Source organism: Coregonus lavaretus (genome assembly GCF_964263955.1).
Source record: "Coregonus lavaretus genome assembly, chromosome: 23".
Taxonomy (NCBI): Eukaryota; Metazoa; Chordata; class Actinopteri; order Salmoniformes; family Salmonidae; genus Coregonus; species Coregonus lavaretus.
This window is the reverse complement of record NC_140010.1, coordinates 39416301-39559153: the sequence shown is the minus strand read 5'-3', so window position 1 is coordinate 39559153 and position 142853 is coordinate 39416301. Positions and strand designations below refer to the sequence as shown.

Here is a 142853-nt window from a genome sequence, read left to right as displayed (position 1 = left end):
GCCCAACTGGAGAAAGAAGGCTCTGCTATTTTACTCTCCAGCATGTACCTGACCTCAGCATCCAGACAACGCAGTTTCTCTGAAGAAACTCTATAGAACCGTTGACGAATGGGGTCAGCATCTCCAATGTCAATATCATGTTCTATTAAGTTTGTACGTGTAGGTGTATCAGAAAACAACCCTGGAAATCTCTGAATCAAACCAATCATCTCTTTCCGCTCATCAACAGGTAGATGAGTAAGAAGGCTATCTAAAATCTCCAGTGTCTCTGAATTTTTCAATCTACCCTGCAGTATGCAATCGTCAGGACCAGAAACATCTTCCTGCTCCTGCACAGACCTAGCATGACCAGAACTCAGGGAATAAACAGTATCAGCCAAAAGAACAGCCTTACCGTCCTCTGTAGACTCCCCCTGTTCAGTCTCAGAGGAACGTGCATAATAGGGTTTTAACAAATTTACATGGCACAGTTGGTTTGCTTTCCTCCGTTCTGGAGTGGCAACTAGATAATTTTGCTCAGTGTACTGGCGCACCACTGTATATGGACCTTGAAACTTGGCTTGAAAAGGAGAACCAACAATTGGCAGCAGAGCCAGAACCTGATCACCTGGACTAAAGTGACGAGGCTCAGCTCGGCGATCATATATGCTCTTCATCCTGTCCTGTGAAGATGATAGCTTCTCTTTAGCCATTTCACCAGCGGCATACAAGCGTCGCCGAAAATCACCCACATATGATAACAGGGACTGAGGAGGCTCGGGAGACTTCCAGTCATCCTGGAGAACAGATAAAAGCCCACGCACCCGATGTCCAAACACTAGGTCATTTGGGCTAAAACCCGTGCTCTCCTGTGAAACCTCCCTAGCTGCTAACAATAACCAAGGCAACCCCTCCTCCCAATCCTTTTCCATCTCAGTACAATAAGCTCTCAACAACGACTTAAGTGTTTGATGGAAACGTTCCAGTGCTCCTTGACTTTGGGCATGATAGGCGCTAGACAAGTTGTGTTTAATATGGAGTTGTTGGAGAACCTGACCAAAGAGATTAGAGGTGAAATTAGATCCTTGATCACTTTGAATGACCTTAGGGATTCCAAACAGTGAGAGAAACTGAGTCAAAGCTTTTAACACAGCCTTAGTCGTGATAGACCGGAGAGGATAGGCAGCAGGAAACCTAGTGGTCTGACACATCACCGTCAACAAATAAATACTACCCTTTCTAGAACGAGGCAGAGGACCAACACAGTCAATAATCAAATACTCAAAAGGTTTACTGAGTACAGGAATAGGGAACAGTGGTACCGGCTTAATAGCTTGATTAGGTTTACCAGTTAATTGACAGGTGTGACAAGTTTTGATGAAATCAGAAACATCCCTCTTTAATCTTGGCCAAAAGAAATGCCGTAATATACGATTGTAGGTTTTTCTCACACCCATATGCCCAGCAACGTCATTGTGAGAAGTTGTTAGCACCAACTCACGAAGCTTAACTGGTACCACCACCTGACTAATCGCCTCCCCCAGAAAACAACTACCATGAGACATCCACTTTCTCATCAGGACCTCCTCTTGGAGAAAATAGCCCTGTGCGACATCTCCCAACTGTTCCACAGGCACAATTTGGTCCCGCAACTCTTCTAATGTAGGGTCAGTCCGTTGCGCCTCGATTAAATCGGAGCGGGATATAGATAACGGGATAACAGGGAAAACAGTAACCGACTTCTTTGTGGTATTCTCGTTAGCCAGTTCCGTGACCAGGTCGTCATGGATCATAGAACACGTCACTGCACACGCAGAAAACACCTCTGGGAAATTCTGCGCACTCTCATCAGGAATCCCTACAATTGACGGCTTAGTGGAAACCACTAAAGATGGAAACGCGATAGGCCACACACGCTCCCCAGCCAAGTTATTTCCAAGGATCACGTCAATACCCTCAATAGGCAATGAAGGACGCACCCCCACAACAACCTCACCTTTCACCAGTCCACAATCCAACATCAGTTTATGCAATGGAACTGACAGAGTGTTCAAACCTATTCCCCTAATTAGAACACTATTCCCCGAATCAGTCTCCGCAGAGAAGGGTAACACAGATTCCAACACAAATGATTCAGAGGCACCTGTGTCTCTTAGGATCTTTACTGGCACTAGGTTCTTACTTCCTACCATAGACACAAAACCCTCCGTAACGAAAGGTAAATAGTCGGGATCAATGTAGCCCTTCACCTGGCTCTGGGCATGAGACAATGAGTCAGGAGTGAACTGATATGGAACAGGCGCTGCTAACGCTGCAGGCCTCGATTTACCATAAGCACCTGTACTGAATTTACCCCTAGACCTAAGAATCGGACATTCATTTTTCCAATGACCTAATTCTTGACAGTAGTGACACTCTTGACCAAAGTCAGTTTTACCACGGGTATCAGGCTCAACCCTAGTTGAATGAAACTCTGCCCGAGAACCGAAGTATATCGGCGAGCGAGGCCCAAATCTCTGCGAACGCCCCCACTCACTCCGAATACGGGGTTGTGCAAAAACATTTGTGAGTCAACACATATTCATCTGCCAAAACCGCAGCTTCAGCGACAGTCTTTATTTTTCGTTCGTTAATGTACGTCGCTATACGATCAGGGATTGTGTCCTTAAATTGTTCTAACATAATCAGATCACACAGCCCTTGGAAAGTCATAACTGCAGAGGCGGAACACCAACGATTGAACTGTGAAGATAATATTCGCGCAAACTCAACATGAGTCTGCTGATCATCCCTTTTTAAAGTTCTAAATCGTTGGCGGTAAGCCTCAGGGACCAATTCGTAACTCTGTAACACAGCCGTTTTAACCTTCTCATAACTAACACTGTCTGCTACACTAAGAGCTGAATATGCTTCTTGCGTTTTAACAGTCAGCACACACTGCAACATCAAAGTGCGATCAGAATCAGGCCAACTCCTAGCGTCAGCAACACGCTCAAACAACGAAAAGAATGTCTCCGGGTCCTTTTCATTAAACTGGGGCAACAATCGTAAATTCCCAACAATATCAAATGTGTCTGGATTACGACCAAAAGAGGAACGACCCCTAGGTAACTCTGGATCCCCTTCCCAGAGCAAACTCTCCCCTGAGAGCTTTCCTTCCCTAACCAACTCTAGTCGCTCTTGTTGCAGCTTGATTTTAGCACGCTCCATATCCTGTTTAAATTCCAATTCCCTTTCATATTTTACCCGATCATGCCCTAGCTGTAACAGAAGCAGTTCTTTCTGCTGTTCAAAAAGAAGACTACTATGACTAACCGATGGAGCGGTCATTGTAACATATCGGGGAGACAACGTGTCCTCAGCAGAGGCTGCCCCCGAGACAACTGCTCAGTCCACAGACACCACACAAAAATAACAAACATTTAACCATGCCCAACGTATCCCAAAACAAAACACGTCACTAAGCCTATCAGGGGAAAAAGCTATAGCTCCGGGTAGAAAATGTCACTACCCTACCCAATCTCCCACTGAGGTACACAGCCGATTGTACTAACCTCCTCAGACCGATGTCCCAACAGCGAGTCGAGCAAGAGTTTCCAGGCTGGGCAGGGACTGGAAACTAACCAATGTACTCTCTCCAACGCAGTACACAACCCAAAGGCAACCAATACTGGGCCTATCAAACGCAAACAAACTAACAAAATTTACAAAGAAAGACCCTACAGAATTGGACATTAACTCCACGTTCTCCCAAACACAACCAGTTCAAGATCCCAGACGAGCCCCCACTTGTCACGAACCGGCTCAAGTTCATAACAAAAGGGAGACACGTGGAGACAAGGAATACTCAAAGTACATATTTATTAACTGAAGTAAACTAAATCAAATAACAATGGTGTGTGTAATCAGTAGTGTAAGTGAGTGTTTGCATGCATAAATGTAATATGGAAAAGTGTTGAGAGGTGCCAAAGCAAACAACCAAAAAGGCCACAAAAATACCACAACCAAAGTCAAAGTATCTGCCTGGAGAGAGTCTCCTCAATGAATGTGGAAGAGGTCCATTTATGCTGGGACACACCCGGCCCAGGTGTTTCCCATGTCGCTGACGACCCTTCCAACTCCGCCCACCGGCATCCTAATAAGGAAACAAGAGCAAAGAGAGAATATGGCAGACAGAGTGGGAGGGTCGTCACACATGCAACTTTGTTGTCACAGAGGTGACCTAATGTTAAATCTGCGCCTGTCATCCTGGTTGCAATAAAGTAATGGAGCACGCCGACGAAGATGAGCTCGAGACCTGGTGTGATGCGGCATTGCGAGTGATGCGGAGTTTACCCGAAGATGGTAGGCTAATTATTCATTAATAACTATACTAGCCTATACATTAAATCAGGCAATGAATTGTATGCTATGTGCTGCGACTGAGTAGCCTATTTACCAGCAGCTTATGTAGCCTATGTCTGAATGAGCACCATTAGACTGCTCACTCTGTTGTATGTAGTCATTTAAAGCTCAGACACACTGTTAAATTTGTCAAACGTTTGAATGCCGACAGCACTTAGCACCTCTAAACAGTGTGGGTAGTCAATCTCTTTTGTGTTCACACCGCAAAGACCTTGGAAGCAGTGGCGGTTCTAGACCATTTCAACTGTTGTTGTTTTTTCTAATGATCAATTAGCCTTTTAAAATGATAAACTTGGATTAGCAAACACAAAGTGCCATTGGAACACAGGACTGATGGTTGCTGATAATGGGCCTCTGTACACCTATGTAGATATTCCATTAAAAATCAGCCGTTCCAGCTACAATAGCAATTTACAACATTAACAATGTCTACACTGTATTTCTGATCAATTTGATGTTATTTTAATAGCCAAAAAAATGCTTTTCTTTCGAAAACAAGGACATTTCTAAGTGACCCCAAACTTTTGAACGGTAGTGTAATACTGTATTCTATTCTACTGTATTTTAGTCAATGCCACTCCGACATTGCTCGTCCTAATATTTATATATTTCTTAATTCCATTCTTTTACTTTTAGATTTGCGTGTATTGTTGTGAATTGTTAGATACTACTGCACTGTTGGAGCTAGGAACAAAAGCATTTCCCTACACCCACGATAACATCTGCTAAATATGTATGTGACCAATACAATTTGATTTGATTTAACGTAACAACATGTGGAAAAAGTCAAGGGGTCTGAATACTTTCTGAATGCACTGTATGTATCAAGGTGACATCTAGATGGTTATCAATATTAGTTATTTCTTGTGTAGGCTGCTTTCTACTTGAAATAATGTTAGAGAAAAAAAGTTGCCATGTAGTTACCGCCGGCGACACTTCCATGATACCCAGTAGGAAGCGCTTCAAGTCGGCAAGCAGCACACCGGAGTACTGGTCGCGGGTTTACTATCGACTCGTAGTGCAGCCCAATCAGCCACGCAAAACGGTCTTGAGTGGCAACAAATCTACACAATTAGCTGATTCGGTTTCCATACACCCACACCTTTCGACACACCCACTCGCCCATACTCCGGTTGCCATAGTGGGCTGCAGCGACCCATTTTACATTTTAGTCATTTAGCGGACGCTCTTATCCAGAGCGATTTACACACGCGCACTTCACAGAGTAGGTGTTCCCTAATGGAAATATGCTAGAATGCGCCAATAGGATCTCACTAGCTCGTACTTGGCATTGCCCACCTCCTTGCTTGTTCTGCCGACTATGATTCATATGCTCCCATTGGAAACGACAGGCTCTGGAGGAAAGCATCCAACAGGAAAGTGTGATTATTGTCAGGAAACAGAGACCGTGGCGCATGTATTGCTACAGTGTGGGCAGTATCAGTGGGAAAGAGATAGGATGATATCTAGTATGAGGGAGAAGGGGATACAGGAAATTAGTTTAAAGAGTATATTGAGTAGAACGTCATTAGATATAGTCTCAAATATTGTGTTATCTTTTTTAAGAGCAACGGGGCTGGCAGGTAGAATTAGTTTCTCCCTGTCTCTGGCCCACACTTCAGTACAGTACAGAAAGCCCTTGTTGATACTAGCCAGATGGCCACAGCTAGATAACTGCCTAGCAAAATGACGGAAACAATTTAATTCACTCTCCATAATCCTATACTGCCATGCCAGCCCATTGCCCAAATGTTTAGCTAGTTAACGTTAGCATATTCGCTAGCTAACACAACATAGCTAGCTAGCTAAGGACAGAGCACTAACTCAGCAGCTAACACAGGCAGCTGTTTCATGGACAGCTAATCCATTGTGATTCAATTAGAATGTCAATACTAGCTGCAGTGGTTAGCTAGCTTGGAGGAAGTATTTAGTGTTGTGTGCATTGCGTCTGTGCACTTAGCTATCTACCATCCAATATAGCCTCCATTGCATATGAAGTGTGACTGGCTCATCCATGGATTTACGGCAAAAGTGTTCTTTGTCCTTCTTTTTGTTGGCACCCCCACGTGGGGGTTCGTCATCTCTGATTGGCTCAAAGTCAAGTTGTTTGAAGCACTGAGTCACAGAGTTTCTAAACCCAGAGGAGCAAAATCACGATACTTCCGGGAACGCTTGCGAAACAGACCAAACAGACCAGGCGCATTAGCACTCGGTGCGCACAGGGAGCAGCGACGTCTTCACGTCATCCAAAAACAATTAATATCTTCGACTCTGAGTGATGAAAAAAAATCCACTTCAGCGACATTTATTTGAATAATTCAATGGATGTCTTATTTAGAATTTTCGATGCTGACTTCTCTATGTGGCCGTGTATGGAAATTGTATTTTTGGGTCGAGCGTCAGTTAAACTGCAGTACCGAAGCAAAACTGTATGAGCAGTCAAAATGTCCATGCCTCTAGACCGGAACCCCCCTCCCCTTGGTTGGAAGTGGCCAGTGTTCCGGACTAGAAGCACATCTTGGACGCAGTCTCCAGTTCTTATTACCTCAGTGCCGCTGAGGAGCATAGAGTGATGAGGAGGAGTCTACTGTGTCCGGAAGCGAATTCACCATTCATTTTCTGTATTCAGGGTTCACTCAAATATCATGTTAAGCTTTGTTTTACTATTGACAGTTACAGCTGATTTCGGGAGTGTATATCAATTTGCTCTCCTTAAAGGGAGGATTTTGGCAATGAGGCCCTTTATCTACTTCCCCAGAGTCAGATGAACTTGTGGAACAGAGCAAAGTACAGTGAGATCCTTGATGAAAACCTGCTCCAGAGCGCTCAGGACCTCAGACTGTGGCGAAGATTCACCTTCCAACAGGACAACGACCCTAAGGACACAGCCAAGACAACGCAGGAGTGGCTTCGGGACAAGTCTCTGAATGTCCTTGAGTGGCCCAGCCAGAGCCCGGACTTGAACCCGATCAAACATCTTTGAAGACCTGAAAATAACTGTGTAGCGACGCTCCCCATCCAACCTGACAGAGCTTGAGAGGATCTGCAGAGAAGAATGGGAGAAACTCCCCAAATACTGGTGTGCCAAGCTTATAGCATCATACCCAAGAAGACTCAAGGCTGTAATCGCTGCCTGAGTAAAGGGTCTGAAAACTTATGTAAATGTGATATTTCATTTTTTTTTTTTTTATATACATTTGCAAAAATGTCTAAAAACCTGTTTTTGCTTTTTCATTATAGGGTATTGTGCGTAGACTGATGAGGAAAAAAATCGATTTAATCCATTTTAGAATAAGTCTGTAACATAACAAAATGTGGAAAAAGTGAAGGGGTCTGAATACTTTCTGAATGCACTGTATCGGCAGTGAGATCCTCTGTGTGTTTCATGCTTTAGGATCCCGGATAGCACGGACCGATTTTGATTGGCCTATATTCTGTGTCTTAGATTTTGCCTGTTTTGGTTGTCTCTTAAATCACACTCTGTAGGAAGTTCTGCTGTTCTTGAAGACTATAAGTGCCTTATCAGCTTATTACAACTGTTTTACCCTATCATAACCCCAAATACAGTTACAGTTGTATTAGGCTACTCCATTGTCAATGTTTTTGTTGTCATATGAGTCTTTGTAAACAAACTGATTCAAAATATGTTTAAAACTATCATGTCAATCTCATGGACTGCCAGTCCTTGCATAGCTCTGCAGGCAGGCTGCTGAAATGACAGGTTGTGTCTTTAGAGCTGAAGGTGGGCAGATTCACACGTTAAAGCATTGCATTTAAAAGTGAAGTCTATTTATACCTTCTGAAGACATACAATTGTTTATGTCAGTTGCAGTGAGCCTATGGTAATTGCTGCAAGTTGAGGGACTATCGGCTACAATGTAACAATAATTCTCCATGTCAATCATCAAACTTCCTTATTCATCCTCTTTTTTTCCCCTCCTCCTATCCTTATTTGCTCTCCTATAGGTCCATATCAGCCGGCGGATGACATGATGCTCATGTTTTATAGTTACTACAAGTAGGCTACGTTAGGGCCTTGTAACATTCCAAGACCCACAGGATACTGGGACAATGCAGGCGAAGCCAAATGGTAAATGATGTTTCTGGACTGGGTCGTGTTCATTAGCACTCACCGTAGCAAAGCATTTTGCAACAGAAAACAAACATTTGTGTCTCTCATTGGACATGTTCAGATAGAGTAGAACCTCCCCGTTTCACTCCGCTTTGGACCGATTTCTTCCGTTTCGTGCCTGCTGAACACGACCCTGTTGAATGGTGTTGTTCTAGCAATAGGTTATCAAATCAGCTGACATTCAATTTGCCCCATGTTAGACAAAAATACAGCATATTTTCACATAAAAAACAAGTAAACGCAAACGTTGTTGACTCATACGTATGTGACTACTAAGACAGATAGGAGATATGCCAGCCTACAGCAAGAGCACTTCTGAAAGCACTGGTTGGCAAACCAACCCTTTGAAAATGTGATTAAACAGCAGAAGAATGGCATAACGAGGCAAAGACAAATGAAAAAGAAAAAAATTTGTTGTGTTTTTGCCTCAAGGTAGTGGGCTGCATTCCTGCTGGATCTGCTGGTCCCGACAGAGATCATAGTGGCGCGGTCAGCATTTTTCATGCTGCGGGCTGGAGCGGGTGGTCAGACAGACAACTTTGGGATGAAAATGTGTTTTTGTCCCGCAGATTATTTGGAAACGGTCATCTTTCTGCTTTGTATGCGTTAGCCTACCTATTGTATTAAAGTCACCTCTTTGTCACATGATTCACACTCTCAGCATTCACTGCTTCGAGTTCAGTAGCCTACAGATGTCAGATTTTAATTTGAACCCTTTCGTCTCAGGAGGAAAATAATCCTGCAGCAGGAGGATTTGAATATCTGAATAAATATTTCGATTTGCCGCCAGGGGGCAGCAGGAAGCGGTGTTTGTATACAATGTACACTGTACCTACATTGTACCTTATGGAGGCTATGTGCAGGCTACACCGCGTCTCGTGTGAATTCTTATGTGGATTATAATAGATTGAGATATTTGTAGGGGGTAGATGTATTTTTCGTAAAGGCAAACATTTTATTTTTTCGACCAATTGTTTTAGGATATGTTGAAGGCAAGCAATAGGTAGAATACATTCTTGGTTTCCTCAGTGCCTGTGTGGTCCAGTGGTTACAGCCACTGACCCCAGCACACATATGCCAGAGTCGGCATGGGTTTGAATCCGGCCCACTGCCCTTTGACTCATGTATGAATGTCGGTTTCTGACTGATTAATTCCGTGTGGTTACAGGGTTAAAGCAGAGACAAGTCAAAGGTTAACAGTTTAGGTATTCATTCCGAGTGGTTAAAGTTAGGGCTATGGCTTGGAGAAGGCTTAAAACAAAATATGTATCATCAGTATTCATAGTATTCTTAGTGCTTGCTAGAGCATTGTGAACTGGCGTAGAGCAGTGGTCTAAGCAGCACGCTCCGAGCCTCATGAGTTCGCTCCCAGTGCTGGGTGATATAATGACCAGCCTGAGCCTACATTATGCCCAAAATGTTTATGCATTTATTTCAATGTTTTCAAGAAGTAAAACGAATAGTCTGATCATTTACACATCAAATAAAAGTGTCTCATCTCAACAAAGTAGTATTTGGATAGGCTCAAATGCATAAACATCTTGACAGCTTTACGAAATGAAATATTAAAGCCACACAATACAGGCTTTCAATCCACACCAAAGACCAGAACTATATTGTCAAATTATACATAGCCTAACTATAAAACATGGACGAGCATCCACACTGGAGGAAAGTTTATCGTTCTACAGTAGGCCTACATCTGTCAATCAATTGATGGCCCAAATCAGCTCATCAACTCAGCCAGGAAAATACCTATTATCGGTTTTCAAACCTTTAATTATGTGACAATTAATATGCTTACGGGCAGCCTACAGAATGCAGCCTGTTGGAATATAATCAAATAACAAGAGGCCTATTGCAACCATCGCTGGCACTAGATTATCGCCATCTGATGTCCAGTAGCGGTGCATGGGTAATACCATTGGGGAGGCCAAAAAAAAGCCATATTAACCTATGTTTGCTCTATAACCTGCCACTATGATATATTGGCCTAAAGCCAAGACAATAAGAAGACACAGTGGCAGAATAAAATTACCCACACCTTTGTTTCATCACAAAACCAGAGAGCAACATCTGTCCGGTGAAGTCCACAAAGCATATTGCATGTAACAAACAGTTACATGACCTACAGCATGGTCAAGAAAGTTAATGTTTCCCACATTTTCGAATTACTAAACAACTATTGATTTAGAACCACCATTTCAACTTCAACATTTCAACATCATCAAATCACCTATGCTTAATCTAATACAGTGACAACTAAAACATACCAAAAACTATTTAATCCAATCAACATAAGCTCAATATAATGTGGCTGTCCATGGTACTGATTTCTGTGTCTGTGTGTGTGCGGTGTGTGTGTGTGTGTGTGTGTGCAAGTAGAAAACGTTAACAGTGGACACTTGGACAGGGGTATGTTCAGGATCATTGGACAGTGACAGTTGATTATGAACATTGGAGTCTTGAACAACCCATTTTAGAATGTCAACAAAGCAAGAGTGAATAGCGATAACAAAAACAATTGCTAAATATTGTATGTATCCATTTGTGATCCTGAACCTAATGGGAAACGGTCTATGACTGTTATACAGTACGCGCTTTTTGTTGTCCTAGGCTACCTGGCTAAAATGCTTGCTCTCTAGCCTAACTTCCTTTTATTGGAAGGCCAGCTAGGTAACATTAGCCTACTACATCTAGCTACATATTGAACTTCAATCCTCTCAGGCCAGGGTCCAAATAGAATTTATGGTTGTATCAGAATCTCCATTATAATCATTGGCCAGTACGTAGAATTAAGTAAAACCACAAGTCCAAATCCCTATCTCCATCCAGAGCGATTTTAGCTAGATTTTTTATTTTACCCTTATTTTACCAGGTAAGTTGACTGTGTACACTTTCTCATTTACAGCAACAACCTGGGGAATAGTTACAGGGGAGAGGAGAGGGGATGAATAAGCCAATTGGAAACTGGGGATGATTAGGTGGCCCTGATGGTATGAGGGCCAGATTTGGAATTTAGCCAGGACACCGGGGTTAACACCCTACTCTTACAGTGTCATTGGATCTTTAGTGACCACAGAGAGTCAGGACACCCGTTTAACATCCCATCCGAAAGACGGCACCCCACACAGGGCAATGTCCCCAATCACTGCCCTGGGGCATTGGGATATTTTTTATTTAAAAAACTTTGTTTAGCTAGCTAGCCACCGGAGGACAATGACACAACGAGATGCAACAATTCAACTTTTTTCTGTACATGACATTTTGCTTTTGATTGGTGTGAAGCCAAATCCAAACTGGCTTTCCGTGACACTTTATTTTGGTGCGCCAGGACCATTCACAGTTGAGCTCACTCAGTTTAGCTCAATGCTGATTGGCTGTTATTTTATTGTATTTTTATCAAGGGAGGCCAAATGCTCACTGGCTTCCCTTGCATTCAATGCTACGGGCGGCAACAATGTCATACTCTTTCTGACCAGACAGCATCAGATAGATGGGCTATACATACTGAGACAGAGGGGCGCTGTTTCGCTCGCTCAGATGCTTTCTCTGGTACGATACATTCAGCCTCTTGCAAATTATGAAACACAGAGAGATGAAAGATAAAATATGTAATGTTTTTTCTCTTGGTTAATTTTTTTGGGAAGCCTGGCTTCTCTTGGTATCCATGAATCCATGCCACTGCTGATGTCATTAAACCATCAACACGCGTTAAATTCACCCGCACAGCTGACCTCAATTGCAACCATTATTGGTCACCTCATTACTGCTCCCTAAAAGATGTCGGTGTTATCCTTAGACCTGCTTTCAAGATATGTTCGCCCTCTGGTTGGTATTGTAATCGGAAACAACGTAATATTTTTTGAACAGACTAAGGGTGATTCCGTACAATAGAAATAAAGTATTTAATCATTTACCATGGCAAATCTACTGTGGCAATTTACCCAACACTTTGTATGAATGGAAACTAATGTTGGTGTAGCCTGCTGACTGTTAATACCTTATTTGTTTCCTATTTATGCTATCCAAAAGTGTCTGGTATGGTCATTTCTTATCAAGATCGGGGGTAAAATGTAACTGGACTGTCCATATACAGTGGGGGAAAAAAGTATTTAGTCAGCCACCAATTGTGCAACTTCTCCCACTTAAAAAGATGAGAGAGGCCTGTAATTTTCATCATAGGTACACGTCAACTATGACAGACAAATTGAGAAGAAAAAAATCCAGAAAATCACATTGTAGGATTTTTTATGAATTTATTTGCAAATTATGGTGGAAAATAAGTATTTGGTCACCTACAAACAAGCAAGATTTCTGTCTCTCACAGACCTGTAACTTCTTCTTTAAGAGGCTCCTCTGTCCTCCACTCGTTACCTGTATTAATGGCACCTGTTTGAACTTGTTATCAGTATAAAAGACATCTGTCCACAACCTCAAACAGTCACACTCCAAACTCCACTATGGCCAAGACCAAAGAGCTGTCAAAGGACACCAGAAACAAAATTGTAGACCTGCACCAGGCTGGGAAGACTGAATCTGCAATAGGTAAGCAGCTTGGTTTGAAGAAATCAACTGTCGGAGCAATTATTAGGAAATGGAAGACATACAAGACCACTGATAATCTCCCTCGATCTGGGGCTCCACGCAGGATCTCACCCCGTGGGGTTAAAATGATCACAAGAACGGTGAGCAAAAATCCCAGAACCACACGGGGGGACCTAGTGAATGACCTGCAGAGAGCTGGGACCAAAGTAACAAAGCCTACCATCAGTAACACACTACGCCGCCAGGGACTCAAATCCTGCAGTGCCAGACGTGTCCCCCTGCTTAAGCCAGTACATGTCCAGGCCCGTCTGAAGTTTGCTAGAGTGCATTTGGATGATCCAGAAGAGGATTGGGAGAATGTCATATGGTCAGATGAAACCAAAATATAACCTTTTGGTAAAAACTCAACTCGTTGTGTTTGGAGGACAAAGAATGCTGAGTTGCATCCAAAGAACACCATACCTACTGTGAAGCATGGGGGTGGAAACATCATGCTTTGGGGCTGTTTTTCTGCAAAGGGACCAGGACGACTGATCTGTGTAAAGGAAAGAATGAATGGGGCCATGTATCGTGAGATTTTGAGTGAAAACCTCCTTCCATCAGCAAGGGCATTGAATATGAAACGTGGCTGGGTCTTTCAGCATGACAATGATCCCAAACACACCGTCCGGGCAACGAAGGAGTGGCTTCGTAAGAAGCATTTCAAGGTCCTGGAGTGGCCTAGCCAGTCTCCAGATCTCAACCCCATAGAAAATCTTTGGAGGGAGTTGAAAGTCCGTGTTGCCCAGCGACAGCCCCAAAACATCACTGCTCTAGAGGAGATCTGCATGGAGGAATGGGCCAAAATACCAGCAACAGTGTGTGAAAACCTTGTGAAGACTTACAGAAAACGTTTGACCTGTGTCATTGCCAACAAAGGGTATATAACAAAGTATTGAGAAACTTTTGTTATTGACCAAATACTTATTTTCCACCATAATTTGCAAATAAATTCATAAAAAATCCTACAATGTGATTTTCTGGATTTTCTTTCCTCATTTTGTCTGTCATAGTTGATGTGTACCTATGATGAAAATTACAGGCCTCTCTCATCTTTTTAAGTGGGAGAACTTGCAAAATTGGTGGCTGACTAAATACTTTTTTCCCCCACTGTATGTGTAACTAAATCAAGTAAATCGGGTGGATTTAGATATTTGTGCCAGAAGGACACAGGTCAGAATCGAACCCACGCCGATATGGTAGGCCTATATGTGCAATCTGAAGGAAGCAGCGCTAACCGCTAGACCACCCCAGGTCACAATATATATTTTATTAACCTTAAGATACACTTGACACTTGTATGTCTTAGCCTAGTGAGCCTAGTGGAGACCAATATTTATCTTGTGTTATTAAGATATATAAAACGGTGGTTGCATTTTTTTATGTTGCAGTAATAGGACCTAGGCCTAGCGTTTAAGCGAGTGAGAGAGAGAGAAAATTATTTTGATAGCAAGCCTTGATCTCAATGACTCGACTGCCCTCGCATGGAGAGAAAGACAACTGCTCTTTTTCAGGGACTCACGAGGCTCATTTGAATTTCCTGATGCAGCAGGAAAATTGTCAGCGACAAAAGAGTGATCAGATTAAGAGCCGACATCTGTACCTCTCCTCTCTATAGCCTATGTATAGGCAGAGAAGCACAGAGCAGTTATCTTTCCAAGGAAAATAACTTCCTAAATAAGATTAGGCTATAGTTAACTACATTGTCGTAAAACTGACTATCCTACCGATCCTTGACTTCGGCGATGTCATTTACAAAATAGCCTCCAACACTCTACTCAGCAAATTGGATGTATTCTATCACAGTGCCATCCGTTTTGTCTACAAAGCCCCATATACTACCCACCACTGTGACCTGTACGCTCTTGTTGGCTGGTCCTCACTACATATTCGTCGCCAAACCCACTGGCTCCAGGCCATCTATAAATCACTGCTAGGCAAATCCCCGCCTTATCTTAGCTCATTGGTCACCATAGCAACACCGACCCGTAGTATGCGCTCCAGCAGGTATATCTCACTGGTCATCCCCAAAGCCAACACCTCCTTTGGCCGCCATTCCTTCCAGTTCTCTGCTGCCAATGACTGGAACAAATTGCAAAAATCTCTGAAGCTGGAGACTCTTATCTCCCTCACTAACTTTAAGCATCAGTTGTCAGACCACCTTAACGATCACTGCACCTGTACACAGCCATTCTGAAATTAGCCCACCCAACTACCTCATCCCTATATTGTTAATTATTTTGCTAATTTGCACCCCAGTATCTCTATTTGCACATCATCTCTTGTACATCTATCATTCCAGTGTTAATATTAATTGTAATTATTTTGCACTATAGCCTATTTATTGCCTTACCTCCATAACTTGCTACATTTGCAAACACTGTATATATATTTTCTGTTGTATTTTTGACTTTATGTTTTGTTTTACCCCATATGTAACTCTGTGTTGTTGTTTTTATCGCACTGCTTTGCTTTATCTTGGCCAGGTCGCAGTTGTAAATGAGAACTTGTTCTCAACTGGCTTACCTGGTTAAATAAAGGTTAAAAAAAATATATATATATATTGACCCTTCTCCTAACCCTTTAACCTAACTCCTAAACTTAACCCCTTAACCTAACCCCTAGCCTAGCTAACGTTAGCCAGATTGGTGAAGTGAAATGAAAAAAATAACTTGTTTCAAAAAATTATAAAAAATAAATAACGGAAAAGTAATGCGTGCATATGTATTCACCCCCTTTGCTATGAAGCCCCTAAATAAGATCTGGTGCAACCAATTACCTTCAGAAGTCACATAATTAGTTAAATAAAGTCCACCTGTGTGCAATCTAAGTGTCACATGATCTCAATATATATACACACCTGTTCTGAAAGTCCCCAGAGTCTGCAACACCACTCTCCAAACAGGTCAGGGACAAAGTTGTGGAGAAGTACAGATCAGGGTTGGGTTATAAAAAAATATCAGAAACTTTGAACATCCCACGGAACACCATTAAATCCATTATTAAAAAATGGAAAGAATATGACACCACAACAAACCTGCCAAGAGAGGGCTGCCCAACAAAACCCACGGACCAGGCAAGGAGGGCATTAATCAGAGAGGCAACAAAGAGACCAAAGATAACCCTGAAGGAGCTGCAAGCTCCACAGCAGAGATTGGAGTATCTGTCCATAGGACCACTTTAAGCCGTACACACAGAGCTGGACTTTACGGAAGAGTGGCCAGAAAAAAGCCATTGCTTAAAGAAAACAGTAAGCAAACATGTTTGGTGTTCGCCAAAAGCCATGTGGGAGACTCCCCAAACAAATGGAAGAAGGTACTGTGGTCAGATGAGACTAGAATTTAGCTTTTTGGCCATCAAGGAAAACGCTATGTCTGGCGCAAACCCAACACCTCTCATCACCCTGAGAACACCATCCCCACGGTGAAGCATGGTGGTGGCAGCATCATGCTGTGGGGATGTTTTTCATTGGCAGGGACTGGGAAACTGGTCAGAATTGAAGGAATGATGGATGGCGCTAAATACAGGGAAATTCTGGAGGGAAACCTGTTTCAGTCTTCCAGAGATTTGAGACTGGGACGGAGGTTCACCTTCCAGCAGGACAATGACCCTAAGCATACTGCTAAAACAACACTCGAGTGGTTTAAGGGGAAACATTTAAATGTCAAAGCCCAGACCTCAATCCAATTGAGAATCTGTGGTATGACTTAAAGATTGCTGTACACCAGCAGAACCCATCCAACTTGAAGGAGCTGGAGCAGTTTTGCCTTGAAGAATGGGCAGAAATCCCAGTGGCTAGATGTGCCAAGCTTATAGAGACATACCCCAAGAGACTTGCAGCTGTAATTGCTGCAAAAGGTGGCTCTACAAACCCCCCAAAAATCAATTTTAATTCCAGGTTGTAAGGCAACAAAATAGGAAAAATGCCAAGGGGGGTGAATACTTTCGCAAGCCACTGTACCATACGAAACGTAACATATGATACTAAATGGAGAATCACGGATTTACGTACAGAATAATACGAAATGCTCTGAGACCAAGTTGGAATCTCTGGTAATTTAACCTATTTCAATCTGTTATTTTTTTGCATTTTAATATTGGCTATAGGGTGCAAAATTGCTGGGACCATGGCTGGCAAGCGAGCTACGTCACATACGCCTAGAATAACATTGCAGGACTGCGGTTGGCAGGGCCATGCACAGAACTTTCGGGACAGGTGCTCAAAATGAAAAAATACTTTCAGTATACATCTCGAAATGTATAACATACCAAATGCCTCTGTAGCGATTTTTGTTGTTGTTGTTGTTGTTGTTGCATAACCATATTTATTTCTGCAACAAGGGGAAGGCCCTTTCCTGTTTCAGCATGACAATGCCCCCATGCACAAAACGAGGTCCATACAGAAATGGTTTGTCGAGATCTGTGTGGAAGAACTTGACTGACCTGCACAGAGCCCTGACCTCAACCCCATAGAACACCTTTGGGATGAATTGGAACGCCGACTGCGAGCCAGGCCTATTCGCCCAACATCAATGCCCAACCTCACTAATGCTCTTGTGGCTGAATGGAAGCAAGTCCCCGCAGCAATGTTCGAACATATAGTGGAAAGCCTTCCCAGAAGAGTGGAGGCTGTTATAACAGCAAAGGGGGGACCAACTCCATATTAATGCCCACGACTTTGGAATGAGATGTTCAACGAGAAGATGTCCACATACTTTTGGTCATGTAGTGTATCATACTAATTTGGTGTGTCCCGGATTTACGTTGACTATGTTACCTCTTGTCTATGAGACCAGGCTGAACCAACGGACGGGGTGGAGCGACCAAAACGACTTGCGGCAGTGGGTCCCGAACAACAATGGCAAAACATGTATGCAAAAAAATAATTTGGGGGGAAATTATACCACTACCCAAAACTTTGGAGACTGGAAGGGCAAAGGTAGGAACCTATCTGTGCAGGTGCCTGGCAGTTGGGTTTGGGACCAGTTCTTGCAGAGCGGGTGGGAGTTAGACAGAAAGCCAGCGGGAGCTGTGAAAAGGAGCTGGAGCGGGGAAAAGTTGCAGGTGCTGGTGGGAGCGGCATGAAGAAATGAGTCCCGTGCAGACCTCTAGAGACAGACTGAGGTTTTGTGATGAAGGAATATTACTGAATCATTTTAATTGAGAAATTATGGAATATGGGTCATTCATTCAATCAACCTAAGGCAAAATTAAGCAATAAGGCCCGAGGGGGTGTGGTATATGGCCAATATACCACGGCTAAGGGCTGATCTTAGGGGCAATGCAACGCAGAGTATTTGTATTTTGTATTTGTATTTATTAGAGATCCCCAAATTACTCTTCCTGGGGTCCAAACACATTAAAGCACTTACGTTACATATAAAACAAAAGATAAAACAGTACATCATATAACATTATTACACCACTACATTTCTACAATACAAAATGTACAATACAAAATGTATAATACCACCATACAACAATATTACAATGTATGTGTATGCGTGTGTCTGTACCTTTGTGTGTGTCACTTCACAGTCCCCGCTGTTCCATAAGGTGTATTTTTACCTGTTTTTTAAATCTGATTCTACTGCTTGCATCAGTTACCTGAAGTGGAATAGAGTTCCATGTTGTCATGGCTCTATGTAGTACTGTGCACCTCCCATAGTCTGTTCTGGACTTGGGGATTGTGAAGAGATCTCTGGTGGCATGTCTTGTGGGGTATGCATGGGTGTCCGAGCTGTGTGCTAGTAGTTTAAACAGACAGCTCGGTACATTCAGCTTGTCAACTCTTCTTACAAAAACAAGTAGTGATGACGTCAATCTCTCTTCCACTTTGAGCCATGACAGATTGACATGCATATCATTAATGTTAGCTCTCTGTGTACTTTTAAGGGCCAGCCGTGCTGCCTTGTTCTGAGCCAACTGCAATTTTCCTAAGTCCCTCTTTCAGGCACCTGACCACACTACTGAACAGTAGTCTAGGTGCGACAAAACTAGGGCCTGTAGGACCTGCCTTGTTGATAGTGTTGTTAAGAAGGCAGAGCAGCGCTTTATTATGGACAGACTTCTCCCAATCTTAGCTACTGTTGTATCAATATGTTTTGACCATGACAGTTTACAATCCAGGTTTACTCCAAGCAGTTTAGTCACCTCAACTTGCTCAATTTCCACATTATTAATTACGAGATGTAGTTGAGGTTTAGGGTTTAGTGAATGATTTGTCCCAAATACAATGCTTTTAGTTTTGGAAATATTTAGGACTAACTTATTCCTTGCCACCCATTCTGAAACTAACTGCAGCTCTTTTTTAAGTGTTGCAGTCATTTCAGTTGGTGTAGTAGTTGACGTGTATAGTGTTGAGTCATCCGCATACATAGACACACTGTAAGGGGCCTAAACAGCTACCCTGGGGAATTCCTGTTTCTATTATGTTGGAGAGGCTTCCATTAAAGAACACCTTCTGTGTTCATTTAGACAAGTAACTCTTTATCCACGATTCAGCAGGGGGTGGAAAGCCATAACATATACGTTTTTCCAGCAGCAGACTATGATCGATAATGTCAAAAGCCGCACTGAAATCTAACAAAACAGCCCCCACAATCTTTTTATCATCAATTTCTGTCAAAGGCTGATGTCGATGTGTGGTGGGAGTCAGGCGCAGGACACAGAGGCTCAGTCAAAACGACTTTACTGGACTGAGAAAACAAACACTCAATACAAAAATAAAGACCTCGACACAGGAAGTAAAACGAACACGCAAACCATGCGTAACAAGAATAATCCGATCTAGGAAAACCAAACTGACAACATCAGACAGGCGGACAATACCACACAAATACCCACAAACAAAACAAGAAACTTATAGGGGACATAATGAACACTAACTAGACACAGGTGTACAAATAAGACAAAACCAAACAAACATCGATAACATTCAACGGTGGCAGCTAGTACTCCGGGGACGACGAACGCCGAAGCCTGCCTGAGCAAGGAGGAGGAGCAGTCTCGGCAGAATTCGTGACAATTTCTCTCAGCCAATCATCAGTCATTTGTGTAAGTGCTGTGCTTGTTGAATGTCCTTCCCTACAAGCGTGCTGAAAGTCTGTTGTCAATTTGTTTACTGTAAAATAGCATTGTATCTGGTCAAACACAATTTTTTCCAGAAGTTTACTAAGGGTTGGTAACAGGCTGATTGGTCGGCTATTTGAGCCAGTAAAGGGGGCTTTACTATTCTTGGGCAGCGGAATGACTTTTGCTTCCCTCCAGCCCTGGGGGCACACACTTTCTAGTAGGCTTAAATTGAAGATATGGCAAATAGGAGTGGCAATATTGTCCGCTATTATCCTCAGTAATTTTCCATCCAGATTGTCAGACCCCGGTGGCTTGTCATTGTTTTTCACCTCTTCCACACTAATTTTACGGAATTCAAAATTGCAATGCTTGGCTTTCATAATTTGATCAGATACACTTGGATATGTAGTGTCAGCGTTTGTTGCTGGCATGTCATGCCTACGTTTGCTTATCTTGCCAATGAAAACGTCATTAAATTAGTTGGCAATATCAGTGGGTTTTGTGATGTATGAGCCATCTGATTCAATGAATGATGGAGCAGAGTTTGCCTTTTTACTATCATTCTTTATATCATTTATTTTTGTTTCATATTATAGTTTATTTTTATTTAGTTTAGTCACATGATTTCTTAATTTGCAGTACGTTTGCCAATCGATTGGGCTGCCAGATGTATTTGCCATACAGTGGGGAAAAAATGTATTTAGTCAGCCACCAATTGTGCAAGTTCTCCCACTTAAGAAGATGAGAGAGGCCTGTAATTTTCATCACAGGTACACGTCAACTATGACAGACAAATTGAGAATTTTTTTCTCCCGAAAATCACATTGTAGGATTTTTAATGAATTTATTTGCAAATTATGGTGGAAAATAAGTATTTGGTCACCTACAAACAAGCAAGATTTCTGGCTCTCACAGACCTGTAACTTCTTCTTTAAGAGGCTCCTCTGTCCTCCACTCGTTACCTTTATTAATGGCACCTGTTTGAACTTGTTATCAGTATAAAAGACACCTGTCCACAACCTCAAACAGTCACACTCCAAACTCCACTTTGGCCAAGACCAAAGAGCTGTCAAAGGACACCAGAAACAAAATTGTAGACCTGCACCAGGCTGGGAAGACTGAATCTGCAATAGGTAAGCAGCTTGGTTTGAAGAAATCAACTGTGGGAGCAATTATTAGGAAATGGAAGACATACAAGACCACTGATAATCTCCCTCGATCTGGGGCTCCACGCAAGATCTCACCCCGTGGGGTCAAAATGATCACAAGAACGGTGAGCAAAAGTCCCAGAACCACACGGGGGGACCTAGTGAATGACCTACAGAGAGCTGGGACCAAAGTAACAAAGCCTACCATCAGTAACACGCTACGCCGCCAGGGACTCAAATCCTGCAGTGCCAGATGTGTCCCCCTGCTTAAGCCAGTACATGTCCAGGCCCGTCTGAAGTTTGCTAGAGTGCATTTGGATGATCCAGAAGAGGATTGGGAGAATGTCATATGGTCAGATGAACAAAATAGAACTTTTTGGTAAAAACTCAACTCGTCGTGTTTGGAGGACAAAGAATGCTGAGTTGCATCCAAAAAACACCATACCTACTGTGAAGCATGGGGGTGGAAACATCATGCTTTGGGGCTGTTTTTCTGTAAAGGGACCAGGACGACTGATCCGTGTAAAGGAAATAATGAATGGGGCCATGTCTCGTGAGATTTTGAGTGAAAACCTCCTTCCATCAGCAAGGGCATTGAAGATGAAACGTGGCTGGGTCTTTCAGCGTGACAATGATCCCAAACACACCGCCCGGGCAATAAAGGAGTGGCTTCGTAAGAAGCATTTCAAGGTCCTGGAGTGGCCTAGCCAGTCTCCAGATCTCAACCCCATAGAAAATCTTTGGAGGGAGTTGAAAGTCCGTGTTGCCCAGCGACAGCCCCAAAACATCACTGCTCTAGAGGAGATCTGCATGGAGGAATGGGCCAAAATAACAGCAACAGTGTGTGAAAACCTTGTGAAGACTTACAGAAAACGTTTGACCTGTGTCATTGCCAACAAAGGGCATATAACAAAGTATTGAGAAACTTTTGTTATTGACCAAATACTTATTTTCCACCATAATTTGCAAATAAATTCATAAAAAATCCTACAATGTGATTTTCTGGAATTTATTTTCTCATTTTGTCTGTCATAGTTGACGTGTGCCTATGATGAAAATTACAGGCCTCTCTCATCTTTTTAAGTGGGAGAACTTGCACAATTGGTGGCTGACTAAATACTTTTTTCCCCCACTGTACCTTTTGCCTCATCCCTCTCAACCATACCATTTTTCAATTCTTCATCAATCCATCTATAGCAGCTTCCCACAAGAATGGGCTTTAGGTGAGGCAGATGAACCTGTAGCCATATTACTTCAACAGTATTTAACATGAGATCCTCGCTAAGCTTTACAGGAATGTGGTTCTGAATATAGACCGCAACACTGCCCCCGTTGGCATTTCTGTATTTTCGGCAGATGTTATAGCCATGTATTGCTACCACTGTATCATCAAAGGTATTATCTAAGTGAGTTTCAGAGATAGTCAGAATATGAATGTAATCTGTTACAAGAAAGTTATTGACTTCATTAACCTTGTTTCTTAGGCTACATATGTTAATATGGGCTATTTTTAGCACTTTTCTGGGTTGCTTTATTGTTTCTAATGCTTTACTGGGAAGCTTATCAGAAGTAGACTTGCTCATGTTATTTATATTGGAGCTGATAGTGCAGGGTGAGCTGCACACAGTGGACTTCCTACTAGGGCACACCGCCTCTGTGCTAACAGTGTAACTCTGGTTCATAGGCACATGATTACTGCATACAATAGCTGTAGGATCAACAGAGGTATTCAGGGCAGTTAGGGGGACATCAATTAAGTTACTTACATTGTGTCTGCCAAAGCCCTTGGGATAATGTACATTTGATGCAGCATTATGACAACTCATTGTCACAATGGTAGGGATGAACTGAGCTGGTCTTTGGTCATTGAGAAGTCATTGTCTTAACGCAGTCTTGAAATGCGTGGACAGAGTCCAGGAGCCAAGATTATTTGGATGGACTCCGTCATTCCTGTAGAGTATCTTCTGTTTCCAGAAGGTATCAAAGTTATCTATAAAAGTGATTTCAGCAGAGCTAAAGTAATCTTTTAGCCAGATGTGTAATGCCAGTAGCCTGCTGAATCTTTCACACCCGCGGCCCAACGATGGTATCGGACCTGAAATGATTAGCCGCTTTTTGGAATCTTTCAATGCTAGAATCAGTTCTTTAAAATCCATTTTCAGAAGTTGCGAGCTATCCCTCCTGATGTCGTTTGACCCCACATGGACTACGACAGCGTCAGCTCCTGGCATCTGTCGTAGAATGGTCGGAAGCAGCCTTGTAATGTCCTGTACTCATGCTTCTGGGTAGCACTGGGTTTTTGCACTGGGAACCGAGATGTTTCTCACTATAGAGCTGCCGATAATGACAGCTGGGGAAGCAGCCGGGGAGGTCCGGCCATTCTTTCGCCTCGAGTGGTTTAAAAGACCCCTTCAGGGCCGAAGGGCGGTGGGGCACGATGGACCAGAGCTGGTGGTGGTAGACAGGGTAGAGGATGAAGGAGCAGGAATCTCTGGAAGCAGGTGGGCGAAACTGTTGGTCAGCAGGATGGGATACCCCAAAGCCATTTCAGCCCCATTCACCAAAGACCGCTGCCTTGCGCTGGGCTTACGGTGTGTGACGTGCCTCCACTGGTATGCAGGATCGATAACTGTGGCATCCGCCAGCTCCTCAAAGCGTCCTAGCTCCTTTATTCTCTGAGGAGGGTGGGGAGGGGGGGGCCGGGATAGGAGGTCGGGGTAGGATGGGGAGGGCAGGTGAGATGGGAGGGGAGAGGTGACTTCACTAGGGAGGGGTCTCTGCAGGGCAGCTCTGGCCAGTCAGTCAGGGAGTGGCAACAAGGTGGCGAGGCAGTGGCACGACGACCAGGCTGAGGAGTAGAAAAGGAAAAGGTCTTAGTGGGATCCAGGATACGCTGCAACGTCTCAATTTGCTTACTCTGGATGTCCAGCTCAGACATAAATTACCGGTCAAAAGTTTAGAACACATACTCATTCAAGGGTTTTTCTTTATTTGTACTATTTTCTACATTGTAACTACATCAAAACTATGAAATAACACATATGGAATCATGTAGTAACTAAATAAGTGTTAAACAAATCAAAATATATTTGAGATTTGAGATTCTTCAAATAGACACCCTTTGCCTTGATGACAGCTTTGCACACTCTTGGCATTCTCTCAACCAGCTTCATGAGGTAGTCACCTGGAATGCATTTCAATTAACAGGTGTGCCTTCTTAAAAGTTAATTTGTGGAATTTATTTCCTTCTTAATGCGTTTGAGCCAATCAGTTGTGTTGTGAAGATTGCCCTATTTGGTAAAAGACCAACTTCATATTATGGCAAGAACAGCTCAAATAAGCAAAGAGAAACTACAGTCCATCATTACTTTAAGACATGAAGGTCAGTCAATACAGAAACTGTCAAGAACTTTGAAAGTTTCTTCAAGTGCAGTCGCAAAAACCATCAAGCGCTATGATGAAACTGGCTCTCATGAGGACCGCCACAGGAATGGAAGACCCAGAGTTACCTCTGCTGCAGAGGATAAGTTCATTAGAGTTACCAGCCCCAGAAATTGCAGCCCAAATAAATGCTTCACAGAGTTCAAGTAACAGACACATCTCAACATCAACTGTTCAGAGGAGACTGTGTGAATCAGGCATTCATGGTTGAATTGCTGCAAAGAAACCACTACTGAAGAACACCAATAATAAGAAGAGACTTGCTTGGGCCAAGAAACACGAGCAATGGACATTAGACCGGTGGAAATCTGTCCAAATTGGAGATTTTTGGTTCCAACCGCCGTGTCTTCGTGAGACGCGGTGTGGGTGAACGGATGATCTCCGCATGTGTATTTCCCACAGTGAAGTTTGTAGAAGGAGGTGTTATGGTGTGGGGGTGCTTTGCTGGTGACACTGTCTGTGATGTATTTAGAATTCAAGGCACACTTAACCAGCATGGCTACCACAGCATTCTGCAGCGATACGCCATCCCATCTGGTTTGGGCTTAGTGGGACTATAATTTGTTTTTCAACAGGACAATGACCAAACACACTTCCAGGCTGTGTAAGGGCCATTTTACTAAGAAGGAGAGTGATGGAGTGCTGCATCAGATGATCTGGCCTCCACAATCCCCCGACCTCAACCAAATTGAGATGGTTTGGGATGAGTCGGACCGCAGAGTGAAGGAAAAGCAGCCAACAAGTGCTCAGCATATGTGGGAACTCCTTCAAGACTGTTGGAAAAGCATTCCAGGTGAAGCTGGTTGAGAGAATGCCAAGCATGTGCAAAGCTGTCATCAAGGCAAAAGGTGGCTATTTGAAGAATCTCAAATATATTTTGATTTGTTTAACACTTATTTAGTTACTACATGATTCCATATGTGTTATTTCATAGTTTTGATGTAGTTACAATGTAGAAAATAGTACACATAAAGAAAAACCCTTGAATGAGTATGTGTTCTAAACTTTTGACCGGTAGTGTATGTCTGAGCTGGACATCCAGAGTAAGCAAATTGAGACGTTGCAGCGTATCCTGGATCCCACTAAGACCTTTTCCTTTTCTACTCCTCAGCCTGGTCGTCGTGCCACCAAGAGGGCCTACAGCAAGCCTTTCACAGTAGCTGCAGGTGCCTGTTAAAAATGTATGCTGTTTTGAGCACTGCAGAACTACACACCTCAGTTTGACTGAACACAACACTACAATACCCCAACACATGTAAGAGTACAGTTGTTCAATTATTTGTTTATTGATTATTAATCAACCACTCTCATTGTCTATAAATAGTCACTAGTCTAGAAATTCCACCTCAAGTAGTGGAGGGTTTAGCATATTTGAGGAAGCTGGATATCTTGCTTCTAGCAGAGAAGGCCCTTGGACGAATATCTGTTACTTTTTTGTATTTTTGTTCAGTGGAAATGCAAATACAAAGAGGGTATATCCAGAAACCAAAGATGGAAGGCAAGTGTTTGTGTGGTCATAGGTGTTGAACTCCACTCCCCAAGGGTCCACAGTGTGAACTCATGTCATCCTCACCTTGAAATCAGCAACCTGTTCTGATGAAGGAAGAGAGATGATGAGTGGACTGTTGTCTATGGTGACAATTAAAGGGATAGTTGACCCAAATTACCTCATGTAATGGAAACCTATAAAGTAGTCTGGATGCATCGGTGATATAAGATACGAGTATGTCTACTTAGATTAGCTATAGTTTAGCATTAGCATCATTGACTGCATGGGGCAAGCAGGACTTTGTTAACCTGCTCTAAACGGCAAACCTAAAGGTATCCATAAGTTGAGGTCAATTTGTAATTTTGGTGAACTATCCATTTAAGGCAGGGGTGTCAAACTCATTCCACGGAGGGCCGAGTGCCTGGATTTTTTTCCTTTCGATTAAGACCTAAACAACCAGGTGTGGGGAGTTCCTTACTAACTAATGACCTTAATTAATCAATCAAGTACAAGGGTGGAGCGAAAACCCACAGACACTCGGCCCTCCTTGTAATGAGTTTGACACGAGATTTAAGGAAATAAGTGCAAAGACGCTGTGGAGCCCTTGAGGGCTGGATGAGTTGAGTAACCTTTGTCTGTTGTGTTTTGTGGTATGGTTGGTTCTTCTAGACAAATATCTTTGAAAGTGTCTGGTATTGTCTCAATAGTAGGTTTGTCTATGTTGCTAATAAATAGTAGCCTATTTGTGTTAGTTGTGTAGTTGTGTTACTTGTGCAAAACTTTGTGAATCGTGGTTGTGAGGCATCGACTGCTATATGTTGTGGCAATGTAGATGCAGTTGGTGCTATATTGCGTAGCTCATTATAATTGTAAAGAGGTTATACGTTGTCTTATCAATTTGATTGCACTACTCAGGCTTTGGGAGTCTGGAAATCTGGAAGGATATTCAAGCCAAAGTCCCAGAAAGCAAAATAATTCTCATGGTTATGACTGGCAAGGTGGAAAGCAAAGAGGAAAGCAAAAGCACTGATTTGGAGGAGGAAGAGGAGAAGGAGGAGAAAGTAGACAGTGATGAGGAGGGAGATTTTAAAGAAGATGAAGTGGAGGAGGAGGAAGAGAGAGGTACCACTGATAGTATATATCCAATTTTGAAATGTTTCTATATACAACGATTATGAATACTATGTAGGATAACGTATTACCAAGCCAAACATGGTTATACTTATGGCAGTGCTATAACTATTGGTAGCTATAAAGCAGTTCAAGTGAAAGCTGAGTGTGAATTTGACATTGTTTTGTATATTACCATAAAATAGGCTCTATGACTTTTATTTCAGAAATAAAACGTCCCTGGACCATGATTATATCAGTTTGTTGTCAAATTCACACCATAACTGCTTTATATCACTATGAAACATAGGAATGTTATGTCAACGTTGTGTCATGTCATGTTGATAACTGTAATTCCAATATCCTCACTAACATGCCACTAACAGACCACTTAGAATGCATTGCTTCATTCTAAGTAGTATGCTAGGGTGGATATTGAAACAGATCTTATGTCATACTGTCCATTAGAGAAAAAGGCCACAGGCCCTGACAGTCTGCTCAGGGTGGAGGAACCCAGGTGGCGGTCAGAGGTCAGCTCGTCTAACTGCAGTGGAGCCCAGCGTCTCCTCCATGACCAACGGGACACACAGCTCCCTCAATAGGGGTGGAGGAGGAGGAGGAGGAGGAGGAGGAGGAACTGGCCTACTCAAAAGAGCCCCTACCGGAGAACCGCTAGAGGCATCTGAATGGACACCTCAGTGGTAAGAACCACCATAAATGCCCCCAGCAGGTGGGTTAATAGGATCCAAGTGTAGGTATTTGAGAGCACCTATACCGGAACAGGTATATGAACAGACACCTTAGACCCACCACCATAAACACTTCCAGTAGCTGGGTTAGTAGGACCCTTTCTGTAGGTATTTAAGAGCCATAATACGAGAGCCGGTACAGGCATATGAAAAGACATCTCAGCAGTCAGCTGGAGTTTGGATTACCTGACCTGTGTGCACACCACTCTGGATAAGTGCTTTGCATAAACATGGTCTATCCAGGGGTACACAGTCCTGCTGGTTTTCATTTCTTCATGTTACTGATTGGCTGGAGAGAACACACCCGCTTTCTCAGGTAGAATCAGTCCTTAATAAAAATGCAAGAACAAAGATCTGGAGGTCTGTACCCCACAAGGACTGGAGCTGTACACCTGATGTACCAGGGTTTCCCAAACTCTGTCCTTGGGACCCCAAGGGGTGCACATTTTGTTTTTTGCCCTGACACTACACAGCTGATTGCAATAATCAACTAATCATCAAGCTTTGATCATTTCAATCAGCTGTGTAGTGTTAGGGCAAAAACCAAAACGTGCACCCCTTGGGGTCCCGAGGACCGAGTTTTGGAAACGCTGTGATATACGGATCGAGGCTTGATTTGTCAATAATCTGACAATGATATGGTGTGCTTACCCCCCTCCACACGGAGCGTCTTCAAGCCAACGACTCGGACAACAAAGAATTCTGTGAGTCAATGGAATATTTAGCCATGGAGGAGGTAAGTTTTTCTTTTTGAAGAAACTTTGTGTGCTTGCTCCAGCACATTGAGTCACGGTAACTAGGCTTCTCCAAAACTGCTCTCTGATGGTCATTAGTAACCTACCAAACTTGCTAACAGCCAGTCGCTAATAGCCTGGTACTCAGCGCTCTATTGTCCCTCTAATAACGCTGACATCGATGCAAATGCAATCGACAATCAAATGAAACATTTTATGGCTTTCATATCAGAGTTTGATTGGAATAGGATCACCTGTTGCACAGCGAGAGCCAGCTTCTCATGGGCAGCAGGTAGCTTAGTGGTTAAGAGCGTTGTGCCAGTAACCGAAAGGTCGCTGGTTCTAATCCCTGAACCGACTAGGTGAAAAATCTGTCGATGTGCCCTTGAGCAAGGCACTTAACCCTAATTGCTCCTGTAAGTCGCTCTGGATAAGAGCGTCTGGTAAATGTGGTTGATGCATGGAATAAAATGTGTTCCTATAAGCCCATGTTGCGCAACATTTCTATATGCTATGCAGTTGCGTGAGAAAACAGAGTTTTGATGGCCCATCAGCTTTCTAGGCCTACTATATTTATTTCTCAACTTTCCATATATTAAGTACATTGCTTCGCTTTACAACCGGAGTAGCCTACCTGGCTGGCATGAAAATTAACAGCGGGAAAACCGTCCTCCATTCGCTATTCAAGTGCATATGGATGACATCATTTAAAAAAAATCTGTTCCGACAGGTGCATGATAGTGGCCCATTCTAAATCAAAACTAATTTCACACATATATTATTTATTATAAACTGGGTGGTTTGAGCCCTGAGTGTTGATTGTCATACAGCCACGGGTATGACAAAACATTTATTTTTACTGCTCTAATTACGTTGGTAACCAGTTTATAATAGCAATAAGGCACCTCAGGGGTTTGTGGTGCGTTGCGTCGTGCGTAAGAACAGCCCTTAGCCGTGGCCATATACCACACCCCCTCGGGCCTTATTGCTTAAGGTTTGTATCACAACTAAAGTGGCCAAATAACTCTAAGCATAGCCTATAGGCCTATGACCCCTGGAACAGGGTTGGAGAGCCCATAGCCTACAGAGCCTAGTGAAACGTGTTCTTATAAGCCCAGTCATTGTGCAATTGCGCTACGGATAACGTTTTTCTTTTGTGGGCCATTCTAAAAAAATATATGCTTTGCTAGACAGCCATTTTCAAGTCTTGCCATAGATTTTCAAGCCAATTTAAGTCAAAACTGTAACTAGGCCACTCAGGAACATTCACTGTCATCTTGGTAAGCAACTCCAGTGTATATTTGGTCTTGTGTTATTGTCTTCCTGAAAGGTGGATTTGTCTCCCAGTGTCTGTTGGAAAGCAGACTGAACCAGGTTTTCCTCTAGGATTTTGCCTGTGTTTAGCTCTATTCCGTTTTATTTTTATCCCAAAAAAAACTCAGTGGTACTCAAGTGACGTGTTGTGTTGGATTTGCCCCAAACATAATGCTTTGTATTTAGGACATAAAGTACATTTCTTTGCTACATTTTCTTTGCTACATTCACCATGCTCAAAGGGATATTCAATGTCTGTTTTTTTGTGTTTTTTTTACCCATCTACCAATAAGTGCCCTTCTTTGCGAGGCATTGGAAAACCTCCCTGGTCTTTGTGGTTGAATCTGTGTTTGAAATTCACTGCTCGACTGAGGGACCTTACAGATAATTGTATGTGTGGGGTACAGAGATGAGGTAGTCATTGAAAAATCATGTTAAACACTATTATTGCACACAGTAAGTCCATGCAACTTATGTGACTTGTTAAGCTAATTTTTATTCCTGAACTTATTTCGGCTTGTCATAACAAAGGGGTTGAATACTTATTGACACAAGACATTTCAGCTTTTCATTTTGAATTAATTTGTAAACATTTCTATAAACATAATTCCACTTTGACATTATGGGGTATTTTAGTGTAGGCCAGTGACACAAAATCTACATTTAATTAATTTTAAATTCAAGCTGTAACACAACAAAATGTGGAAAAAGTCAAGGGGTGTGAATACTTTCTGAAGGCACAATTAGAAGGCTTTATGTAAAGACCAGATTAAATTGAGAATAGTCTGATGGATGAGAATATTATCAAGTGCTTGTCAAATTGTGAATGAGAGGTTGATGAAGTGTGTGCAGCCTGCGTTAGAAACAGAGCAGAGAGCATGCCTTTCATGCAACGTTTTTCCAATCATCATTATTTGCAGACCTTAGAATGTATTAGAAATCAAAACATATAGCCTAAGGTTTATATCACAACTAAAGTTGCATAAATAACTCTACATTAAAGGAACATTAAAAAAAATATATAACCTCATATTCATAATGTCTAGCACCACCCCAACATCAACATACAGTGCATTCGGAAGGTATTCAGACCCCTTTACTTTTTCCATTTTTTTTTAGATTACAGCCATTTTTTTTATATCATCGATTTACACACAATATCCCATAATGACAAAGTGAAAACTGATTTTTAGAAAGTTTGGCAAATGTATATAAAAAAAGAACTGAAACACCTTATTTACATAAGTATTCAGACCCTTTGCTATGAGACTCGAAATTGAGATGTTTCTACAACTTGATTGGAGTCCACCTGTGGTAAATCCAATTGATTGGACATGATTTGGAAAGGCACACACCTGTCTATATAAGGTCCCACAGTTGACAGTGCATGTCAGAGCAGAAACCAAGCCATGGTGTCGAAGGAATTGTCCGTAGAGATCCGAGACAGGACTGTGTCGAGGCACAGACCTGGGGAAGGCTACCCAAAAATGTCTGCAGCATTGAAGGTCCCCAAGAACACATTGGCCTCCATCATTCTTAAATGGAAGAAGTTTGGAACCACCAAGACTCTTCCTAGAGCTGGCCGCCCGGCCAAACTGAGCAATCGGGGTAGAAGGGCCATGGTCAGGGGGTTGACCAAGAACCCAATGGTAACTCTGACAGAGCTCTAGAGTTCCTCTGTGGAGATGGAGAACCTTCCAGAAGGACAACCATCTCTGCAGCACTCCACCAATAAGGTCTTTATGGCAGAGTGGCCAGACGGAAGCCACTCCTCAGTAAAAGGCACATGACAGCCCACTTGGAGTTTGCCAAAAGCCACCTAAAGGACTCTCAGACCATGAGAAACAAGATTCTCTGGTCTGATGAAACCAAGGTTGAACTCTGTGGCCTGAATGCCAACGGTCACGTCTGGAGGAAACCTGTCACCATCACTACGGTGAAGCATGTTGGTGGCAGCATCATGCTATGGGGATGTTTTTCAGCAGCAGGGACTGGGAGACTAGTCAGGATTGAGGGAAAGATGAAAGGAGCAAAGTACAGAGAGATCTTTGATGAAAACCTGCTCTGGAGCGCTCAGGACCTCAGACTGGGGTGAAGGTTCACCTTCCAACAGGACAACATTTTAGCACACAGCCAAGATAACGACCCTAAGCACACAGCCAAGACAACGCAGGAGTGGCTATGGGACAAGTCTTTGAATGTCCTTCAGTGGCCCAGCCAGAGCCCGGACTTGAACCCAATCGAACATCTCTGGAGAGACCTGAAAATACCCGTGGAGCGATGCTCCCCATCCAACCTGACAGCGCTCACCCCCCTTGGCATTTTTCCAATTTTGTTGCCTTACAACCTGGAATTAAAATAGATTTTTTGGGGTTTTGTATCATTTGATTTACACAACATGCCTACCACTTTGAAGATGGAAAATATAAGAAGAAAAAAAACAGAACTTGAGCGTGCATCTCCGCTGTGGAGCTTTGAAGCCCCTTCAGGTTATTTACATTTACGTCATTTAGCAGACACTCTTATCCAGAGCGACTTACAGGAGTAATTAGGGTTAAGTGCCTTGCTCAAGGGCACATCGACATATTTCACCTAGTCGGCTCGGGGATTAGAACCAGCGACCTTTCGGTTAGCGGCACAACGCTCTTAACCACTAAGCTACAGTGGGGAGAACAAGTATTTGATACACTGCCGATTTTGCAGGTTTTCCTACTTACAAAGCATGTAGAGGTCTGTCATTTTTATCATAGGTACACTTCAACTGTGAGAGACGGAATCTAAAACAAAAATCCAGAAAATCACATTGTATGATTTTTAAGTAATTCATTTGCATTTTATTGCATGACATAAGTATTTGATACATCAGAAAACCAGAACTTAATATTTGGTACAGAAACCTTTGTTTGCAATTACAGAGATCATACGTAGGTCTTGACCAGGTTTACACACACTGCAGCAGAGATTTTGGCCCACTCCTCCATACAGACCTTCTCCACATCCTTCAGGTTTCGGGGCTGTCGCTGGGCAATACAGACTTTCAGCTCCCTCCAAAGATTTTCTATTGGGTTCAGGTCTGGAGACTGGCTAGGCCACTCCAGGACCTTGAGATGCTTCTTACGGAGCCACTCCTTAGTTGCCCTGGCTGTGTGTTTCGGGTCGTTGTCATGCTGGAAGACCCAGCCACGACCCATCTTCAATGCTCTTACTGAGGGAAGGAGGTTGTTGGCCAAGATCTCGCAATACATGGCCCCATCCATCCTCCCCTCAATACGGTGCAGTCGTCCTGTCCCCTTTGCAGAAAAGCATCCCCAAAGAATGATGTTTCCACCTCCATGCTTCAACGTTGGGATGGTGTTCTTGGGGTTGTACTCATCCTTCTTCTTCCTCCAAACACGGCGAGTGGAGTTTAGACCAAAAAGCTCTATTTTTGTCTCATCAGACCACATGACCTTCTCCCATTCCTCCTCTGGATCATCCAGATGGTCATTGGCAAACTTCAGACGGGCCTGGACATGCGCTGGCTTGAGCAGGGGGACCTTGCGTGCGCTGCAGGATTTTAATCCATGACGGCGTAGTGTGTTACTGATGGTTTTCTTTGAGACTGTGGTCCCAGCTCTCTTCAGGTCATTGACCAGGTCCTGCCGTGTAGTTCTGGGCTGATCCCTCACCTTCCTCATGATCATTGATGCCCCATGAGGTGAGATCTTGCATGGAGCCCCAGACCGAGGGTGATTGACCGTCATCTTGAACTTCTTCCATTTTCTAATAATTGCGCCAACAGTTGTTGCCTTCTCACCAAGCTGCTTGCCTATTGTCCTGTAGCCCATCCCAGCCTTGTGCAGGTCTACATTTTTATCCCTGATGTCCTTACACAGCTCTCTGGTCTTGGCCATTGTGGAGAGGTTGGAGTCTGTTTGATTGAGTGTGTGGACAGGTGTCTTTTATACAGGTAACGAGTTCAAACAGGTGCAGTTAATACAGGTAATGAGTGGAGAACAGGAAGGCTTCTTAAAGAAAAACTAACAGGTTTGTGAGAGCCGGAATTCTTACTGGTTGGTAGGTGATCAAATACTTATGTCATGCAATAAAATACAAATTAATTACTTAAAAATCATACAATGTGATTTTCTGGATTTTTGTTTTAGATTCCGTCTCTCACAGTTGAAGTGTACCTATGATAAAAATTACAGACCTCTACATGCTTTGTAAGTAGGAAAACCTGCAAAATCGGCAGTGTATCAAATACTTGTTCTCCCCACTGTACCTGCTGCCCCTGCCACCATTGGGTTATCTTTGATATCTTTGTTGCCTCTCTGATTAATGCCCTCCTTGCCTGGTCTGTGAGTTTTGGTGGGCGGCCTTCTCTTGGCAGGTTTGTTGTGGTGCCATATTCTTTCCATTTTTTAATAATGGATTTAATGGTGCTCCGTGGGATGTTCACAGTTTCAGATATTTTTTTTATAACCCAACCCTGATCTGTACATCTCCACAACTTTGTCCCTGACCTGTTTGGAGAGCTCCTTGGTCTTCATGGTGCCGCTTGCTTGGTGGTACCCCTTGCTTAGTGGTGTTGCAGACTCTGAGGCGTTTCAGAACAGGTGTGTGTATATATATACTGAGATCATGTGATAGATCATGTGAAACTTAGATTGCACACAGTGGACTTTATTTAACTAATTATGTGACTTCTGAAGGTAATTGGTTGCACCAGATCTTATTTAGGGGCTTCAATACATATGCATGCACCACCTTTCCATGATTTCTTTTTTTTTGAATTTTTTGAAACAAGTTATTTTTTTCATTCCATTTCACCAATTTTGACTATTTTGTATATGTCCATTACATGAAATCCAAATAAAAATCAATTTAAATTACAGGTTGTAATGCAACAAAATAGGAAAAACGCCAAGGGGGATGAATACTTTTGCAAGGCACTGTATGCTATTCTTTTCTTCTGAAATAGGCTACATTTTGTTCATATCATGTTTCTTTAGACCTGCCAAAATAAATAATGGATTTATTGTGATGGTGTAGGCTATATTAAATTGATTTATTAGACTTTTTTTAATGTAAATGTTCCGCATCAGTGGCTTGTAGGCGACACGTGTTTGCCCGAAGATGCTCAACGTGTTTATGTTCATTAACGGTCAATTACCATGAGAACGACAGCTATTTGCATGACGGTTACTGGCTGACACTATTTCATGACCGCCACAGCCCTAGTTGTCTCCACAGGAATAGGGAGTACCCAGGGTACACTCCTCCGGGACAAAGGCAAGTCAGACTAAGAAGAGGAGTTTTTAGAGAGACACTAAGATAGCCCTGGATGAGGAGGACATGAGGAAAACTCCCCTCGCAGGGAGGGACTTCATACCGAACGACGTGACAGTTGCTGGTCAATGAGTGGAATAGGTGGGTCTGTAGACATTTTCTCATTTGTTTAAGTTATTTAGAAAATACAATCAGTAACATTTGATCCCTTGATTAAGTTGAAATCTTTCTTCTGTGCTTCTGGGCTGGTATTTATAAAACTTCCATTCATTCTAATCTACATGAAAGGCCAAAGTGATCCTAGATCTGCACTTCTACTCTAACGTATGACGTTTTGTGAATACAGGCCCTAAAGTCCATAGAGTAATGATGGCTCACTGCCTATTGTTTGTTGTATAGGTTTCAGGTCATTAGGGCTAGGTTCCGGGTCACAGCTTTGTACCAATGGAAATGCAGCAGAGCGCTGGGTTATGCAAAGCAGGACTGAGGCTGTTGCCGCTGGTAACCTTAATGAGCACATTGCCGTGGCGCTGACAAGGCTGCAGGAGGACATGACTAACATGCTTCAGAGGGTGAACACTCTGGAGGCCCTGACCACATTACAGGTGAGATCAATGTCTAAAAACCATAGATACAACTTTAAATCCTGACTGTATCACAGTACGGTCTAAAACCCTAGCTGCATCACAAGTTTTTATTTGACATTTATTTTGACAGGTGGTCGACAGGTAGCTTGTACATCTGTAGGTGAACAATGAAGGAAGGCAAGGTGTAAGTTTGTACAAGAGGGCTTTATAAACGAAGAGGAACAGCCTACTTTCTGATACAGAAAGCATTGATGTGTACTGAACCTGTCACACGTAATAAAACGTAGTGCTCTATGATAAACTGCGTCCAATGGCTTCAATACAGTGGCTGCTGCATTCATATAAACAATATCAGCATAATCGATAACCGCTATGAATGTCGACTGATTCGTTTTCTGCTATTTAATGAAAGGCATGGCCTATTCCTATAAAGGAAGCCCATTTGAATTCTTAACTCGTCAATATGTGTTTTGAAAGATAGCTTTTCATCAATCCAGATGCCCAGATATTTATAAACAGGGACACGATCAATGTGGGCACCTCCTAATTTACATATTCATACATACAGTATGCATCATCAGATACATATTTTCACGTTTTGGAAAATAACACACACTGAGTATACAAAACATTAAGAACAACTGCTCTTTCCATGACATAGACTGACCAGGTGAAAGCTATGATCGCTTATTGATGTCACTTGTAAAATCCACTTCAATCAGTGTAGTGAAGGGGAGGAGACAGGTTAAAAAAAGATTATTAAGCCTTGAGACAAAGGCTTTCTGCAATGCAATTAAGGCAGATTGTAGCTCTGAAAGAGCATGCTCAACAGTGGTGGCAATAGCATACACACCAGTGTCATCTGCATATATATATACAGTGGGGAAAAAAGTATTTAGTCAGCCACCAATTGTGCAAGTTCTCCCACTTAAAAAGATGAGAGAGGCCTGTAATTTTCATCATAGGTACACGTCAACTATGACAGACAAATTGAGAAAAAAAAATCCAGAAAATCACATTGTAGGATTTTTTATGAATTTATTTGCAAATTATGGTGGAAAATAAGTATTTGGTCACCTACAAACAAGCAAGATTTCTGGCTCTCACAGACCTGTAACTTCTTCTTTAAGAGGCTCCTCTGTCCTCCACTTGTTACCTGTATTAATGGCACCTGTTTGAACTTGTTATCAGTATAAAAGACACCTGTTCACAACCTCAAACAGTCACACTCTAAACTCCACTATGGCGAAGACCAAAGAGATGTCAAAGGACACCAGAAACAAAATTGTAGACCTGCACCAGGCTGGGAAGACTGAATCTGCAATAGGTAAGCAGCTTTGTTTGAAGAAATCAACTGTGGGAGCAATTATTAGGAAATGGAAGACATACAAGACCACTGATAATCTCCCTCGATCTGGGGCTCCACGCAAGATCTCACCCCGTGGGGTAAAAATTATCACAAGAACGGTGAGCAAAAATCCCAGAACCACACGGGGGGACCTAGTGAATGACCTGCAGAGAGCTGGGACCAAAGTAACAAAGCCTACCATCAGTAACACACTACGCCGCCAGGGACTCAAATCCTGCAGTGGCAGACGTGTCCCCCTGCTTAAGCCAGTACATGTCCAGGCCCGTCTGAAGTTTGCTAGAGTGCATTTGGATGATCCAGAAGAGGATTGGGAGAATGTCATATGAAACCAAAATATAACTTTTTGGTAAAAACTCAACTCGTCGTGTTTGGAGGACAAAGAATGCTGAGTTGCATCCAAAGAACACCATACCTACTGTGAAGCATGGGGGTGGAAACATCATGCTTTGGGGCTGTTTTTCTACAAAGGGACCAGGACGACTGATCCGTGTAAAGGAAAGAATGAATGGGGCCATGTATCGTGAGATTTTGAGTGAAAACCTCCTTCCGTCAGCAAGGGCATTGAAGATGAAACGTGGCTGGGTCTTTCAGCATGACAATGATCCCAAACACACCGCCCGGGCAACGAAGGAGTGGCTTCGTACGAAGCATTTCAAGGTCCTGGAGTGGCCTAGCCAGTCTCCAGATCTCAACCCCATAGAAAATATTTGGAGGGAGTTGAAAGTCTGTGTTGCCCAGCGACAGCCCCAAAACATCACTGCTCTAGAGGAGATCTGCATGGAGGAATGGGCCAAAATACCAGCAACAGTGTGTGACAACCTTGTGAAGACTTACAGAAAACGTTTGACCTGTGTCTTTGCCAACAAAGGGTATATAACAAAGTATTGAGAAACTTTTGTTATTGACCAAATACTTACTTTCCACCATAATTTGCAAATAAATTCATAAAAAATCATACAATGTGATTTTCTGGATTTTTTTTCCTCATTTTGTCTGTCATAGTTGACGTGTACCTATGATCAAAATTACAGGCCTCTCTCATCTTTTTAAGTGGGAGAACTTGCACAATTGGTGGCTGACTAAATACTTTTTTTCCCCACTGTATATATATATTACATGCATGTATATTTTTTGTATAGACTGTAAAAAGTACAGGACCTAAAATTTACGTTTATTGTATAAGACACCTTAATGCATACTTTTAAATTATATTATGTGTGCTAAATAAAAGGAAATATATTTAAAAAATTTCTTTAAAGATTTTTTTTTTGGTACTAATGTTACTGTCCCCACTACAACAACAAAATACTTAAATACATGGTATTTTATTCATACCATTTAGGGTGTGTTCATAAATTGCCTCCAGTGTGTCAGAGTGCGCTCTGGGTCATTCATAAATTCAGAGCTTTGTCAGATTGTCTGTTCATAAATTCTGAGCTCTCGGAATGTTCAGAGTGCACACTGGACGCTCTGGCCGAGAAGTAGGGTTGATCCAAGCGTTCTGATCTCACAACAGCAGTCAAGCTAACTGGCTTAAAGTTGGCTAGCTTGCTAGCTACTTCCACACCCAAATGAGAGAACATCTCACTCTGACCGTTATACTCGCCCTAGCAGAGTTTTCGTGTTATCTAAAACATTCGTGACTGTAACTGTGCTGCTGGCAACAATTGAATAACGTTTTTTTGGCAACGTTTACTGACTGGTCATATTCAACGGGTGTTGCACATTTGTAAATTCATCACTTATTCTGCACTCTGGCACACTCAGACAAGAGTGCTCTGAAATCGGAGTAGATAGCCAGAGTCACCCTTAAAGCTGCTATATGTAACTTTTTGGGCGATCCCAACCAAATTCACATAGAAAGGTCTGTAATTCTCATTGAAAGCAGGTCTAAGAAGCAGCAGATCTGTTCTATGTGCGTTATTTATATGCATCCTGTTCTTAAGTTTAGTTTTTGCATCTTTTACTTTTGGTGTTGTACCCCAGCTTCCAACAAGCTGAAAATACAATATTTTTGGTTATGGAAAATATATTTCACAGTGGTTTAGATGGTACAATGATTCTCTACATTATACTTGTATAATGTTTTGTCACATAAACTGAAATTAGGCAAACCATTCGAATATTAGCAACCAGGAAATGGCGGAGTGATTTCTGCATAGTGCATATTTAATTGAAATACTGTAGAATTCCATTGATTCCTATGGAGGACTCTCATTGGCAAATACATAGCATCAGCAATCCAGGTTTTATATTTTTTACTGTCTATGGTTTGCATACATCATTGGTCGTGACCAACCAGACCCATACTTTATGAAAAGCGACCAATGATGTATGCAATCCCTTAAGGGTTGTTTCTTTAAGCATTTAGCCAGCTAACTTACTCCGGTTGTCAAAAATTAAAAATATCCGGTTGACCTTTAAAATTTGTTAGCAGCTTTCCTCTTGCGAACTTCACGAGCTAACTGAGTGGATCGCACACTGAACATGAGTTTCAGTAACGTTAGCTAAACGAACGCAGACAGAGAAACAAGGGCAAGGACAATTCGGAAAGGAGCGTTGAAACACGTTTGTTGGCCTGTCTGAAAGCGATATTGGAAATGTTTTCCTTGTCAACAACAGTCCAACCACAGGTAAGAAACTAACTAACGTAAGCTAGCCATTGAGTGTTGATGTTTACCAGTTAGCTAGCCATAGTTGTGCTAAGCTAACCTTATCAAGCTGTCAGTCCATTCTTCGCAGGAGATAGTTATTGAGCAGTTAGTAAGGGATATCTTGCCAATTTCACCAGGGTTTTAAAATATACTTTCACCGGTCAACGTTAGCTAGGTAGTTAACTAGGTAGCTGAGTTACTAGCGAACGTTAGCTAGCATAGGCGAATGTTTGTTTGTCTGCTGCTGCAACACAGCAGAAATGCTAAAACTGCGCCAGTCAGGCACTGTGCTGTTCCTGGGTAATGGCAACAATCTAGCTAACTAGCTGAAGTCAAAGTTGACGGTACAAGCCAAGATGTAAATACTTTTGCAGACCATAAACAGAAGAAACTCTTCAATTGTAGCTACCTTATGCTATTATCGTAACATCAGGTGGATAGCTTGTTACATTGCAACGAGGTCAGGGGTCTGCAGAATATTATCACGAGGGCCTTATTTTGGTGCACCTGTAGGCTACATAGCTGCTATTAATCTCTCGTGGACAGATGAAACGGCGAGAATCTATCAAGGCTCACGACGTGGAATTGTGTGAATACGAGCGGTAGTATTTCCTTGTTTGGGGTTTTCCTCCATTATTTGGACGTATCAGGATTGGGCAAAGGCGGTGCTTAAACTAGTGTGGTGATTTCCAAGGCCTTGTGCGGACGATAAACGGTTTCCACTAGATTCTACAGCCACAAAGTCCAAGTTGGCTTTAGTGTTGCCAGGCAGTTGACGTATGACGCCTCCTGGCGGCCATGTTGTAAGACCACCACATCATCAATTATTTCGACAACAGCTGGCTGCCGTTTTACAGGCTCCTAACCGATTGTGCTATTGTGTGTGTGTGTTTTTTCGTGTTATTTTTAACTTATTTTGTACATAATGTTTCTGCCACTGTCTCTTATGACCGAAAAGAGCTTCTGGATATCAGGACAGCAATTACTTACCTTGTACTGGATGAAGATTTTTTCTTTAACGAGTCGGACACAAAGGATTTACTTCAGACAGCCGACAAGGCCAAAATCCCCGTCATTCTCATGAAGAAGAGACAGAGATATCTGGGACGTAGGTCAGGGTGCCTTGTAAGGATCTGACGGCGAGTGGGTAAACTGCCTCTACCATCAGTCCTATTAGCCAACGTACAATCATTGGATAATAAAATGGATGAGCTCCGATCAAGAATATCCTACCAACGGGACATTAAAAACTGTAATATCTTATGTTTCACCGAGTCGTGGCTGAACGACGACATGGATAACATACAGCTGGCGGGGTTTTCGGTGCATCGGCAAGATAGAACAGCTGCCTCCGGTAAGACAAGGGGTGGTGGTCTGTGTATATTTGTAAATAACAAAATCTAATATTAAGGAAGTCTCAAGGTTTTGCTCTCCTGAGGTAGAGTATCTCATGATAAGCTGTAGACCACACTATTTACCAAGAGTTTTCATCTATATTTATCGTGGCTGTCTATTTACCGCCACAAACTGATGCTGGCACTAAGACCGCACTCAACGAGCTGTATAAGGCCATAAGCAAACAAGAAAAGTGCAGAAACACTTAAATCAGTTTTACCTAATTTCTATCAGCATGTTAAATGTGCAACCAGAGGGGAAAAAAAACTCTAGACCACCTTTACTCCACACACAGAGACATGTACAAAGCTCTCCCTTGCCCTCCATTTGGCAAATCTGACCATAATTCTATCCTCCTGATTCCTGCTTACAAGCAAAAACTAAAGCAGGAAGTACCAGTGACTCGCTCAATACAGAAGCGGTCAGATGACGCAGATGCTAAGCTACAAGACTGTTTTGCTAGCACAGACTAGAATATGTTCCGGGATTCTTCCGATGGCATTGAGGAGTATACCACATCAGTCACTGGCTTCATCAAGAAGTGCATCGATGACGTCGTCCCCACTGTGACCGTACGTACATACCCCAACCAGAAGCCATGGATTACAGGCAACATCCGCACTGAGCTAAAGGGTAGAGCAGCCGCTTTCAAGGAGCGGGACTCTAACCCGGACACTTATAAGAAATCCCGCTATGCCCTCCGACGAACCATCAAACAGGCAAAGCGTCACTACAGGACTAAGATTGAATCGTACTACACCGTCTCCGACACTCGTCGGATGTGGCAGGGCTTGCAAATTATTACAGACTACAAAGGGAAGCACAGCCGCGAGCTGCCCAGTGACACGAGCCTACCAGACAAGCTAAATTACACCTATGCTCGCTTCGAGGCAAGCAACACTGAAGCATGCATGAGAGCATCAGCTGTTCCGGACGATTGTGTGATCACGCTCTCCGTAGCCGATGTGAGTAAGACCTTTTAAACAGGTCAACATTCACAAGGCAGCAGGACCAGACGGACTACCAGGATGTGTACTCCGAGCATGCACTGACCAACTGGCAAGTGTCTTCACTGACATTTTCAACCTGTCTCTGACTGAGTCTGTAATACCAACATTTTTCACTAAGGTAACCTGCCTAAATGACTACCGACCCGTAGCACTCACGTCTGTAGCCATGAAGTGCTTTGAAAGGCTGGTCATGGCTCACATCAATACCATTATCCCAGAAATCCTAGACCCACTCCAATTTGCATACGGCCCCAACAGATCTAGATATGATGCAATCTCGATTGCACTCCACACTGCCCTTTCCCACCTGGACAAAAGGAACACCTACATGAGAATGCTATTCATTGACTACAGTTCAGCGTTCAAAACCTTAGTGCCCTCAAACTCATCACTAAGCTAAGGACCCTGGGACTAAACACCTCCTTCTGCAACTGGATCCTCGACTTCCTGAAAGGGCCACCCCCAGCTGGTAAGGGTAGGTAACAACACATCTGCCACACTGATCCTCAACACGGGGGCCCCTCACGGGTGCGTGCTCAGTCCCCTCCTGTACTCCCTGTTCACCCATGACTGCATGGCCAAGCACAACTCCAACACCATCATTAAGTTTGCAGATGACACAACAGTGGCAGGCCTGATCACCGACAACCTATAGGGAGGAGGTCAGAGACCTGGCCGTGGGGTGCCAGGATAACAACCTCTCCCTCAACGTGACCAAGACAAAGGAGATGATTAAGGACCATTCTCATCGACGGGGCTGTAGTGGAACAGGTTGAGAGCTTCAAATTCCTTGGTGTCCACATCACCAACAAACTAATATGGTCCAAGCACACCAAGACAGTCGTGAAGAGGGCACGACAAAGCCTATTCCCCCTCAGCAGACTGAAAAGATTTGGCATGGGTCCTCAGAACCTCAGAAAGTTCTACAGCTGCACCATCGAGAGCATCTTGACTGGTTGCATCACCGCCTGGTATGGCAACTGCTCGGCCTCCGACCGCAAGGCACTACAGAGGGTAGTGCATACGGCCCAGTACATCACTGGGGCCAAGCTTCCTGCCATCCAGGAGCTCTATACCAGGCGTTGTCACAGGAAGGCCCTAAAAATTGTCAAAGACTCCAGCCACCGTATTCGTGGACTGTTCTCTCTGCTACCGCACGGCAAGCGGTACCGGAGCGCCAAGTCTAGGTCCAAAAGGCTTCTTAACAGCTTCTACCCCCAAGCCATAAGACTCTGACTATTTGCATTGTCCCCCCCCACCCTCTTTTACGCTGCTGCTACTCTTTGTTTACTATCTATGTATAGTCACTTTACCTCTACCCACATGTACATATTACCTCAATTACCTCGACTAACCTGTGCCCCCGCACATTGACTATGTACCGGTACCCCCTGTATATAGCCTCGCTACTGTTATTGTACTGCTGCTCTTTAATTCTTAGTTATTTTTTTATTTTTATTTTTATTTTTCTACTTATCTATTTTTTACTTCGGTTTATTTTAGTAAATACTTTCTTAACACTTAATTTTCTTAAAACTGCATTGTTGGTTAAGGGCTTGTAAGTAAACATTTCATTGTAAGGTCTACACCTGTTGTATTCGGCGCATGTGACAAATAAAATGTGATTTGAACGATGCCTAAAACTAGTTGATTCATCACCACAGTCAATTTCTGTGCAGTATTTGGTTGCCCTAACAAGGCAGAAAATAAATATACATATTTTTACAAATTACCCTTATCTCATGAAACAGCAATGAGATAAGACTCAAGAACTGTCAGAAAAGCGAAGAAACATTTTTGCCCGTCAAGACCTGAATCTACTGGTAAGTCTGATCGATTTCGAGTTTAGTTTCGCTGCTAACCAGGTGTTAACAACAAGACTAAGTTAGCCAACATTAGCTAGCAAGATAGCTTGTAGTCTGTCTCTTACATAGGCGGCGCGTGAGTCAAGTTTTTGGGAACCTACAGTGAGGGGAAAAAGTATTTGATCCCCTGCTGATTTTGTACGTTTGCCCACTGACAAAGAAATTATCAGTCTATAATTTTAATGGTAGGTTTATTTGAACAGTGAGAGACAGAATAACAACAAAAAAATCCAGAAAAACGCATGTCAAAAATGTTATAAATTGATTTGCATTTTAATGAGGGAAATAAGTATTTGACCCCCTCTCAATCAGAAAGATTTCTGGCTCCCAGGTGTCTTTTATACAGGTAACGAGCTGAGATTAGGACAAGACAAGATTGTAGACCTACACAAGGCTGGAATGGGCTACAAGACCATCGCCAAGCAGCTTGGTGAGAAGGTGACAACAGTTGGTGCGATTATTCGCAAATGGAAGAAACAAAAGAACTGTCAATCTCCCTCGGCCTGGGGCTCCATGCAAGATCTCACCTCGTGGAGTTGCAATGATCATGAGAACAGTAAGGAATAAGCCGAGAACTACACTGGAGGATCTTGTCAATGATCTCAAGGCAGCTGGGACCATAGTCACCAAGAAAACAATTGGTAACACACTACGCAGTGAAGGACTGAAATCCTGCAGTGCCCGCAAGGTCCCCCTGCTCAAGAAAGCACATATACATGCCCGTCTGAAGTTTGCCAATGAACATCTGAATGATTCAGAGGAGAACTGGGTGAAAATGTTGTGGTCAGATGAGACCAAAATCGAGCTCTTTGGCTTCAACTCAACCCGCCGTGTTTGGAGGAGGAGGAATGCTGCCTATGACCCCAAGAACACCATCCCCACCGTCAACAATTGAGGTGGAAACATTATGCTTTGGGGGTGTTTTTCTGCTAAGGGGACAGGACAACTTCACCGCATCAAAGGGACGATGGACGGGGCCATGTACCGTCAAATCTTGGGTGAGAACCTCCTTCCCTCAGCCAGGGCATTGAAAATGGGTCATGGATGGGTATTCCAGCATGACAATGACCCAAAACACACGGCCAAGGCAACAAAGGAGTGGCTCAAGAAGAAGCACATTAAGGTCCTGGAGTGGCCTAGCCAGTCTCCAGACCTTAATCCCATAGAAAATCTGTGGAGGGAGCTGAAGGTTCGAGTTGCCATACATCAGCCTCAACCTTAATGACTTGGAGAAGATCTGCAAAGAGGAGTGGGACAAAATCCCTCCTGAGATGTGTGCAAACCTGGTGGCCAACTACAAGAAACGTCTGACCTCTGTGATTGCCAACAAGGGTTTTGCCACCAAGTACTAAGTCATGTTTTGCAGAGGGGTCAAATACTTATTTCCCTCATTAAAATGCAAATCAATTTATAACATTTTTGACATGTGTTTTTCTGGATTTTTTTGTTGTTATTCTGTCTCTCACTGTTCAAATACCATTAAAATTATAGACTGATAATTTCTTTGTCAGTGGGCAAACTTACAAAATCAGCAGGGGATCAAATACTTTTTTCCCTCACTGTATTTTTTTCACCATCAATTCACCTTTATAACAAAGGATTGCATGAGTAGATTGGATAGTCAGAATTTAGGCTATTAATGAGCGCGTAGGCCTATAGGCTATATCAAAGACGTTTCTTTCCTTTGCACAGGAAAAAATGTGGCCTTTGATAAACATTTCATGCAATTCTACTACACTGTATGACTGAACATTAGCAGAATCTTTTTTAACACGACGGTAGAATAGGCCTACTCTGCTGACACTGACATCGGATAAATAAAACAACCTTGTCTTGAAAGCAACCATGTAATCTAAGCCTATGAAAAGGGGTCATGGCTAGAAGGGATCCAGCAAATGAACGTCAAAATATATATATATAAAAATGCATTTTAGCTAACCATAACCCTTTTCCTAACCTTAACCTAATTCTCCTAACCGGCAACGTTAATTATCCTAACCTGCTGCGTAAGTTCTCCTAACCTGCTATGAAAAGTAAAATCGGACATTAATTTTACAAAAGCTGGATCCCTTCTAGCTATGACCATGAAAAAGGGGAGACACAAATTGTACAATATGACATCCATATAGCCTGGAGGAGGCACTGACCCAATGATAAAGTTCAACAAATTATTCATAAGGAGGGAAAATGTATGGACATTACAGCATAGGACAAAGGCCTCAATGGGATAGGGCAACCTGCTGTGTTGACTATTGGTTGTTCCAGCCCAACAATATATTTCATCTTTATATGACACTAAAACACCTGACTGAATTAAACACAACTAAACAATCAAGAGCCTTGATGGTATGGATGACCTGAAGTGATATTCTAACATCATGTGTGCTTTTTATTTGTTTATGAACTATAGGTTCACCAGCTGACCTCTATCAAGACACCCATGTTGACTGGATTCCCACTATGAAGATGAGCAATGCTGCAGCAGCATCAGTTTCTCCTTTACTAATTTGTCCTTTTCCAGATATGAAAGGAGACATCCCTCAGTTACAGTGCATTCAGAAAGTATTCAGACCCCTTGACGTTTTCCACATTTTGTTACGTTAGAGCCTTATTCTAATTTGTAATTTTTTTTTTTAACAATCCTCATCAATCTACACACAATACCCCATATTGACAAAGCGAAAACTGGTTTTTAGAAAGTTTTGCAAATTTCTAAAAAAAATTAGATAATTATTCAGACCCTTTGCTATGAGACTCGAAATTGAGCTCAGGTACATCCTGTTTCCATTGATCATCCTTGAGATGTTTCTACAACTTGATTGGAGTCCACCTGTGGTAAATTCAATTGATTGGACATTATTTGGAAAGGCACACACCTGTCTATATAAGGTCCCACAGTTGACAGTGCATGTCAGAGCAAAAACCAAGCCATGAGGTCGAAGGAATTGTCCGTAGAGCGCCGAGACAGGATTGTGTCAAGGCACAGTTCTGGGGAAGGGTACCAAAACATGTCTGCAGCATTGAAGGTCCCCAAGAACATAGTGGCCTCCATCATTCATAAATGGAAGAAGTTTGGAACCACCAAGACTCTTCCTAGAGTTGGCTGACCTGATGGTCAGTCTGACAGAGCTCCAGAGTTCCTCTGGAGATGGGAGAACCTTCCAGAAGGACAACCATCTCTGCAGCACTCACCAATCTGGCCTTTATGGTAGAGTGGCCAGACGGAAGCCAAAAGGCGCCTAAAGGACTCAGACAATGAGAAACAAAATTATCTGGTCTGAATAAATCAAGATTAAACTCTTTGGCCTGAATGCCAAGCGTCACGTCTGGAGGAAACATGGTATCATCTCTACGGTGAAGCATGGTGGTGGCAGCATGCTGTGGGAATGTTTTTCAGCCGCAGGGACTAGAAGAATAGTCAGGATCGAGGGAAAGATGAACAGAGCAAAGTACAGAGATCCTTAATGAAAACCTGCTCAGGAACTCAGACTGGGGCGAAGGCTTACCTTTCAACAGGACAACAACCCTAAGCACATAGCCAAGACAACAGAGGAGTGGCTTCGGGACAAGTCTCTGAATGTCCTTGAGTGGCCCAGCCAGAGTTCGGATTTGAACCTGATCGAACATCTCTGGAGAGACCTGAAAATAGCTGTGAAGCGACGCGCCCCATCCAACCTGACAGAGCTTGAGAGGATCTGCAGAGAAGAATGGGAGAAACTCCACAAATTCACATGTGTCAAGCTTGTAGCATCATACCCAAGAAGGCTCGAGGCTGTAATCGCTGCCAAAGGTGCTTCAACATAGTACTGAGTAAAGGGTCTGAATACTACCTATTTTTGCCTTGTCATTGTGGGGTATTGTGTGTAGATTGATGAGAGATTTTATTTAAGCCATTTTAGAATAAGGCTGTAAAGTGACAGTGGAAAAAGTCAAGGGGTCTGAATACTTTCCGAATGCAAGGTGGTTGTCATATGCTGTGCTTTGGTCAATCTGAATGATTCTGTTGTGCCATTTGAGTAGAGAGCACCTTCACCTTGTCGTCATGACAAAAGTGTCCCCTTAAACTGGATCAATATATAACATGTAATTTGGAACATGTATAAGACGGTTTATGATATTGTAAACATACTGTATACTTCAATAATAGGCTATATTGTTGTATGGGTGAAATCAAAAGTATTTTTTGTGTCATCTCTGCGTTGCCTTGCCCAATTGAATAAAATGTATTTCTTATAGCCTAACTATTCATTCTTTTACAATTTAAACACATTTAGCATAGACAATGTAATTGTTGTGGTAGTCTTAGGCAAACCATCTTCATTATCACAGTGGCAGCTCCAAGTGCCACTCAGACCTTCTGGGAGAAAGGTATCTGGCATTGAATTTAGTGGGTGTAGTAGTTGTGTGTATGTTTTAAACTAAAGATCCCATAATCTACTGCTTCCAGACATTTCTCTACCTAGATTACAAGGGTTGGATTTGCACTAAACATAATGATTAGCCTCATACATTGTCTACTGGTATCGTTTTTTAAAATTGAGAACATACAGTACCAGTCAAAAGTTTAGACACACCTACTCATTCAAGGGCTTTTCTTAATTTTTACTATTTTCTACATTGGAGAGTAGTAGTGAAGACATCAAAACTATGAAATAACACATATGGAATCATGTAGTAACCAAAAAAGTGTTAAACAAATGAAAATATATTTTAGATTTGAGTTTCTTCAAAGTCGCCACCCTTTGCCTTGATGACAGCTTTGCACACTTGGCATTCTCTCAACCAGCTTCATGAGTTAGTCACCTGGAATGCATTTCAATTAACAGGTGTGCCTTCTTAACTTAATTGTGGAATTTATTTCCTTCTTAATGCGTTTTGAGCCAATCAGTTGTGTTGTGACAAGGTAGGGGTGGTATACAGAAGATAGCCCTATTTGGTAAAAAACCAAGTCCATATTATGGCAAGAACAGCTCAAATAAGCAAAGAGAAACGACAGTCCATCATTACTTTTTTAAGTTTTGGTCTTTGTGAGATGCAGTGTAGGTGAACGGATGATCTCCGCATGTGTAGTTCCCACCGTGAAGCATGGAAGAGGAGCAGGTGTGATGGTGAGGGGGTGCTTTGCTGGTGACACTGTCTGTGATTTATTTAGAATTCAAGGCACACTTAACCAGCATGGCTACCACAGCATTCTGCAGCGATACGCCATCCCATCTGGTTTGGGCTTAGTGGGACTATCATTTGTTTTTCAACAGGACAATGACCCAACACACCTCCAGGCTGTGTAAGGTCTATTTTACCAAGGAGGAGAGTGATGGAGTGCTGCATCAGATGACCTGGCCTCAACAATCGCCCGACCTCAATTGAGATGGTTTGGGATGAGTTGGACTGCAGAGTGAAGGAAAAGCAGCCAACAAGTGCTCAGCATATGTGGGAACTCCTTCAAGACTGTTGGAAAAGCATTCCAGGTGAAGCTGGTTGAGAGAATGCCAAGTGTGCAAAGCTGTCATCAAGGCAAAGGGCATTGAAGATGAAACGTGGCTGGGTCTTTCAGCATGACAATGATCCCAAACACACCGCCCGGGCAACGAAGGAGTGGCTTCGTAAGAAGCATTTCAAGGTCCTGGAGTGGCCTAGCCAGTCTCCAGATCTCAACCCTATAGAAAATCTTTGGAGGGAGTTGAAAGTCTGTGTTGCCCAGCGACAGCCCCAAAACATCACTGCTCTAGAGGAGATCTGCATGGAGGAATGGGCCAAAATACCAGCAACAGTGTGTGAAAACCTTGTGAAGACTTACAGAAAACGTTTGACCTGTGTCATTGCCAACAAAGGGTATATAACGTGTACTCCTGAGTGGCGCAGTGGTCTAAAGCACTGCATCGCAGTGCTAACTGTGCCACTAGAGATCCTGGTTCGAATCCAGGCTCTGTCGCAGCCGACCGCGACCGGGAGACTCATGGGCGGCGCACAATTGGCCCAGCGTCGTCCAGGGTAGGGGAGGGAATGGCCGGCAGGGATGTAGCTCAGTTGATAGAGCATGGTGTTTGCAACGCCAGGGTTGTGGGTTCGATTCCCACGGGGGGCCAGTATAAAAAAATATGTATTCACTAACTGTAAGTCGCTCTGGATAAGAGCATCTGCTAAATGACTAAAATGTAAATGTAAATAACAAAGTATTGAGAAACTTTTGTTATTGACCAAATACTTATTTTCCACCATCATTTGCAAATAAATTCATTAAAAATCCTACAATGTGATTTTCTGGATTTTTTTCCCCTCATTTTGTCTGTCATAGTTGACGTGTACCTATGATGAAAATTACAGGCCTCTCTCATCTTTTTAAGTGGGAGAACTTGCACAATTGGTGGCTGACTAAATACTTTTTTCCCCCACTGTAGGTGGAGTTATGGTCCAATTTGCATATATTCACTTTTATTCCTCTAAGTACACCTTGAACTGCATGAAAATCCTTTTTATTTTTGTTTCAAACAATTTTGAAATGTTGATCCCAATGTCACACATTTCACCCCATTATTTATAGAAAGATCCAATTAAACTCCAACGTTGATCCCTACTGTATTGGTAGCCCAAAGGCAGGCAGATGGCGATATTGATCCGTTTCGTCTTACCGTCCAAAGGCATTGTATGCAGCTGGCAGGTTTTTCGTTAGCCTGTAATAGCCGGCTTTTGACCCATTTTTTTGTTGTTGTTGAAAAGCAGTTAAATAAAAGGGAGAAGAAAATAAATCCCATTGTGAAAATAATTATTTTTAGCCTATTCATTGATGGAAATACCAGTTGATGAAAATACATTTGACTGGTCATGCTTATCAGTCGATGGGTTAATTTGAATAATTTTGTGGAATTAAATTGGCACGTGTGAATATTCGTTATGCATCTTATTTATCACACGCACACAGATACAGAGCCTTTAAGCCAAAAATCTGCCAGACAGCGCATTTATAAGCCCAATCATTGCGCAACATTTCTATACTGAACAAAAATATAAACATATAAACACAACATGTAAAGTGTTGGTCCCATGTTTCATGAGCTAAAATAAAAGATGCCAGAAATGTTCCATAGGCACACAATTCTTATTTATCTCAGATTTGGTGCACAAATTTGTTTACATCCCTGTTAGTGAGCATTTCTCCTTTGCCAAGATAAACCAGCCACCTGACAGGTGTGGCATATCAAGAAGCTGATTAAACAGCATGATCATTAGACAGGTGCACCTTGTGCTGGGGACAATAAAAGGCCAGTTTAAAATGGGCAGTTGTCACACAACACAATGCCACAGATGTCTAAAGTTTTGAGGGAGCGTGCAATCTGGCGTGCTGACTGCAGGAATGTCCACCAGAGCTGTTGCCAGAGAACTTAATGTAATTTCTCTACCAGAAGCCGCCTCCGCTGTTTTAGAGAATTTGGCAGTACGTCCAACCGGCCTAACAAACGCAGACCACGTGTAACCACGCCAGCCCAGGACCTCCACATCCGGCTTCTTCACCTGCGCGATCGTCTTAGACCAGCTACCCGGACAGCTGATGATACTGAGGGTTTGCACAAACTGTCAGAAACCGTCTCAGGGAAGATCAAATGCGTGCTCGTCATCCTCACCAGAGTCTTGACCTGACTGCAGTTTGGCGTCGTAACCAACTTCAGTGGGCAAATGCTCAACCGATGGTCACTGGCACGCTGGAGAAGTGTGCTCTTCACGGATAAATCCCTGTTTCAACTGTACCAGGCAGATGGCAGACAGCGTGTATGGCGTCGTGTGGGCGAGCGGTTTGGTGATGTCACCATGATGCCGGTGGGGTTATGGTAGGGGCAGGCATAAGCTAAGGCCAATGAACACAATTTCATTTTATCAATGGCAATTTGAATGCACAGAGATACCGTGACGAGATCCTGAGGCCCATTGTTGTGCCATTCATCTGCCGCCATCGCCTCATGTTTCAGCATGATAATGCACAGTCCCATGTCGCAAGGATCTGTACACAATTCCTGGAAGCTGAAAATGTCCCTGTTCTTCCATGGCCTGCATACTCAGACATGTCACCCATTGAGCATGTTTGGGATGCTCTGGATCGACGTGTACGACAGCGCGTTCCAGTTCCTAGCCAATATCCAGCAACTTCGCACAGCCATTGAAGAGGAGCGGGACAACATTCCACCGGCCACAATCAACTCTAAGCGAAGGAGATGTGTCGCGCTGCATGAGGCAAATGGTGGTCACACCAGATACTGACTGGTTTTCTTATCCACAGCCCTACTTTTTTTTTTAAAGGTATCTGTGACCAACAGATGCATATCTGTATTCCCAGTCATGTGAAATCCATAGATTAGGGCCTAATGAATTTATTTCAATTGACTGATTTCCTTATATGAACTGTAACTCAATAAAACCTTTGAAATTGTTGCATGTTGCGTTTATTTTTATTCAGTGTAAATGCAATCGTGTATTAAAAATAGTTTTTGGGCGCTTCCAATTCGCCATTCAAATGCATAGGCAACGGAAGGCAGGCTTCATCAGCACGTCACACACCAGTTTGCAATGAGCTGGAGGCAGTATGCATTTTGAAAACATATAGCTACTTAATTGTTTGAAACCTGAACGTTTTACTACATATTAGGAGGCATGTTTGTACTTTGCTTCAAAGTAGCCTAGGCAAAATCTGACCATATCCGTGGAGGCAATTATTTTATAAAGATTCCCATATGCCATTGAAACCAGTAGCCTATTTCTCTCATGTTCTATTGGTTTTCAACTTTCTTTCATTGTCCTGTAGCCAAATGCACATTTGCACGTAGCATACTCCCTTGTGCGCATTGCTGCGCTAAATGTTAAGAAATAATAGTTTATCAACATTTTAAGCTTAAACGTTCTTGCGTCAGATTCATTGCTTTAAAATATATATATATATATATATATATATATATATATATATATATATATATATATATATATATATATATATGATGTAGCCTAGGCCTACTGGTATGAATTTGGGATCTATCATCTCACAACTCTCCCAGAGTCTGTTTGGGCTATTTCTTTCTCGACAAGCTGACCAATAGAATAGGTGAACTCTTCTACTATGGGGGATAAGGAGATTGACATAGGCGCTGCGTCCATAAAGCTAGGGGAAGCTAAGCTTGCCCTAAGTAAATTGCAAAAAGTAGATTGCCTAATTAGCCTACTCCTGTCTATACACAAGCCAACTGACCACATTTAGAATTTCAAACATGTAATTCAATAAAATAAGGACATTAAGCTTTTTATTGAGATTTAAAAACCACATGTAATACAAAGTTTGACATTTATTGCAGTAAATGTACACATTATTTACGCACTCTGAAAACACAACTCAAATTCATGTTACCTTCAGTGGTTTCACAGACGTGGTTCTGGATTAATCAGAAATTCCCCTCAACCTAGACAATCATGGACCTACCAGAACTGCGGACATGGGTCATTTAGGATTTGAAAAACCAAGCATCTATGAAAGGTTGGCCCAAGCGACATAAAACAGTATGAGAAAAGACCAAATTAAAAACAAATGCATTGCTCTACTAAAATTAGGCCTACTTGAAACTCAGTGACAGGAATTAGCCTCATTCAGAACATGGAAGATTGCACTATACTATGTTTACCCAAATGTCACTTTTGGTACAGTATTATTGCAATAGGAAGGGAACACTATCTAGCTCTTCAACCAAGGTGCATGAATTGAGGAGCAAACTAAAGTGAATGAATACAGCTATAAGCAAAAACATAGTAAAAATGATGAATAAACAAATGTAAAATGTACAGTGGATTGATGTACAATATGGGGGAGAGAGATACAGTGTCTCGATAGATATCCTCTAGGCTATATAATGCAGTCGGTCAGTGGCAGAGTTTAAATTGGCAGGTGCATACATAAAGGAATGTACAGATTGAATTTATACTGGAATTTCAATGGTCAGGACTATTGATATCATGATATAGCCCAATACATGCATACACGTTTATGTAGGCTAACATTTTTCCAGGGTCTGTGAAACCAAGCCATCCACTTAACTATTGACCATTTTTGTAAACAACATTAAAATGTAACCTAAAGATGATAAAATAATTATAGAAAACATTGACTAAATTGAGAGACTCAATTGAGCAAGGAGACTAAAACCTATAAAAAAATCTCACAAGCGGTCCGGTTTGAAATGTTACTCCTCTGGTTATGTCAAAGTAGGCCTAGTGATCAGGACTGACAGCCAACAAAAAAGTACAGAAGTTTAAAGCATAAAAATATCTATGGAGTAATGTTGATAAGCAAACTAAAAGGAACAAAACCCTCACAAGTAGTGAATATCTGTACATTTTAATGTAGAAATTTGAGAGATGTTGGGTTCAAATCAAATGTATTTGTCACACGCATCGTAAACAACAGGTGTAGACTAACAGTACTTGTGCTGGTCGGACTGTTGCTAGACAACGTCCTGCTTACGGCCCCGAGAAAGCTAGTGCGGTCACTGGGGGTAAACTGGCTTGGTGTCTTCTGTATATTCATCTGTATTCTCTTTCACTTTCCTCCATTCACCTTCCTTGTTTCCTCAGTTCACCAATCCTGTTTCACTATCCTCAATTACCTTCCTTGTTTTATCTTCCTGATCAGATTCTTCCACTGGAGGGAATCCTTCCTGGCTTTTTTCGTTGGAGTTGCAGGATCGTTTGACCGGAGGTTCACTGTTAGCCTTATCTTGCTCTGCCTCTATCTTATCTTCGTTTGCTGCACTAGGGGGATGGCCCCTTTTCTGTGGGGGACCATCATAGATGGGGGGTTTGGGATTGGGGGCTTTCCGCAAGTGAGCACCTCTTTTATCCTTTGTCTTGCGTGGGCGGCCTCTTCCTCTAGGCTCAATGACTGGAGGATCATTGCGGGGATAGATGCGCGGCCTTCCGAGTGGCTTCAACACTCTTGGTTGGCTTTCCAGTTTCTTTCTCTCCTCTTCCTCCTCGGGTGTTAGGATCTTCTTTGGCCTACCCCTTTTTGATTTAACTTTACTGGGCCGGCCACACTTCTTAGAGGGGCCAACCACTTTACGGGGTCGGCCTCGCGACGGCTTGCCTATAACTTTCAGCATCTTGGGCTTTGTGAACACTGATCCTTTGGCCTTTCCCCTCTTCGGTGTTATGGGGCTAGCACCTAACTTGGATGCTAATCTTTTTGGCCGACCCTTTTTAGGTGTTGTGGTGCTACTATTAGACAAGGCTCCTCCCTTCTTAGTGACTGATCTTTTGGGCCTACCCTGTTCCCTCTTAGTTGTTGTGGAGCTACCATTGGATAAGGCTCGATCTGATTCAGAGATGGATCGGTTCTTGGGCGGCCTACCCCTGCTCCTCTTAAGGGTTGTACGGCTACCATTAGACAAAGCTTCATCTGACTTCTCTTCGCTGCCAGCAGCATCCACCTGCACTTCTTCAGACTTGGTTGCCTCTTCTTCCACCTCCATTTTAATCTCCTCCTTTCGTTCTATTCTCTCAACCTGGCTCCCTCTTTTCAGTGGCCCACTGTAAAAGACATTCACATGGTTACTTAAAACAAATATTCTTCATGGCTCCCTCCATTGCTTTGAAAACCTCAATTCAGCAGGTTGGATAATCAACAGAAACAAAATGGTCTAGAATCGATATAACGTGAGCTGGAAAATGTTACCCTAAATATGTTATTTTGTTTAGGCCTATTTTGTGTCAGGTGAAATTCCTGTAACACCGCCGGCCAGAATTACTCAATTTTATCAAAGGCAGGTTAGTCAGGCATTTAAAATTATGCTGAATTTAGTGGCATGTAATGGCAATTTTATCATAACGTTTCCAGCCCAGAACCACGTTACCCTGGTGAGACATGGGCCAAATTGACAAATAAAAACCGTCATCGAAAAGAATAGCCTACTTATTGTAACCACCAAACGAGAAGAAATGTGTCGATCAATATTTTTAAAAAAACTGGACACCAGTTTTATTTATATATATATATATATATATATATATATATATATATATATATATATATATATATATATATAAAAATAGGCTAGGACTGCAGAGACGCTAATATAACAAACCATTTTGATCTTCGTTATAAATGACAATAACCGTTTTTAAATGGTTTCAAATGACTTTTCATGGCACAAGTGTTGGTATTTGGGAGGTAGCTCAGTTGGTAGAGCATGGCGTTTGCAACGCCAGGGTTGTGGGTTCGATTCCCACGGGGGGGCAGTATGAAAATAAAAAAGAATAATGTATGCACTAACTGTAAATCTGCTAAATGACGTAAATGTAAATTTCTCCACGTTTTGTAATCCCACCCCACTGACACTTTTTCCACAAGCAACAAAACAGCATGGTGAGAAAAGGATTATGGCAGAAGACCGTTCTTCTAACACAAGACTTCTTTTTAGTTAGCTAGCTAGCTAGCGGTACTGATATTAGCTAGCTACCAAGACGTTAGCCTAATACCACAGTTTAACCCACATTACCCAGCTAGTTCGTAACGTTACTAACTAGCCACAACAGTGCCGACAATTTGAGGCTAAACAAAGAAAAGCATACACGGCAATGACGCAAACTGGGTTCTTGGGTAATAAATTATTCTAGCTAACTAGCTAGTGACACATATTGTTAGCTTTATTGCTAGTTGACGTCTGGTTTAATAAAAATACACGGTATTCATGCATTACCTTGGGAAAAAACCTTCCTTTCACCACACGAAGGTCGAGCGATGGTTTCTATGTCGTTGTTTGTAGCTACTCCGTCTGAGAATAATAACTAACAAATCTTTATCAGCGGTTCGTCAGCAACAATAAAAAAAACTACTTTCGGGTCACGGAATTTCCAAACATTTCTAAATAAAGGTCCCCCACGTAATAGTAGAATAGTGTCAGTAACCTGTATTTATCCATGATATATGAAATATGAAAAATATTTGTCTGAACATTAACAATGATTAATGTGCTAATATTTAAGTGACATTTGCATAAATGTGGGGTTTAAAACATCTTCCAAGGTCAAATAAATGCCCCAATGGAAATCACTGTATGAAATACATATTGGCTTATAGAGCAAAAAATTCTCGGTGCAGCAGTAAAAGTATTGTAGGGAATACTCAGTAGGATCTGTAGAACGTATATATGGTGTCATTTCATGGGCTCTGAATAATAGAGTGTTGCTGGCCTTTTACTCCACCCACTGTACTTGTGCTGTGGCAATAAAACTTAACTTGAAACTAATTTGAAACTTCTGTGTAACTGTTGATGATCAATTTGATTAATTAACTTCATTGTGATATTTGTTATGAAAAAAGTTTGCTTTCTTGGACCAAATTTACTTGCATCTCTTGACTTTTTGAATAAACATATTGTATGTTGTATTTTTTCCAGTGTCCACCGATGGAAGATTATAAGATATGTCTTTTAAATTATAAAGTATTTTGGTATGACAATATATTTGTCCTATGACACAGTGCTATATTTGAACCGTATAGTGACCTGTCACCCCATTTTAAGCTGTTTGACCACAGTATAAAAAACTCACAAACTCTGAATGACGAAATATTTGTATTTATTAGCAAAAGCTGGTAAGACACATGCTGGGCACAGCACATAGCGTTATGGTTTCACAGAACAAGGATAAGATGCATGAGGCTTTAAGCCACTAGTGACTAGGCCATATAATCATCCAGGAATACATCTCAAGCAAACTGGAAATTAAATTAAAACCGTGATAGGATCTGTAAGAACCAATAAATACTTTTAAGCATAGCACCAGTCATATACATAACATACAATGACATATTAAAAACAGCCATTTCTTATTGTGCTCCACCTTTTATAATATTCTTTATCTTCTATAAAGCAGTAATTCTCTTTAGTTTAGATTTTCCCTGATGTAGTTATAATTTTGTAACAATTTGAACATTATGCACTAGGACTATGCAAAGCTGCAAAAAGATATATTGATTTCGTATCATACACATAGCGTTTTACCGCAGACCTTTATTTTGAAGGCAAAACCGGAAGTCTTAATGCTGCTGCCTGTAAATTAATCAAATCTTTGCAGCTGTATTTGAATTTGCAACTGCTTCTGGTCAACCAAGGTTAATTTAACTAAGGGTTCCGCATTTGCAAAATTCTACTTTGTTCTTATTTTTCTTCTGTGGGGTATCATGGTGGTTGACATAATTTGTTCTGCTCATAGTATTTACTATAGTGTAGGAAACTGGCCATTGTTAATTTATATAATTTTACTCCATAATAAAAAATAAAAAACACCCATAATTTATCTTCATAAATCACTCCTCTATGCTTTCTGCTTATTCAACCTATATGTAAGCTATATATCCTTCCTTGTTTACTTCCATCCTTCCTTGTTTCTTTACTTCCTTTCCTTTATATAGTAAGATACAGTACTTTGGGAACAGTCCCTCATTGTGCATGACAGTGTTCGTGTTGTGTGGGACAAAGGTTTAAATTGGTCTTGCCCAATTTGTAGTTTTATACTAAACAGGAATTAGTGTCTTTGAACTGATGTCATCCTGTTCTATGTTTCCTGGCAGGTCACTGTCCCCCTGAGTCACCTGATCAACACCCTCCACTCCCTGAAGAGCTCAATAGGAAGCAGCAGCAGTGTCACTGCTAAACCTCCGCACAGACAGCATGCCTCAGAACAGGACTTGCATAGTACTGAGGTAAACACACATATGTGGCCTACAGATTGCAGGCCTGCCAAGAACAAAGACAAAGCAGCTGGCAAATACTGCTCTGTGTCAGCGGTCATGGGCAGCCTAGTTATATGGGGAAGAAGGTGCTTTCTGTATCCACAAGTGTCCATGTATCTGTAACCTTTGAAATGTTTGAATCCTTTTGATATGGAATATGATTTGTGGATTCAAATAAACCATTTAAAATGTCTGTGTGTGTGTGTCCGTCTCTGTTTGTGCGTGTATGTGTAGCCCACGTGGAGCCTGAGGGACCTGGGCCTGTCTGACCTGGGCGTGCGGCAGCTGGAAGAGCTAGTGAGCGGTATGTTACCACGTCTGAGTCAACAGGGGGCGCCGTCCTCATCCAGCCCCAGCCAACAGGCCTGGAGGACCTCCCACCTGTCTTCACAGTCGTTCTTTCACAACAAGCATGGTGAGGCTAAGGACATGCCTATTTATAATGACGATTATAGGAACTCTACTGCTGGTTGGTGATTATTCCAAAAACATAATAATAATAATATAATATGCCATTTAGCAGACGCTTTTATCCAAAGCGACTTACAGTCGTGCGTGCATACATTTTTGTGTATGGGTGGTCCCGGGGATCGAACCCACTACCTTGGCGTTACAAGCGCCGTGCTCTACCAGCTGAGCTACAGAGGACCATCTTTAGCACTAAGATAATCTTAGACAAATACTGATCTTAATGTTACCCATAGGAATGTGCATCTTTCCCTTTCAGGATGATTCGCTAGGTATCTAGATGCATGGGCTCCGATCCTATACAGGAACGATACGTTTTAGAGAACGAATCGATGCGTTTCGGTTCGATATGATGCACTAACATTTGTTGCATAAACACATTCATTTTCCATTCTAAATTAAAATCTGCGGCTGATTGAGCTCATGAGCTGGGCCTTTGAGTTGGACCTCTGTGTGTGTGTGTGTGTGTGTGTGTAAATTATGTACTGTATGTTTATGGTGTATGTAATATGTAGGCACCTGAGCTGAGCAATAAGAGAGACTAGGCATCTACCACCCCACTACCAAAATCAGATTATGGGGGACAATGTAGCCTATGTTTTTTTGTCCCCCCACTTTGGTTCTGAAATCACTGTCACCCACTAATTAACTTGTTATTTTTGGCGATTTAAGTGTTTGAGCTAGTAATGTATCAATATTTATCGTTGACAAATTAGCTATGACATGACTATACTCTCAGTGGCCAGTTTATTAGGTACACCACCCCGTTCACGGAAATAGTTAGCTCCTACAGACAATGAGTCACGTGGCTGTGGCTTGCTATATAAAGCAGGCAGACAGGCATAGAGGCATTCAGTTACTGTTCGATTGAACGTTAGAATGGGCAAATTGAGTGAAAAAAGCTTGTTGATGAGAGGTCGCAGGAGAATAGCAAGAATCGTGCAAGCTAACAGGCGGACCACAAACGGGAATGTAGAAATAATCTAATATGAGAAAAACATTTTAGTAACCTCCAATTTGAATCGATTTTATGTCAGATGCATGCTACATTTGGATCGGTTTGGGGTCCGCGGACCGTTGGACTTGTATCTTAAACATTTGAATCGGGGACCGATGCGTATCGGTGAATCGCTACATCCCTAGTGACCCGGTAATAGTAAATCTACTGTAACCCGATTTAGCTGAGTTTAAATAGCCTTTTGTGTTGTTGGGGCCCATATCAAAGGGTGTGTCGTTGCCTGCTTGTGATTGCAGCATAGAATACATATGATGCTCTTGTTATGAGGCAAAGTTGGTGTGGAAGAGGTGAAAAAGTTGTTGCTATCTATAAATAAGAACAAGCCACCTGGTACCTACAATCTGGATGGTAAATTGCTGAAGTTGGTAGCGGAATACATTGCGACTCCTGGTTGCCACATCTTCAATTTAAGCCTAGAAGACAGTGTGTGCCTTCAGGCCTGGAGGGATGCAAAGGTCATTCCGCTGCCTAGGAACAGCAAAGCACCCTTTTAATGGTTCAAACAGCCGATCAATCAGCCTGTTACCGGTGCTTAGCAAACTTTTGGAAAAAATCGTGTTTCACCAAATACATTGGTATTTTACAGAAAACAAATTAACAGACTTTCAGCATGCTTATAGGGAAGGGCAGTCCACATGCTCAGCACTGACACAAATGACTGATGATTGGCTGAAAGCAATTGATAATAAGAAGATTGTGGGAGCTGTTTTGTTAGATTTCAATGCAGCCTTTGGTATCATTGATCACAACCTATTGCAGAAAAAACAGGGGTTATGGATTTACATCCTCTGCCTTATCATGGATTGAGATTAATACATAATAAAATACTAAATACCAAAAATACGTGTTTTGCATAGCACCGATTTGATGTATTTTATGGAATTCATTATGTATTGTTTATATGAACAAGTTTATTTTAAGACAGAAAATCATGAATATGTGGTTATAAATGTAACTAAATTCTAAGAGGAGGATTGTCTGAAGTGAAGAAGACCATTTGGGTTGAATATGCACATCCAACTCTCCGTCCATTGTCTTTCTAGGGTTCTCTGGCGGCAACATTGGCACTGACTCCCCTGTTTTCTGCAGACAGATCCCCTCCCCTCTTCAAACCGTTTTCACAGAGTTCCACTACTGGCCAGGTAACAGAAGATCATTCTATAATCTATTTAAGCATACAGTGCCCGATTTCGGTTACTTGCTTATTGATAATATGTTTACACAACTTAATTTATTAATTTCCCAACGTTTTGTAAGTCAGAACACAAAAGACTAGCCATTCTATCCTTCTGTTGAATAAACGTGTCTCTGGCTCCATCCACTGGTCAGCTGCGTCATTACATCACATTTTGTCTCTTTGTCACGGCACGTCAAGGGGGCGGTTCTTAGAAAAGCTGCTCTTCCGGTCAACTCTCCTGATTCTTATCAGCAGGCGGTTCTAAATATATAACATTCATAGTTGTACGATAAAGAATGCGACCTAGACACTCCCTTAAACTGAAAAGTAAATAAGTAATTTTGTGTGGAAGTCAAAAAGTTCATTACACATAATTTGTAAACTGCAAATGAACCGCAAGAAGCCCAAACAGATAAAACATTTGACTAAACATAATCATTTCAAACCTTTCTTACATTTGTATATGATCACATACTGTATATCTCTCTATTATGCGTGAGAATACTTTAGAACAGATTCCAAAATTGAAATCACAACAATATGTTTTGCTAAGAAAACTTTGGGTGCCAAATAAAATTGCCTGTGAGTGATTTTATTTGGCCCCCAAATATATATATTAAAGCAATAAAAAATATGTAAATCCGGGACACTCAAATTAGTATGATACAGTGGGGAAAAAAAGTATTTAGTCAGCCACCAACTGTGCAAGTTCTCCCACTTAAAAAGATGAGAGGCCTGTAATTTTCATCATAGGTACACGTCAACTATGACAGACAAAATGAGGAAAAAAAATCCAGAAAATCACATTGTAGGATTTCTTATGAATTTATTTGCAAATTATGGTGGAAAATAAGTATTTGGTCAATAACAAAAGTTTCTCAATACTTTGTTATATACCCTTTGTTGGCAATGACACAGGTCAAACGTTTTCTGTAAGTCTTCACAAGGTTTTCACACACTGTTGCTGGTATTTTGGCCCATTCCTCCATGCAGATCTCCTCTAGAGCAGTGATGTTTTGGGGCTGTCGCTGGGCAACACGGACTTTCAACTCCCTCCAAAGATTTTCTATGGGGTTGAGATCTGGAGACTGGCTAGGCCACTCCAGGACCTTGAAATGCTTCTTACGAAGCCACTCCTTCGTTGCCCGGGCGGTGTGTTTGGGATCATTGTCATGCTGAAAGACCCAGCCACGTTTCATCTTCAATGCCCTAGCTGATGGAAGGAGGTTTTCACTCAAAATCTCACGATACATGGCCCCATTCATTATTTCCTTTACACGGATCAGTCGTCCTGGTCCCTTTGCAGAAAAACAGCCCCAAAGCATGATGTTTCCACCCCCATGCTTCACAGTAGGTATGGTGTTCTTTGGATGCAACTCAGCATTCTTTGTCCTCCAAACACGACGAGTTGAGTTTTTACCAAAAGGTTCTATTTTGGTTTCATCTGACCATATGACATTCTCCCAATCCTCTTCTGGATCATCCAAATGCACTCTAGCAAACTTCAGACGGGCCTGGACATGTACTGGCTTAAGCAGGGGGACATGTCTTGCACTGCAGGATTTGAGTCCCTGGCGGCGTAGTGTGTTACTGATGGTAGGCTTAGTTACTTTGGTCCCAGCTCTCTGCAGGTCATTCACTAGGTCCCCCCGTGTGGTTCTGGGATTTTTGCTCACCGTTCTTGTGATCATTTTGACCCCACGGGGTGAGATCTTGCGTGGAGCCCCAGATCGAGGGAGATTATCAGTGGTCTTGTATGTCTTCCATTTCCTAATAATTGCTCCCACAGTTGATTTCTTCAAACCAAGCTGCTTACCTATTGCAGATTCAGTCTTCCCAGCCTGGTGCAGGTCTACAATTTTGTTTCTGGTGTCCTTTGACAGCTCTTTGGTCTTGGCCATAGTGGAGTTTGGAGTGTGACTGTTTGAGGTTGTGGACAGGTGTCTTTTATACTGATAACAAGTTCAAACAGGTGCCATTAATACAGGTAACGAGTGGAGGACAGAGGAGCCTCTTAAAGAAGAAGTTACAGGTCTGTGAGAGCCAGAAATCTTGCTTGTTTGTAGGTGACCAAATACTTATTTTCCACCATAATTTGCAAATAAATTCATAAAAAAATCCTACAATGTGATTTTCTGGATATTTTCTTCTCAATTTGTCTGTCATAGTTGACGTGTACCTATGATGAAAATTACAGGCCTCTCTCATCTTTTTAAGTGGGAGAACTTGCACAATTGGTGGCTGACTAAATACTTTTTTTCCCCACTGTATGTTATGTTTGGTATGGTTTCATAAGACAGATGGTTACTTAAGGCAAAAATGAAAGTGGGGTGGATGTGTGGACGCAGCCCAAAGTTTGAATCTTTAGTATTTAGGCTAACTAGCAACTTTTTATCTACTTACTACTTTTTATCTACTTTGCAACTACTTAGCATGTTAGCTAACCCTAACCCTATCCTTAACCCTTTTAGCTAACCCTTCCCTTTTAGCTAACCCAAACCCCTTTAACCTAACTCCTAAACTTAACCTTAAACCTAACCCCTAGCCTAGCTAGCTAATGTTAGCCACCTAGCTAGAATTCGTAAGATATCATACGTTTTGCAAATTCATAACATATTTTACGTTTTGCAAATTCGTAACATAGTGTGTAATACGAATTGTAATTCGTAACATATCATACGAAATGGGGGATGGACATCCACAAATTAATACCTACCATACGAAACGCTCTGAGACCAGGTTGTCATATTTGTATTTGATTGATTATACTTGTATTATGTACTAGATCATATGGGTTGAAAAGTGTTTTTTTCTCAGACATAAATAAACAATTCCAGGTGAAAGCCAAAGGTCATAGCTTTCAGGGGAGAAAGACTACGACATTATTCAAAATATTGCCTTGCTAGATTGATGAACACAGCCATAGCAAAACAGTGAAAACGGCTGTCAGCTCAATAGTCTGTTCTATTGTATTGCAATTAAGTGACTATAATAAATACTGAGCAAAAGTCCCAGCTTAGTACTCCTGTAAATGCAATTCAATGTCAACAGTGGCAAGCTTGTGAGAACAGATAGAAACTTGCATGGGAGCCTAATTTACCCCTTGCTATTGGAATATTTTAGAGGAAGAGTTCATGCAATGAAATGTTGGAGGGCAGGGTGTTTGTCTGTTATTTTGTTTTGACAATCACTCTCCCATATTTGAGTGAACGCCTGAAGTGCATAAAAATGTACAAAACATCTTATTAATGTGTAGTTAGATTTTCTATGTGTTAAACATATGCGTGCCCTTGTTCCCAGTGTGGGTCCAAAGCCGAGGCTTTAAAACTCTAAGGAAACACAAGCGACTGCAGGCAGGCTTTGAGCGTCCCATGGAACCAGACGGCTTTACGCCATCCTTTATGAAGGTGAGACCCCGGTTTGTCTGTACTCTGTCACTCTCTAGATAGAGTATTTGGTCATGTTCATTATGCCAGACCATACCAAAATGTGTTAAAACGATTTACAACCTGAAAACAAGCATTTCCTCATTAGACAAAGAATGATGGTACCTCCCAGTTTCGCAGCCTGGTTGCATTGTAAACATCTCTGACTCTGTTGTCGCATGGAGGGCCTCCTGACGCGTGATAAGGGGATGGAGGTGGAAACCCTGGACAAGCTCCTGAAGAACAAGAACATTCCAGATGGGCAGCAAGAGTATTTTAAGACCGGGTTTGCAGAGGGCTTCCTGAAATCCCAAGCGCTGACACGGCGCACACAAGGCAAGTGTATATACACAGACACAACATTGCTAAACGTTTTGAGATGGAAAACCAAAACGGCGTTCTTAGTGGACAAGCTCAGGTAGTATCTCCTTCGTTTCACAACATTGTCTCTTGTTTCTTGCCTACTAAATATGAACTAGGTCTACGTTGCCTCCCATGATGTTGGCTGTTAGTGGATTCAGAAAATGAACGTCTACTCTCCTTGCAGTGAGCATTAAATTACCAACGTTTCAGCCCGCAGGCCCTGAAGGCCTGAATTGGTAATTAAATGCTCATTGCAGCAAGAGATGAGTGTTGTCCGACTTTCATTTTTCTTGAAAGCGGATTGAAACACACATTCTCTCCCCTTCTCTACAGACTCTCTGAGGAGGACGAGGTTTATACTGCTGGTCCTGCTGTTGGTGGGACTCTACGGCCTCTCCAAGACCCCCTTCCTATCGGGTAAAGGCTCCTTTTTCATTTTGTCCATATGCATCTCTCTAATCAAGCTCTAAGACCCTCACTCTGGCATGCAGCTTGGTGTGTACCTTTTAAAGGAAAACTCCACTCAAAAACGTTTGGTATTTGTTTCATTAGTCCATTGTTGACATAGTCCCAAAATATTTTCCTTGTCAGCAATCAAGTTTTCAAGATATGTAACTTTCAAAATACAGAAATCACCCCATATGATGCATTTTGCATCATATGATGCAAAATGAATCATACAGGGATGATTTCTGTATTTTGAAAGTAATGTAAATGTAACCACTGTCAAATTCATAGACAGTCCATGAGAGTGACATGATGGTTTATGAAGCTGTATATTGTCTGTTTAAAGTTACTTTCTTCATAAATGAATGGGTAGCCTATATCATTTATTCAAATGACAATTGAACAGCCTCCCAGATTGAGCCTTTTAACCTTTTGCTGATGCATTCAGAATTTACACACAAAAAGAATGCTCAACAAATTTGATGATGAGTAATCGAGAACTTGATGTTGTGATATTGTTACTAATCGTTTCCATCAATTTACTTTACTGAATGCTTCTAAAAAATAGTGATTTGTTGGCAAACAAAAAAAATCAAACCATAGCTAAGAATGTGTTTGCATCCGAGCAGTGTGATTTCGATCCTTATTCTAACCATTCTGGACAGTGCGATTCCGAACCACATCAGGCCTGGACTCGGCGGTGGACCCTGTCCAAATGAAGAACGTGACGTTTGAGCACGTCAAGGGGGTGGACGAGGCCAAGAACGAGCTGCAGGAGGTGGTGGAGTTCCTCCGGAGCCCAGAAAAGTTCACCGTCCTCGGAGGGAAACTGCCGAAAGGTGCAGCAGACCGTCAAGCTGTTTTATAATAATAATAATATATCAAATATTCCATTTAGCAGACTCTTTTATCCAAAGCGACTTACAGTCAGTCATCCTTGCATACATTTTATGGTCTTTAGTTGATCAGGATTGTGTTCATTAGGCACCAAACAAGAACACATTTAACAGGAAACACTACCTGGATTTGTCCAATAAGAAACGCTCACATTTGTTTTCCGTTACAAAACATAAAAAAAAAAAAATGGTTCCGTGTCCTGATGAACACGACCTGGGTTTAGACTAACTGAACAATGCTGAATTCAAGAAGTTGTTTAGGCAGGCAGCCAGATCTTCCTCTGATGGAAGACGAAAATGTTGCCATCTTTGTCACCACTTTTAATTTACTTTATCTCACATTAGATTTCAATCTGTTGTTCTTCTTTCAACATTCATAAAAAAAAAACGTCTGATAATATACAGTAATACAATATTCATATTTTACAGTTGTTTATTGCTTGTGCGCTCTCTCTCTCTGTAGGGATCTTGCTGGTTGGCCCTCCTGGCACTGGGAAGACTCTGTTGGCCAGAGCCGTAGCTGGAGAGGCCGACGTCCCCTTTTATTACGCCACCGGTTCGGAATTTGATGAGATGTTTGTGGGGGTTGGAGCCAGTCGCATCAGGAACCTCTTCAGTGAGTCCCATCTCATCTTCAAGTCTCGCCCTATTCCTGGCTTCCAACCCTGAACCTAATATTGTACTTTAACCAGTTTTTTTGTTTACCCAAACCTGGTTACAACAATGTTAACATGCTAGATGATATTGTGTCATAATTTATCAACCATACGTTTGAGACCCCTGCCCTAGACAACCCAATCTCTCTATACATGACTTGTCTGCAGGGGAAGCTAAAGCCAACGCCCCATGCGTGGTTTTCATTGACGAGTTGGACAGCGTCGGAGGGAAGAGAATCGAGTCTCCCATGCACCCTTACTCCAGACAGACCATCAACCAGCTACTGGCTGAGATGGACGGGTATGTTTTCAATGTGTTCTTCTGGGTTGTGTTCAATGACACTATATATATATATATATATATATATATATATATATATATATTATTTTGAAACTGAGTGAAATAGAGAGCTTCTACCTGAATTTGTCCAATAAGAACACAGATTCTTTGTTGCAAAATGTTTTGCACTGGTGTGCCGTACTGAACACTACCGTGGTGTAGCACCACTGTTACTTTATGTGGGGAGAAACCTGACTTTCCTTAACCTTTTCACGTTTGTCACCCGCAGGTTCAAACCAAACGAAGGGGTCATCATCATCGGAGCGACCAACTTCCCTGAGGCTTTGGATAAGTATGTTAAGCTTTGTTCATCTCATAATGTTTCACAATGAAATGTCAATTTTTCACAGTGCCTGTGTGGCATTAGTTTACATGAGTACAGAATGACTTGCCATGTTAAAACAAACCTAGACGGAGTGAAGCTCTCCCTCCTAACTATCGCCCCCTTCCCTCCCTAGCGCTCTGATTAGGCCGGGACGTTTTGACATGCAGGTCACTGTCCCCAAGCCAGACGTGAAAGGGCGCACAGAAATCCTCAACTGGTACTTAAGGAAGATCAAAGTAGACCCTGGTACGTGAGCAACATACATGTGTGATATGTGTTGGCCATAGCTTGAGTCTATTGCTAATGAACACTAGGTTCACACATAAGTGAATCTGCTTTGCTAAATGCTAATGGATACTGTACATGCAAATAGACTATGGCTATATGAGAATCTGTAGTGGTAACATGCTAACAGACTATGGCTACTTGCTAATGGCTACATTTTAAAATAGACTACGGTGACATGCTAAAAAATACATGCTAATAGAATATGGCTACATGCTAAAGGCTACATACTAAAATACAATTGTTATATAAGAATCTGCACTGGCAACATGCTAACGGATACATGCTAAATAGACTATGGCTACATGCTAATAGATGGCTATATGAGAATCTGCAGTGGTAACATGCTAGTAAGACACTGTAGTTGACCTAGCTTAGCTGTCACTGTTCCTGCTAACGACCTGGCTTCCTCATGCAGACATCAAGGCTGGGATCATCGCCAGGGGCACAGTGGGCTTCTCCGGGGCCGACCTGGAGAACCTGGTGAACCAGGCGGCTCTGAAGGCGGCGGTGGACGGCAAAGACATGGTGACCCTCAAAGAGCTGGAGTTTGCCAAGGACAAGATCCTCATGGGTGAGCACTGGTGTAGGAATAGGGAGAAAATAGAAATACACCCCTTAATCACAAATCTGCCCCTTCCCCTATGCACTTGTTTAGATCTGAGAGGATTAGATAAGTGTAATCAATATGGTGGTAGCCCATCTTACTCTTTGATAGGCCGTGGAATTGGCACCATATTGCTTACAACTTAGCCTCGGAAACCCAGGCTTCTCAGAGGAAGGCCCGAATAAATTGCATAAGACTTCAACCACCCAAGCCATAGACTGTTCGCTCTGCTACCGTCCGGCAAACGGTACCGGAGCATCGGTTCTCGGACCAGCAGGCTCTGAGACAGCTTCTAACCCCATGCCAAAAGACTGCTAAATAGCCACAAGACTGCTAAATAGTTAATTAAATGGTTACATAGACTATTTGCATTGACCCTATCTTGCACTGACTCTATGCACACTCACAAGACTATATACAGTGGGGAGAACAAGTATTTGATACACTGCCGATTTTGCAGGTTTTCCTACTTACAAAGCATGTAGAAGTCTGTAATTTTTATCATAGGTACACTTCAACTGTGAGTGACGGAATCTAAAACAAAAATCCAGAAAATCACATTGTATGATTTTTAAGTAATTAATTTGCATTTTATTGCATGACCTAAGTATTTGATACATCAGAAAAGCAGAACTTAATATTTGGTACAGAAACCTTTGTTTGCAATTACAGAGATCATACGTTTCCTGTAGGTCTTGACCAGGTTTGCACACACTGCAGCAGGGATTTTGGCCCACTCCTCCATACAGACCTTCTCCAGAACCTTCAGGTTTCGGGGCTGTCGCTGGGCAATACAGACTTTCAGCTCCCTCCAAAGATTTTCTATTGGGTTCAGGTCTGGAGACTGGCTAGGCCACTCCAGGACCTTGAGATGCTTCTTACGGAGCCACTCCTTAGTTGCCCTGGCTGTGTGTTTCGGGTCGTTGTCATGCTGGAAGACCCAGCCACGACCCATCTTCAATGCTCTTACTGAGGGAAGGAGGTTGTTGGCCAAGATCTCGCGATACATGGCCCCATCCATCCTCCCCTCAATACGGTGCAGTCGTCCTGTCCCCTTTGCAGAAAAGCATCCCCAAAGAATGATGTTTCCACCTCCATGCTTCACGGTTGGGATGGTGTTTTTGGGGTTGTACTCATCCTTCTTCTTCCTCCAAACACGGTGAGTGGAGTTTAGACCAAAAAGCTCTATTTTTAGCTCATCAGACCACATGACCTTCTCCCGTTCCTCCTCTGGATCATCCAGATGGTCATTGGCAAACTTCAGACGGGCCTGGACATGCGCTGGCTTGAGCAGGGGGACCTTGCGTGCGCTGCAGGATTTTAATCCATGATGGCGTAGTGTGTTACTAATGGTTTTCTTTGAGACTGTGGTCCGAGCTCTCTTCAGGTCATTGACCAGGTCCTGCCGTGTAGTTCTGGGCTGATCCCTCACCTTCCTCATGATCATTGATGCCCCACGAGGTGAGATCTTGCATGGAGCCCCAGACCGAGGGTGATTGACCGTCATCTTGAACTTCTTCCATTTTCTAATAATTGCGCCAACAGTTGTTGCCTTCTCACCAAGCTGCTTTCCTATTGTCCTGTAGCCCATCCCAGCCTTGTGCAGGTCTACAATTTTATCCCTGGTGTCCTTACACTGCTCTCTGGTCTTGGCCATCGTGGAGAGGTTGGAGTTTGTTTGATTGAATGTGTGGACAGGTGTCTTTTATACAGGTAACGAGTTCAAACAGGTGACGTTAATATAGGTAATGAGTGGAGAACAGGAGGGCTTCTTAAAGAAAAACTAACAGGTCTGTGAGAGCCAGTATTCTTACTGGTTGGTAGGTGATCAAATACTTATGTCATGCAATAAAATGCAAATTAATTACTTAAAAATCATACAATGTGATTAGCTGGATTTTTGTTTTAGATTCCGTCTCTCACAGTTGAAGTGTACCTATGATAAAAATTACAGACCTCTACATGCTTTGTAAGTAGGAAAACCTGCAAAATTGGCAGTGTATCAAATGCTTGTTCTCCCCACTGTATATGCACTATATACAGTGCCTTCAGAAAGTATTCATACACCTTGACTTATTCCACATTTTGTTGTGTTACAGCCTGAATTCAAAATGGATTAAATTGTTTTTTTCCACCCATCTACACACAATACCCTATAATGACTAAGTGAAAACATGTTTTTAGAAATGTTTGCAAATGTATTGAAAATGAAATACAGAAATATCTCATTTACATAAGTATTCACACCCCTGAGTCAATACTTTGTAGAAGCACCTTTGGCAGTGATTACAGCTGTGAGTCTTTCTGGGTAAGTCTCTAATAGCTTTCCACACCTGGATTGTGCAACATTTATCCATTTATTATTTTCAAAATTCTTTAAGCTCTGTCAAATTGGTTGTTGATCATTGCTAGACATCCATTTTCAGGTCTTGCCATAGATTTTCAAGTAGATGTATGTCAAAACCGTAAATAGGCCTCTCAGGAACATTCACTTTCTTCTTGATAAGCAACTCCAGTGTATATTTGGCCTTGTGTTTTACGTTATTGTCCTACTGAAAGGTGAATTCATCTCGAGGTGGAAACAAGACGTTTCGGTACAATTTTGTAAATGCAGACAGATCATTTGTTTGTTCGACATGGTAGGATCTTTTTGTGTCTGTAAAATAATGAATGCAAGAAATGGCGATGGAAACGCCTTTATGCACAAATATTGATATAATAACCATCATATCGACGTAAACTTGGAGTCACGCGATGATATGCTGTGTGGTCCTCCCACTACAACTCGGGAAAGCATGCAGTTTATTAGGCTACAGATGAAATAAGTTATGGTGAACTTCACAGGGTGATGAAAGTGCACAGTGATCTTGATGCTCCTTTCCAATAAATATCGAGGGTCTGTTTCTAGTGACATGATGATCGATGCTTGACTGCCATTTGACAAATAAAAATATCCATAATAATCTCATCATGTAAACTAGCCTATCTGTACAGACTACCCACACTGTATCTGTAAGCTGTTGGCTAGAGTGCACATGCCAAGACCAGAGTAGGCACATTTTGCTATTTAACACAACAGTTTCTGTGACAAAACTATTGGTAGAGTTGAAAATGCGATGGAAACACATTGAACGTTAGATTTTTATTCGGTGCATTAAAACTTAACCTAAAAAGTACATTTTGTGTGCACGTCGTCATCACGCACTGATTTTTATCCGCAACAAGTCCGTTTGGTGGAAACACATCACTGGTAGGAAAATTCGCATATTTTCTTTATGTAGATTTGAGAATATTCGCATGAAAATCGGTCACCAATTGGATGGAAACATAGCTACTGTCTAGCTTTTATTTTGGTGATTGTTAGTTCTCAAAGATGATCTTATTTAGAAATATATACAGTGAATTCGGAAAGTATTCAGACCCCTTTACTATTCCTACTCAAGCTACACACAATACCCCATAATGACAAAGAAAAAAATGGTTTTTATACATTTTTGCAAATTTTATAAATTAAAAAAAATAAAAAAATACCTTATTTACATAAGTATTCAAACCCTTTGCTATGAGACTCGAAATTGAGCTCAGGTAAATCCAGTTTCCATTGATCATCATTGAGATGTTTCTACAACTTTATTGGTGTCAACCTGTGGTAAATACAATTGATTGGACATGATTTGGAAAGGCACACACCTGTCTATATAAGGTCCCTCAGTTGTCAGTGCATGTCAGAGCAAAAACCAAGCCATGAGGTCAAAGGAATTGTCTGTAGAGCTCCGAGACAGGATTGTGGCAAGGCACAGATCTGGGGAAGGGTTCCAAAACATTCCTGCAGCATTGAAGGTCACAAAGAACACAGTGGCCTCAATCATTCTTAAATGGAAGAAGTTTGGAACCACCAAGACTCTTCCTAGACCTGGCCGTCCAGCCAAACTAAGTAATCGGGGGAGAAGGGCCTTGGAGGTGATCAAGAAACCGATGGTCACGGGGGGCCAGTATGAAAATTTAAAAAAAAATGTATGCACTCACTAACTGTAAGTCGCTCTGGATAAGAACGTCTGCTAAATGACTAAAATGTAAATGTAAATGTATGTCACTTTGAAGGAGTTCCAGAGTTCCTCTGTGGAGATGGGAAAACCTTCCAGAAGGACAACCATCTCTGCAGCACTCCATCAATCAGGCCTTTATGGTAGAGTCCCCAGACGGAAGCCACTCCTCAGTTAAAGGCACATGACAGCCCACTTGGAGTTTGCCAAAAGGCACCTAAAGGACTCTCAGACCATGAGAAACAAGGTTCAGGACAACAACCCTAAGCACACAGCCAAGACAATGCACGATTGGCTTCGTGACAAGTCTCTGAATGTCCTTGAGTGGCCCAGCCAGAGCCCGGACTTGAACCCGATCGAACATCTCTGGAGAGATCTGAAAATAGCAGTGCAGCGATGCTCCCCATCCAACTTGACAGAGCTTGAGAGGATCTGCAGAGAAGAATGGGAAAAACTCCCCAAATACAGGTGTGCCAGCTTCTAGCATCATATATAAGAAGTGGTCCTCTGTAGCTCAGCTGGTAGAGCACGGCGCTTGTAACGCCAAGGTAGTGGGTTCGATCCCCGGGACCACCCATACACAAAAATGTATGCACACATGACAGTAAGTCGCTTTGGATAAAAGCGTCTGCTAAATGGCATATTATCATATTATTATTATTAAGACTCTTGGCTGTAATCGCTGCCAAAGGTGCTTCAACAAAGTACTGAGTAAAGGGTCTGAATACTTATGTAAATGTAATATTTCAGTTTTGTATTTTGTATAAATTTGCACAATTTTCTAAAAACCTGTTTTTGCTTTGTCATTATGGGGTATATTGACGAGGGGGAAAAAACTATTTAATCCATTCTAGAATAAGGCTGTAACGTAACAAAATGTGGAAAAAGCCAAGGGGGTCTGAATATTTTCCAAATGCACTGTAAGTGTGTCCAATATCTTTTCTACATACTTTATATCTCATTTTAGTCATCCAAAGTTTACACTGAAAACGTTTTTTCATCCCATTTTTTATTTATTATTATTATTATTATTATATATTTTTTTACTGTTTGACATAGGCGCCCAAAAAAACAGTTAGGCGGCACGTCCAAGACTTGTCTATGTAGAAAAAACTCTGTGTCACGATCGTCTTGAAAAGAAGCGGGCCAAGGCGCAGCGTGAGATGCGTACATATTTATTTTATTGTACACCACAGCGAACAAAACAACAAACGAAACGTGAAGTCCTTCGATACAAAACACAAATCAAAAGGAACAAGAAACCACACGAAACGAATGCCTTACAGCTACCTAAGTATGGCTCCCAATCAGAGACAACGAGCAACAGCCGTCTCTGATTGGGAGCCACCCTGGCCAACATAGAAACACAAAACTAGAACCTAACACCCTGGCTCAACATACGAGAGTCCCCAGAGCCAGGGCGTGACAGTACCCCCCCCGGACTCCGGCCGCGCCAACCAAACACAACAGGGGAGGGACCGGGTGGGCACTCCGCCTCGGTGGTGGATCCGGCTCCGGGCATGACTCCCACTCCCTCTCTAACCCCCCAAAGCGCCCCTGATCCGGTCTGGCCCTGCTGGCCGGAGCTGGACTGAACACTGGTGGAGCGGAATGCTCTAGCTCCGGAGTGGAGCAGCTGACCGGTGCCGGACCAGGCACCAGTGGAACAGGCACGGGCTGTGCCGGACTGACGACGCGCACCACAGGCTTGGTGCGGGGAGCAGGGACGGGCCGGACCGGGCTGACGACGCGCACCATTGGCTTGGTGCGGGGAGCAGGGACGGGCCGAACCGGGCTGATGAAGCGCACCACTTGCTTGGTGCGGGGAGCAGGAACAGGCCGGACCGGGCTGACGACGCACACCATTGACTTGGTGCGGGGAGCAGGGACGGGCCGAACCGGGTTGACGAAGCGCACCATTGGCTTGGTGCGGGGAGCAGGGACGGGCCGAACCGGGCTGATGAAGCGCACCACTTGCTTGGTGCGGGGCGCAGGAACAGGCCGGACCGGGCTGACGACGCGCACCATTGACTTGGTGCGGGGAGCAGGGACGGGCCGAACCGGGCCGATGAAGCGCACCACTTGCTTGGTGCGGGGAGCAGGAACAGGCCGGACCGGGCTGATGAAGCGCACCATAGGCTTGGTGCGGGGAGCAGGAACAGGCCGAACCGGGCTGGCGACGCGCACCACAGGCTTGGCGCGAGGGACAGGAACAGGCCGGACTGGGCTGGCGACGCGCACCACAGGTTCGGTGCGAGAGGCAGGAACAGGCCGAACCGTACTGGGAACACACGCCACTGGCCCTAAGCGGGGATCAGGAACGGGCCGGACCGGACTGGCAACACACCCCAGTACCTCTCGCCGTGCCTCTACATACTCCTTCCCCCTGGTGTCCAGTAACTCCCTTAACCTGGCGGCCTCCTCTGCCAACCCTCTGAACCACTCTATCCCGTACTCCTGCTGCCCATCGTCCACGGCGTGAGCCCCCCCCTAAAAATGTTCTGGGCTTGTCTCTCCCCCGTGGACCAGGCCTCCATGGTTCTCGTCCAATTCTCTCTCCATTTCTCGTAATTCCAACCTTTCTCCTCATCACGCTGCTTGACCCAGTCGTGGTGGTTTCTTCTGTCACGATCGTCTTGAAAAGAAGCGGGCCAAGGCGCAGCGTGAGATGCGTACATATTTATTTTATTGTACACCACAGCGAACAAAACAACAAATGAAACGTGAAGTCCTTCGATACAAAACACAAATCAAAAGGAACAAGAAACCACACGAAACGAATGCCTTACAGCTACCTAAGTATGGCTCCCAATCAGAGACAACGAGCAACAGCCGTCTCTGATTGGGAGCCACCCTGGCCAACATAGAAACACAAAACTAGAACCTAACACCCTGGCTCAACATACGAGAGTCCCCAGAGCCAGGGTGTGACACTCTGTAAGATACAAAGCGAATTCCGCATAGGCTACTTAAACCGAGACACGGACAAAGAAGAAAAGAACTACAACTGAACACAAGGGGAAAAAGCATTTCTACTCAGAGCCAATCAAAAGTGAGCGCTGAATGCCACCGACTCTCTGACCGCTCCCATTCAAACTAGAAATCCAAACCTGAATTACGCCCAGACTTCCAATAGTCGAGTGAACGAGACGGGACTACTAACACCTATACAATCCTCTCAGATCTTCCTAGGGGTATATTTGGGATTCAGGGACCGAGCAGGAAATCAAGTGATTATCTCTATCCATCTCTTCCCTCCCACAGGCCCAGAGAGGAAGAGTGTGGAGATAGACCAGAAGAACAAGGAGATCACGGCCTACCACGAGTCTGGCCACGCTATCGTGGCGTACTACACCAAGGACGCCATGCCTATCAATAAGGCCACCATCATGCCCAGAGGGCCTTCCCTGGGTCATGTAAGTAGGACTAGAAATAGGGACATTTTAACATATAGGAAACAAGATGGGTAGGGAACACAACATGGTTAGACTATTAGAATATGAAAAAAGTGGAATTTTATACTGGTTTCTTATATGAACGCTATGACGCCGAAATAAAACCAAGTATTTTTCAGGAATCTGTTCTGCTGAGCATGCCAATAGAATAATGCATAATTTCAATATTATGAAGAGTCCCTTAATTCCTCCAGTTTTTTGTCTTGCAAATTAAAATCGTAGTTTTTTATGTTTTTAGAATCGTCAAGTGTGAAATGGTTGTTTCCGTTTGCTGCCAGGCCTCACTCCTCTTCCCCCACTGTCCATCCCAGGTGTCTATGCTCCCGGAGGATGACCGCTGGAGCGAGACGCGTGCTCAGTTGCTGGCCCAGATGGATGTCAGCATGGGAGGCCGCGTGGCAGAGGAGATCATATTTGGCAATGAGTTCATTACCACTGGTATGTAGGGGGATGTAGAGTTAGTGTAGGAGCAGGAGGGCAATTAGAGTACAGAGTTACAGTATACACCAAGCACAGTACTGTAGTGCAAAAGCATATTCCCGAAAACGGGATTGTGCATCTCGGGGGAGGGGGTAATCCTGGCTTCCAAATGTAAAATAAATCATATTCAAGTTTGTGGGATTTATGATATGGTCATATAGCTGACACTTTTATCCAAAGTGACTTACAGAATTGTCGAACATTGACAGTGACACATATTTTCGGTATATGTGACCCATGCAGGAATCGAACCCACTTCCTTACTGTTGCCAGCACCATGCTCTGATTCACTGAGCCAATGGTATCTTTTAGCCCGTTAATAATCTTCCAAGAGTCCAAGACTAAACAAACGATATATTAAATACATGTTCATCTTTTTTCTTTTTTAGGGGCATCAAGTGACTTTGATGCTGCCACCAAAATTGCAAAAATGATGGTGACCAGATTTGGAATGTGTGAGAGGGTAAGTTATGTTTGGTCAGGAAAGAGGAAATTAATTAATGTCTTATACTGCATGAGCAAACTCCTGCTGTTTGTATTGTATGCCCTTCAAGACATATTACCTAGTGTTGAACCTTTACAGAGATATTGGTCTGTTTCTCAATTAAATTCAATGAGCTTCATTGGCATGAATGGGAACCACCCTATGTTGCAGCACTACATACAGTGCATTCGGAAAGTATTCAGACCCCTTCCCCTTTTCCACATTTTGTTACGTTACAGCCTTATTCTAAAATGGATTAAATAAAAACATTTCCTCATCAATCCACACACAATACCCCATAATGACAAATGTATTAAAAATAAAAAACTGAAATACCTTATTTACATAAGTATTCAGAAGCTTTGCTATGAGACTCTTAATTGAGCTCAGGTGCATCCTGTTTCCATTGATCATCCTTGAGATGTTTCTACAACTTGATTGGAGTCCACCTGTGGTAAATTCAATTGATTGGACATGATTTGGAAAGGCGCACACACACGTTTGGAACCACCAAGACTCTTCCTAGAGCTGGCCTCCCGGCCAAACGGAGCAATCGGGGGAGAAGGGCCTTGGTCAGGGAGGTGACCAAGAACCTGATGGTCACTCTGACAGAGCTCTAGAGTTCCTCTGTGGAGATGGGAGAACCTTCCAGAAGGACAACCATCTCTGCAGCACTCCACCAATTAGGTCTTTATGGCAGAGTGGCCAGACGGAAGCCACTCCTCAGTAAAAGGCACATGACAGCCCCTTGGAGTTTGCCAAAAGGCACCTAAAGACTCTCAGACCATGAGACAATATTCTCTGGTCTGATGAAACCAAGATGGACTCTTTGGCCTGAATGCCAAGCGTCACGTATGGAGGAAACCTGGCACCATCCCTACGGTGAAGCATGGTGGTGGCAGAATCATGCTGTGGGGATGTTTTTCAGCGGCAGGGACTGGGAGAAAAGTCAGGATCGAGGGAAAGTTGACCGGAGCAAAGTACAGAGAGATCCTTGATGAAAACCTGCTCCAGAGTGCTGAGGACCTCAGACTGGGGTGAAGGTTCACCTTCCAACAGGACAACGACCCTGAGCTCACAGACAAGACAACGCAGGAGTTGCTTCAGGACAAGTCTCTGAATGTCCTTGAGTGGCCTAGCCAGAGCCTGGACTTGAACCCAATCGAACATCTCTGGAGAGACCTGAAAATAGCTGTGCAGTGACCCATCCAACCTGACAGAGCTTGAGAGGATTTGCAGAGAAGAATGGGAGAAGCTCCCCAAATACAGGTATACCATACATACCCAAGAAGACTCGAGGCTGTAATCGCTGCCAAAGGTGATTCAACAAAGTACTGAGTAAATGGTCTGAATACTTATGTAAATGTGATATTTTTATTTATTTTTTATACATTTGCAAAGAATTCTAAAAACCTGTTCTTGCTTTGTCATTAGGGGATATTGTGTGTAGATTGATGAGGGGAAAAACAATTTAATCAATTTTAGAATAATGCTGTAACGTAACAAAATGTGGAAAGATTCTAGGTGTCTTTCTGAATGCACTGTATATATTGTGACAGTATATATTTCTCTATCTCTCTCTCTCACTCACTCACACTCTCTCTCACCATGTTGTAGCTGGGTGTCATGACCTACGCTGACCAAACCAAGCAGAGCCCGGAGACACAGGCTGCCATCGAACATGAAGTCAGGATACTTTTAAAGGTACGTTTCCACCTCCATCGTCCTTCCAAGGCCCTGACATGGTGCTCTTTGTCTTGTGGTTTTTATGTTCCCCATTTCTCAACCTAGCTCATTCAGAGTTATACAGTTTACGGAAATAACGGACACAATTTACAGGTGTGTCTAAGCCCTTAATTGCACTGTAACATATCAAAACTTTCTATAGCTGCACCACCGCCTGGTATGGCAACTGCTCGGCATCCGACCGCAAGGCGCTACAGAGGGTAGTGCGTACGGCCCAGTACATCACTGGGGCCAAGCTTCCTACCATCCAGGACCTCTATACCAGGCAGTGTCAGAGGAAGGCCCTAAAAATTGTCAAAGAATCCAGCCACCCTAGTCATAGACTGTTCTCTCTGCTACCGCACAGCAAGTGGTACCGGAGCGCCAAGTCTAGGTCCAAAAGGCTCCTTTACAGCTTCTACCCCCAAGCCATAAGACTGCTGAACAGTTAATCAAATGGCTACCCGGACTATTTGCATTGTCCCCCCCTCCCTCTTTTACACTGCTGCTACTCGCTGTTTATTATCTATGCATAGTCACTTTACCCCTACCTACATGTACATATTACCTTAATTACCTCAACTAACCTGTACCCCCGCACATTGACTCTGTACCGGTACCCCCTGTATATAGCCTCGTTATTGTTATTTCATTGTGTTACTTATTTTTTTACTTTTGTTTATTTAGTAAATCTTTTCTTAACTCTTATTTTTCTTAAAACTGCATTGTTGCTTAAGGGCTTGTAAGTAAGCATTTCACTGTAAGGTCTACACCTGTTGTATTCGGCGCATGTGACAAATAACATTTGATTTGATTTGAAGCCCTTTCACTCAACCCCGGGTCCATTATCTTACATTTACATTTTAGTCATTTAGCAGACGCTCTTATCCAGAGCGACTTACAGTTAGTGAGTGCATACATTTTCATACTGGCCCCCCGTGGGAAACGAACCCACAACCCTGGCGTTGCAAGTGCCATGCTCTACCAACTGAGCTACAGGCTTCATTCTAACGCGACACGCAGTCGCCATGAGCCATCGATAGTGGAACTCATCTCTAACAATTGAGATGTTGCTCATCCGCCTAACACTAGTTCCTACTTCTGAAAACCACTCCGCTCTCTCGTAGCTATGATGCACTGGCTACTACAGCAAACCATGCTCGATCAGATGAGCAAACGTGCTCCAGCTAGCAGCCTAGTGCTAGCTTGTTTGAATGCCCATTATGGTAGCTAGTTTCCCAGCTTGTTGATAACGTTATGGGACTGTTCTCAGAAATCAGCATGTATTGGAATCTGACAGCTGGCACTGTGCCTCGCTAGTACTTTGTAACATTTGGCCAACGCGATAACGTCGCAGCTAGAGCAGTCAGCTGTGCTGAAGAACTCTGCGCACTAATCACAGCTAACCTAACATAGCAGGGGTTAAAAAATGCCTGAAACTAGATCTCCTACATACTGGTCTTGATAAGAAGAAAAAAAATGAGAAGAAAAAAAACTGTTCAATCAATCCAGTAAATGTGGAGGAGGAGTTAGGATTGAGTGTCGCCTTGTTAATGTCCAAAAGCGGAAGTCACGTCACAGGCTCTCTTTCCATTTGACCTGAAAACCGAAACATCCGCTTGTTGGGGACTCTGCAGAGGCTAATCACGGCAGAACAGACACCGGCTTAACCTGAAAACTAGCTAGCTAGAATTTTTTTGTACACAATTAGAAATTCATAAATACTGATTCTACAACCACAAAACACCTTAAGTAGATTTATACTGAAAAAAATATAAACGCAACATGCAATAATTTCAAAGATTTTACTGAGTTACAGTTCATATGAGGAAATCAGTCAATTGAAATAAATTCATTAGGCCCTAATCTATGGATTTCACATGACTGGGAATACAGATATGCATCTGTTGGTCACAGATACCTTTTTAAAAAATGGGCCTCACAATGGGCCTCAGGATCTCGTCACGGTATTTCTTTGCATTCAAATTGCCATCGATAAAATGCAATTGTGTTCGTTGTCCGTAGCTTATGCCTGCCAATACCATAACCCCACTGCCACCATGGGGCACTCTTTTCACAGCAAACCACTCGCCCACACGACGCCATACACGTGGTCTGCGGTTGTTAGGCCAGTTGGACGTACTGCCAAATTCTCTAAAATGACATTGGGGGCGGCTTATGGTAGAGAAATGAACATTACATTTTCTGGCAACAGCTCTGGTGGACATTCCTAGCTAGCAAGTGACACAAACGTTAGTCAGCCTGCATAGGAAACATTTTTGTTACAACGGACGACCAGACCTTTTGCATAACAACAGAATTAACGACTGGTCGCATCTGTGGCAACATGACCAAAAGAACAAACAGATTTTTAACCGGACTGGTGGTAGAATGAAATTGGTGGAAGAATGAAATTGTAGGAATTTACTTATCAAAATAAATTAAAATATGTAATTCATTGTTATTTTAATATGTTGTTAACTGTTTTATAAAAGTGATAAGGCATGCAAGAGTGCGCTATGTGATGAATACAGTCACAGGTAAATGGGTTGACTGGCCCATAATTTCGTGTCGGGCCGAACAACACCATTTATCTGTGACTGTATTAATCACATAGCACGGCCTCTTGTGCCTTATCGCTTAAATATTAGCTACAAGTATATCGTTTTTTTTTACTCTGACTCTTTTTAGGATGAAAGGGGGTTCAGTGGACGATGTCACCTTGGTAACATTTTAGAATGTTAGGACAGCATATTGTAGCCAAACTTATTTTGAGCTATCCCATGAGTGTTTGGGAGCTATCAGACAGATCAGTGCAGACCACTGACGTGAGACAATGCCCCTGCCTGTGTAAAAATAATTTCCTGACTCTTCTGGTGGTTTGTGTGGTCCTCAGGATTCGTACGAGCGGGCCAGGGCGCTCCTCAAGTCCCACGCCAAGGAGCACAAGAACCTGGCCACCGCCCTGCTGCAATACGAGACGCTGGATGCCAAAGAGATCAAGATGGTCCTGGAGGGCAAGGCCCTGGAGATCAGATGAGACCTCCAAGAGTGGAGGCGTCACTCTGGTTATTGGGGAGACGGGGGTGGGGTGGAGAGACAAAAAATTACTGTGGATTAGGGTAGGGAAGCATAGGAAGTGGCGGGACTGGCTTTTTGGAAGGTGTTGGAATGTAAATATATGAAAATCAAGGCTTCAGGATAGGATTCTTTTTTAATGTAAAATATGTACGCAAACTACGCACACAGTCTTATCTTCCTGTTAATGTCTGGATAGTTGTTAGGATCCTTATTGTCGATAACAAGGAGGATTGTGGGATTTCCCTTCAAATTGGTAGGTGCAATCAGCAGTTGCTACATCCATTTTTAGATTTATAAATGAATGATATGTACCCATTGATTCTTGATTCTTGAAGAATATAACTTATAAATGCCTCATGAGCTTAGTTCAACTGTCGTACCCCATCAGAACCCAAAATATAAGCTTGTTTTATGCCAATGTTTGTAAACAAAGTAAATGTAAACAAACACTGTACACACATCTTGTTTTTAGTTTGAATGTATCCCCTTCTTGTCATATGCCCTTGTTTATGAGTCTGTCTTTTTTTCAATGTACCCTGTTGTGTGTGTGTGTGTGTGTGTGTGTGTGTGTGTGTGTGTGTGTGTGTGTGTACGTGTACGTGTACGTGTGTGTGTATGTGTGTTGAATGTTTTATGCCTAGTAAATCCAAGTCCAGTGAGTCCATGCCCTGGATCCTCAGAATCACTACAAAATAATATTATCATCAGTAAAATACACTTGTCTCTACCTGAGACTGTCAATCATGTCTTTGTAATAAGGATTCTGATTCCCCCTAAATAGTCTAACAACTTTTCTCAAGTTTACCAATATTCCCAGGTCGTTTCAAAGGTGGCCTTTTGGGAATGTACATGTACCCGGAGTAGGGACTCTTTTGGATTTGAGCCACAATTCAAATGTCTCTTAGCACTTTGGTCAGTCTGAACACTTACTCTATGTATTTATGTTATCAAATATGTCAATACTGTGTGTATATAGATGGAAGGGAATGCTGCTGTGCTTCGAAATAATGCTTTCATTCACTTCAAACTCAACGTTGGCAAATTAAGCTGTGACAGGCCATTGGATCCTCTGTTTTTGAATCAGATTAGTCTATCCATTTATTATGAAATAGCTTTATATTATCTGGTTTCTAGGTCTAAACAATTGTCAAAGTAACAATTAAACCTAAGAGACCCTACAACCTCTCATATCCTGGTTCACTCCCCACTTCTGCTGTGTACTCTCTATTCACATCTGAAAAAAAAAGAAAAAGCCATATCTCAGACTGCCCATTTTAATCTTTTATTTTTATTGGCCAGTCTGAGATATGGCTTTTTCTTTGCAACTCTGGCTAGAAGGTCAGCATCCCGGAGTCGCCTCTTCACTGTTGACGTTGAGACTGGTGTTTTGCGGGTACTATTTAATGAAGCTGCCAGTTGAGGACCTGTGAGTTGTGCACCGGGGCCTCCCACTCCTCTTACTATTCTGGTTAGAGACAGTTTGCGCTGTTCTGTGAGGGGAGTAGTACACAGCGTTGTATGAGATCTTCAGTTTCTTGGCAATTTCTCGCATGGAATAGTCTTCATTTCTCAGAACAAAATAGACTGACGAGTTTCAGAAGAAAGTTATTTGTTTCTGGCCATTTTGAGCCTGTAATCGAAATCACAATTGCTGATGCTCCAGATACTCAACTAGTCTCAAGAAGGCCAGTTTTATTGCTTCTTTAATCAGCACAACAGTTTTCAGCTGTGCTAACATAATTGCAAAAGGGTTTTCTAATGATCAATTAGCCTTTTAAAATGATAAACTTGGATTAGCAAACACAACGTGCCATTGGAACACAGGACTGATGGTTGCTAATAATGGGTCTCTGTATGCCTATGTAGATATTCCATTAAAAATCAGCCATTTCCAGCTACAATAGCCATTTACAACATTAACAATGTCTACACTGTATTTCTGATCAATTTGATGTTATTTTAATGGACAAACATTTTGATTTTCTTTCGAAAACAAGGAAATGTCTAAGTGACCCCAAACTTTTGAACGGTAGTGTAAGTCAAAACTGTAACTTGGCCACTAACGAACATTCACTGTCTTCTTGGTAGGTAACTCCAGTGTAGATTTGTCCTTGTGTTGTAGGTTATTGTCCTGCTGAATGGTGAATTCCTCTCCCAGTGTCTGGTGTAAAGCAGACTGAAGCAGGTTTTCCTCTAGGATTTTGCCTGTGATTAGCACCATCCCATTTCTTTTTATCCTGAAAAACTCCCCAATATTTGCCGATGTCAAGCATACCCATACCATGATGCAGCCACCACCATGCTTGAAAATAAGGAGGCAGTTACTCAGTGATGTGTTGGATTTGACCCAAACATAAGGCTTTGCATTTAGGCCAAAAAGTGTATTCCTTTGCTGTGGTTTTTTTCTTCAGTCTTTTTTTTCAGTATTACTTTATTCTGTATATTTGTATTATTTTGACTCTGTCATTGAAGTCATTATTATGGAGTCATTACAATGTTGTTGATCCATCCTCAGTTTTCTCCCATCACAGCCATTGAACTCTGGAATGGTTTTAAAATCACCAATGGCCTCATGGTAACATCCCTGAGCAGTTTCATTCCTGTCCTGCAGCTCAGTTCAGAAGGACGACTGTATCTTTGATGTGTCTAGGTTGTTTAATACATAATCCACAGCATAATTATTAATTTGACCATGCTTAAAGATATATTAAATGTCTGATTTGTTATTGTTACCCATCTAGCAATCACTGCCCTTCTTTATGAAGCTTTTGAAAAGCTCCCTGGTCTTTGAAGTTGATTCTGTGCTTGAAATTCAATACTTGACTGAGGGACCTTACAGATGTTGTATGTATGGGGGACAGCGGAAGGGTTAGTCATCCAAAAATCATGCCAACCCCTATTATTTCACACAGAGGGAGTCCATGTAACTTTATTATGTTATTTGTTAAGCCAAATTTTACTCCTGAACTAATTTAGGTTTGCCTAAACAAAGGGGCTGAATACTAGTTCTCATTTTTATTCATCTTAAAAATAAAAATTAAATATTCCACTTTGACATTACAGAGTAGTTTGAGTAGATTGTTGACAAAAAGATTTTTACACAAAAAATAAATGTGAATAAATCCGAGGGATCTGAATACTTTTGCAAGGCACTGTATACCCCATTCCCAAGTGTATAACCAGTATCATTATTTGTAGGCCTATACGTTGTACATTTTTGTTTTTCTTGCTTAAGTAACACATTTCGAGCTGCTGTTTTTGGCCTTTTACCCTCTTTTAGTTGTATATATGAATGGGGTTTAACGGGAACACTGTATCCATTGGATGGCTATACAATTGACTGACATGCTTTTTATTCTCTCAATGATATGACAGACGTTTTGTGCAGCTCAAAAATGAACAAAAATGTAATAAACAAAACCCTGCTATAATATTAACCGTGGTTTGTGGTTGGTTATCTGTTTGATATACACACCTTTCCTGACATCAGAATTATATGCATGTTCAACTACAGTGTAGTTGCTACATGCTCAAAAAATGCTTGCCAGGAGATTCTGGACGTTGATAAATAACCAGCTAACGGTTTGAGTAAAACGACAGCACCCAAGGTAAGTCGGAAATCAGCTAAACTAGATTTAAAAAAAAAAACGTTATATTAAAATAAACAATTCTGAAAATGAGCATAACTTTAACTACATGTCCCAAAATACTAGCCATTGCAAACATTTGCACCTGTGTAAATAAACTGATAGAATCAGATTTTTGTGTAACGTAGCCTCTTTATTTTTAATACAGTATGCCCATTATTTTTGTTTAATGTTTATTTGGACAGCAAAGACATTTAATTTGGCTCTATACTCCAGCATTATGGATTTGGAATCAATTGTTTTATATGAGGCGACAGTACAGAATGTCACCATTCATTTCTATTGGGCATAACATAATATCAACACGATTTATACACAAGGCGCAATCCATTCTGAGAGACTCCCAGCAGTCTTATTTATTGAATTTATGATACTTCCCTCAGATCACAGATACAGGCGCCCGAAGTTTAAAACTAACAGGTCTATCCGGTCCTTCACTACAGATGCTATCATCTTTGTCAATAACTTGTAGTAGTACTGTATACAGCTGTATATACTGTTTTCTTTCTTATATATAAATTTTTGGGGTCATGTGTTCATGTTGTTTTTATTACTTGCTGCAAAATGAATTGCCCCTAGGGAATAATAATGTACCCCTCTCTACTCTACTCTTTTTAATGTTGATATATTTAAATTACAATTAAGTGGTGTTTAGTTAGCCATTGTTTGCAAAACAAAAAAACAAAATAAAGAGAATCTTGTTATTTTCCCAAATAGTTGGAGTTACTACCGTCATCTTATTTTGAAGATATATAGTTAATGCAAGGTATTTTTATAATGTAGACTACAAATGCCGAAAATGCATGCTAGACTTACTATAACTGCCCAGAGGAGTTAGGAGTTATCAAGACAATAACAATGAGGATATATAAAATACTTAAATGGGATCACAAGGGATCTCCCTTATCAACACTCAGGGTGGGGACCAACAGCCCATCTCAGTATGTAGACCTATCATCTCATCATTTTTTATTGTGACAGGTAGACCTACATTTGCTGCAGCATAGCCTCTGCTGCATTAATATAAAGACCGAATTACACATTTCCATCTGGCTTTCAGGGGTCACATTTTGTTATTGTAAATTGTATATATTTTTTAATTGCAGCTGCAGAGTTTTAAAACACTTCTATATTGTTGCTTTAATTCAGTGCAAGAGTGAGCACACTCTCACAGTCTTTCTCTCTCTCCATCAATTCCATTCAAATTGTATCCAACATAGATAATCCTGTTCAAGATTGATATATAGGTCTATATATAGATGTCCTAGCCTACCTCTTTGAGGTAACAAATTCAATGCAGTATTAGCCTTATATTTAGTTAACCTCTACGGGATCGGTGTCCCGTATACGGGATGGTTGAGCTAACGTGCGCTAATGTGATTAGCATGACTGCTGTAAGTAACAGCAAACTTTCCAGGACATAGACATGTCTTATATGGGCAGAAAGCTTAAATTCTTGTTAATCTAACTGCACTGTCCAATCTACAGTAGCTATTACAGTGAAAAAATACAATGCTATTGTTTGAGGAGAGTGCACAACAACAAAAAACGTATCACTGCAACTGGTTTGACACATCCACCTCTGAAGGTAAATAATGTAATCTTGCTCTGATTTGTCATCCTAAGGGTCCCAGAGCTAAAATGTAGCATAGTTTTGTTTGATAAAATCAATTTTTATATTCAAATGTAGGAACTGGGTTTTGAACCCCTGCTGTCTCTGGCTCCACACCCACCCCGCCCGGCCATCTAGATGTGTGAAAGTTAGTGTATAAGCAAATGATCCATCATGTATGACATTCCTGGGAGTGTGTAAACTTACATTTTGTATGACCATATAATTTTTGTATGTTCTCTATAGTTATGTACTTGAAAATGTATCAATTGACCAATCCGGCACATTTGGGCAGACTTGATACAAAATAGTCCAGTATTGAAATCCTTCACTGGATCAATCTGAAACTTTGCACACACTCTGCTAAAGACCTATATTACGCCTAAACTGCAATATTATATTGTGTTCTTTACATTTTAGTCATTTAGCAGACGCTCTTATCCAGAGCGACTTACAGTTAGTGCATACATTATAACAAATAAATAAAAATCATACCCCCTCGTGGGAATCGAACCCACAACCCTGGCGTTGCAAACGCCGTGCTCTACCAACTGAGCTACATCCCTGCCGGCCGTTCCCTCCCCTCCCCTGGACGAATTGTGCACCGCCCCATGGGTCTCCCGGTTGCAGCCAGCTACGACAGAGCCTGGATTCGAACCAGGATCTCTAGTGGCACAGCTAGCACTGCGATGCAGTGCCTTAGACCACTGCGCCACTCGGGCGTTTCGAAGATGGAACAAAACATTTTTTTTGTTTGTATTTTCTTTTACCAGATCTAATGTGTTATATTCTCCTACATTAATTTCACATTTCCACAAACTTCAAAGTGTTTCCTTTCAAATGGTATCAAGAATATGCATATCCTTGCTTCAAGTCCTGAGCTACAGGCAGTTAGATTTGGATATGTAATTTTAGGAGAAAATTGAAAAAAAGGGTTAGATCCTTAAGAGGTTAATGAATGATGGGTTATGCATAATAAGCTTCTAACTGATAGGCTCTGTCTCTTGCGCAACACACATGCACCTGTGCTCCGCTGGCCTCTCTCTTTAAAAAAAGGCTGCTTAGCTCTTGGAGTCCCATGCAGGAAAAGCTAGACTAGAATAGCTTGCTGGACATTATTATTTTGGGGATTTCTTATACCAATAGACTATTCGAAGAGGGACGCAAACTCTTGTTTGCTGAATGTTGAATACAGCAGCCAATAGAACTCATGAGTAGTTTGAAAGAAGAGCGAACGCGCGATGGTGGTAGGCTATAGCAGTTATTTATTTAGACCCATAACCATTCAATCCTCTTGAAGAGAAGTGAAAGCCATCTGCATCTCATTCTAGTCCTATGTTATTCAAGCATGTCATTTAACTTTTGAAACCTAGGAAGGAATGAAGCAACACTATAGAGAGAAAGAGGAGGTAAGCTAATAACATTAGGGGAAATATTATGAACAATGTTTTATCAAATTCTCTAGCCTATTCTTGTAACTTTGTAGGCTGCATGTGCTGCACCAGAATCGCATATTCTCTCCCTGCTTTATCATGGTTTGAACGAGGTGCATAATTCCAGTCCATATAATACAGTTTCATACAATACAGTACAGTAATTCAGTTCACACTCAAACAGATTAGCCTACTGGAGCTTGTTTAATTTATTTACCCAAGCGAGCATAGTGACATCTACTGTATGTGCTTTTATGTTTTTCTGTGGTGCGTAATGTGCAGTTGCCTATATATCATATAACCTACGTATTGGATAACAGCACAATCATTTAAGCTTTTTTGGGCTTGGGCTCATTAAATGTCTTTAATGTAGGGCTCATAAAATGTATTTAATCAGGCTCAGGTTGCATTAGGCTTGAATTTTTGATCAAAGCTCTAATCAAATCCAGACATAGGCCTATTATATGCTGTATCACGCTTTTGAATGACACTTCCGGTTTCGGCGGAAATACCGGGTTACCCGGGAGAAAAGTGATTTATTCTCGGGATGGAACATTTTTAAAATACCGGGAAAATATTCAACCCTAGTGAGGAAACAGATTTAGGATAAGAAATAAGGAAAAGCAAGATAAATAGGAAAATAATTAAGATATGGAGTAAAATAAAATGAAGAAATTAAGAAAGGAAAGAAGGAAAGGAAATAATGAAAGGGATAGATAGACAGGCAGGTGACTGGCAGGTGACTGGCAGGTGACTGGCAGGTGACTGGCAGGTGAGACTGGCAGGTGAGACTGGCAGGTGACCGCAAATGATAAATCGATATCATGTTTGCAATTCCTTTTCCTAAATGGGTCCGTGTGATTATGGATAATTCCTATTTCCTTTCATCTTGGCAAGACCAAACAAGAGGAAATGATGTTGAGCCACACTTGCTACGTTTACACAGGCAGCCCAATTCTGATATTTTTTTCCACTAATTGGTCTTAATTTATCAAATCATAACTGATCCGATTGATCAAAAGACCAATTTGTGAAAAAAATATCAGAATTGGGCTGCCTGTGTAAACACAGTCATAGTCTTTTATCTGGGTTTGGTACACTGGCAATGGTGGGCTGTGGAAGCTGAGGCTCTTTGTGCTTATGGTGATGGTCTTGCCCTGTCTGCGGTGAACGGCCAGCTGGATAAGACTGCTGAAAGGGGTGTAGGGCTTCTTAACCACCAACTGTTTGGTTATTTTGCAGAAGATTTGCTGATACTGCACATCTCCTGGAAAGACATGGTTGTGGTCTTAGCATTTTACACTTTTTGTGGAAGGGACGTAGGGCAACACGGCTTTGTTGGTAAATGTATCAACCGAATGGGACCGGCTAGCGTATTGTTTAGGGACAATGAGGGGACATTGGGAGCTGCTTTTGAGAGGAAAGATCATGTTGAATGGGCTGGAGGGCTAAAGAAGGTGTGAAAAGTATTAGGAAGGCAGTTCTTACACTGTATGAATTGTAGTGTATGGAAGATTGAGGAGAAATGGCATCTCAATCGCTCTCATACACAATAATACATTTACTGTCTAAGCACAACCAAAAACCCCTTCCTCATCTCAAAGTACTGTCTTTAAACCTCCCCAGACCATTGACTTTGACAGATCATTCTTGTCAATAGTAGCACATTGCAGGGGAATTTTGTTTACATGTCTTTGTATTGTGTTTTGAGAATCTGCAGAAAGAATGAGGTGGTTGTGTCATTACTGTTGTAGTTTTGATTTTATACCTTTCAGTGTCCCTTGCTGGTTTCTGTCCCACAATCTTGTTGTGCTCCATAACTGCAAGCTGTGTCCGCTCCTTCAGGCTTGTGTACCTAAAATGCCCCAGCTTTGGGGTATTTTTCAGTTGGGCACTGTGGAATGACTACAGATAACCTGAGTTTTACAGAAAGAGAAGAGGGGTAGACTAAATTGATTAGATGGTCTGGAAGGTTCTCTGTGGTCCTCAGGCTACCTCTAACCACCTGTAACCCCATAACACAAACCATACACTAAACTGTAAATTGAACTATCGTAGCCGTCAGCTTGTAAATATTTTGTCCAACTTACCTTCACCTTGTGCAGAGATAGGGGTTGAAAGTGCATGTTGATGGAATCAGATTATGTACCAGCTACAATAAAATACACAACAATTCACAATTTAACCACCCCACTAATTTTAACCACCCCACTAATTGTATCGATCTCTATTAGACTGGCTAGCTAAGCACACCTAACATAGACATTTCAATATTGTCAGCTTGCTGTTAGCTAACTAGCAGAGACTGGCATAAATTGGCAGCAAGATTGCTAGCTAGCAGAGACTGGCTGAGAACCAACTAACCAACCATAGACGATTTATACACATTCAGCATTGCTACCAATACACAAACAGAGAGTTAGTTATATCGACAATTCTATTTTTAGTAACGGAGTGTTTTCCAGACAAGGTTGGAATAGATGGCTACCAAATTCAGACTCTTATTTGGTAACATTAGCTAGTTTACGTTAGCTAACATCAGTCAAAGATCAAACAAACAAAGGTACCAGTCTAGCAGTGACTACCATGGCATAGGTGAAATTGATTGACAGTGTGTATACCATAAAAGATAGCTAGCTAATTTTCGGACAACCCCTAACTTCGGACACTCTCTAGCGGTTGGAGGACTAAATCACCTCGAGCTCAACATTTAAATGGACTGGAAAATATACATACACAAAATAGCAAAATTGGTGAAGTGAAATGAAAAAAATTACTTGTTTAAAGAAATTCTAAAAAATAAATAAAGGAAAAGTGGTGCGTGCATATGTATTCACCCCCTTTGCTATGAAGCACATAAAAAATATCTGGTGCAACCAATTACCTTCAGAAGTCAGATAATTAGTTAAATAAAGTCCACCTGTGTGCAATCTAAGTGTCACATGATCTCAGTATATATACACCTGTTCTGAAAGGCCCCAGAGTCTGCATCACTACTAAGCAAGGTGCACCACCAAGCAAGCGGCACCATGAAAACCAAGGAGCTCTCCAAACAGGTCAGGGATAAAGTGGAGAAGTACAGATCAGGGTTAGGTTATAAAAAAATATCTGAAACTTTGAACATCCCACGGAACACCATTAAATCCATTATAAAAAAATAGAAAGAATATGGCACCACAACAAACCTGCCAAGAGAGGGCACACCAAAACTCATGGACCAGGCAAGGAGGGAATTAATCAGAGAGGCAACAAAGAGACCAAAGATAACCCCGAAGGAGCTGCAAAGCTCCACAGCAGAGATTGGAGTATCTGTCCATAGGACCACTTTAAGCCGTACACTCCACAGAGCTGGGCTTTACGGAAGAGTGGCCAGAAAAAAGCCTTTGCTTAAAGAAAATAATAAGCAAACAGGTTTGGTGTTCGCCAAAAGGCATGTGGGAGACTCCCCAAACATATGGAAGAAGGTATTCTGGTCAGATTAGACTAAAATTGAGCTTTTTGGCCATCAAGGAAAACGCTATGTCTGGCGCAAACCCAACACCTCTCATCATCTGAGAACACCATCCCCACAGTGAAGCATGGTGGTGGCAGCATCATGCTGTGGGGATGTTTTTAATCGGCAGGGACTGGGAAACTGGTCAGAATTGAAGGAATGATGGATGACGCTAAATACAGGTCTTCCAGAGATTTGAGAGTGGGACGGAGGTTCACCTTCCAGCAGGACAATGACCCTAAGCATACTGCTAAAGCAACACTTGAGTGGTTTAAGGGGAAACATTTAAATGTCTTGGAATGGCCTAGTCAAAGCCCAGACCTCAATCCAATTGAGAATCTGTGGTATGACTTAAAGATTGCTGTACACCAGCGGAACCCATCCAACTTGAAGGAGCTGGAGCAGTTTTGCCTTGAAGAATGGGCAAAAATCCAGGCTTATAGAGACATACCCCAAGAGACCTGCAGCTGTAATTGCTGCAAAAGGTGGCTATACAAAGTATTGACTTTGGGGGTGGTGAATAGTTATGCACGCTCAGGTTTTCAGTTTTTTTGTCTTATTTCTTGTTTGTTTCACAATAAAAAATATGTTGCATCTTCAAAGTGGTAGGCATGTTGTGTAAATCAAATGATACAAACCCACAAAAAACAATTTTAATTCCAGGTTGTTAGTCAACAAAATAGGAAAAATGCCAAGGTGGGTGAATACTTTCGCAAGCCACTGTACTTCATAATCTGTTTTTCTCTCTCTCAGTTGTATCAATTACTATTGTTGTTGAAGAACTTCTACATTTTGCAAAACCATGTTAATCAATTTTTATTATTATTTTATTTTTTATAAAAGAAGACACCACCTGCTGTGCTCGCTGCGGGGAGCATGATCCGCCTGCAAGCACCCCTCAAGAGTGTAGATCCGAGGTGCCATGGGTGTGCTGTGACTTCTGCCAGCACTGGTTCCACTGCAGGTGTGTGCATTGGGATACAGAGGTAGCGGTGGAGCTGGATTTTTATTGTGATTTTTGTGACAATATAGGGATGGTGTTAGGTTGGGTGGGGGACTCAGGTGCAGAGACGGACACACGAACAAAGAGGGTGAATTAGGATGTAGTTTATTCAGCGTGTTTTGGCAGAGAGAAGCAGTTCAAGGTGGAGTAGCTTCAGGCCGGGGTAGGAGCTGAGTGGGGTGGAGAGCCAGTAGTCCTGAGAGCTGGATGACAAGGATATCAGACAACAGAGGAGCAGGTTGCGGCGTGGGAATGGCAGGCAGGCAGGCAGCAGGAACAGACGGGATCACAGGTGGTGTAGGAACGAACTGGCGCTGGAGAGGTGTCCAGCCCGGGTAGATAACTGCTGTTTGATTGATGACAATGAGCCGCAGCTGGAGGTAACGGAGCATGATAGAGAATGGCCACGCCCCCTGACCTAGATCCTCTGACTGGTCTGCACAGCAGGGGGAGACAGACACAGACAACACACACACACAGGGAAAAAAGGAAAAGGGAAACAAGCGGAAACAGGACCAACAGTGCCGGACCGTAACAGTACCCCCCCCTCAACGGGCGCCACCCGGCGACCCACCCGGCTTGTCAGGGTGGTCCCTATGGAAGTCAGCCACTAGCTGTGGATCCAGTATAAATCGTCGGGGAATCCAGGACCTCTCCTCGGGACCGTATCCCTCCCAGTCCACCAGGTACTGAAGCCCTCTACCACGCCTCCGGACGTCCAGCAGTCTCCGCACCGTGTAGGCTGGATGATCGTCAATAATACGCGGTGGCGGAGGGGGATCCACAGGCGGACACAAAGGGCTGGAGGAGACCAGCTTCAGCTGGGACACGTGAAATGTAGGATGGACTCTCATGGCCTGGGGAAGCTTCAACCGAACAGCCGAAGGGTTGATGATGGAGTCGATCTCGAAAGGACCCAAATACCGGGGCGACAGCTTACGGGAGTCAGTGCGCAGGGGGATGTTGCTGGAGGAGAGCCAGACTCGCTGACCAGGCTGAAACTGGGGAGCGACTACCCTGTGCCTGTCCGCCACCCTCTTGTTACGCTCTGCTGTCCGTAGAAGGGCCTCACGGGTGTCCACCCACACCTTGCGGCAGCGACGAAGGTTATCCTGAACTGACGGGACGGTTAACTCCTTTTCCTGAGACGGGAACAATGGCGGTTGGTACCCCAAAGCCGCCTCAAATGGTGAAAGGCCGGTGGCAGATGAGGTGAGGGAATTGTGGGCATATTCGACCCACGGGAGGTGTTTGGCCCAGGTGGACGGGTTTTGGGATGTCACACAGCGTAGAGCAGCCTCCAGGTCCTGATTGGTCCTCTCAGTCTGGCCATTGGACTGGGGATGGAAACCTGATGAGAGACTGACAGAGGCACCCAGAGCAGAACAAAACTCCTTCCATACCCGAGAAATGAACTGTGGACCTCTATCGGACACTATGTCCACAGGTATTCCATTTGGGACGGAATACATGTAGGACAAAGAGGTCGGCTGTCTCACTGGCAGACGGTAATTTGGGTAATGCAACAAAATGGGCAGATTTAGAGAATCTGTCCACGATGGTGAGTATGGTGTCATTACCCTCAGACATAGGAAGCCCAGTGACGAAGTCCAAAGCCACGTGAGACCAAGGACGACTCGGGACTGGGAGAGGCCGCAGCAGGCCCGAAGGAGCCCGGTGGGAAGCCTTATTTTGGGCACAGATGGAACAGGCCGCCACGTACTCCCGGACGTCAGTCTCGACGGATGGCCACCAAAAGTGCCTCTTCAGTAGCGACAGTGTACGGTTCATACCAGGGTGGCAGGAGAAGCGCGAGGTGTGGATCCAGTTGAGCACTTGTGGCCGCACGGCTGCGGGAACATAGAGAAGGTCGGGGGGGCCATCGGCCGGTCCAGGTTCCGACTCTTGTGCCGATCGGACGAGGGACTCGATTTCCCAGCGAACAGCCGCCACCAAACAGGAAGCGGGCAGAACAGGTTCAGGATTGCTGGAGTCTTCATTGTCTGTAAACTGGCGAGAGAGAGCATCAGGCTTGACATTACGTGTGCCAGGACGATATGTTAAAATAAACTTGAACCTGCTGAAGAACAGAGCCCATCTGGCCTGACGGGAGTTTAGCCTCTTGGAGGACTGGATGTAAGCCAGGTTCTTGTGGTCTGTCCAGACTATGAAGGGTTGCTCTGCTCCGTCTAGCCAGTGCCTCCACTCCTCCAACGCCAACTTGACAGCAAGCAACTCCCGGTTACCCACGTCGTAGTTCTTCTCAGCAGGGGTCAATCTCCTGGAGAAAAAGGCCACAGGATGGAGCTTCTGGTCCGTGGGGGAACGTTGTGACAGGACAGCCCCCACCCCCGAATCAGAGGCGTCCACTTCCACAATAAACTGCAAGCTAGTGTCTGGATGAATAAGAACAGGTGAGGTGGTGAACAGTTCCTTCAATGTACTCACGGCTGACTCGGCCTCAGGCGTCCACAGGAATGGCACCTTTGGGGAGGTGAGCTTGGTCAGGGGGGCAACCACTCGGCTGAAACCCCTGATGAAGCGGCGGTAGAAGTTGGCGAAGCCCAGGAAGCGTTGTAGCTGCTTCCGAGACGTGGGTGTGGGCCACTCCACAACCGCTCTGATCTTGTCAGGGTCTGGTGACACTTGTCCCCGCTCGATAATAAAGCCCAAAAAGGGGACGGACTGCCGGTGGAACTCACATTTTTCTGCTTTCACATACAGTTTATTCTCCAGGAGGCGTTGGAGAACCAGACGGACGTGGGAGACGTGTTCATCCTGTGACTTAGAGAATATAAGAATGTCATCCAAATAGACAAACACAAAACGGTGTAGAAAATCCCTCAACACATCGTTAACCATGGCCTGAAACACTGCTGGGGCATTGGTGAGACCGAATGGCATGACTAGGTATTCAAAGTGTCCGAGAGGGGTATTGAACCCAGTTTTCCATTCGTCTCCCTGCCTGATCCTAACGAGGTGGTAAGCGTTACGCAGGTCGAGTTTGGTAAACACGGTGGCACCATGAAGGGGTTCAAAGGCTGAGTTGATGAGAGGCAGGGGGTATGTATTTCTGACTGTGATGTTATTTAGTCCTCTGTAGTCAATGCAGGGGCGTAATGTTTTGTCCTTCTTCTCTACAAAAAAAAACCCAGCACCAACAGCGGAAGATGAGGGACGAATGATGCCAGAGGCTAGGGAGTCGCCTATGTAGGTTTCCATAGCTTCTCTCTCCGGACGGGACAGATTGAAAAGCCGACTGGACGGCAAAGGGGCTCCAGGCAGTAACTCAATAGCGCAATCGTATGGCCTATGAGGTGGTAGTGAAAGTGCCTTGGACTTACTGAATACCTCGGCCAGGTCCAAGTACTCCTCAGGGACTGAAGAGAGGTCTGGGGTTTTGACAGGGGAAGCAGGGGAACCTACCGAGGGCGGAATAGCCGACCCAAGGCAAGCAGAATGGCAGTGAGTGCTCCAACTGTGTATCTTGTGGTTTTGCCAGTCAATATGGGGATTGTGAAGGCTAAGCCAAGGGAAACCGAGGATAAGGGGGGAGGCCGAGGAGGAGACTACTTTAAACTGGATGGTTTCTTTGTGATTGCCGGACAGCATGAGAGAAACGGGGACAGTTTGGTGGGTGATGTTGGCAAACTGACGGCCGTCTATAGCGGTTACTGTAATAGGCTTAGGCAGGGGCTTAACAGGGATCTCAGCCTGAGTGACCAGGTTAACGTCAAGGAAACTATCCTCAGCACCAGAGTCAATGAGGGCAGCTAATGGGAGAGACAGATTCCTGAACTGGACTGTAGCTGGGATAACTAGACGGGGTGCTGTGGGCATTGAGTCAGGTGTAGCACTCGCAAGTACGCCCACCTTTACTTGCGAGCTTGGTCTTTTGGGCGAACCGGACAGTTAACCAGGAAATGAGTGCGGTCCCCACAGTAAATGCACTCACCAGCCCGCACGCGCCGTTCCTTTTCGGCAGGGGACGGACGAGCACGGCCCAGCTGCATGGGCTCGTCTAGTTCCGTGGAGGGATCCGCTGAGGTGTGTGGGCGGTGTCCGAGTGGTGGTGTTGCTCGGGTTGCAGAAAGCGAAGGGGCCCCGCCTGTGGTGCGGACCCGACCGCCCCTCTCCTGTCTCCTCTCCCGTAGCCTGTTGTCTATTCGTGTAGCAAGGGAAACGAGAGAATGAAGGTTAGCAGGCTCATCACGAACAGCTAGTTCATCCTTGATCGTGTCACTCAAACCGTTAACAAACGCTCCCTGAAGAGCTTCGTCATTCCACTTGGAATCGGCTGCCAAGGTCCAAAAATCAATGCCGTATTCAGCCACGCTACCCGTGCCCTGTCGTAGCTTCAACAGTCTCTTTGTGGCGGTCCCGGCATAGTCCGGGTGATCAAACACAATTTCCAATTGAGAGGAAAAATCGTCAAACGACAGGCTGGCAATCTGCTGAGTAGAACAAGCCGCTTCTGCCCAAATCAAAGCTTTGCCCCTCAGTAACCCCAGAGCGTAATGTACCTTTGAGGATTCCGTGGAGAAGGACAGGGGCTTCTGTTGGAACACCAAGCGGCACTGAAGCAGGAAACCACGGCACTTGTTCAGGTCCCCGGTGAAAGGTTCGGGTGAGGTTGTAGGGGGTTCCCGAAGGGCAGGAGCGGAAGCCGAGCCTGGAGCCACTGTAGGAGGAACAGGTGGAGGAGAAACAGAGGGAGGAAGGGTAGTGAGTGTTACCAGGTTAACTACCTGAGAGGTGAGATGAGATACTTGATCCAACAACTGCTGGTTGTTATCCAATAGAGTCCGGATGAGTTGGTCGTGTTGTCCCAATAACATTCCCTGTGAATGGAGGGCGCGTTGTACGCCATCACCCGTTGTTTCATGTGGCATCTCTGCTGAGTCCATGTGGGCCAGTTCGTTCTGTTAGGTTGGGTGGGGGACTCAGGTGCAGAGACGGACACACGAACAAAGAGGGTGAATTAGGATGTAGTTTATTCAGCGTGTTTTGGCAGAGAGAAGCAGTTCAAGGTGGAGTAGCTTCAGGCCGGGGTAGGAGCTGAGTGGGGTGGAGAGCCAGTAGTCCTGAGAGCTGGATGACAAGGAAATCAGACAACAGAGGAGCAGGTTGCGGCGTGGGAATGGCAGGCAGGCAGGCAGCAGGAACAGACGGGATCACAGGTGGTGTAGGAACGAACTGGCGCTGGAGAGGTGTCCAGCCCGGGTAGATAACTGCTGTTTGATTGATGACAATGAGCCGCAGCTGGAGGTAACGGAGCATGATAGAGAATGGCCACGCCCCCTGACCTAGATCCTCTGACTGGTCTGCACAGCAGGGGGAGACAGACACAGACAACACACACACACAGGGAAAAAAGGAAAAGGGAAACAAGCGGAAACAGGACCAACAGTGCCGGACCGTAACAGATGGCGGTCGAGATTTAATTGTTTGTTTTGTTTGTGTTCATATGAAATTATTTATTTGTACAAAAAAGACGTCTAAAATATAATATATATTTATTCAACCCATCTTGTGTATTTCTTCCTTTACTTTCCAAGTGCATCTCTGCAACACAAACTCCAACAGTGTTTTCATTGTTTATGTCAATGCACATTACTGAAATTAAAGTTTTATTTGATGTAAATTATTCATACTCATTTATATTTTAGTATTCAACTGTTATCTACTTTCTCAAAACATAAGATTAATTTGAAAAACAAATTATGAGACATTATTTGGTTACAACACTGAATATTCCCACGGGGGGCCAGTATGAAAAATGTATGCACTCACTAACTGTAAGTCGCTCTGGATAAGAGCGTCTGCTAAATGACTAAAATGTAAATGTAATATGTTGGTGAAGAACACATTTTTAAGAGTCCACAGGAGGGCGCACCGGGCTACGCAATGAAAAGTTGACAGGCAAGTCATTATTTCTTACCAGAAGGCTAGCCAACAATTCAACTATCTAGTAAACATTTCGGATACATGGTTGGTGTCTCTTTTCTGAACAAAATTAAATAGATATATCTTGTAATTGAACAAAATAGTAAGGTGGCCAATAACTGGGGACCGTATGCCGATAATACGGGACATATTTATTTGCTAAACCGCTTATCAAAAAGCTGATAAAAGTAGTATTTCCACTGAAATGTCAAACATGCTAATTGTAATCCATTAGCTAACATTTTTATGACACCAATAATCACATAACATTGATGGCTTGATCACAAGATAACACTGTTGAAGGTAATATATTTCTTAAACGCTGTTGAATATGCCGATAATACGGGGTTCCACGCTACATGATTTAGCTGATGGCTTTCAGAGTTTAATACAGGACCATAACGTTAGCTAGCTAGCTAACTTACCCAGCTAGGCTAGCAAGCTAGTTAAGGTTAGGTTACCTCTAATTTGAGAATCTTCTGTTTTGTTGTGAAGGGGAAATAAAATTGGGCATCGCATCACTTCACAGCTGTCGTCGAAATGGATTGATTCCCCATCAGTTCAGCCTGAAAATCCATCTGATAATCTTTGGTCACAGCATCATTCTTGATAGCCGCAACCACTGGCAGAATCGGCATTAATCTCTTGTAGGTAGAATGGTGAAAGATAACTTATTTTTGCGCTTGTTTGTAATTAGCACAGAACACCACACGGGCATGATGACAAACAGTGAAAAACAAACGTTTTCAAGAATATCTTACCTCGAGAAGTTCTGACTGTGTGTTGGTCATTTGAAGTAAACAAGTTTGGGGTATGCCCCCTGTACCTAGCGGGCGTATCAGGATTATTTTGGTTCACTATGTGCAGACGAATGCACGGGGAGTCTAAATTTCCCTATTCTACCAGTGAAATGAACATGTTCTAGCTTTTGGTTTGGATAATTGTGACATTTATGATAAAAACGTAATGTTGTTAATATAGTAATGACTGTATGCCATGGCAGAGCCAGGGTGAAATTCCCCTGTAAGCATTTCCATTAGATTTTTTTATGTGTCAGTGTTGTACTGGATAGTACCATGGAAATGAAATATCAAACACACTTTGCTATTTCGCATTCAAATTGCATGAAAATGATAATGCAATATATGTTTTTGCATTACAATTTGAATTTTGTCACAAAAAAATGAATACCCATTTAGGGAAAGGAATTGCAAACATGATATTGATTCTTAATATGGCCATTTGCATTTCCAATTGAGTTTTGGCAGCTAAATGCTTCCATAACACGTCCTTAAACCTAAAATAAGTAAAGAGTGCAGTAACTGCAGTCGACTGTGGTATTTTGGGTGCAGTAATTGCAGCATACTGCAGTTATACTGCACTTTAATTGCAGTTACACTGCTGTGTACTGCAGTTATGCTGCACTCTGACTGCAATCGTTTTTTTTTTGTAAAGGGAGAATTTATTTTGTGTGGAAGTCAAAAAGCTTTTTACATTGAAGACAGACACCAAGAAAAAGTGCCCTTTTCAGAAAGCATCTCCCCTTGTCGATAGGGTGGACACGCTGTTTAAATGGCAAAAATATTGATTTAGACATTCACAAATTTTGACAATCACTAATGTCATTGTAATGAATGCCATTCATTGGATATAACTCGCAGTGGGCGGTACTTGGAATGCAACGTAATGTAACGTAACAAGTAATGTTCAGTAAAGAACTCGAATCTGACATGACTGTCTCATGTGTGCATTTATGACATGGTGTCAGAAGTCAAAAACGGCAAGGAAAGGAGAGAGAAATCACTTTCCAAAAAGTGAATAGTTAGCTTTGTTAGGTAGGGAGAATACCTAGGTAGAGTTAAAAATTGCAAAATTTCCGTCGCCATAGAGTTTTCACTTCAAGAACCCTAGTGAATGGCCCAACCCTTACAAAAAAAGATTGCAGTTTTTAAACTGCAATAAAAGTGCAGTAACTGCAGTCGACTGTGGTATTTTGGACACAGTAATTGCAGAATAACTGCAGTGTACTGCAGTTGAACTGCACTCTAACTGCAGTTACACTGCAAAATTACTGCAGTAAAAAATAACGGTGTTCTTTTGGACACAGTATTTGCAGCATACTGCAGTTATACTGCACTCTGTCTGCAATCTTTTTTCATAAGGGAAGTGGACATCTACAGTGCATTCGGAAAGTATTCAGACCCCTTCACTTTCTCCACATTTTGTTACGTTACAGCCTTATTCTAAAATGGATTAAATACATGTTATCCTCATTAATCTACACACAATACCCTATAATGACAAAGTGAAGCCCTTTTTTGTTGTGCAAATAAAAAATAAAAAACAGAAATACCTTATTTACGAGTATTCAGACCCTTTGCTATGAGACTCGAAATTGAGCTCAGATGCATCGTGTTTCCATTGATCCTCCTTGAGATGTTTCTATAACTTAATTGGAGTCCACCTGTTGTAAATTCAATTGATTGGACATGATTTGGAAAGGCACACACCTGTCCATATAAGGTCCCACAGTTGACAATGCATGTCAGAGCAAAAACCAAGCCATGAGGTCGAAGGAATTGTCCGTAGAGCTCTGAGATAGAATTGTTTGAGGCACAGATCTGGGGAAGGGTACAAAAAAATGTATGCAGCATTGAAGGTCCCAAAGAACACAGTGGCCTCCATCATTCTTAAATGGAAGAAGTTTGGAACCACCAAGACATCTTCGGAGAGCTGGCCACCCAGCCAAACTGAGCAATCTGTGGAGAAGGGTCTTGGTCAACGAGGTGACCAAGAAACCGATGGTCACTCTGACAGAGCTCCAGAGTTCCTCTGTGGAGATGGGAGAACCTTCCAGAAGAACAACCATCTCTGCAGCACTCCACCAATCAGGCCTTTATGGTAGAGTGGCCAGACGGAAGCCACTCCTCAGTAAAAGGCACATGACAGCCCGCTTGTAGTTTGCCAAAAGGCACCTAAAGGACTCTCAGAGAAAGAAGATTGTCTGTTCTGATGAAAACAAGATTGAACACTTTGGCCTGAATGCCAAGGGTCACGTCTGGAGGAAACCAGGCACCGCTCATCACCTAGCCAATACCACACAGTGAAGCATAGGGGTGGCAGCATCATGCTGTGGGGATGTTTTTCAGCGGCAGGGGCTGGTAGACTAGTCAGGATCGAGGGAAAGATGAATGGAGCAAAGTACCGAGAGATCCTTGATGAAAACCTGCTCCAGAGTGCTCAGGACCTCAGACTGGGGCAAAGGTTCACCTTCCAACAGGACAACAATCCTAAGCACACAGCCAAGACAATGCAGGATTGGCTCCGGGACAAGTCTCTGAATGTCATTGAGTGGCCCAACCAGAGCCCAGACTTGAACATCGAGCGTCGCTGCACAGCTATTTTCAGGTCTCTCCATCCAATCTGACAGAGAAGATTGGGAGAAACTCCCCAAATACAGGTGTGCCAAGCTGGTAGCGTCATACCCAAGAAGACTTGAGGCTGTAATCGCTGTAATCGCTGCCAGAGGTGCTTCAACAATTTCAATTGCAGTGACTCAAATCTATTGCCTATCATTGGTAGTAAGTAGCCTAGCTAATTCAGATGAAACAGGGTATCTTTTTCCCTCATTTTTAACATTACAAGTCAGAATATAAATTGATAATAGATTAACTATTTAAAATTCCCCTTCTGTGTCTTCATCCGTTTCTTTCTTGATAAGCATTTTCCCATCCTGGAGTCTGAGACCTTGGGATGGGATGTGTGGGAGAGAAGAGGAATTTATGACAATTTAGCATAGACACTAGCTACATTACTCAGCTATCATCAAAATATGTAACCGACCGGCTCGATTCGGTCTTATGTAGCAAGATTTGAAATTGTGTTTTTTACATTGGATAAAAGTAGAGACTCAGAGCTAGAAAATGGTATATCATACACTACAGTTGAGGAACAATGGGAAAGTAATTATGCTTCAAACGTTGATAAACTTGTAACCTCACTTTTGAGAAAATGGCCTTTGAATGCTTTGGTACACCCACTGGAGAGTTCTTCTTAGTCTACACCCTGCCTTTCGAAAGTTTTTGAAAGTTAACAAACAGATCACCGACCATTTCGAATCCCACCGTACCTTCTCCGCTATGCAATCCGGTTTCCGAGCTGGTCATGGGTGCACCTCAGCCACGCTCAAGGTCCTAAACGATATTATAACCACGATCGATAATAGACAGTACTGTGCAGCCGTCTTCATCGACCTGGCCAAGGCTTTCGACTCTGTCAACCACTGCATTCTTATTGGCAGACTAAATAGCCTTGGTTTCTCAAATGACTGACTCGCCTGGTTCACCAACTACTTCTCAGATAGAGTTCAATGTGTCAAATCGGAGGGCCTGTTGTCTGGACCTATGGCAGTCTCAATGGGGGTGCCACAGGGTTCAATTCTTGGGCCAACTCTTTTCTCTGTATATATCAATGATGTCGCTCTTGCTGCTGGTGACTCTCAGATCCACCTCTACGCAGACGACACCATTTTGTATACATCTGGCCCTTCATTGGACACTGTGTTAACAAACCTCCAAACGAGCTTCAATGCCATATAAATCAAATCAAATCAAATCAAATTGTATTGGTCACATGCGCCGAATACAACAGGTGCAGACATTACAGTGAAATGCTTACTTACAGCCCTTAACCAACAGTGCATTTATTTTAAACAAACAAAAAAAAAAAGTAAGAATAAAACAACAAAAAAAAGTGTTGAGAAAAAAAGAGCAGAAGTAAAATAAAGTGACAGTAGGGAGGCTATATATGCAGGGGGGTACCGTTGCAGTGTCAATGTGCGGGGGCACCGGCTAGTTGAGGTAGTTGAGGTCATATGTACATGTGGGTAGAGTTAAAGTGACTATGCATAAATACTTAACAGAGTAGCAGCAGCGTAAAAAAGATGGGGTGGGGGGGCAGTGCAAATAGTCTGGGTAGCCATGATTAGCTGTTCAGGAGTCTTATGGCTTGGGGGTAGAAGCTGTTGAGAAGTCTTTTGGACCTAGACTTGGCACTCCGGTACCGCTTGCCGTGCGGTAGCAGAGAGAACAGTCTATGACTAGGGTGGCTGGAGTCTTTGACAATTTTGAGGGCCTTCCTCTGACACCGCCTGGTATAGAGATCCTGGATGGCAGGAAGCTTTGCCCCAGTGATGTACTGGGCCGTACGCACTACCCTCTGTAGTGCCTTGCGGTCAGAGGCCAAGCAGTTGCCATACCAGGCGGTGATGCAACCAGTCAGGATGCTCTCGATGGTGCAGCTGTAGAATTTTTTGAGGATCTGAGGACCCATGCCAAATCTTTTTAGTCTCCTGAGGGGGAATAGGCTTTGTCGTGCCCTCTTCACGACTGTCTTGGTGTGTTTGGACCATGATAGTTCGTTGGTGATGTGGACACCAAGGAACTTGAAGCTCTCAACCTGTTCCACTACAGCCCCGTCGATGAGAATGGGGGCGTGCTCAGTCCTCTTTTTTTTCCTGTAGTCCACAATCATCTCCTTTGTCTTGGTCACGTTGAGGGAGAGGTTGTTGTCCTGGCACCACACGGCCAGATCTCTGACCTCCTCCCTATAGGCTGTCTCATCGTTGTCGGTGATCAGGCCTACCACTGTTGTGTCGTCGTCAAACTTAATGATGGTGTTGGAGTCGTGCCTGGCCATGCAGTCATGGGTGAACAGAGAGTACAGGAGGGGACTGAGCACGCACCCCTGAGGGGCCCCAGTGTTGAGGATCAGTGTGGCAGATGTGTTGTTACCTACCCTTACCACCTGGGGGCGGCCCGTCAGGAAGTCCAGGATCCAGTTGCAGAGGGAGGTGTTTAGTCCCAGGATCCTTAGCTTAGTGATGAGCTTAGAGGGCACTATGGTGTTGAATGCTGAGCTGTAGTCAATGAATAGCATTCTCACGTAGGTGTTCCTCTTGTCCAGGTGGGAAAGGGCAGTGTGGAGTGCGATAGAGATTGCATCATCTGTGGATCTGTTGGGGCGGTATGCAAATTGGAGTGGGTCTAGGGTTTCTGGGATTATGCTGTTGATGTGAGCCATGACCAGTCTTTCAAAGCACTTCATGGCTACAGACGTCAGTGCTACGGGTCGGTAGTCATTTAGGCAGGTTATCTTAGAGTTCTTGGGCACGGGGACTATGGTGGTCTGCTTGAAACATGTTGGTATTACAGACTCAGTCAGGGACATGTTGAAAATGTCAGTGAAGACACTTGCCAGTTGGTCAGCACATGCTCGGAGTACACGTCCTGGTAATCCGTCTGGCCCTGCGGCCTTGTGAATGTTGACCTGCTTAAAAGTCTTACTCACATCGGCTACGGAGAGCGTGATCACATAGTCATCCGGAACAGCTGGTGCTCTCATGCATGCTTCAGTGTTGCTTGCCTCGAAGCGAGCATAGAAGTGGTTTAGCTCGTCTGGTAGGCTTGTGTCACTGGGCAGCTCGCGGCTGTGCTTCCCTTTGTAGTCTGTAATAGTTTTCAAGCCCTGCCACATCCGACGAGCGTCAGAGCCAGTGTAGTATGATTCAATCTTAGACCTGTATTGACTCTTTGCCTGTTTGATGGTTCGTCGGAGGTCATAGCGGGATTTCTTATAAGCGTCCGGGTTAGAGTCCCGTTCCTTGAAAGCGGCAGCTCTACCCTTTAGCTCAGTGCGGATGTTTCCTGTAATCCATGGCTTCTGGTTGGGGTATGTACGTACGGTCACTGTGGGGACGACATCATCGATGCACTTATTGATGAAGCCAGTGACTGATGTGGTGTACTCCTCAATGCTGTCTGAAGAATCCCGGAACATGTTCCAGTCTGTGCTAGCAAAACAGTCCTGTAGCTTAGCATCTGCGTCATCTGACCACTTTTTTATTAACCGAATCACTGGTGCTTCCTGCTTCAGTTTTAGCTTATAAGCAGGAATCAGGAGGATAGAGTTATGGTCAGATTTGCCAAATGGAGGGCGAGGGAGAGCTTTGTATGCGTCTCTGTGTGTGGAGTAAAGGTGGTCTAGAGTTTTTTTCCCTCTGGTTGCACATTTAACATGCTGGTAGAAATTAGGTAGAACGGATTTAAGTTTCCCTGCATTAAAGTCCCCGGCCACTAGGAGCGCTGCATCTGGATGAGCGTTTTCCTGTTGATTAATGGCCTTGTACAACTCATTCAGTGCAATCTTAATGCCAGCATTGGTTTGTGGTGGTAAATAGACAGCTATGAAAAATATAGATGAAAACTCTCTTGGTAAATAGTGTGGTCTACAGCTTATCATAAGATACTCTACCTCAGGCGAGCAAAACCTCGAGACTTCCTTAGTATTTGATTTTGTGCACCAGCTGTTGTTTACAAATATACACAGACTGCCACCCCTTGTCTTACCAGAGTCAGCCGTTCTGTCCTGCCGATGTAGCGTATAGCCTGCTAGCTGAATGTTATCATTGTTGTCGTTCAGCCACGACTCCGTGAAACATAAGATATTACAGTCTTTAATGTCCCGTTGGTAGGATAACCGTAATCTTAAATCGTCCATTTTATTCTCAAAAGCTTGAACGTTGGCTAATAGGATTGATGGAAGAGGCAGTTTACTCGCTCGCCGTCGGATCCTTACAAGGCACCCGGATCTGCGTCCGCGATATCTCCGTCTCTTCCTCACGCGAATGACGGGGATTTGGGCCTTGTCGGGTGTCTGTATGATATCCTTCGCGGCCGCCTCGTTGAAGAAAAATTCTTCATCCAATGCGAGGTGAGTAATCGCTGTCCTGATATCCAGAAGCTCTTTTTGGTTATAAGAGACGATGGCAGAAACATTATGTACAAAATAAATTACAAATAACGCGGAAAAACACACATAATAGTACAATTGGTTAGAGGGCTGTAAAACGGCAGCCATCTTCTCCGGCGCTGTTAGTGTGATCCTCCTTCCATACAACACTCCTTCCATAGCCTCCAACTGCTCTTAAACACTAGTAAAACTAAATGCATGCTCTTCAATCGAACGCTGCTTGCACCCGCCCACCCGACTAGAATCACTACTCTCGACGGGTCTGACCTAGAGTATGTGGACAACTACAAATACCTAGGTGTCTAGTTAGACTGTAAACTCTCCTTCCAGACTCACATTAAGCATCTCCAATCCAAAGTGAAATCTAGAATCGGCTTCCTATTTCGCAACAAAGCCTCCTTCACTCATGCTGCCAAACATGCCCTCGTAAAACTGACTATCCTACTGATCCTTGACTTCAGCGATGTCATTTACAAAATAGCCTCCAACAATCGACCCCATATACTACCCACCACTGTGACCTGTACGCTCTTGTTGGCTGGTCCTCACTACATATTTGTCGCCAAACCCACTGGCTCCAGGCCATCTATAAATCACTGCTAGGCAAATCTCCGCCTTATCTTAGCTCATTGGTCACCATAGCAACACCCACCTGTAGTATGCGCTCCAGCAGGTATATCTCACTGGTCATCCCCAAAGCCAACACCTCCTTTGGCCGCCATTCCTTCCAGTTCTCTGCTGCCAATGACTGGAACGAACTGCAAAAGTCTGAAGCTGGAGACTCTTATCTCCCTCACTAACTTTAAGCATCAGTTGTCAGAGCACCTTACCGATCACTGCACCTGTACACAGCCCTTCTGAAATTAGCCCACTCAACTACCTCATCCCCATATTGTTATTTATTTTGCTCATTTGCACCCCAGTATCTCTATTTGCACATCATCTTTTGCACATCTATCATTCCAGTGTTAATACTAATTGTAATTATTTTGCACTATGGCCTATTTATTGCCTTACCTCCATAACTTGCTACATTTGCACACACTGTATATATATTTTCTGTGGTATTTTTGACTTTATGTTTTGTTTTACACCATATGTAACTCTGTGTTGTTGCTTTTATCGCACTGCTTTGCGTTATCTTGGCCAGGTCGCATTTGTAAATGAGAACTTGTTCTCAACTGGCTTACCTGGTTAAATAAAGGTGAAATAAAATAAAAATAAACACCCATTCAGCATTGTTCACACCCTCTTAAGCTATAGCCCCGCCCGTAAACTCAGAGTGTTGTCAGATTGTCCGTTTGTAAATTCAGAGCGTTTCGCTCTCGGAGCATTCAGAGCGCACACTGGACGCTCTGGCCGAGGAGTAGGGTTGATTAGAGCGTTCTGTCCTAACAACACCAGTCAAGCACCCAAGCTAACATTGCTAGCTTGCTAGCTACTTCCAGACACAAATGAGAGAACAGCTCACTCTGACCATTTTATTCACCCTAGCAGAGCTGGTTAGGCAGTTTTATGTTATCCAGAGCGTTGGTGACGGCAACTGTGCTGCTAGCAACATTTGAATTACGCTTTTTTGCCAACATTTACTGACACCGGCCATATTCAACGGGTGTTAAGCGTTCATAAATTTGTCAGTTATTCTGTGCTCTTGCACACCCAGACGAGAGTGCTCTGAAATCAGAGTAGATAGCCAGAGCGAATTTACCAGCTACGTCTATCAACAGTCGTCACATTGACATCATGAACATTCTATTGAAATGTTTACTTGCATAGTGGAGTCTTTTGTTAAGACATGAATGAACCATAATCCCAACTCATGACGTTACTATCCTGCAGGTAGCTAACCAACCAGGTTCAATGTTAGCTAGCTAACATTTGGCTATAACTAGCAAAGCAAATGGCTCTGAGATACGAATAATAAGATCATACACGTAACGTTAGTTAGCGAGCCAGCTAGCTAACAGTACACTTTAACTTGAAATGAAAACGACTTTGTCAAAACGTGTAATATCTGAAAATGTAGCTAGTTAGACTATCTTACCCGTATACATCATGGTTGGACGCTTCTCCCTGTGGATGCCATGGTTGCCCTTAGTTTGAAGATGTAATCCAGAGACAGGTGTTTTCTCCATCTCCTTAGCTATCACTCTAATTCCACTGATTTCAAAATTCGGTCCTCCAGAAAGTGGAGAGCAACACTTATGCAGTTCTACTAAGCGATATATATATATATATATATATATATCTTTAAAGCTGCATTAGACAGGATTACCTACACATACTGACCAATCCGAACTCATCTCTTGGCATGTCCAGCCCACTCATTATCTCAGCCAATCATGGCTTGTGGGAAGATTGCTGTCTTTTTCTGTGGCTAAACCAGCTAGGCTCGTAATTTCACCATTTTATTCATATTGACAGATGGCATACAAGTTTGTTATTAAAGCACATGAAAGTTCACATTCCAGAAGGATTTATTTATTTTTGGATTAAAAAAGTTTACGCTCAAATGGCTCTCCTGTGAAGTAGTGACCTGCGACAAAGGCCAAGTTTCCTGAAATGAGTCACCATTATCATGATTTCTACCATTTAGGCTTAGCTAGTTATGTTATCCACTGCTAGCTAATAATAATAGTTTGTGTTTAACATTTTAGTCACTTATCCAGAGCGACTTACAGTAGTGAGTGCATACATATTCATACTTTTTTTTCATACTGGTCCCATGTGGAAATCGAACTCACAACCCTGGCGTTGCAAGTGCCATGCTCTACCATCTGAGCTACATGGGACATTACTTGCTGACACTAATAGCTAGCTACCATAGATGAAAGGGGTTAAGGATCTAGCAGAATGGCTATATTAAAAAATCTATTTTAGGTTTTACCTAATGCTAGCTAACTGGCTAGCTAACATTTTCTAGCTAGCTACCCAGTTAGCAATGAGCAATCTGGAGGCCGCCATCCCTCCAGAGTGGTTGCGTGCCGTGCAACAGCTTTTTTGCCCATTGCCTCATTCACGGGACACCCGTGATATGATGCTTTGTCAAGCGGCAGCCGTGCTCCTGCCGTTCACGTGCTGTTTTCCTCACGCAGCCCACCCGCGCTTCACCCGCCTTTCTACCAGTGTTGCCAACTTAGCGACTTTGTCGCTATATTTAGCGAGTATTCAGAACCCTCTAGCGACACATTTTCAAAAAATTGACTAGCGACAAATCTAGCGACTTTTTCTGGTGTTATTGGAGACTTTTGGAGACTCTGACGTGAAAGTACATATCATTCTTACTCTTCTCAACGAGCAGCGGGTGCTGCTGTGGGCCCCATCCCAAAGCACTCACAGGCGGCCCAGTCCTCGCGCAGCAGACCCTCCCAGCTGCAGTCAGAGCAGGAGATGTTCACCCCTCCGCGTCCAGACTGCAAATGAATCGCGCATGCGGGAAGCCGCTCCTGGCTGATCCCGCCCTGGCTTACATTCAGGGCGGGATGTAAATGTAAAATGTTCTTTGTCTAAAATAAATCACTGCACAAAAATAAATCACTGCATTTCACTCACACAGCCTCAGTCACTTACTCACCTCGTCCACTGTGTGTGTGCCTCTCTGTGACATAAGCTAAACATCTAGCTGGCTAGCTCATCACGTCTCAGTCTAAACTGTACACTCAAAAATACAGAAAGGAGTGGGAATCAAACCCTGAATTCAAAGGCTGGTTGAAGCCGTTTATTGGATACACGGGCATGCTGCCTGTATTATAAGGCTGATTTCTACGCCAAACTTAGTGATGTAAAAAAACACATGACAACTCAAAACCATACTCAAAAGGCAAAGCCTTATAACAGTTCCACCCAAAACAAGCTGCCATTTATGGTTTAAAAAATTGACTCTGCAAAAAAGGCTGAGGCCACCATGGCATTAGCTATCGCTGAACACTGTTCCATGCTGGCATTTGATCACATTGGAGAAGCATGTAGAGCTGCTTTCTCAGACTCCACTGCTGCTACCCACTTCAAAATGCACAGGACAAAGTGCACAGAAATTATTAATGGTGTTCTAGCACCATACTTTCTGAAAAAGTTGGTCGCAGATGTGGGTGACCAGCGTTTCAGCCTCCTCCTCGATGAGTCCACCGATGTAAGTGTTTCTAAGTACCTCTGGGTTGTGATAAGGTACTTTATTGACACCAAGCAGACAATTGTATCAACATTTCTGGGGCTTGTTGAGTTGGAGGGAGGAGATGCCAAATCTATAGCCCGTGCTGTTGTGGCTTTCCTCGAGAAGTGTTGTCTTAAAAAAGAGAAACTCCTGGGGATATGGACTGACAATGCCTCTGTTATGACGGGGATTAACAATGGGGTCCATAAAGTGCTGAAGGAGGAGTATGGCCTCAAAGATCTGGTTCTTATTCGCTGTGTGTGCCACTCTCTGCAGCTTGCTGTAAGTCATGCTTCCAATGACACCATCCCCCGTACTTGGTACGAGAGATTATAACTGGTTTTCAGTGTCTCCAAAGCACAGGGAGGCCTACAAGGCCATATATGACACCATCAACTGCGGGGAGAAACCTTTACAGATAACCAAGGTGTGTGCCACACGTTGGCTCTCCATTGAACCCGCGGTTTCACACATTTTGGACCAGTGGGAGGAGCTTAGGCTGCATTTCACAGTCACCAAGTCCAGTGAACACTGCTACATGGCTGAGGTTTTATACTCCATGTACAGTGATCCTCAAAACATATTGTATCAGACTTTTTTGAAGTCAGTGCTGGGTGAGGTACAGTTGGCCATCAAGGCTTTTGAGGGAGAGCAAGTAGATCCTCTTAAGCTACTTGACAGCTTGGTTAGCCTGATCAAGTCTGTGAGCAGCAGGGTGCTGAATCCACTGGCAAATGTTGATGTACTCAAAGGGCCAATAGATGGATACATCAGTCCCAAACCGTACCTTGGTTACCTTTTTGAGTCAAAGGCATCTGAGCTCCACCTTGCGCTTGAGGATGAAAACAATGTCCGAAAGCGGTGTGTAGCCTTCACCATCTCCCTCACTAATGAGTTGAGGGTGAGACTGCCGGACAACATCGAAGCATTGCAGTACATGTCAGTTTTCAATGTGGAGGAAACTCTAAAGCACAAGAAGAGCCCTAGAGAAATTGAAAAAATAACCAAGCTCCTTGGCTACTCCCCTGCAGAGATAGACAAGATTGTCCAGCAATGGCGTGCCATCCATTTTAGTAAATGGAATGAGACAAAAAACACACTGGGCTTCTGGAGTGAGATTTGGAAGTTCAGGGATGCAGCTGATATCAACCCGTTTCAAGAACTTGCCATGGCTGCTGTGTCTGTGTTGTCCTTGCCACACTTGAATGCTGAAGTCGAGAGAGTATTCAGCCAGATGAGTGTGGTAAAAAGCAAACTTAGAAATCAGATTTTTTTATTTAATTTTTTATTTCACCTTTATTTAACCAGGTAAGCCAGTTGAGAACAAGTTCTCATTTACAACTGCGACCTGGCCAAGATAAAGCAAAGTAGTGCGATAAAAACAACACAGAGTTACATATGGGGTAAAAAAACATAAAGTCAAAAATACAACAGAAAATATATATACAGTGTGTGCAAATGTAGCAAGTTATGGAGGTAAGGCAATAAATAGGCTATAGTGCAAAATAATTACAATAGTATTAACACTGGAATGCTAGATGTGCAAGAGATTATGTGCAAATAGAGATACTGGGGTGCAAAAGAGCAAAATAAATAACAATATAGGGATGAGGTAGTTGGGTGGGCTAATTTCAGATGGGCTGTGTACAGGTGCAGTGATCGGTAAGGTGCTCTGACAACTGATGCTTAAAGTTAGTGAGGGAGATAAGAGTCTCCAGCTTCAGAGATTTTTGCAATTCGTTCCAGTCATTGGCAGCAGAGAACTGGAAGGAATGGCGGCCAAAGGAGGTGTTGGCTTTGGGAATGACCAGTGAGATATACCTGCTGGAGCGCAGACTACGGGTGGGTGCTGCTCCATCCTGTACATTCGATATGGACTGAAGCTGTCTGGTGAGGCTTGCTATGAGCACCAGCTGCCTGATAATGTTTTGCAGCTTTTTGGCACATCAGCTGCTTACTCATTTAAGTCATCTCCCTCAGTTGCTGAACCTGCCATAGAGAGCCTTGACCAAAATGACGATGAACCACTCTTTCTGTGAGCCAGCACAGCCTGTGTGTGTGTGTGGAGGGGGGTCTGGGAAAAAAAACAATTAACCTGAATTAGGGCCAGACTAGTTACCATCATTTTCTCACATTGCCATTGACAGTTTTTTTTATGTCTCTTTTTGGTCCATTTAGATTGTTAATGCAGATTGTATACAAAAAAAATTACAAAATGTTATGGTTAAAAATGTTCATGTTTTACTGTGACTTGTTGTAGGCTCCTAAGTGGACCATAAGGTTAAAAACCAAACCAAACTTAAGAAAACTAAACAAAACTAAACAAAACAAAAAAATAATAAAATAAATAAATAAGTAACTCCGCCAGAGTGTCTCTTTTGGGTCACTTTTGCCAGTCCCAAGCCCGGATAGAGGAGGAGGGTTGGAATTGTGACATAAAAAAAAACAAGAATCGACAGAAGAAAGTTCATTTGTAGTTCTAAACATATTTAGGGTGTTTTTTACTCACTTTTTGTCTCTCCCACGACGTAATTCCTCTCTCCTACAGCGTCCCTCACAATTACATGCACTTGGCCAATTGTTACATAGCCAATTGTGCAAATTAGGTGATGACGTCATTTAGTGACTTCTAGCGACTTTTAGGACAGCCAATAGCTACTTTCCTTACTGAGGATTTGGCAACACTGATTTCTACCAATCCGCAACACTACAGCTGCCAGTCGGAGGCAAGGCGCTTTTTCAGCGTCAGGTCAGCGGCGTACCTACACCCTTTAGCCACTTCTTTTTATTATTTAAGATACATCGGATGCCAAAACGGTTTGTGATTTCCTGTAAGTATTTACAAGTATTGTAAATTATTATGTGTGTGCAAAATATATCAGATAACGAGGGCAGTCCTGGTTCCCTGGATGAACAGGTGACAAAAAATACATCTAGTCAAATCAAACTGACTTCTCATACAGTGAAATGGCAACAAAAGTGATATAGTAATCAAAGTGATATAGTAAAGGACTCAAATACGTGACATTGTAAATATACAAAAAATTGAAAATAAGACAAACTAAATCAAGTACAAAAGAAACATGCAGATCAAAGAAAATAAGATCAAACAAAAATCGTCTATAGGCATATACTGTAGAATGGACATTGTTTGCCCATGTGCAGAATAACTGCAGTGCATTAGCAGCATAGAATCTCCCGAGTGGCGCAGTGGTCTAAGGCACTGCATCGCAGTGCTAGCTGTGCCACTAGAGATCCTGGTTTGAATCCAGTCTCTGTCATAGCCGGCCGTGACCGGGAGACCAATGGGGCGGCACGCAATTGGCCCAGCGTTGTCCAGGGTAGGGGAGGGAATGGCCGGCAGGGATGTAGCTCAGTTGATAGAGCATGGCGTTTGCAACGCCAGGGTTGTGGGTTTGATTCCCACAGGGGGTATGAACAAAATAAATAAAAATGTATGCATTAACTGTAAGTCGCTCTGGATAAGAGCGTCTACTAAAATGTAAATGTAAATAGAATTATATTTCATGTATATCTCCATATTGTAGTTAAGTGATATAACTATTGCATTGGTCCGGTAAACTAAAGGGATTTAAGTGTGTCTATGAATAAATGGTAAGTGTGTGGTAGGGTGCACTAGTCAGCCCAGGGTTCAGCTGTTGGATCAGTCTTGTGGCTTGGGGTTAGAGGCTGGCTTTGAGACAGGTGATCCGAGACTTGATGTTGACCCTCAATGCAGCGGATCCCTCTCCCCTGTGCGCCGCCTTCTCCCACCTTCACTTTCAGAGGCCCCTTTCAGGTAACGACTTCAAATCAAATCAAATCACAATGTATTTGTCACATGCGCTGAATACAACAGGTGTAGACCTTACAGTGAAATGCTTACATACAAGCCCTTAACCAAATACTTGTAAATAAGGTATTTCTGGATTTCTGGATTTCTGGATCCCCTAATCTTTGGCATCCCTAGTTGCAGGGTTCTTCCGAATGGGTCCTATACACAAATAAATAATATTGTTACATTTGAATTGCACAAGGTCTTACACAATAAATGTACTTAACAAAAAAATTAATGCAACATTTTTTTACTTAGTTACAGTTCAAAAGATTTTACTTAGTTAAAGTTCATATGGAAATCAATCAATTGAAATAAATTCATTAGGTCCTAATCTATGGATTTCACATATTCAGCATTGAGTGTGTGAACTGCCATTGTTCCCATCCCCTTTGTTTCATATGGATTGATTTGAGACTGGTTCAGCCAGAAACCAGACACTAGCTAACACATTTTCGTACACATTTCGAAACTGATTCTACAACCACAAAACACCTTAGGGAGATTTTTATTGAACAAAAATATAAGTGCACATGAAACAATTTCAAAGATTTTACTGAATTACAGTTCATATGAGGAAATCAGTCAATTGAAATAAATTAATTAGGCCCTAATCTATGGATTTCACATGACTGGGAATACAGATATGTATCTGTTGGTCACAGATACCTTTCAAAAATGGGCCTCACAATGGGCCTCAGGAACTCGTCACGGTATTTCTTTGCATTTAAAATGTCATCGATAAAATACAATTGTGTTCATTGTCCGTAGCTTATGCCTGCCAATACCATAACCCCACCGCCACCATGGGGCACTCTTTTCACAGCAAACCGCTCGCTCACACGATGCCAAACACATGGTCTGCGGTTGTTAGGCTGGTTGGACGTACTGCCAAATTCTCTAAAATGACGTTGGAGGCAGCTTATGGTAGAGAAATGAACATTAAATTCTCTGGCAACAGCTCTGGTGGACATTCCTGCAGTCAGCATGCCAATTGCATGCTCCCTCAACTTGAGACATCTGTAGCATTGTGTTGTGTGACAAAACTGCACATTTTAGAGTGGCCTTTTACTGTCTCCAGCACAAGGTGCAACTATGTAATGATCATGCTATTATATCAGCTTCTTGATATGCCACACCTGTCAGGTGGATGGACAATCTTGACAAAGGACAAAATGCTCACTAACAGGGATGTAAACAAATTTGTGCACCAAATTTGAGAGAAATACGTTTTTTGTGCAAATGGACTTCTGGTCCCCACAAGAATAGTTAAACACGTCCACACACACACACACACACACACACACACACACACACACACACACACACACACACAGGAAAACAGGAGTTGCCTTTCACAACTTCATCAGCTGGCAGGACCTGAGCGCAGCAGAGCTGGTGAGGTCCTGGAACAACAACTGCACCATGATGGGTCGGTCTGGGGTCACTGGGGTCATTCAAAGGTCACTAGAGGTCATACAGTAGTTTAGCAGACCCTAGCCCTAATTATGATTATACGGTTGAGGGGCCTCTCTCTTTGGACTTTGATTATTAGTAATGATAACAATAAATAGCCTTGCAAAATGACATTCTTGGATTTTGCTATTCCAAACGAAATGTGCTAAGCCAAACAAAATGTTGTAACTGCCAAACAAAATAACATTACGTTAAAACATTGATTTGTATTTGTTGTTGTTTGTACTTTTTATTGATTTATTTTCAAGCAGCGATAACAACTGTGGCTGTGTTGTCTCCATGGCAATGGCAGGCGTTTCACTGCGTGATGAAGGTGCTGCACTTCATGTCCAGAAATTAGTGCTTCAAGGCGCCTATTTTAATCTGACTTTGTAACGCGTGTGAAGAAATCCAAGGGGTCTAAATGCTTATGCAAGGCACTGTATATCTCGCAACTTATGAATTGTGTGTGTATCTTTAACCTTTATTTATGATAATCGCACACACCCCAGGGAAATGCACAGATTTTCTGTCTTTTTTTATTTAATTTTTTTATCTAAAACCAAACAGAAGCCAGATCCCAGCATTTTCGCCTTTGTCAAGCACTCAATTCCAAATCTCCAAATCCATATCTTTAAGACAATAATGTGGATATGTGTTAAGGTTGTCAACATGTCAGTGTGTGTTTCCATGTTAATGATTCATTTTCACAAGGTTTAGCTTAATTCAGCTAAAATCTTGGTCTACAACACAGTTTTCCTTGTTTTCTCAATCCTATTGCATCATCACTGTTTCCTCTGAAATTCCTCAGGCACGTTGCAAAACATAGTAAAGAGGGAATATGAGCGAATTATGAAAGAGAACGTTCTTGGACAATGTTGCAGATGAAAACTACCCTTTTAGTCCTATCTATTGGCCCAGCGTCGTCCAGGGTAGGGGACGGAATGGCCGGCAGGGATGTAGCTCAGTTGGTAGAGCATGGCGTTTGCAACGCCAGGGTTGTGGGTTCGATTCCCATGGGGGGCCAGTATAAAAAATTATGTATGCACTCACTAACTGTAAGTCGCTCTAAATAAGAGCGTCTGCTAAATGACTAAAATGTAAATGTAAATTTGGTGCAATGTCTGTTGTAAGATATAGTAATATACTGTATAATATGCCATTTAGCAGACGCTTTTGTCCAAAGCAATTTAAAGTCAAGCATGCATACATTTTAAGTATGGGTGGTCCCGGGAATCAAACCCACTATCCTGGCGTAGCAAGCGCCATGCTCTACCAATGGAGTTCCTGTCAAATAAATCTGTACCTCTTCTCTAAACAATTCCAGAATTGGTCCATGCCACAGACTACTCTAATGCCAGTTTAATTACTGTGTATCAGGGTTGGGGTCATTGCATTTCAATTAGGTCAATCCAGGAAGTAAACTGAAATTGCAATTAACTTTTTTTTCTAATAGAGAAGCTTTGAATGTTTGTTTACTTACTGTGTGTGTGTGTGTCTGTGTGCTGGAGTGAATTCCTCTGCTTTCTGCCTTTCTCCATCCTCCCCAATGTACTGAACACTGGTGAGTCACATGGTACTGGTCACATGACTCACATGACCCCCTTTTCAAGTAAATAAGGTTCTCTGTCAAGAATGCGGTCAGTCATAAGTGAGAAATCAGTGTAGAAAAGGCCTGTATAATGTACAGATTAGAAGATATTTTACTGCTATAATGATTTTCAATAATTTGTATAGTCCCATGTACATTCCCCATCTCTCTTAGTTTTTTTGTGTATTGTCTGTTGTTTTTATATCCTGAATGGAGTTTTTAAGATGCAAAGCAAATTTATGTAAAGAAAATCATTTTAAAAAAGACAATAAATGCTAAATTATCTAATCTTATATACATATTACAGAGGAAGGAGCAGAGTTTCGTCCTGCTGTAATTTAGCTATGCTGAGTTCAGTAAAGTATCTTCTCTGCAAGTCATATCAGATGTTTCTATCACATATGATCTATTTATTCTCCCCTCTTCTCCCTTATATCTAGTTACAGCGATAAAGCCATATTAGATGTTTATTATTATAGTGTCATATAATACCTATTTATTCATACATGAGCTCCTCTTCACCCTTATGCTCCACCAGTCACCACTTGGCTTGACAGAGCCCTCCGTCTTTGGGGTATCGATCCCTATTATGTCTGTGGTGAGTATCTCATCAATATATCACCACCTCCACATCTTGGAATGAGTCTGTTATCTTTATGGGATTAAGGTAGCTTTGTTTTGTCTGCGTAATCAGCCATGCTAGGTCAGTGGGTCTTCAGGTTATTTTGCTATCTTTGTGTGTATATTACCTTTGTGTGTAAAACTGCTTTCAAAATATCTCCTTGCCTCATTCATTCTAAGCGTAAGGCATTTATTACATGTTTATCTATACAGGAGGAGATGGAGACGAAAAAAAGAATAGATCCAAAACTGAGGCTTGAATGCAAAATAAAGATGTTTATTTGAACATCACGTGGCCCAAAAAATCATCAAGAAAGTGCATAAATAAAAGGCCTCAGGCCATCCTCAGTGTAAATGGTCGGCACACACACGGATAATTGGACTTGTCAAGCAAGAAAATACATCAGAAAATATATAAATCAGTACCTAGTACAATAGAATGTATGATCTATATTATATACAAAAGCGGACAGAAAAATATCATAAATTATTTCTTTTTCATATACCATGTGAACATTTCCTCATAATAAATAACACAGGATTGTAATAGTGTAGGGAGCTAGAGAGACCACTAGATGGGAGTATATATATATACACACAGGTAATATAAACATGCAATAACTGACTGATACTAAGGATGAATGTGGATAGGAGGGGATATTTTAAAAGCAGTATACTAGCAATTGATATGTTTGCTACAACGTGACTGGGCATTTGGACATTGGTTTATGGACTTAAGGTAAATAATTAACTGATAAAGACACACTGTGATATTATCTTAGCTGTTTTTGCTAAGCAAAGTATGTTTTTCAATGAACACTTATATTTTCCGCATTGATCACTGGTTGACAGAACCCTTAAAGTGACAGTTCACCCCAAAATCAAAGTTAGTTATACTATTGGATGGTGTCAATTCCATGCCATTTATTTGGGATGAAGGCCAACATTTTGATTGAGTTATAGCATTGCTAGTTAAATGTGGATGAAGTTACCCCCCAGACACTGATCTAAGATAAGTGTTGTGATTTATCCCCCTGATGGTTCAGGTTAGGATTTGGGCAGAGTAAACTGATCCTAGATCTGTTCCCTCTCACCCTGTAGATGGCAGACCAGCAGGCAGCCATGTTTGGTGATTACTGCTTCAACACCGGCCACATGAAGATCACCATGGGAACGGGCACCTTCATTAACATCAACACAAGAAACACAAGTCTGTGGCCGGTACGTACCTAGCTATGAGCTACATCCTGACTCAGAGATGGACATAGTCCCACTTACAATCACCCTCAAATGTGATTTTCTCACAGATTCCTATTCCTAGTCTACGAAGTATGCTTAACGGGGAAATCTCCATTGAAATAGCTTTGTAGCCAAGGCTTAATCTGTGGCTAGGAAACTGGCCCTCAAAGTCAAAATGCAGTCAGGCCTGCACACAAATATTTCATAGACACAAGCTCTAAGTCAGGGAGGGTAAAAAGCCTGCTGAAGAGCTTCTGACTGAGCAGTTATTTGTTTAATCCCGGCTGTAACACACCTGATTAAGATAATCAAAGTCCTGATCAGTAGCTGATTAGTAAATCCGGCTGGGTTAGAGCAGGGCTGGAACAAAAGCCTGCACATGGTTGACCACCCCCTGCCCTGTCTAAACTTGAAAGGGAACCACATATCGAATCCAATGGATAAGTACAGGTGCTGTATATCACAGTATACAGTGCATTCGGATTCAGACCCCTTGACTTTTTCCACATTTTGTTAGGTTACAGCCTTATTCTAAAATGGATTAAATAGTTGTTTCCCCTCATCAATCTACACACAATAACCCATAATGACGCAGCAAAAACAGGTTTGTAGACGGAAATAACACATTTACATAAGTATTCAGACCCTTTACTCAGTACTTTGTTGAAGCACCTTTGGCAGCGATTACAGCCTCGAGTCTTCTTGGGTATGATGCTACAAGTTTGGCACACCTGTATTTGGGGAGTTTCTCCCATTCTTCTCTGCAGATCCTCTCAAGCTCTCACACATAAGACATGGCCAAATGTGTAGAATTGCCAGCCAGGTCACCCGTGATACAAGTCAGTATTCAACGTCCATCCATGTCTGAGGACGTCGGGAGATGACATTGAACCCGGCCACTAGGGGCATCAGTGAGCGCTGTTACCTTCAATTAGGTTTTGGTTTTGCTAGGGCGAAGGGGATGGTGGACTGGCGTAAGCATCTGCCTCTAATTCCAAAGGTTGCCTGTTTGAATCCAGCGATAGAAAGTTTGTTTTGTTTTAAGCCTATCCCAAACCTTAACCCTTACCTTAACCATTCAGAGTTAATGCCTAACCTTAAGATTTCGGAGTTAATGCCTAAACTTAACCCTAACCTTAAAAATGTGGAGTTCATGCCTAAACGTAACCTTAAATACTTCGACATTTGACGTTTGGAAGAATTTAAAAAAATAATATTAATATGTTTGTAAAATCTATTTCTGACGTGAGACTGTGAGAACTAGTTGGAATTACAGGAAATTAGCTTTAAAACTGCAACGTTTTCTCTCCGCCAACAAGAGTGTTGTGAACAGTTTAAACAGTTTGGGATCGCATGGGTTGCGAAGTGGGGGTGTGTTACTAGGCTGATAAATGACAATATCCATTCAGACCTTTGCCATCTAGGAAATTTGTGTGACCGAACCTTCTTTAAAAAACAGAGTGGCTGCGAATCCGACTTTTCGGACTCCCGAAGCTCCTGCAAATGTGCGGATCATGTTCTGTTTATTCTCTACTTTACACACAGTCTCTGGTCTACTCATAGAGAACAGGCTACTCTGGCGAAAAGACACAGGTAGGCAATGCAACAGTTTGTTAACACCATCTGCTCTAAAATTTGCTCATCATTCAAAATACTGTAGGTTACTTCGAAACAACACTGTATAACTCAAGAAGATCTAAAAGCATATCCTGATGAAACTGATTGAGATCAAATGGTTGGTATGCAGATTCTTCATGGACGTTTCACCAGTAAAACTTGAAGAATTATCATTCACGTTTGACAGTGAGAAATGTTAAGGGAAGGAGACCACAAAAATGTGTGTGTAAAGTAGAGGTAAAAATACGCATGCGTATAACGTAATCCGCACGTGCAGAAGCTTTGGGATCTTTAGTCCGGAAAGAAAGGTCCAGGAAAAGTTGTATCTGCAGCCACAGCTTTTACAAAAAGTGTGCAGTTCAGACATTGTCCAAGATTGTCAGGAAAATGTAATGTCTTTGTATAGGGCTCTAACTTATTATGGGGTGGAAGATAGGCCCAGAAGTGGTGTATCTAGCAGAGGGCAATGCAGGAGCTGGGTAAGTCTAACCACTGGCATGATGCTTGTCAGGATTGGGGTAAATTCCATTTCAATTCAGTCAATTCAGGAAGTCAACTGAAATTCAAATTTTCCTCAATGCGTTTCAATTAGGAAAATGTGGATCTGGGGTAGATATGTACATACACTGTATAGGTAGGGGTAAAGTGAATAGGCAGCAGGATAGATAATACACAAAACAAAAATATAAACGCAACATGTAAAGTGTTGGTCCCATGTTTCATGAGCTGAAATAAAAGATCCCAGAAATGTTCCATATGCACAAAAAGCTTATTTCTCTCAAATTGTGTGCACACATTTGTTTACATCCCTTTTTGTGAGCATTTCTCCTTTGCCAAGATAAACCAGCCACCTGACAGGTGTGGCATATCAAGAAGCTGATTAAACAGCATGATCATTACATAGGTGCACCTTGTGCTGGGGACAATAAAAGGCCACTCTAAAATGTGCAGTTTTGTCACACAACACAATGCCACAGATGTGTCAAGTTTTGAGGGAGTGTGCAATTGGCATGTTGACTGCAGGAATGTCCACCAGAGCTGTTGCCAGAGAATTGAATGTTCATTTCTCTCCCATAAGCCGCCTCCAACGTCGTTTTAGAGAATTTGGCAGTACGTCCAACCGGCCTCAGAAGCACAGACCACATGTAACCACACCAGCCCAGGACCTCCACATCCGGCTTCTTCACCTGCAGGATAATCTGAGACCAGCTGATGAAACTGAGGAGTATTCCTGTCTGTAATAAAGCCTTTTGTGGGGGAAAACTCATTCTGATTGGCCTATGCCCTCCCAGGCCCACCCATGGCTGCACCCCTGCCCAGTCATGTGAAATCCATAGATTAGGGCCTAATGAATTTATTTAAATTGACTGATTTCCTTATATGAACTGTAACTCAGCAAAATCGTTGAAATTGTTGCATGTTGCGTTCATATTTTAGATAGCTGATGTAAGCTATGAGTAGGATGTACAGCTATGCAAACCAGTTGGTATATGACTGCGAGCTCAACAGATCAATCTTCTGTAACACCTCAAACCTGCAGGCATAATACATTATAATGCAGTTATAATGCATTGTAAGACTAGCTATAAGCGTGCTTGAACCCCTATATTGTCATATAATCATCTCTCCGAAAAACAACATAGAGAGACATACCATATTGTAAGCGTTATAATAAGGCATAATAAAGGCTCATACACACTTATAACAAGTTATAAAGCATGATACCTGCATTATCCCTGCAGGCTTTAAGTAAAGCATAACACAATATTCTAATCAGTCAGTGTTGGTATCCAGTGTCAGTGCCTCCTCTGTCCATCATCTCATTGCTCTCCTCTGTCTCTGCACTAATCGAAGGAGTGTGTTCATTAGGGCATGCAATGGAAAACATTCTAGAAAGTTTTGAAATGGAAAAAGGAGATCAGGGTTTCTTATTGGACAAGGCCATGTAGTTCCTACCTGTTTCAGTCCATGCTCTTCCATTTGATGCCTAATGAACACGACCCTGGTTAGATGAAAGCAATGTATGGCGGAATGCCACTGGGGTACCTGTTTTCTCATTTACATGTTAGTCATTTAGCAGACGCTCAAACCCAGAACGATTTCAGAGCAGCATAACAAAGGAAAGGTGACAAGGAGACTATTAGATGTGATACTAATAAATACTTTACATGGTTGCTTGAAAAGGAAAGTCTTATTTTTGTAATTGGTTAATGTTCTTACAGAAACTGTCACTATTGTGATGATTGTTTGTGGTTTACATGAATGGGATGACTTTAACTGTAACTGGAAAGGAATATTGTACAGTGTTACTTTAGCCCAGTGTTCACTTTTTATGAACTAAGAGAAGGTGTCTGTTGTGTCACATCCATCAAAGTCATCCTATTTCCCAAGTAAAAATAGCCTTTGAATGACCAAAACATCACCCATAATATTTCTACGCTATTATAATGCTCCGAATTTAAGAAATGTAACATTTTCTCTCATCTCTAACTATCAGGAAACCTGAAAGAACAGGCTGAGTGGGCAGGGAGCTTATATTCATGAGCTCGCCTTGACTGACAGCTCTTTGAAACGCCCTTGTGGTCGTTGTCAGGTGGGCCACATGTCATTTTGCAAAATGCTCGCATGGTCAACAGAGCTGATCATGGACTGTTGGATATCAGACAATTGCATTTCTATTGTTTTGCAACTAATTACAGAATACAGTTCACTGATACACTTCCTCACAATAATGAGTAAAGCCTGAGTCACCTTAGAAGCTTAGTCATAAGGGAATGTACATGAAAACATCATACAATAAGTGTACTGGACAATTTATTGGTGCCTCTGCATTAGCATTATAAATGACAATATGTTCAGAATTGTATGTATTGATCTGACATTTATTTGATAATTTACAATAGGCCAGCATAGCCAAAATATTGATCAACATGAACACTCATGAGAAATAAAGGTGATGAATAATGGTGAGGCATCATTTGACATCAAAAATATTAATTAGAGCCATAAGCCCAATATAGGCACGCTCTAATGCAGGACCCATTGATTCGTCCAAATGCTTGAAAAAAACCAATACAAAGTAACTAAATGTGATGTCATATCACGTAAAAGTGAATTACTTAGGCTTTACAAAATGCAACCAACTACAGAGGTTGATGGGGAGGGGAGCTGGAGAGGAGGGGAACCCATGTACCCCGCTTCCATCAAGCAGGCTTCAGTCACCCACAAGATTGAAGCGGGAGACAAATCCAGCTATGGCCTCCTCCTCGTCAGGCCTCTCACACTGGGCAGACAGGGATCCTGGGATGGACAGCTCACACAGCTTCCCAACATACGGCGCTGGATCAAGGGTGACCTCGTTGAAGAGGAGATCCAGATCTATGTAGCCTGTAATGTTTTTGAAAAGAGAAATGTTTGTTAAATGGGTAGTGATTTTAATGTCCTTTTATTTACAGTTCTGAGTTATGTTGCTATCAATTCGTTGATGCAGTGATCTACTCATTCTACAATGTGTTCTCTGGTGTTTCTGAAGTACTCAATTTGAAATATGCAATATTTGGTTGTGCACTTTTTTGTGAAACTTTTCAATCTTTGTATTTGGAATTGTTGTGTGCCTGAAATCCTCAATTGATGCAGATTTGAAATGAATAACTATGACTTACAGTATGTTAGGTCTGTCTTCACAGGCTTCACAGCATATCCCCGTTCTTTGCCTTGGGAAAGCTGATTTTGTATCACGGCATTCCTGCTGCGGTGGTTGCCTCGAAAGCTGTGAAGACAGAGTAGATGTAGAATGTTCTAAAATGTCTATCATTACAGCTTGATGATAGTGGAAAGACAAAAGGAGATGGAAAGTGAAATAATAAGTGATGACCAGCACTCCAAAACTGTTTTTTCTCAAAGTTGCTGGGATGTCACATGTCCTACTTATATCAGCACACTCGTAACAACCTAACCATTACAAAACGTATATTTGATCAAATAAGCCACACATAGCAAATAAGCCATAAAAAAATGTTGTTAACCAAATTCAACGCTCATTGACCTCCATACAAATTCTCCTCGTTTGGTGAGCAAAAAAAACAGAAACCCGCCACTTGCTGGAGAAAACAGATTTTGGGCTCAGTTATCACTGAGTTATAATAACAATTCATCTGGCTTCGCCTCTTCCTCTCTGGCCAAAGCAAGGCGTAGGCGTGATGACGATTTTAAGGCGGTACATATTTAAACTAGTTAAGATGGCTTTATGTGACGTTGCATAAAGCCAGAAGTACATCCTTGGTAATACCAGGACACTCTTTTCCCAACACTTCGATACAAAGTGATTTTCGTAGCAGGTTAGGGGAGCATTTTCGTTAAACCTAATCTATTTTCTAACCTTGACCTCAGTCTCCTAACCTGCTACGATAATTATCCTAACCTGCTGCGTAAGTTCTACGAAAAAGTCACTTCGGTATTGATGTGGTGTGAAAATAGTTTTTCCCGGTAATGCATGCCTCCTGAATCCATGTGTTTGACATGGGGGTAGGGGACCAGTAACTTTATGATCTAACTTTATCAATGTACCAGCTACAGTCATTTTTCATACTTGGGTCACCCTACTTTGAACTGGTTTCATTTAAATATCATCCAATTTGATGAAAAACATGATTTTCACTGTTCGATAGCTTGAGTGCTTCGAACAGCCTACATGGAGATTGTGCTGCTTAATTCTTAATACCATACTTTAACTTGCCATGGATATTTGTGACATGTGGAGGTTGCAGCGAATACTTTCTCTCTCTCTCGCTTCAACTCTGTTGTCTGCCTTCTTTTTCCCAAGGAACATCAAATCTAGGAGATGTTAAAGGCCCAGTGCAGTCAAAAAGTAGTTTTCCTGTGTTATATATATTTCCACACTAGGAGGTTGGAATAATACTGTGAAATTGTGAAAATGATGATAATGCCATTTTTAGTGTAAGAGCTGTTTAAAAAGACCGCCTGAAATTTCTGCTTGTTTTGGTCGGATGTCCTGCCTGGTGACATCATCAGGTGGTAAATTAGTTAATAGACCAACAAGAAAAAGAGTTCCAAACCTCTCTGGCAATAGAGTACCACAGTATAAGTCATAATACCCATAGAACCTAGCAGTCAAACATAGAAATGGTTCCAATCGTTTTTCCACCATTAATTTTTCTCATTGGGGATTTTAGAAACACTTCAAATAAGGGCTGTGTTTCATGTAGGCTCACCCTGGCGTGATGTTTTGATAACCGTCTAAATCTCTCTCGGACAAAGTGACTTATTTGCCTGTATATTTTACCAATATATTTCCCCCCCAAAATGAAATGTTAATTAGCTGCTAATTTGGCTATCATACAGAACTACAAATGCCTGTCTCAAGCTTCACACCACTCACCAGGGCCATGATGATCTGGATGAGACTGCCAAATCAAGTCAAAGGTAAGAATCTCTGTATTAACTATTTAATGTTAGCTAAATTTGAAATAATTGGCTAATTTTGTTTAAAATGACAATTCTGTGAACTTTCTTGGGCGATTTTTAAATTGACACAATACCTGTTATCTAGCTAGCTAGCTCATGGTTAGCGAGCTAGTAAGCAACATTAGCCTGGCTCGATGGCTAAATGGCTACATTAGCCATCTATTTGTCTAGCCATTTAAATGCATGAGAAATTCATAAAAACGAGTTTAGCTTTCTTTTGGCTTTTATAAATCAACAGTCTAGCTTGCTAGTTAACTAGTTAGCTAAGGTAGATGGTGAAGCTATGCGTTCTTGATAATGTTTGTTTGTGTCTGTGGGTGAGGGGTGGGTAGCCTACTTCATGTAGTCTACTACTTGACTTGAAGCTACTCTAGCTAACTGTATTATTTTGGTCTGGCTTTTTGAGAGGTTTCAGAGATGGATTGATTACTAGCATCTCTTGAGTCAACTGTGTGCTGACTTTACTGTGGGAAGACATTGATCTGTTTGCTGTTACCCTCTGTACAGCAGCTCATTATTATAGCTATTAGGCAAGGTTATTTGACTTTATTTAGTCCTACTTGCTATGGTAGGTTTAAACTGAATTGGTATTCACATGCTTGTTTGAGGTAGAATTACTGTCATGTTATTGATGCCAAATTGCAAACCTTATTTGTACCTTGTCTATTCCAGAACCAATGGGTGTGCCTGAGTCTTATCACCTTTCAACTAGATAAGCTGTTTCAACCTGGAACACTATTCTCTTGCTTTGGTCTGTTTCAGTCATTGCAGGAAGTCCTGAAGAGCAGGACTGTGTGAAGGGTTTTGTCCCAGCCCAGCTCTAATACCTGACTTAAATAATCAACTTAACGAATCACGGCGATAGGCTATGATTTGTAATCAGATATGGGCGGGTGTGGGGGGGGGGGGGGGGGGGGATTCATTTCAATGGTATTGTTATATATACAAAAAATTAGGAACACCTTCCTAACTGTTGAGCGTGAAAAATCCAGCAGCGTTGCAGTTCTTGACACAAACCGGTGTGCCTGGCACCTACTACCATACCCCGTTCAAAGGCACTTACTGTAAATCTTTTGTCTTCCCATCCACCCTCTGAATGGCACAGATACACAATCCATGTCTCAATTGTCTCGAGACTTAAAAATCCTTCTCTAACATGTCTCCTCCCCTTCATCTACACTAATTGAAGTGGATTTAACAAGTGACATCAATAAGGGATCACAGCTTTCATCTGGATTCGCCTGGTCAGTCCATTTCATGGAATATTCTTAATGTTTTGTATACTCAGTGTAATAATAATATAATATGCCATTTAGCAGACGCTTTTATTCAAAGTGACTTACAGTCATGTGTGCATACATTTTTACGTATATAACCCATGCTCCACTCTCAAGTTGAAGTTGAACTACAGTGGGGAAAAATAGTATTTAGTCAGCCACCAATTGTGCAAGTTCTCCCACTTAAAAAGATGAGAGAGGCCTGTAATTTTCATCATAGGTACACGTCAACTATGACAGACAAAATGAGAAAAAAAAATCCAGAAAATCACATTGTAGGATTTTTTATGAATTTATTTGCAAATTATGGTGGAAAATAAGTATTTGGTCAATAACAAAAGTTTCTCAATACTTTGTTATATACCCTTTGTTGGCAATGACACAGGTCAAACGTTTTCTGTAAGTCTTCACAAGGTTTTCACACACTGTTGCTGGTATTTTGGCCCATTCCTCCATGCAGATCTCCTCTAGAGCAATGATGTTTTGGGGCTGTCGCTGGGCAACACAGACTTTCAACTCCCTCCAAAGATTTTCTATGGGGTTGAGATCTGGAGACTGGCTAGGCCACTCCAGGACCTTGAAATGCTTCTTACGAAGCCACTCCTTCGTTGCCCGGGCCGTGTGTTTGGGATCATTGTCATGCTGAAAGACCCAGCCACGTTTCATCTTCAATGCCCTTGCTGAAGGAAGGAGGTTTTCACTCAAAATCTCACGATACATGGCCCCATTCATTCTTTCCTTTACACGGATCAGTCGTCCTGGTCCCTTTGCAGAAAAACAGCCCCAAAGCATGATGTTTCCACCCCCATGCTTCACAGTAGGTATGGTGTTCTTTGGATGCAACTCAGCATTCTTTGTCCTCCAAACACGACGAGTTGAGTTTTTACCAAAAAGTTATATTTTGGTTTCATCTGACCATATGACATTCTCCCAATCCTCTTCTGGATCATCCAAATGCACTCTAGCAAACTTCAGACGGGCCTGGCTTAAGCAGGGGGACACGTCTTGCACTGCAGGATTTGAGTCCCTGGCGGCGTAGTGTGTTACTGATGGTAGGCTTTGTTACTTTGGTCCCAGCTCTCTGCAGGTCATTCACTAGGTCCCCCCGTGTGGTTCTGGGATTTTTGCTCACCGTTCTTGTGATCATTTTGACCCCACGGGGTGAGATCTTGCGTGGAGCCCCAGATCGAGGGAGATTATCAGTGGTCTTGTATGTCTTCCATTTCCTAATAATTGCTCCCACAGTTGATTTCTTCAAACCAAGCTGCTTACCTATTGCAGATTCAGTCTTCCCAGCCTGGTGCAGGTCTACAATTTTGTTTCTGGTGTCCTTTGACAGCTCTTTGGTCTGTCATATTCTCAATTTGTCTGTCATAGTTGACGTGTACCTATGATGAAAATTACAGGCCTCTCTCATCTTTTTAAGTGGGAGAACTTGCACAATTGGTGGCTGACTAAATACTTTTTTCCCCCACTGTATGTCGACTGATGCCAAGGCGGCGGCTGCTAAAAAGAAGGGAGCAGCTGCGGCCCAGAAGACTGCAGCCAAGGCAGCACTGGCCCACACCTGCCCTGTCTGTGGGTGAGTAGTATTAGTTGGTACTGTATGGGCCTTTAGGTTCCTCTCCATGTATAGGCTATTGTACTGGCCTGTGTAGTACAGTCTTCCAAATCTGTAGTAGTTTGTTGCATCGTATTAGTTTATCATTTGTGTCAACTTTGAATTAAATCTAAGCAACAGATTGTTAACTTCCTCCATTTTGTACTTGACATTTATAGAAGCAGACCCGAAGACATTCAAGCAGCACTTTGAGAGCAAGTATCCCATGTCTCCAATGGTCCCAGTACTGGTTGATGTGCAGGCCTAAGTCACCACACAGACTCAAATGGACCTACAGCTGGGGTAAGATTCTTCCATCATTCACACACAGTAGACATAGTGTTAACCACCATGTTGTCAACAAAATGATGTTCTCAATGCTTAAATTGCTTTGTGTATGGCAACATTTTGTGGAAATGCTGTGATCACTCATCGTCTTTAATGTTGTGATTCACAGGCACACAATGACCATGATGTGAATGCTGCAACTGAGATGGAATGGCGTCAAGGGACACACTCTGAGACCCCGAGTATGAATGGACATTGGCCGGATATTTGTGACAATGACTTAAAAGGTGTGCAGAAGCACACCAGCACCCCATTTTATGTTTATGTCTACCTGAAAATAGCTGTGCAGCAACGCTCCCCATCCAACCTGACAGAGCTTGAGAGGATCTGCAGAGAAGAATGGGAGAAACCCCCCAAATACAGGTGTGCCAAGCTTGTAGCGTCATACCCAAGAAGACTCAAGACTGTAATCGCTGCCAAATGTAAATGTAACATTTGCAACAATTTCTAAAAACCTGTTTTTGCTTTGTGATTATGGGGTATTGTGTGTAGATTGATGAGGGGGAAAAACGATTTACTCCATTTTAGAATAAGGCTGTAACCTTACAAAATGTGTAAAAAGTCAAGGGGTCTGAATACTTTCCAAATGCACTGTACTTGCCCGGTATCTTGCTGCAACAAGAAATCTTCGTCAAACAGAACCACTTTTTGTCTGTCATGGGGAGAACACCAAAGGGCACGCTGTCTCGAAGCAGAGACTGGCAAATTGGATTACCAATGCAGTGTCAAAATCATACGCGGCAGCAGGTAGACCAACTCCAGACAGCGTGGTAGCAAAACTCCACCAAGGGGTATGGACACTTCATGGGCCCTGTTCAGAGGGGCCTCCCTGGACTCTATCTGTGCTGCTGCAAGTTGGGCAGCACCCATCACTTTCATGAAGTACTACAGACTCAATGTTATGTCCACACCATCAGTGGGGTCTGTGGTTCTGGACATGACACGCTCTCTCAACCCAGATAAGAGAGCGCACCGTGAACCTTGTACATACTTATCAACCATCAGTGAGATGGATGTTCTATACAGAGGCCTTCCACTCTTGGTGCTGTTGCACATAATTGAAGCCTCATGTTGTAAATTCTATCTTTCAGCTTGCTTGTGTATACGGTTGTATACCACAGTTGAAATTCTGTGTCACCCTGTTGGGTAATTATATTCTGTTGCATCCTGTGGTGGAAACGAGGATGTCCCAGGAACTCATCTGGAATAAGTTAAATGGTGAGTTATCCCACTCTGTTGTCCGAACGACCTCTTTGGTACAGCCTCTCCCATAGGTACAGCCTCTCCCATAGGTACAGCCTCTCCCATAGGTCGTTACGGATGTAACCTTGGTTCTCTGAGTAGAGTAACAGGTTGCCAAGCTTTCATGTTGTTCCTCCACCTCCGTGGAATTCAAGTGAAGTAATGGACAGTATGTCATACCACACCACCTTTAATAGTGACAGGTCACGTGGGTACACTAAGGGTGTGGCGTGATTGTAAACATCTTTGATATTAAGCATCTCAATCACATCGCGTGAAGGGGAAGGAGTTCCCAAAGGTCGTTTGGCGACCCGTTACTCTACTCAGAGAACCAAGGTTACATCCCTAACCCAACATTTTCCACCGACATTCACCGGCACCCAGAGAAATACAGCCCTCAGATGGCGTTTAATGATTGGCTCTTGTCGCCAGCAGTGATGCTGTCACCATTGCCATGGCAACGGATGGATGAATTGTGAACAAATTAACTGTATTCTTGCTCTCATTGTGCTGGTATGAGAGAAAGGGGAAACTAATTTGGGCACAAAGAGAAGGGCTATGCAGACTACGAGAGGGTTGTGTGTGATGCGGAATACTCATACACTGTACTGCTCTCTGTACTCATTTCCTGCATCAATACACACAGTTTTCTCACACTGTCTTCTTGCATAATCTCACCCTACACAGAGGCACCTACTTGATATCTCTAAATCTTTCTCACACCTGCACACACACACACATACACACACACACACACACACACACACACACACATACACACACACACACATACATACACACACAAGCACACACACACACATACATACACACACAAGCACACAAACACACGCCACTTCCTCCAACACCACTCACCACCTCTCACTAATTCACAGTTTCTCATTTCTCTACCTTTGCATTTCCTCTCTCTCCCCCTCTTGCTCACTCACTCAGTCACTTTCACACACACACTCTCTCTCTCGCCCTCTTTTGCTCGCTCTTTCCTCTCTCTCTCACACACATGTACACTCACGGAGAGAGAGAAAGAGAGAGAGAGAGGTCCTGTTTGCCTGTGGGCTTGGTAGTGGGCTGATATCACAAGGGAAATGTGTTAGAGTGAGATAGAGACAGGCTTGGCCCATGAATCAATGCACTTTGTGCTCACACCAATCAGACTATGGCAAAACATATTTACTGTGTGTGCCAGAGAGTGAATTTGCTTAAGTATATGTTGTGTAGTGCGAGTGCCTATGCGTGATTACGTGCCTGTGTGCTTCTAACAGACCTAGTGTGTCTGTCATTTTGATAGAAAAAAATTGTGTATTTGTGATTGTGTGTGTATGTGTGTTGTATTGTATACACTCTTAGAAAACAAAAGTTCCTTATAGAATCAAAAAGGGTTCTATCGCTTGCTTCATATATGGAAACCCTAAAAGTTATATATATAACCCTTTTATAGGGTTCTTTAAAACTCAGTCAACATTCACGTCATAAGAAAGAATTACCCTCGACCACGACCACAAATCTGGGAAAACAAACATCCCTTTCCCATTCAATCAAATTCAAATGTTATTTATAAAGCCCTTTTTACATCAGCAGATGTCACAAAGTGCTAAACATTGACCCCCATTGTAAAAGAGCCAACTTCGTAGTCGATTTTTTGTTACACAGAAATAACAAAACATGCCAAAAAGCTGCTGTGTTGTTCAATGTACATGTAACCAGGTCCAAAATCCTACGGTTCCCAATGCTCCCACGTAGGAAAATAGAGCCTGCGAGAAGAGCCCTGTGGCAGGCTATGTGGTGTGGGAGAGTGGTTAATGTGGGGACCCGGTGTCCTAGTAGGCTACATGTAGCTATGTGTGTGGAAAACATTTCATCACAGGTATGACATATAACTTGTTTAGTAAAGTCGTAACTCCACTCACTACTTGTAACTGAATAGTCTGTTTGTTTGTGTCGTTGGTCTTGGCTGGCTTAATGTTCCGGTCGGTATTAGCACTCACTCACTCACGTGGCTGCTAGCGCCGTCATGAAAAGGGGCATGAGGGAAGCCCTAAAATAATATTACATTTTTCTAAGTAGTGAGAACACTCGGGAGCAGGCAATGTTGAAAAGTAATCTTTACACATTTTGTACTTTTCTTAAATGTAGTTTTGTAATTGACTAAAACAAGCAGACAACAAGAAAATAGTGTTTGAAAAATGTCATGTTTTTGCTGTAACCTAGGTAACCACAGGTTGTTTTCCCCACAGGCAGGCGGGGCCCGCAACGTTCTATCAAATACCGACTTGGACTATCAGAACCCCAAGGTTTCTTCTTCACTGAACCAAAAATATAGAACCCTGTATGGTGCCATTTATGAATTATGGCTACTACTAATAAATAGTAATATTTTTAGCTAAGAATATAATATCATAAACAATTAAGTAATGGACAAAAGAATACCAGCATAGTTTTGAGATTGTATTGTCATTATATGTAAACATAGTTTGGATATTTGCACTGGTGGCCAGGGAGGCATCTGTTTGTTTTAATTTTAATTTAATTTTAATTTATTATTTTTGTACTAAGCACGCATTTCATGGTAAAGTCTACACCTGTTGTATTCAGCGCATGTGACAAATAACATTTGATTTGATTTGATGGCCCACGTCAATCTTTGTACCAACTCTGTCTGACTTCTTTATGGAACAGTACAGTATGGGTTGTTGCCTGGCTGGTTTCTGAGAAGAAGAGAAAAGGAGCAGAAACATGAGTTCATCTCCAGAAATAAGCAAGTTAATCTGCCAAAATGAAGACAAAATGCTATGCAGATACATTGCATTCGGAAAGTATTCAGACCCATTGACTTTTTCCACATTTTGTTACGTTACAGCCTTATTCTAAAATTTATTAAATTCATTTTTTCCTCATCAATCTACACACAATACCCCATAATGACGAAGTGAAAACAGGTTTTTAGAAATGTTTGCAAATGTATATATAATAATACATTTAGAAAAAAACCTTATTTACATAAGTAAATACTTTTCTATGAGACTCGACATTAAGCTCAGGTGAATCCTGTTTCCATTGATCATCCTTGAGATGTTTCTACAACTTGATTGGAGTCCACCTGTGGTAAATTAAATTGATTGGACATGATTTGAAAAGGCACACACCTGTCTATATAAGGTCCCACAGTTGACAGTGCATGTCAGAGCAAAAACCAAGCCATGAGGTTGAAGGCATTGTCCGTAGAGCTCCGAGACAGGATTGTGTCGAGGCACAGATCTGGGGAAGGGTACCAAAACATTTCTGCAGCATTGAAGGTCCCCAAGAACACAGTGGCCTCTATCATTTTTAAATGGAAGACGTTTGGAACCACCAAGACTCTTCCTAGAGTTGACCGCCCGGCCAAACTGAGCAATCAGGGGAGAAGGGCCTTGGTCAGGGAGGTGACCGAGAACCCGATGGTCACTCTGACAGAGCTCCAGAGTTCCTCTGTGGAGATGGGAGAACCTTCCAGAAGGACAACCATCTCTGCTGCACTCCACCAATCAGGCCTTTATGGTAGAGTGGCCACACGGAAGCCACTCCTCAGTAAAAGGCACATGACAGTCCTCTCGGAATTTGCCAAAAGGCACCTAAAGGACTCTCAGACCATTAGAAACAAGATTCTCTGGTCTAATGAAACCAAGATTGAACTCTTTGGCCTGAAGGCCAAGTGTCAGGTCTGGAGGAAACCTGGCACCATCCCTACGGTGAAGCATGGTGGTTGCAGCATCATGCTGTGGGGATGTTTTTCAGCGGCAGGGACTGGGAGACTAGTCAGAATCGAGGGAAAGTACAGAGGGATCCTTGATGAAAACCTGCTCCAGAGCGCTCAGGACCTCAGACTGGGGCGAAGGTTCACCTTCCAACAGGACAATGACCCTAAGCACACAGCCAAGACAACGCAGGAGTGGCTTCGGGACAAGTCTCTGAATGTCCTTGAGTGGCCCAGCCAGAGCCCGGACTTGAACCCAATCGAACATCTCTGGAGAGACCTGAAAATGGCTGTGCAGCGACGCTCCCCATCCAACCTGGCAGAGCTTGAGAGGATCTGCAGAGAAGAATGGGAGAAACTCCCCAAAAATAGGTGTGCCAAGCTTGTAGCAAAGGTGCTTCTACAAAGTACTGCCTAAAGGGTCTGAATGCTTAAGTAAATGTGATATTTCCATTTTGCTTTGTAATTATGGGGTATTGTGTGTAGATTGATGAGGGTTTTCCTACTTACAAACATGTAGAGGTCTGTAATTTTTTATCATAGGTACACTTGTGTACACAACTGTGAGAGACGGAATCTAAAACAAAAATCCAGAAAATCACATTGTATGATTTTTAAGTAATTCATTTGCATTTTTTTATTGCATGACATAAGTATTTGATACATCAGAAAAGCAGAACTTAATATTTGATACAGAAACCTTTGTTTGCAATTACAGAGATCATACGTTTCCTGTAGGTCTTGACCAGGTTTGCACACACTGCAGCAGGGATTTTGGCCCACTCCTCCATACAGACCTTCTCCAGATCCTTCAGGTTTCGGGGCTGTCGCTGGGCAATACGGACTTTCAGCTCCCTCCAAAGATTATCTATTGGGTTCAGGTCTGGAGACTGGCTAGGCCACTCCAGGACCTTGAGATGCTTCTTACGGAGCCACTCCTTAGTTGCCCTGGCTGTGTGTTTCAGGTCGTTGTCATGCTGGAAGAACCAGTCACGACCCATCTTCAATGCTCTTACTGAGGGGAGGAGGTTGTTGGCCAAGATCTCGCGATACATGGCCCCATCCATCCTCCCCTCAATACGGTGCAGTCGTCCTGTCCCCTTTGCAGAAAAGCATCCCCAAAGAATGATGTTTCGACATCCATGCTTCACGTTGGGATGGTGTTTTTGGGGTTGTAATCATCCTTCTTCTTCCTCCAAACACGGCGAGTGGAGTTTAGACCAAAATGCTCTATTTCTGTCTCATCAGACCACATGACCTTCTCCCATTCCTCCTCTGGATCATCCAGATGGTCATTGGCAAACTTCAGACGGGCCTGGACATGCGCTGGCTTGAGCAGGGGGACCTTGCGTGCGCTGCAGGATTTGAATCCATGATGGCGTAGTGTGTTACTAATGGTTTTATTTGAGACTGTGGTCCCAGCTCTCTTCTGGTCATTGACCAGGTCCTGCCGTGTAGTTCTGGGCTGATCCCTCACCTTCCTCATGATCATTGATGCCCCACGAGGTGAGATCTTGCATGGAGCCCCAGACCGAGGGGTGATTGACCGTCATCTTGAACTTCTTCCATTTTCTAATAATTGCGCCAACAGTTGTTGCCTTCTCACCAAGCTGCTTGGCTATCGTCCTGTAGCCCATCCCAGCCTTGTGCAGGTCTACAATTTTATCCCTGATGTCCTTACACAGCTCTCTGGTCTTGGCCATTGTGGAGAGGTTGGAGTCTGTTTGATTGAGTGTGTGGACAGGTGTCTTTTATACAGGTAACGAGTTCAAACAGGTGCAGTTAATACAGGTAATGAGTGGAGAATAGGAGGGCTTCTTAAAGAAAAACTAACAGGTCTGTGAGAGCCGGAATTCTTACTGGTTGGTAGGTGATCAAATACTTATGTCATGCAATAAAATGCAAATTAATTACTTTAAAAAAAATGACAGACCTCTACATGCTTTGTAAGTAGGAAAACCTGCAAAATCGGCAGTGTATCAAATACTTGTTCTCCCCACTGTAGATAGTGTGTTAAAAGCCATGTAATGATTAACTAGGCTATTGAATCACCAATACTTTTTATTCATAATTTATTATAAATAATTTAGATACATAGCTCCTCTCAATCTTCTAATGGTCTCATGAAATATAGTCCCCTCATCTGACTCCACGTAGAAATACTGAAATAAAAGTAACAATTAGCTAATTGCCAATGTCAGGCTGGGTCTGTAGCTCTATTTGGCATATTCCATAATAAAAAAGAAAGTTTATTTGTAAGCGTTAGCTAGCCAGCTTGTAAAGTGGCTAATTAAAGTAGCCTAGCTAGCTCACAAACGGTGTTCAAATTCTAATACAACTTTATCTATCTAGCTATAGTTTATCATATGACTTTGGCTTCATATATTTGAATTAAATAATAAACTTTGCTTACCTTAATAAATTGAAGGTAAGCAAAGGTACTTGCTTATTGGTAGGCTATTTGCAAGTTGGTTTTTTAATCAGAATGGCAATTAAAATTTGAATTGATCAAAAGGTTCTATATAAAAACCCTTTTTTTATCTAAAAGTGTATGCTTTTATTAAACACATTATTTCCTCTTGCTTCTAGCTAGCATTTAGTTTGCAACAGCATAGGTTTGTATGAACCTTGCTGTTTGCCACTCTGACCTTGGAGGGAGCTAGTTAACTGTAATTTCAGAATTTGATGTGACTGGGTTCGTTTTTGTTAGCTATTGTTTGCTAAAATCCACATTACACACTGGGGTAGGAATAGAACCCTCAAGGTTCTATGCCTTCACTGGGTACATACCCTTTTTTAGTAAAGAGTTCTTTAGTCTTGTCCAATGCACTGAAAGGTTCTATATAGAATCCCAAGGAGTGTAATATATGCTGTATAGTATGAACAAGTTCCGTTGGAACTGCAATAAATTCATTCTGACAGCAGGAACTGAATGGATTTCAACCTCCACTCCAGCCCCTCTCCCGGTCCTATCTCTCCACAGAACATTAAATAAATGGACGTTATATAACTCTCTCACTCTGTTGCTCTCTCTATCTCTCGCTCTCGCTCTCGCTCTCTCACACACACACACACACACACACATACACACACTGTGCTCTGTCATTGTGCATCAATGCGTGCGTGGGTGTTGGGGTGTTGTGTGTGGGGCCTTAGGTAATTCTTTCTATAGCTATACTTCACTCTCCCTCGGGTCCACAAATCCTACATTTTGAGGAAATTCTGTATTCTCTCTTTCTCTCATCTCTCTCTCGCTCTCTCTCTTGCTCAGTCTGCTGGCATTGCATTTCATTGATGCTGTATTTCCATGGCAACCACGATTGTTAAAAGCCCCAAATATCTATCTAGCTAATTATACAACGGGTGGGTCTAATCCTGAATGCTGATTGGTTGAAACCGCATTCCTGCCGGTGTCTATTCCACAAATTACCACCGGCTAAATCTATTATGTTAGAATGCCTATTTACTCTGTTCCATCTGACTGTGCAATCCACTGTCTCATCAGCCCAGCCAGGAAATTTCTAAACTTGATCTCCACTATAAAAAGCATTCCTAACATTTAGTTTTCAACAGCGAATATTTGTATAAACTTTGCTGTCTGTCTCTCCGACATTTGCAACATTGTTTCAATATTCAAATTCGATCTCCAGCTGTCACATAGTAATTAACGAGTTGGGATGAGACAGACAGGCAGGCAGCTTTTCTCAGCCTGTCGAAATCATGAATCAGCATCGTTTTTATGGATATATACAAAGAAATGTCAATAAAAAACACATAAAATGAAACGAAGTGCAGCTAGTATGCAGTCTTTCCAGCTTCAGTTTGAAGTGATTGTGTTAGCTGTGTTGTTGGCTAGCTCCTCTGAACAACATAGTGTCCTGACGAGAGAGCACATATTCTATGCCAGGTGAAATTGCACATTATTAGCTCATTGTTATGGATGTGTCCAAATAAATGTCACTAGAAAACAGCTTAAAGAAATGCAAATGTAGCTACTTTGTTGTTATTTTGGCTGCACTTTTTGACGTAACTGTAAGTCAGCCATAGTTGGCTAGCTAGCAAGCAAGGGATAAGAACATTGCCAGCCAGAATGGCATTAGAACATTTAGAATGAACGACTGGGTCGCGTCCATAGATACAGAACAAAAATACTTAACTACTGGGTCGCGTCTCTGGCAACCGAACCGATAGAACGAACGGCCAGCCGGCTTGGGTAGCAACCCTAGATTTGTGTCGGGACTATATCTTGTGGAAGGAAGAAAAAGTATTAATAAAATATTTACAGTTTTTTTTTCGATTGCTAACAAGCATTGTTCAATACTGCGGATACATGTGCAAAAGTCTAAATACAGTTATCACAACAACACTCTATGTGGCAACCTGTGGATCATTCGTCATTGCTTTGACACAAAATGCATTCAATGACAACATCTTTCAAATTACATAAATACTTGTCTCACAAAAACACATTTACCAACAAAACTCTATGTATCAACAGACCATTTTCCAAATGTTAAGATACCCTTATCAAACCTGTTAAACTCAAGTTCAAAAGCTACTGAAAATTGAATAGACTGCAATTTTTTACATTGCTACAGTAAAAGCAAAATAGAAATTCTAAAATAAAATTAACATAATAATAATAACTCTTCCATATTCACAGCTGATTTTCATTCTACATTACGTAACTGAAGACCTACCCAGGTGTTTTCCATTTTTATGTCATTACCATCTCTACAAAAGGGGACATCTTTGGAATATATTTTACGTAAACATGGACCCAGCCAGAGATCGTGTAGTGGCTTACAGAGGTGGAAGAGTTGCCAGGAGAGGCAGAGGATTACGTATCCGTGGTGGAAGACGACTGAGGGGAAGACCCAGAGTTGTAGTGTCAGATGAGATTAGGGCTACAATCATTGATCTTGTTGTCAATCATGGTCTATCAATGAGAGATGCTGGTCTCAGAGTGCAGCCAAATTTGCAACGCTCAACTGTGTAATCTATTATAAGAACCTTCCAGCAAACTAACAGGTAAGATATGCATTCTGCATGGGCATCTAACATTACTGAATATTACTGTAGAGTAGTAAATCGAGCAAAAGCTCTCCGAACCACTATTTCTGTTTAAGGACCCAACGGTTACCAAATGGAGGGGGGAGAGGTAGGATTTTCTCTGCTCAGCAGGAAGCTGTAATTGTTGACATGGTAATTAGCAACAATGCCATAAAACTCAGAGAAATTCAAGAGAGAGTGTTGGCAGACAATAATACATTTCAAAATGTTGAAGTGTAAGCACGACAACCATTGCTAGAGTCTTGACAAAGCATCATATCAGCATGAAGCAGGTGTACACTGTTCCCTTTGAGAGGAACTCTGATCGTGTCAAGGAACTCCGGTACCAATATGTCAAGGTAAGATGTCTATATCCTGTAATACAGTACTGTTTTTACTGTAAATACAACCCACCAGAGCACTGCACACTCAGCAGTGATTTCAGTTACAGTATACTGTAATGTAAACTACTGTTGTAGAATAACTGTTATGTTGCCCTGTGGATTTACAATATTTTAGAGTGTCATGGAGCTTGAAGCCAGGCCAACACCCAACATGTTTGTCTTTGTGGATGAGGCTGGTTTTAACATGGCCAAAACACGCTGATGTGGAAGGAATGTGATTGGGAAAAGAGCAACAGTGAATGTCCCGGGCCAGAGGGATGCCAACATCACAAAGTGTGCCGCAATATCCTCTGAAGGATTGCTGTTACATAAACCACTAATTGGGCCATACAACACAGAGCGCCTCATTTCATTCATGGATGACCTCTATGGAAGGCTTTTGCCAGGTGAAGAAAGAGGGCAAGTCAGAAGAAATATGGAAACCTGGGTGATTGTATGGGAAAACGTTTAACAGATTATGAAATGGCAGATCAGTCCGTTCCTCCATGCTGCGCTCTGTTGTCCCCACACACTCAAAACTCCACTATTTCTTAGGCCTAGGCCTACGTTTTTAGACAAGAAAATTATTCTACATGGGCTACAACAACAGTGCAATGACGAATGTATTATTGTTATCAAGTGAGTACACAATTATTGTCTGCAGGCTGTAAACTGCAGTGACGTAAGCTAATTTGAATAACCGCGCAAACTTCCTGTTTAGTTTCATGCCGAAATAACTGCATACAGCCTAGGCCTGATTATGCAACCATCTGGATCAGTTTGGGTCTATTCTCTACAGTTTCTAAGGTCCAGAAAGGTACATTAGCAGGCCACTCATAAGGTGTATTTTGTCAGGATGTAGTTTATCGGTGTTAAGATAGGACTACTATAGGAAAATATGGGCTTCTCCTTTACAGCTCCCCACCCGTTCTTAATGCTGTAGCCTATTTTACATTCAGCAAGCAAGATCAATCGTGCATCTCTCACCAAATAGGCTATTAGTAAAGAAAATAAGTTGAAATAAGCCGAAAAGCTACCTACTCTATTGATTACGTTTTTTAGGGACAAAGAATGTATTCTTCCTAGGCTACAACAACACAATATAATGAAGAATGTTATTATTGTTTTCAAGTTAGTACAAAACTCTTGTCTAGGCTGTAAACTGTCATTTGGCACCCTAGCGGCTGGTTTCCACGTCATCTCCCGACGCCCTCAGACATGGATGGATGTCGAATATTGACTTGTATCACGGGTGACCTGGCTGTTTAAATAACCACTCAAAAGCCTGCGGGACGTTTTCAATGCATATTGAAGGCTCCTGTAGCTCAGTTGGTAGAGCATGGCGCTTGCAATGCCAGGGTTGCGGGTTTGATTCCCACGGGGGGCCAGTATGAAAAATGTATGCACTCACTAACTGTAAGTCGCTCTGGATAAGAGCGTCTGCTAAATTACTAAAATTTAAAATATTAATTTCTAAATAACTGCATCTTGCCTGCCTGATTGGGCAGTTAGGCCACACGATAATCCCCGGGTTCTCATGCCATATTGCTTAATTAATGCCCGTTCTAGAATGTCCTTCTAGCTAATCAGATAATAGTATTTAACAATGCTGTGGTATAAGATTGTCCCTTTTGGTTTGCAAAGCCAATAACGTTTTTTGAATAGTCAGTTCTTGCTAGTTTGACACCCCAGGCCTACCTTGCCCCAAATGTCCTCGCCTTATATGGGCCACTGCAACAGTGTGTGGAGGGACTCCTAACATTTTTACATTTACAGTTTAGTCATTTAGCAGACGCTCTTATCCAGAGTGCATACATTTTTTTTTTTTCATCCTGGCCCCCCCATGGGAAACGAACACACAACCCTGGCGTTGCAAGCGCCATGCTCTACCAACTGAGCTACATGGGGCCCTAACAACAC

The 142853-nt window shown here is 42.5% G+C and overlaps 2 protein-coding genes across 3 annotated transcripts; one reads left to right on the top strand and one right to left on the bottom strand.

Moving 5' to 3' along the window:
* The first annotated feature begins 39581 nt into the window (after positions 1–39581).
* On the top strand, positions 39582–83535 carry LOC311150838 (ATP-dependent zinc metalloprotease YME1L1-like). Of its 2 annotated transcripts, none has more exons than XM_084188385.1 (18): positions 39582–40021; positions 58912–59043; positions 59308–59488; positions 61603–61701; positions 65037–65143; positions 65347–65497; positions 65858–65941; positions 66637–66810; positions 67331–67483; positions 67692–67824; positions 68093–68155; positions 68322–68434; positions 68892–69047; positions 76388–76539; positions 76890–77016; positions 77448–77521; positions 79160–79246; positions 82164–83535. In XM_084188385.1, exons 1-18 carry the CDS (start codon positions 39989–39991, stop codon positions 82305–82307), a joined length of 2163 nt encoding a protein of 720 aa, XP_084044511.1. In that variant the 5' UTR covers positions 39582–39988; the 3' UTR covers positions 82308–83535. The 2 variants fall into 2 exon arrangements, with proteins under 2 accessions (XP_084044511.1, XP_084044512.1); XM_084188386.1 differs by having other exon boundaries at positions 39832–40021; positions 66658–66810.
* LOC311150839 (uncharacterized protein) lies at positions 53577–57126 on the bottom strand. Its single transcript, XM_084188387.1, has 2 exons — positions 57038–57126; positions 53577–55868 (listed from the first exon to the last, which is right to left on the bottom strand). The coding sequence occupies exon 2, from the start codon at positions 55808–55810 to the stop codon at positions 54911–54913; it is 900 nt and encodes a 299-aa protein (XP_084044513.1). The 5' UTR covers positions 55811–55868; positions 57038–57126; the 3' UTR covers positions 53577–54910.
* Positions 83536–142853: the final 59318 nt, after the last annotated feature.

Bases quoted from the DNA above. Each gene is read 5' to 3' on its own strand.
- LOC311150839 (XM_084188387.1), bottom strand. From the start codon at position 55,810: ATGGAGGTGGAAGAAGAGGCAACCAAGTCTGAAGAAGTGCAGGTGGAT.
- LOC311150838 (XM_084188385.1), top strand. From the start codon at position 39,989: ATGTTTTCCTTGTCAACAACAGTCCAACCACAG. The intron at 66,811-67,330 runs GTGCAGCAGACC...CTCTCTCTGTAG, and splicing joins CGGAGGGAAACTGCCGAAAG to GGATCTTGCTGGTTGGCCCT. The intron at 79,247-82,163 runs GTACGTTTCCAC...TGTGGTCCTCAG, and splicing joins AAGTCAGGATACTTTTAAAG to GATTCGTACGAGCGGGCCAG.